General features: G+C 41.0%; 1 protein-coding gene and 1 pseudogene across 1 annotated transcript; one reads left to right on the top strand and one right to left on the bottom strand.

Moving 5' to 3' along the window:
* Positions 1-59,657: 59,657 nt before the first annotated feature.
* On the bottom strand, positions 59,658-138,506 carry Mboat1 (membrane bound glycerophospholipid O-acyltransferase 1). The gene is made up of 13 exons (XM_090355411.1): positions 138,408-138,506; positions 97,661-97,806; positions 96,313-96,390; positions 90,685-90,780; positions 84,817-84,872; positions 81,908-81,962; positions 80,036-80,219; positions 78,782-78,974; positions 74,038-74,141; positions 70,953-71,017; positions 68,807-68,939; positions 65,732-65,883; positions 59,658-61,289 (listed from the first exon to the last, which is right to left on the bottom strand). Exons 1-13 carry the CDS (start codon positions 138,504-138,506, stop codon positions 61,163-61,165), a joined length of 1,488 nt encoding a protein of 495 aa, XP_090211537.1. The 3' UTR covers positions 59,658-61,162.
* On the top strand, positions 125,051-125,193 carry LOC150048347 (U2 spliceosomal RNA; annotated as a pseudogene).
* Positions 138,507-144,179: the final 5,673 nt, after the last annotated feature.

The raw sequence follows: 144,179 nt of genomic DNA, 5'->3' as shown, positions 1-144,179 counted from the left end.
TCGCTCTCTGTCACCTACTCCTCTCTTCTCTGTCTCATCTCTTTCTCAGAATCTTTAGTGTTAAAGCCATATCATTATTCATGACCATAAAGACATCAATTCTGATATGCATGCATAGAGATTGTTCATTTCATTTCTATAAAAATGCATGTATACTATATATATCTATGTTTGACCCATGTTTTTCTCACATAATAATCTATCATGAACATTCCCCTTTGTTGATGGATATAGTTCTAATGCATTCCTTTTAATGGATGTGTCATATTCCTCAGCAAACTGTACCTCTGCTGATTCCCTAACAGCTTTGTCGATGATTTTGTTTCTTCTACTACAAATAATGCCGATAAGAATGATGTTACCACTAAGTCTCCATTCCAATGAATGTCTATGGATTCAGGTGCCAATGGCTCATACCTGCAATCTTAGCTACTCCACAGGCTAAGATCTGAGAATTGTGTTTCAAAGCCATCCTGGGAAGAAAAGTCCATGAGATTATTATCTTCCACTCACTACCAAAGTAAAAGTAAACCGAAAATAAAAAGCAGAACTGGGGCTGTGGCTCAAACCATAGAATGTTAGCTTTCAACCAAAAGGCTCAGGGACAGTGCCCATGCCCCGAGTTTCAAGCTCTAAGAGACACTCTTCCCTTGTCCATCACCCCAAAAGAGATTCAATATAGAGTTTGTGTTTCTCTAACAAAGCTTCCTAGTTGGACTAGTCCTAGGCCAATGTTATCTTTATCCTTAAAATAGTTATTGCCAGATTGTTTTCCAAAATACTGCAGTATTTCTCGTCCACACCAGCAATAGATGAGAAGGACTTTTTCTTCCTGGCAAAGAGTTGAGTGAAAAAAAAATTGAAATTATATTGAAACATAGATTTGCGTTTTCCTGATGACTATGAAAATTGGTCATGGTTCTCAAGCTTATTGACCCTATGAGTTTTCTCTTCTGTAAAATGCTTGTTCACAGTCTGTCCAGCTTTATGGTTAAAATACTCATCTTTGCTCATACAGTAATTGAGAGCACTTATGTGTTCTAGAAGTCTTCTGCCATATGACATAACCTTGATTATTTTCCTTTCACTTATCTTAGAAATAAATAACAATCTTGCATATGCTTGCCTTTTCTTTCATACCTTTGAAGATTATTACCTGATATGAAAGATATTTTCTATACCTGAAGCTGTCATTTTAAACTTGAACATGCATGCAATTTTTAAAGCTATTTTGTTTTATATACTATGAGAAGGAATGATACAACTTCCTTTCTTCTTCAAGATGGATAATAGTTTTTAACTGTGCTATCCTTTAGCTCTTAAATTGAAATGCCACCACTGTTGCATACTTTATCAGCCTCGGTCTGCCTCCTGTTCTATAATCTTTATCTTTTGGCATGTCAGTTTCACAGTATTTTGATAACTGTGATCATATTTTTTCTAATATATTCCAAGTTTAGCTTCTTCATTTCTTTCTCCATGGTTTTCTTTAGTATACATAAGTTATGCTCTTAAATAACATTTCTTTTAACGTTCTGATTAGCTGAAAATGGAGCTCCTACATAGCTATGTGTTGCTTTCCAGGGAAGAAGTATGTAATATTATGTTAATACAGCATGGTATAAAATCTAGCATATCATAGCTGAGTGCCAATGACAACTATAGGCTGAGGACCAAGGTTCAAAACCAGTCTGAGTAGGAAAGCCTATGAGAGTCTTATTTCCAGTTAACCACCAAAAGTAAGAAGTGGAGATATGACTCAAAATGGCAGAGAACTAGTCTTAAGTACAAAAGCTCAGGGACAACGACTAAGCCCTAAATTTAATCCTTAGGACTAGTGTGTGCACACACAGGCACACATATGGACACAAAAATATCTAGTATATCAGAAGTGGAATTATCATAAGCAGTTTAGACTAAGAAACATCTATTCTGCAAAATATTTGCATTTTAACCCCAAATATAACACTTAGAATTAACCCTTACTGGAAAAAACATGAAGTGGTTCAGGATTCAGTCAGATGGAGGCAGAGTGCAGTGGGAGTCTAGCCAGCTCTCTGCTCTAGGTAAGTTTGACCAGATACAAGTGATGTTCTTATTAATTATCATTTACTTATTAAAGTTTTAAAAGAAGAGAAAACTCTCATTCCCTTGCCATAATGTTCTTAAAAGCGATCCCACCATACAGTGTGTAAACTATACAGATAGTGCTATGTTATTATAGATGATTCGTTGAACTTTTGTACTTTTTTTTTTGCCAGTCCTGGTCTTCAGCTCAGGGCCTGAGCACTGTCCTTGGACTTTCTCAAGGCTAGAGCTCTACCACTTGAGCCTCAGCACCACTTCCAGCTTTTTTCTATGTATGTGGTACCAAGGAATCAAACCTGGGTCTTCGTGCATGCTAGGCAAGCACTGTACCACTAGGTCAAACTCCCGGCCCAATTTTGTACATTTTTGTAAGAAGTGCACAAGACTTACACCCTTCTCAATAACTTACAAGAGAAGCAATTTCCCCCAAACAAAAATCTATCTTCAGTGCCCAAGACTAAAATACTTCCCCAAATCAAGATCAGATTCATTAAAGTAAAGCAGAGATTTGAAAGAGAACGAAATGGAAACATTAAACGGAATTGAGGCAAATACCATTAAAACTGAGGTTTAGCAAACAGGGATAACTACAACAAAGAAATGATTTAGAAGCCAGAAAACACAGAGATGTTTGATATCAAGTTTCCATGCTAGATTTACAGGATGTAGATTCTGCACCACACATAAAACAAATGAGAATAAAATGCTCTCTTTGGGGACTTTTGGGAGCCCTAGGCAAAACAAGCCCAAAAAAACAAAACCAACAAAAAACAGCAGCCCCAACCAAGGCTTCTTCTGCAAAGCATAAAATAAAACATGGGTGAAATAAAATACCTGTTCTCCAGACTGGTTCCCAACACCAGTCACAGAAACAACTGTACAGACCCCCAAAAATGTCCAGCGTATGGCACAATAAGCACATTGCTAGCATCCTTCATCAGACCTGATCCTCCCTCATCCAGTTAAAGCACACAACACCAAGCATTTGGTTTGGTTGGTGCACACAACTTGGAAGAGGAGTTCAGACTCTGAAATAAAACCATGCCAGCTCTGAAGAAACTCTCTCATCAAAGACAGGCACACACACATTGTCATTTTCACAACTATTCTACTTTCTATTAGTAAAAAGTAGTGTGTGTGTGTGTGTGTGTACTAGAAACTAGAAACTTTTTTATACAAAATTCAGAGTGGGAATCACACTCACAATATACTAAAATTAACCACCAAAAATCATTTTATTGCTTCCCTATCTGTCTCAAAGGAGTATGCTAAATATGTATCCTATGTTCCCATTTGTAAGTTTTGACAATGTAAGTCCTTTGCAAGTCCTACTCATTCTCATTTCTTCAGCATTTCTTCTTGGTTCAACTTTAAGACAGAAAAGTCTATTTTTAAAGTCACATGGGAGACATTGACGTCCAGCGGGGGATTAGCCAACTATTATCCTGTCTTCCTCTGTGCAGGCTGGGGCCAAGCCAAGTCTGCAAGTCCCCACCGCAGCAGAGTGCCTACACCCCATGGTCATCCCAACATTTGCTCAATAGTCATCTCATTTCAGACCGATCAACCCTTGAGATCAGGGTATTTTTTACAAAGAAACAGGGTTGAAATAGTTTAGGGCGTCACCCAAGGGCATGTAGTTAATCTAGAAATAAAACAGATGATATGCGTCAATCTTTACCCAAAGCTCCATCCTCTCAGTGAGATGAGAATCTCCTATTCCTAGGCCTCCATGACGGTATTTGCCTTCATGGGAATTCATCTCAGTGGCAGATCTTCCCCTTGAATAACTATCATTATCATGGAGTGGGGTCCCATTCTGTGAGAATTCTCAGGAGAGATGCTCACACACCCTTCCTGCAGGCCCCCCCCACCATCCTTTCTTTTTACAGCCCTCCCCACTCCCAAATCAGTAGGGTTTCATTGTATTTACTTCCATTGTCCTCTGAGGCTCTGCTAGTGTGAGTTTCAGGTCCACAAAGAGCAAGGTCCCCACTGGAGATTTTTCCAAGACGGCTTGGGAAGAAATTACGGAGACAATGAGGAAAAAAAGATCCTTGGGCAAGAAAAGGAGGGGAAATGGAAAAGAGCCAGCTCATGCACGACAGCCAAATATCTGAAGACTTATCTATCGGCTGCCAAAGGACCTACAAGAATCAACAGAGCTTTCCTGTATTCTCGGGGGTGGTGAAATGGGACCTGGGAGAAAAAGACTAAGTGGATTTCTTAGGAAAGAAAGAAAGGCACCCAAGGAGAAATCATATTCTTCATTTCCACAGCACAAATGGAGGGAACAAAGGAAAATAAATCTATCTGTAAGCAGGAGACATTAGATTGCCAATAAGAACCCTAATTTCATCAGTACCCAGTGATTCTCAACCTGTTTGGGCTTGTCCTTCCTTGTTTTTGTTTGTTTTAATGACAGAGTTTTGAAAATCACCCAAGGAGTTGTGGGGGGATAAGAGAGGGAAGTGATTGGGTGACATATGCACCTACACATTAAAATTAATGTGAATTGAAATGAGTTTTGTTGATAGCAACCCAGCCAGGATTTTAATGCCAGGCTCAGACTGATAGGACAGGTGCGCTTTGCAGAAGAGAAGGGTTGAGATAAGGTATCTCACTGTGTTCTCTTGGCTAAGTTACTCACTATTCATTGTGGGGTCTTTTAGAAAACCAGCAGCTTCCCTTCACCCAGATCTGGCACGTGCCCTTCCTGTGTGGGAGAATTCCCTGTGGAAGCTCATTTCCTATTGCTCTCACAGGACCAAGAGGTAGCAAGATGCTCAGAAGAAAGCCAAGACTATAATCAAGCAGACCTGGTTTCACATCAGGGTGATGCCTCTTGGATGTGTGTGTCTGAAGATGGAACATGCTGAGCTTTTTTCTGAGCTTCAGTCTCCTCAACTATAACAAGAGACAAATCCACCATTGCTGGGGTGCCAGACTTGCATGAACGGCAGCACGGTAAAGGCCAGGATTGCAGAGAACATGTGGGTGTTAGCTGCAGGCGTTACCTCCCCTTGGTCTTCTACTTTGGGGCACCATGGCATGGGACTGCCACAAACAAGGAGTAGTGTTCTTGTGACCCTCACATCTGTCACTGGCAAAGAGGCATGAAAGACAGGAGCACTGCTTAAAGAGCAGAGGCTTTGACTTATATTACCGTCACCCCTCTCTGCATCTCCATTATAATAACAATTAAAGAATTTTAAAGATCAGAGGCTTACAAAACTGGACAGGTGATGCAAACTACACATGGCCAGAGGGTAGGTAACTAAAAATAAGTTCCATGTTGAGACTGACAGTCATTCCAAATGACTCAGCCTCTCCCTCCAGAAGAAGATGGCTTTACTCAAGATCCTAAACAGCCCACTGAGTTATTCCCCGTGTTTGGGCAGAAGAGGGATCTAGTTTATTGCATCTTATCTCAGGTGTAATTGGGAGGTTGCTTATTTGCCATACTCATGCACACACACACACATACACACACACACACACACACACACACACACACACACACACCCCTTGGGCAACTCTCCACAGCAAATGTAGAAGTTTGAGTCACAATCCTGTCTTCATCCTGTCTTTCAGAAGTAAATCACAGGAAAAATGAATCCTATGAACATTTTCTTTGCAGAATCCTTATGATTCTTTTTGTCTCTGCCCTTGCTCATCACAGCCGTGCCTGAAGCAGGGTTACTGGTCTTTCACGCCAGCATTCCAGAGTTCCTGGCAGGATGATAAATAACCTGGACACTCAAATGGGAACCTGCAGACTGCTTAATCAAGGAGAGGGCCTCATGCATTTTCTGAGTATGAAGCCCCTTCTAAATGTCAACAACTCACAAGGACCAACTCCAGCAGAGTAGTTATCCTTGAACTCTGTTGATTAAAACTAAATATGACAAAGAGACACGATGAATTTACATAATCACAAAGTATAAGCTGGAGGGTGGGATGACCTTATCTATATTCAGTCTATGCATGATACATAGGATAGCTAGAGGTCTCAGCGTCCCTTGAAGCAATGTCAAGTCTTCCCTGGGGTCTACCACCCACTAGCCGAGAATTGTTAATGTAAGGGTGTGGAGGATCGTGGTTTGGTGCTCCACTCTGTACAACTATGGCAGAAACACAGCTTGAAATCAGTGGTAATGAACTGGCCCAGCACAATAGGTTGTGAATATCATGACCTATATTCACATTGTGTGAATAATATGAGAAATGCAAGCTTTTTACATACAGATCCACGGATATAGCAAACTCAGAAGAAGGAGAGGAGGAGGAGGAAGAGGTGCAGGAAGAGGAGGAAGGGAGAGAGTGGGAGGGGAAGAAGGAAGAGGAGGAGGAGGAAGAAGAGGAGGAGGAAGAGGAAGAGGAGCGGAACCGGAGGAGGAAGAGGAGGAGGGGGGAGGAGGAGGAGGAGGAGGAGAAGAAAAGGAGGAGGAGAAGGAGGAGGAGGAGGAAGATGAAGAGGAAGAAGAAGAAGACGAAGAAGAAGAAGAATAAGAAGGAGAAGGAGAAGGAGAAGGAGAAGGAGAAGGAGAAGGAGAAGGAGAAATTAAATAGGGCAAATTCTTAGTAGGTTCACAAGGATTTAACCTGATATGAACTCACCATTTCAACATGGTTTCATTCTGGTTCCTATTATCAGTGTTTCTCAGTAGCTTAATTTGATCTAGATGTTTATTCTTAATTTGGTTCTGGAGAGCACTGTAGGATGAACATATTTTTCCAAAAGAAACAAATAATGTGACTTCCAAGGGACATTCACACTTTGCTATATTCTCTAGAATACAGGCGATAATAAAGGAAATTGTGGAACTGGTAGTCTTTTTATTTTGCCACTGTTGAGATGACTTCTGATTCTTTTCAAAGCTTCTGGAAAAGCCCTGGTTCACACCAGAACCTTTTTCTCTTGCATTTTCCAGTGCATTCTGTCTTGCTGTCTGCATTCTAGCAATACCTCTTTCATCTCTTCCCATTCACAAGGATCCTCTTGACTTTAAGCTGTTGCACAGGCACCATGCTTTATCAGGCATATGCTTCCTGCTACCATCTTGCCTTGCTAACTCCTTGAGAACTCAGCTGAGAATCCTGTGTTGGCCAGGAGGATCTCTCTGAAAGCCCTGGTACAGACAATCCCTTCCTTCCCTCCCATTACAGCTTCGGTTTTTATTTACTTATTTATGTTTATTATCACTGAGTAATTGTAGAAAGGGGTTTTCAGTTCAACATGGCAGGCCTGAATCAATGTCACATCCTTCACCATTCTCCCTCATCTCTCCAGCCTCATCCATCCCTTCAATTTGCCTGGTTCCACTTTCACATATATGCATGGATATTATGATTGCATTTGCCCAGCCTTCCTCTATCCTTTTGTCTACTCCCTGCTCTCCCCATCCTACACACAGCTTAACCAATACCAGGAACCTAGAATTTCTCTTTAACACTTTTGCTCCTGTCCCATGTACTTTTCACAGCCTCTGCTTTCCATTTGTTTGCACAGCTGTTTTATTAATGTGGGTCTGCCTCAGCAAACTGCAAGTTCCATGAGGGCAAAGTCCACTGTCCTTTCCCCCACAATGAGACCCTGGTCAGAGAGCCAAAAATCTCGAATAACAAAAGGAGCCCAGTTCATTTGCTCAAAGAATAATTTAAAACATACATTATTCTGTATATCTTAAAATAACAATTGCCAGGCAGCAGTGGCTCACACCTGTAAATCTAGTTACACAGGAGATTGAGAGCTGAGAAGTGAGGTTCAAATAATCTGGAGAGACAAACTCAAGAGACTCTTATTGCCAACTAACCAGAGTGGGGGTGTGGCTCAAGTGGTAGTGTACCAACCATGAGCAAAAAAGGAATAGCACTTAGGTTCTGAGTCCAAGCCCCGGCCAGCACAAAAAGTTGTAATTAATATAACAAGGAACATGTAATACTGAGGTGTTCTAACACAAGCATAAAATTGGCCGAGAATGTGGCTTAGTGGTAAGGTGCTTGCCTAGAATGCATGAATCCTGGGTTTGATTTCTCAGTACCACATAAACAGAAAAAACTAGAAGTAAGGCTGTCCTTACTCAAGGACAGTGCCCAGACCCTGAGTTCAAGCCCCAGGACTGGGAAAAAATTAAAAAAACAAAGAAGCATAAAATTAACTCAGGCTTTTCTAGCAATGTGATCTTGTACCAGTTACTTCTCTGTAAGCCTCTCCATATCTTCATCTGCAGAGTATAAAAATGTCTACTTCAAAATAGTTTTGTGAACTTTAACTAAGCTACATGCACAACAAAAATGGTTTTCTTTTCAACTAGTCATCTTATGCTTTTGTTTTGTCAAAAGACAAATTATGAAGTTTAGCCCAGTGTGAGATTGAAAAGACAAACATGCTCTAGGAACTAGGTGTTCCACCATGAGCTACTTGCTTTATTTCAAACATTTTTTATTTATGAACTATTATAAATTTCAACAGCCTATCTTCATGTATCCTCTTATTTCTCTCTTCAAGCTAGGGTATCATTTTGGAAAAAGTTTCAAAATAGCTTTGGAGTCAGCTTTAAAATAGCATTCAGCCATTCCATTTATTTTAAGTGCACACACACACACACACACACACACACACACACACACACACACACTCAGAAACCAGAGGCAAGAATAATCCAGGCTGTTAGGATGGAGGGCGGTGGTGAATCTGAGGAGAGACCTTGAAGGGGGCTGGGCCTCTCCTCTATTGAGCTGGGTTCTGGTGACCCAGGTGTGCACCCTTTGTGAAAACTCAGGAGCTGGACCAGATAATGAGGGCACTTTTCTGCACAAATAATACAGTCCCAGTCCACCCCTTGCAAATTTCCCTGTTTCTCTGCCAGGATGTCTATGATTTTAACACTAGAATACAAGGCTGCCTCATACCTCCCCTCCTTTCTCCTTTCACTTGCTTTTTCATGCTACTAGTACACACACACACACACACACACACACATACACACACATACACACACACACACACACACACACACACACACACACACACACACACACCGTCATCAGAGAGATGGTTCTGAAATGTTTTGCTATCATCTGTTACTAAATTTTTATCCGGCTACCCGGATAAAAGTTGTAACCAACTTACTATACTGAAGTCCTATCCCCTAATGGGTTGGTATTTCGGTGGAGGCTTTGGAAGGTGATAGGGAGGTAGGACTCCCATGATGCAACTGGGGTCTTTATAAGAGAAGAAAACAACAAGGGCTCTATGTGTGTCATGTGAGGGCATCCAGAACAGGTGGTGTCTGCAGACAGGAAGACCTCAGATATATCACCTCCAGAATCGAAACAAATTTAAAAAAAAAACTTTAGTTTTTATTTGTCCAGTAAGAGAAAGTAATTTTTTGTCTTTAACTAGTTGGACAAGGGAGTTTCAAATCAACATATCAATTTATGAGTGCAATGCATCTGGATCATTGAAACAAATTTCTTTTGCCCTAAAACTCATCTTGATATAAAACTCACCCACACATTCCTGACTTTTGATTAACTGTCATCATTTTTTGTCATTATTTTCCTAAGGCTAGTTCTTGCCCCTACTCTGCCAAGCCCATGAGGGAATGAAACCTTGCCCCACCCCAAGCAGCCTCAGCCATATGCTGCTGGTCCTCCTCAAAGATAATCTGGCCCAGATTGACACCTGTCACCTTGTCCCTGGCTTCCTGTGCTTTGCCACACCCATCACAGACATACACTATTCCAACATCCACCACCTGCCTGAGCTTCTACATGCCACCTGCTGTCATACTTCTCAAGAAAGGGTGAAGCCCCCCTGCCCACATGCCTGGATACTCCAACAATGTACCACACCCACCTGAGTGGACACTGTCATAGGTCTGTACTGGTGGATGAGGCCTGTTGGCCTGCGGAGTCCCCATTGGGCAGCTCTGAATCAGGCCAATCCCATCTAGCAAGGGTCATTGACCAGCAAGCTTCTCCCCATTTACTCTCTTAATTCAAGCTCCCATCATTTTTTTTTGCCAGTCGTGGGGCTTGAACTCAGAGCCAGAGCACTGTCCTTGAGCTTTCTCAAAGTTAGAGCTCTACCACTTTGAGCCATAGAACCACGTCTGACTTTTTCTGTGTATGTGGTTCTGAGGAATCAAACCCAGAGCTTTGTGAATGCTAGGCAGGCACTCTACCACTAGACCACACTACTCGATATTCATTTTTCCTGGACAGGAGCACAAGCCTGATTTTTATTGTTATTCATGGTTGGCTATCTCACTACTGTATCCCTTTCAAAATTAAAAAAATATATAGTAAGTCATGAAGAGTCTTCATGAATATGTAATTCATATACTATATCCCATTGACCTGGCTTCTCTCAGTGCTGTGATTCATAGCCTATTGAGGTGATGAAACAATGTGTCCACTGTGAGCTGCTGGGCAGACAAAAAAAGCAGCAAGTGCCACAAGAGAAGAAAGCAAATCCTCAAATGTGATGGAAAAGCAGACAAGGAAGCAGAGCACAGCAACAGCTCTCAAGAATAAAGAACACAGCAGGCCAGGCACTGGTGGTGGTTCACGCCTGTAATCCTAGCTACTCAGGAAGCTGAGATCTGGGGATCATGGTTCAAAGCCAGCTTGGGCACACAAAAGTCAGTGAAACTCATCACAAATTAACCACCAGAAAACCAGAAGTGGCTCTGTGGCTCAGCTTGGTGCAGTGCTAGCCTTGAGCTAAAGAGCTCAGGGAAAGTGCCCAGGCCCAGAGTTCAAGTCCCTCCGTTGATCAAAAAGGAAGGAAGGAAGGAAGGAAGGAAGGAAGGAAGGAAGGAAGGAAGGAAGGAAGGAAGGAAGGAAGGAAGGAAACAGCAGAATTGACCCTCAATATCCATGGGGGACTAGTTCCAGGGAACAACTCCCACCCCACACACACCAAAATCAGAGGGTGCTCCAGTGTACTCTGGCTGGTCGTCACCTGCTATTGGTACACAGCTGCTAATGGGTAGGAACCCATTAGCTCAGCTCCGGGACACTGTTCTCCCCAGTACAAGGCAAATGTCATGTCCATAGTTGTTCCCTGTATTTTTAGGATACAAGAACAAGAAATGTCTGTGCATATTCAATAGAGAGGTGGGATTTAGTTTTTTCAAAGTATTTGTCAGCCCATGTTTGGTTGAATCCTTTGGATGCAGAATCTGCAAAGAGATAGCCACCCCCATTAGACTCCCATCTCAAGTGCCCTGGCCTAGGACTTCATGTGAATTCCAAGGGACACAAAGACCCTGGCAGAGTGTGCTCACTATAGATGCTCAGAGAATATATCTGGATTAACAGAATGATCCTAATATAACTATTTTTATCTGTATCGAAGAAAACCAAGTCCTCTACAATTTAAAGGACTTGCTAAGATGTCCTAAGACTGCTTAGTGTCTGACCAATACCCAAAGCTGTCTTCTAAGCCTTGGGATATTTTGCTTGCCCTTTATAGCTGACTTCAGCTTTCCCTTCTCCAAGAGAATGAGTACATTTTTCTTCTTCTTTTTTCTTTTCTTTCTTTTTTTTGGAATAAAATATCACTTCGAACATAGAACACTAGGCTCTTGGCAGGAAAAATAAACTTTTGCCATTTTCTAAAAAGTTGAGTATGAAAACACAGAGCAGGATGCCTCCATTTAGAATGTGGCTTTTCTGTTTAATTATTAAATGTGACATAAATCCAGCTGCACGTGGTACCATGGAGCTGGAAAGACTTCCCAACTCGCTCTGGTGCTCTCCCAGCAACTTTTCTCATTTTGACAGAGTATCATGAGCTAAACATACTTTCAAAAAAAAAAGTCTGTATCTGTGTACAATACCATGTAGTCTGTTTATTATAATCATTCAAAGAACACACATGATCAGAGCTGTTTGATGCTTATTTTTGTTGGGTTTAAGACTATACATTTAGTGTGAATAATATAAAATTTACCCTTTTAGCCATTTTCACCTATGAAAATGTCATTGTAAACTGACTCAGTAGCATTATGCAAATATCACCACCATTTTCCTATAGCATTTTGTCTTATTAATGTCAATTATGTTGAGACTGGGTTTCACATGTAGTCCAGGCTGGCCTTGGATTTATGATCCTCCTATTTCAACCTACTAAGTTCTGTGCTTAAAGTCATGTGCCACTCTCCATAGCTCCAGAATGTTCATTTTCATCAGGCTAAAGGGAAACTGTGTTAGTTAGCTTTCCACTACTGAATTATAAAATGCATGAGATAGCCAACTTCTAAAGAGGAATAGTTTCTTTTTGCTCATCATTTTGAAGTTTGGCTCGTGGCCAGTTATATACACTGCTTCTGGACCTGTTAATGATGGGTAATGTCATGGCGGGGGTGACTGACAGGAGATTGTGGATGATCACTGTATGGCAGTTGGAAAGCAACGAGAGAGAGGAAAGGCTTTGGGTCCCAGTATTTCCTTCAAAGGCAGGTTCCAAAGGACCTAATTCCTTCCCATTAATCACCACCATTTAGAGGTTCTATTACCTTCCAGTAGCACCACCAGCAGCAAGCCTTTAATACTGAGCCTTTAGAAATCAGCTACCCAAAGCCCAGCAGAAACACTGTATCATTTCACCAAAGCTCCCTCTTCTCCTATCCCACACCCTGTAACAGTCGTTCTAGTTTCAGCTTCTATGAATCTGACCAATGTAGATATCTCATATAAATGGAACAATAACAATTTTATCCTTCTGTGTTTGTTTATTTCACTGAACATCATGGCATTGCGAATCCATCATGTCTAATGTGTCGAAATCTCTACCTCTTCCAGGATTGAATAACATTCCATTGTCTGCATACACACCATTTGTTTATCAGTTTACCTGCAGTGGCCATTGGGAATGTTTTCACTTTGGGGTTGTTGTGAGTAATGCTGCTGTGACTGTAAGTATGCAAATATCTCTTTGAGTTCCTACTTCTCATTCTTGGTGCATGTGTATATATGCACATGCATACACATGCCGGTCCTAGGATTTGAACTCAGGGCCTGGACTCTGTCCATGAACTTACTTTTTTAACACAGGAGTTACAGTTATATAAGTCAGGTAAAGTGTAGATTTCTTTTTGGATAATGTCACCCCCTCCCTCACTCTTGCCAAATTTTTTCCTTCCCATCCCTGGCCACAAGTCATATAGTTCATTTTCAACATGAAGTCTAGTGAATACCACTCTGCATTTGCTCATCCTTTATTTTTCCATTTCTGTGTTCCACCGTTACCCTCCCAAACAAACAAACAAGATAAACAAATAAACAAGACAAAAAGAAAACAAAACAAAGAAAAAGACATCTTGTCTCCATTTACTTCAATAAAAAATATTTTGTATGATTAGATGCATATGATCAGAGCTTCCTGCTCAAGGTTAACACTCTACCAACTTGAGCCATAGCTCCACTTCCAGGTTTTTGGAAGTAGCCATGAACCCTGCTGCCTCCTCAAGATTTTTCCTGCTTTGCCTTTTTTGCTAATTGGAGATATCAGTCTCACAGGCCTTTCTTGTCCAGGCTAGCTTCAAACCATGTTTCTCAGATCCCAGCCTCCTGAGTAGCTATGATGATAGGTATATGCCACCAGCACCCAGCTGCTTCTTCTTTCTGATGTGGTGGTATATATCTACAGGAGAGCTACTAGGATAGTGATCACACTACATTTGTGATTTTAGAGAGAGGCAATGCTGTATTCCACCCTTGTTTCCACCATGGATTCACTATTTTGAATTCCTACCAGTAATGCAGGAGGTTTCCAGTATCTCCATCCTCACACAGAATTTTCCATTGCAACTATTTCAGTTATAACCATCCCAATGGATATAAAACGGTGTGTGTGTGTGTGTGTGTGTGTGTGTGTGTGTGTGTGTGTGTGTGTGTGTGTGATCAGAACAGAATAGTTGGCTCTCTGTGGACTGGAAAATTAAAAAAAAAAAAACACTATCATTAGATCTCAAGTCCCACCCTCTCAGTAAGGTCAGGACACCAATCCCCAGAGAGAAGAAACAACTTGAACTCAGCACAGATTCTGTGAGCAAGTTCACAAGAGTTTACAGACGCACACTAGGCTGAGAACCTATCACCTCTCCATGGCCTTTGCAAACTCAATTTCTAACTCCTTCGCTTCCTTCAAAACCTGAGAGCAAGGAGTACAGGCTAGATGGGAAGAAGCAGAAGAATTAGGGAACACAAAAGCCCAGCATGGTCCAGAAGCAGGTTACACACATACACCCCAATATCTTTGTGAAGGGATAAGATGGACATTATCTCACTGAGTTTCCAAAGGAAATCATATGACAGTCAGGGGATAGAACCAGATATTAACAAGGGAGGAAGTCCAGATCTCGGTGTCAACTCACCAATAAGGCCAGGACCTTAGAGATTAGTATTGGGAGTGAAATGCAGGCAAATGAACAGGAAACAGGGTCAAAAACAGGAAGGCATGCATTGAACTTCTAAATTGGGATCACTTACACAGGAAATTGGGGGCAGGAAAACAAAACAAAACAAAAAAACTTGAGGAGGCAGAAGGGTTCAAGGTCACAGTTAACCTCTGTTCATGGCAGAGAAGCAGATAGCCAGAATTGCTATGAGGGTCTCCAATATATCTGGCTATAACCAATGGTAGATTTTCTCCCACCCAGCCAATGGGATATTCTTGGGGCTTCAGTCACACTTCCTGAGAGGACAGTACTTGCCAGGGTATCTCCAAGGAGCCATCAGGTAAAATAGGATATTTGTTTCCCATTTATCCTGTGGGACCCACAGAGAAAACAGGAAAGTTGGAGCTCCCCATTGCAAAGCAACAGAGAAAGTGATTGAAGGCTAATGGCAGTGGATAATGGACCCTAGAGAAATGTTCAGGGAAGAGACATTTTGTAAACAGTTGGTCTGAGGTTCTCAGATGACCCCAAAGTGGCAAGGTCCTGATGGGAATGTCCCAATCAAGATTCTGTCCCCTCTCCGAATACTGAGGACTGGGGATATGAGGGATGCTACCCACAGGCAGAGGGGATTCATCCTAAGTCAGCCTGACCTAATCACAGGGGCCATTGTAAAAGATGAAGTGTCAGGGACATTGTCTGTCTGTTCTAAAGGGGACACACACCTTGCTGCAACGAGCCTGTGGAGGCCACGAGATGAGCTCACTGCCTCTGCGACATCTTGATGTCAGCCTGGTGATGGCTTGCCCATATCTGGGCTTCAGGCCCATAGAGATAATGGCTAAGTTTGTTATGGTCTTGCTAGGAATCTAATACACTTTGCCTATTAGGAGGACACAAGAGGCAGATTTAACCCTGGGTCTTCTTTGACCAGCAGAGATGTGGAACAGAGGGTGAATACATCTGTGGTAGATTTGTAGAATCATGGGAGAGCTTCCAGAACACAGAAGATGTTTCAGTGAGCTTGCAGAACTTGAAGAAGTGTCAGTGGCTTGCTCAAAGCCTTGATGCCCATGGTACTGTTTAACCTTGCTCGGATCCATCCAGAGAAACTGAAAGCTTTTCACCCATTGTCCAGTTGAAGGCCTCTGAAACAAAGAGACACCGAGGCTCAGAAATACGAGGGGAATTTTAGTGTTCTCCTCAATTACTGGAGCCACATCCTATGTCGTCCTAAACACAGGCAACTGACATCCAATCATAAATCAGCATGTGCCTCAGTAGGCTATCCCCAATAGCACATACTAATTAAATCCCATAGGTGAGACTGGACATGGTGGTACACTCCTGTAATCCCGGCACTCAAGTAGCTGAGGCAGAATGATTGAGAGTTTGAAGCTATGGTGGGCTACATTGCAAGGCTTTGTTACCCCCTCCCATCCTGCCAAAAAAAAAAAACGATGCATAGAAGATGCAAGACCTCTTGGATAACCAAACAAGTTATTTCTGGCTTATATAGCTACTAAAATGGTCAGGGCCATCTCCTTTACTGGAAGCCTTGGCTACATTGAAGGAAACAGTGGGGAGGGTGGGGGTAAAGAGGGAAAGAGAGAGGGCCAAGCTATTCCATTTCTCTCTGTTTTTTTATTATTATTTAGAAGCATAGAACCAGAAGAAATTGCAGCTTTGCTAGTCAAGGACCTATTAAGAAGGTTTATGTGCCTTTGTCCAAGGTAAGGCTGAATGTGTGTGCATGTACTTGCATGTGCACATGCACATTTGTGTGTGTGTGTGTGTGTGTGTGTGTGTGTGTGTGTGTGTGTGTGTGTAGGAGCCTGTCACAGCCTCATTTTCCACGAGGCAAGTCTCCCCCTAACTGATAACAGTCCAAATAACAGGTGAGTGACTCCTGGCAGGAAGGAGATTGTCTGACCTCATTGTTTGCCTTTTCCCCCCTCTTTGTTCTTCACAAATAAAGGTTTTTTAATAAACTGAAAGGTCCTCCGCTCTTGCCTGATGATAAAATGAAAGGAACCAGTGAGGTATGGTACAACGTGGCAGCAAAAGAGGAGAAGCTCATCAGAAAATAACAAAGGTGCAAGTTAAAGATAAGGCGGCTGTCAGAGATTAATCCTACCCGCCTGATTGTTTTCTTTAATACCAAAGCCTGCAATAGCAAGCGATAAGTTTGCTGAGTAATTTGGTTTGGGGTAGAGGAAATAAAATTCAGGTAGGCCCCATAATTGATTTCCCTTTCTTTAGTTTTCTAAACATTAAACAACAACAACAACAACAACATAAAAGCCCTGCTTTGGCTATACTTACTTCTTCCCAGCTACATTGCCAGCCTGGTCCTCTTCATCTACCCTGCTTTGTCCCAGAAGCTTGGAATGTAAGGGTCAGAAGTGAAAAAGAGATGTTCTCCTGGTCCAACAATGTTAAGGGCCATTTGCATAAAATCTTTTGTTTGTGTGTATTCCAATACTGGAGCTTGAACTCAAGGCCTGCATGGGCCGGTCTCTGAGCTCATTCACTCTGAGCTGGTGCTCTACAATTTGAGCCACATCTACTTCCACCATATTTTGGTAGTTAATTGGAAAGAAAAGTCTCATGGACTTTGTAGTCCAGGCCAGCTTTAAACCATGATCCTCAGATCTCAGCCTCTGAGTAACTAGGATTATAGGTGTGAGCCGCAGGCACCTAGCTACATGAAAGTATTACATTCAATGTGCTAAAAAGAAATTGTGTCTTCCTTCTTTAAAATTTTTGGTGTTTTAATCCCCTGTATGTCAGAATATGGCCTTATGTGGAAAGACAGTCTTTGCAGATGTCCTGAAGTAAAGATAAGGTCATTAAATCCTGTCTGTTAACCTCATTGAAATAGGGAAATATAGACACATCCATGTGCAGAGAGAATTCCTGTGAAAATGAAGGCAGAGGTTTCAGTGATGCACCTGCAAGCCCAGAACTTTCAAACCACAAGAGCCAGGAAGGCCTGAAACTCATGCACCTTGCTCTGACTCCAAAGGACCTGGCCCTACTCTTTACAGGCTTGAGTAAGTGACAACGTGGGCTGCCATCTCACAAGTTCCACCTCCCACCAAGTGTTAATTCAACTACTGTATATCCCTCATCTTATGGACTTACAAAATCCATCACAACTCTTTTGTACCCTTCAAACTTAAGGTGTATAGATTGGATCGACCTGCCAACATTGCTAAAAGGCAGTTCTGACTGTGTAAACCCAGGCTGGGAGTGTAGAGACTACATGCCTAACAGGCACCACGGTGAAGCCCATGTTTCTAGGACAGGAACCATATCTGAAGTGCAGAGTTGGAGCTCAGATTGGGGTAGAGGGATGACGATGGGAAAGAAATCCCTGAGACTGTGCAGACTGTGCGGAGGCAAAGCTCCGCCTGTCCATGCAATTCCACAGATCTCAGATGTCTGCCTCTGGGGTAAGAACACCCCTCAGTATGGTCAGAGAGAGAAATAAGGCAGGAATCATTTGTGAAGCTCATCCAAAACTGGGGGGCTTTGGGATGAGAAAGTGCAGGACGGATCAGAGCACTTGGCACACATGCACATGCACACACACACACACACACACACACACACACACCAGCATCAGCAAAGTCTTATTTACTGTGACAAAATGAACAGCCCCCAGGTTGCTCATCCAGCAGCTAATTTCTCATCTTATCTATTATGTGAATGAGATGGGAAAACAGTTCCCTGTTTCTTACAGATATCACTGACATGAACGATACTGAATGAATTCCCAGGAAGCCATGCAGCCGCCTCCATCCGCCAGCTCCCTGGTTTCCAGAGGGGAGAAAAGGATCATGTGAGGGCTGCTCCCAGATGGAGAAATGAGGAGAGAGGCTGCTCTGCAGATGCCCCTGTGTTCCCATCACCTTGGAAAATAGCTGAGGGGCTGGCAGATAATTCACTGCTGTAACTATTCCATGCCAAATATTCCTGGAGGCCAAAGTAATTAGCCAGGGAGTGGTTTTTGGCTGTATATGGTCCATCTCCTGATTGGCTCCATTCCAATATGGGAGAGAGAGCCCCTGAGACAGAACAGCCCCTGCCTCCACCTCTGACTCCTCCCATCCACTCAAGTTCCCATATACCCATTTTCCCCAAAGCAGTAACCATCATGAATCATCCCAAGAAGAAAGATATCTTCCCTTCTAATATAATTAAAAGTGCCTGGGTAAGTCACAGATCTTCACGAGGATTTGACAAGGAGGAAACTGAGGCCCTGAAGGATAGACAGAGTTACCCAGGGTTTTCTACCACCAGATAAACAACTGAGCCTTTGGGAGCTGGGAAGTGATTAGGCTTGGCTTAAAAAAAATAAAGCAAGTTTAGACAAGAAGTCTTAGTTTGAAAGTGAGGGGGAAAATCTACAGAGAATGAATAGCCACTACACACACACACACACACACACACACACACACACACACACACCCCATACTCCTATCTCTGCAGGTCTAGATTTCACCTGGAAATATAACACATCTGGGAACAAGTTCTGATATAGAGAAGTAGAGCCGACATATGACCATTTCCAACTTGGGCTGTAGCTTGGGTACATGAACCCCAAACAGCATGTAGCTCTATTGGACTGGTTCCCATTAACAGCATTGGAGTGGGGTTTACCTGGGTTACACTCCAAGCAAACAAATGTGAATCTCTCAGTCCTCACTGAGAAATCTTGTTTTAATCTGCTCTCCATCACAGTGATAACATATCTGTGATGAACAGTTGGAGCCATGGTTTAGAGCCTAGAGTGAGACAGAACACTCCAGTGAGGAGCAAATGACAGGGCAAAGCTACTTGCTTCTCAAAAACTGGGGAGCAAGGAGAGAGACATGAAGGATTCAAATGTTCTATTCCAGGGCATACCCCTCCCTCAGTCACCTTTAACACATGAGTCTCCGGGAGACAGTTATCCAGTTGGCTGCACAACCCTATGAACTTGATAGGAGTGTACACTCTCAAGCTCCACCCAGCCCCATGGCATCCGAATTTGGGTAGTTCTATGCATCTCTGTCTTTAAAAAGTATTGCATGGATGGACACTAAAATGACCTGCCTGCCTGGGCTCAACCCAGGCCACAGAAATTGCAATATCCAAAGGTCAAGGCCTGTTGTGGATAGTTTTTAGAGAGATGAAGACTGAAGAAAAGGAGCAAGTCACAAAAAGGTGAGCTCAGAAGGCTCAAGGGCAAACCGATCTGTAGGTCACCGCTGGAAAGACCCAGACACAGTCAGGAAAAGAAACTATGGGTGAAGAAATAGAATCCAGAATGACTTGGCCCTGTTCCTCAGCTCTGTCCTCTCTCTTAGTGATGGAAACGGGCAAATTAGCTGCCCCTGTAGTATAGATCTGATGTTTGAGGCTTCCATACTCATTTGGAAACAGGGCAGGTGGAGAAAAATGGTGACCTTTTTTTCTGTACTGGACAAGTGAGGGAAGCACTATGTTTTCTGTGTTCTGTTACCTCCGAACTGCATGCTGACGTGGAATCCCCAATGCAATGGTACTAAGAGATAGGCTTTCAGGTGTCAGATGAGCCTCAGGGACCTTCACACAGCATTTGGTCCTTTTTATTTTTTTTAACTTTCTGTCTCCTGCAGTATGCTGACACAGCAACAGCACATCTTAGCAGGAGAGACAAGCAACCTTTAGCACACTCAGAAGTTAACAGCAGCTTGATCTCAGACTTTGCAATCCCTAGAACTGGAGGAATAAATACATATTACTTAGTACTTACCCTGCCTCTGGTAATTTGCTCTAGATGCATAAACATATGAAGACAAAAGGTTACCAAAGAGGCAAGCTATCAATTGCTGGCTCTAATAGTTCTATCACCTTTGCATGACCTTAGGAAAATTATTTAGCCTCTATACCTCAGTGTGTCCATCTGTTAAATGGAGAAAATAATACCAAATTCATGGAGTCCTTGTAACCTCTCAGGAACTGATTGTATAAAGCTCTGGACAAAGTTTCTGGTCCTGAACAACAGTCACTGTAATTAATGGCAATTCTATTCTAATCCCACGGTCATTCTGAGGAAGATTTTACGTTTGTATAAGACAGATGAGATGTGAGCAATAACCTTCGCTTTGAAGAATGAAAAACTAATGTCATGGTTTATAAATAACTCTCCTGGCTTTGCAAGAATGTTATCTCTGTCCCTTCTGGGCAAGCCTAATTTAATCTACCATAGTGATTTCCTATGAATGTAAAAAGAAGAGCAAGGAGAAAGAATATACAAGGAAACATGGGGAGGCGTGAAAAATCAAAATGGCATTAACTGACTGGGAAAAGGAAGCAAGGAACTAGGTTAAAGTGATACGAAAGACCCTCTAGATAAGTGCCAGAGTGAAACAGACAGCTAATTGAAGAATGAGAGCGTTTTTTCTTAACCAGTGCTAGCTGAGTAAAAATATAATTATCTTTGATTCATGAAGATTGCTACAATATGACTCATTTACCAAAACAGTTCCTAACAGAATCACATTTGTTACTGAGGGAAGATTCACATGAGAGCCAGGGCTGTAGTAAATACCAAGTAGGCCCTAAATTCTACAATGGCGCCTTGAAGGAGACTTCGATTTCCTCTGTGGTAGTTTTCTGTGATCTTTGCAGGGCCATCTGCTAATGATCAGGAATATAGCAATCTCGTGGGAGCTGGGAAATGACAACGTAGCTGCTACCAACCAGGTTCTGGACGAGTGTCAAGGTTTCCTGCTTTGGAAAGAACATCTCTATCCTAAACGCCTTTCTTTTCGCTGTGAGTCCTCCACTCTGTAGCAGATCTGTCTTTAGTTTACATGCAGATCCAGTTGATGTCTTGTTTGCTGTTTGTTTTTTTATTGTTTGGGTTTTTTTTTTCAAAGATTGCACACCAAACTAGCAACCAGAATATGTTCCTTATTGTTTGCTGGCTGTCTGATTGTTCAAAAGAAGAAACCAGAATTTTTCCAAACATTTTCTCCGAACCCAACTGTGGCCATCTAGAAGGAGCAGCAACATTGAATGTAGAAGTTTCAGGATGTAAACCTTCAACAGTCTGTTGAAGACAGCCTCTAGGTAGAAGAGAACTGAATCAGGTAGGAAACCATGCACAGAAGCAACCATGAAGGAGAGACCTGAAAATTGTTCTGGTCCAATCTTCCCCAAGCCAGACAGATGTACGGGATTGCCTATGTGTCAGTAGATAGATATATGTTCTATAACAAGTAAATATGAACAAGAGAGAGAGAGAGAGAGAGAGAGAGAGAGAGAGAGAGAGAGAGAGAGAGAGAGAGAGAGAGAGAGAGAGAGAGAGAGAAAGGAAGAAGAGATATATTTCTCATAGTTTTTTTAATCTCTCCAGGGGAAAAATGTCCAGAAAAAGACAGCAGCAAATGGTTCTGAAAGCACAGGAGTAATGAAAATAAATATAGCTTACAAGCTTAATGAAGAACATTTCAGAGCAGGTTGAGACCCTAACTGATACAAATGAGGATCATTATCTTCCCTGAGCTCTCCCGTTCAGTGCAGAGTAAGAACAGTGCAAATAGAAGGAGATGACCAGGGCTGTAATGGTAGAATTATAACCCTACACCAGACTGGAGTCTCTTAATAAGGAGAACTATTTTCATCTCCAGTCCCAAAGCCACTTTGAGGGTCTGAAGACCATCAATATGGATGACACTTAGCTGTCGTAAACTGTGGGTAAGTAATGTTTGAGAAGCCACCCACATTCCATCCCCCAATTCAATAGGTATAAGCACTTCTTCTAAAGCCTGGAAGTCAAAGATGATTCCGGATAAGATTCTCTCTGAGGCTGAGCCCAGTCATGCGATGTGTTGTTATAAAGGGCTCATCATGTACTAGGCATTACACTAATCATGTCATAGGTGTTATTTCATGCAATTCCTGCATTTTAAAGAGAAGGCTAAGACTGGCACCTGTAATCATAATGACTCAGGATGCTGAGATGTGAGGATCGAGGTTCCAAGCTAGCCCAGGCAGAAAAATCCCCATGAGTCTCTCATCCCCAGTGAATCACTCAAAAACCAGAAGTGGAGCTGTGGCACAATCTGGTAGAGCATTATCCTTGAACAAAAGCTCAAGGACAGCACTCAGGCCCTGAGTTCAAGATATCCAACTGACAAGAATAAAAAAGAAAAGAATAACTGAGGCCCAAAGACTTTGAATAACTTGCCCAAGGTCAAACGATAAGAGACAAGACTTTCTGTTAAAATAGAAAACTGATTCTGCTCAGACCTTGTGAAGAGATGGCCACATGAAGAAGAAAAGCCAATCATTTAGGAAAGGCAGAAAATTATTCCATGTAGCCAAAGGACCTACCTGTTTAAGAGTTCAGATAGAAAAGGCTGGGGAGGTGTGAAAACCTTCCCAGTATGTTTTTCTGACTAACCATCAATCTCCAAATTGGGGCTTAGAACAATAATACTCATTTGTTCATGATTTGCAGCTCTTGGCAAAGTTTACTGGGACGGTTCATTTCCGTATTACATACTATCAGTCAGGGCCCCTTACCAGACAGCAGAAGAGCTACTGCTATGTTAAATTATATGTCAGAAAGCAGGTACTAGCTAGAACTGAAAACCATAAAAGCTAGAAAAATAGGGGTGTAGTTTTTTTAATCACATAAAAGATAATATGTTTGACTGACATACTGTCTCCTTTTTATTTATTTATTTATTTATTTATATCAGTCATGGAACTTGAACTCAGGGCTTGGGCACTGTCCCTGAGCTCTTTTGTTCAAGGCTAACACTCTACCACTTTGATTCACAGTGCTACTTCCAGTTTTCTGGTAGTTAATTGGAGAGATAAGAGTCTCATACTTTCCTAAGCAGGCTGGGTAGGTAGGTTACAGGTGTTAGCCACCAGAGCCTGGTTCATATTGTGTTAATGAATTTTCTAGATTAAGTAAAATAGCAAAAAGAGAATGGACCCATGGAGCCATTTAAGTGAGGCTGGAAGGAGAAATAATCATAGAATAAGAGGAAGTATAAGGAAATATGGGAACACTAAAGCCAAGAACTTTGAGATCCAAGAAAGATGGTTGAAATACATGCATCCAAGAAACTTAGCTAGCTCAGTATTGTGAAAGTAGTTATTGGACTCAAGGCCCATTTTGGAAGCAGAACCCAGATCTTAAGGAATAAAGAGTAAACAGGAGATGACAACACTGAGATGAAAGAATACAGCATGGACTTGCCTGTGAAGATTTCTTGTGAAGCAGAGGAAAGCACAAATACTATAGAGGATTAACTGAACATTCATTTAGATTTGTTCTTAGCATTGGGGAGATTTATTAGTGAGATGAGTGTCACTAGCCAGTAGAAAGATGGAACAAGATCAGAAATTCTGATAAGGTCATCACTGGCTTCAGGTGCTGGAATCAAGGGAATAGGCCTTGAGCCTTAGAAGGGATACCTTATTCTCTGACACAGGGAGGAAATAATGCCCAAACTATTCAGGTAGCACTGAGCATAAACATTTCTGATGGTGTTTCACTCCCAGCATTTCTGAAGGTCAGGGGAAAAGCATAAATAGATGCTCATATCTTAACAGATTGGGAAGGTAAATTCTTCTTTAGAATCTGTAACTCCCTCAGAGTTCTATACTATAACATAGATACATGAGAAAACCACCTTAAGCTCATGATCCAGCTCCTCCCCTCTTCTCTCCTCTCCTTTCTTACCACTGACCCTATGTAGACCATAAAGGAACACAATTATGATCTGTGTAGACACACATACGTGCATACTCAGGTTCTATCTCTATACCTTGGCAAACAGCCACTGCTTAGATAACCCTTGGCCTAGAGATGCATATGCAGTGGGCTAATCCACTGTGAGACAAAGGATTCTAGGACAGTTCCCTGCAGAACCTATAAAGAGGCCCATGACAATGCATCCAAGGAGTTCTGGGGCCTGGGATATTCTTAGCCCAGCTTTGTCTGTATGGAGATGGCCAGGAAGCAGAGGCCAGGATGGTAACCTCCAAATCACAAATGACAGGGTAGTAGCAACCCTTCCAAAGCCTAGAAGTGGTGGAATCTTCTTTCCACCTTTCCAAATCTTGGTGAAACATAAAATACCTACCATTAGTAGCAGACTAGAATTGGGTGGGGATCCATTTGGAGGCATTAATGCCCCATTTCAGGTTTTCATCTTTTCATTACTAGAAAACATGATCACCAAATAGTTCGTTTCTTAGTTTGACCTAGAAGTACATCCTATCAAGCAAATGTTGATCAGAATACCTGAGAAATCACAACTTGTAAGAATTTGCTATGATTTTTTCTTCTCTCTGCCAATTTGAATGGGCCCATAAACTTATGTCAAAAGATTGATTTGGTTCAGGGAGTGTGGCCTAGTGGTAGAATGCTTGCCTAGCATGCACAAAGGTCCTGGGTTCAATTCCTCTGTACCACATACACAGAAAAAAGTTGGAAGTGTTGCTGTGGCTCATGTAGTAGAGCACTAGCCTTGAGAAAGCCCAAGGATAGTGTCTAGGTCCTGAGTTCAAGCCCCAGGACTTGTAAAAAAAAAATGGTTATTTTTCTGATGGTCAGGTATATTAACTCACATCTGTAAATGCCAGGACTTGGGAGGCAGAGGCAAGAGGATCAAAAGAGAAAACTCTCCTTAGATCCCAAAGATGACTGCAATTGATTTTGTCCTAGGAGTGTCCAGCAGTGCTGAAAGTAGGATGCCTTTGTAGGCAGACCTGTTGATCACTGTGGCTTGAAAGCCTTTGTGTAGAACCAGACTTCTTTCCTGACTACCAGCAAGTCTAAATTCAAATGACACTGATAGCCAGCAGAGACAGAGACCAATAGAAGGTACAATGTCCAGACAGGATTAGAAATAAACCTTAAGATGACACTAACTTTCCAAAAAAGAAAAATGTTGCAAAAAATACAGAGATAACATGAATTAGGGCAGCAGATACTAAACAGAAGTTATAATATATTTTAAAAACTTTGATATATTGCTAACATTTTATGATGCTACTTCAAGGGCATTCAGACCTATCTTCTTGCCTATTATAAATGCACCTGGATCAAACGATCCTTTTAAAAAAAATATTAGGATTCTAAAGATCTGCTGTACCATTAATTTTCTATAATGGCTTCTGAAATCTTATTATCTGCATTTTATTGCTCTCAAAACTAAAATATAGAGCACTTAAATACCTGCCCAATGTACAAGTGACATAATTGGAAATAGCATCCAATATTTTATCCTACCAAATAAATCATATTTCCTGACACCCTGGATGTGCCTCTACCCACACTAATCTTCTTTCAATGGGTAGTGAATTCCAGCATACTGACCTATTAAGAATCTATCATTCACCAGCTCCTAATACATTCCATCAAACAATTTTATTGTAAGAATAGGAGGGATGGAACTTGAAACTTTTAGAAGGAGAACTACTCCTAAATCTTTGTTTGAGGATAGAATAATGTATGACATATCATCCGATATGTTATTTATTGATACGAAGAAGTTCTAGCTTTTTGTGCAGAAAAAAAATGTGAGAAAAATCTCTGAATAGGACTTAGATGTGCATTCATAATAGCAGAGATTACCTCTACTGGAATTTCTTGTCCTTTCTTTTCTTTCTTTCTTTCTTTTTGTCGTTGTTGTTGTTGACTGGGGGACTTGAACACTGGGCCTAGATGCTGTCCCTGAGTTCTTCAGCTCAAGGCTACTGCCTTGAACCACAGCGCCACTTGCTGTTTTCTTGTGGTTAATTGGAGATGAGAGTCTCACAGAGCCTTGATCCTCAGATCTCAGCCTCCTGAGTAGTGAGGATTACAGGTGTGAGCCACCACGCCTGGCTTTTAGAATTTATTTTCATACGAAAGAAATTGCAGTCTCTCTTGTATCTCGATTTAGGTAGGCCCATTACTAGTCCTACTGAATTCTAAATGCAGTGAGTGTGCCCAATCTTCCTGTGCACTCCCACCCTCTATATAATAATACCATGCTCGAGGTAGCTGCTCAGAAAGTTGTCACCATATGGGAAGAATGGAATGTCTTGGATCCTATCAGAAGGCTTTCAAGACTGATATCCAAAAGAGAAACAGAACTAGTTGTTTAGCCTGCCCCGATACCTTGGTCATGAACAGGACCCAAGGCAAGACAAATTGCAGATTTTAAAAAAAACAGTAGCAATTTCCATACCCCCTTTGAATATATAAAAGCAATATATAAAAGCTACTGTTAGAACTGAAAAACAAAAAGATGGGTACAAATACCTTTTTTGATTTCTACTCTGACTACAAGGAAGAAGATACTGATAGGCTCAAAAGACTAGATAAGAAATGAACATCTCAAGTGAAAGACGTTTATTTCAACTACATAGGGAACTCTTTCATTGTGAACTTTACTTAGAGAAAATCTGTTTATTGTGCAGCAAAGGGCAAGTCCAAAATAATTAGGAGACATCATCTGCACCCTAAAAAAAATGAAGTCAGTAACATTATCCCAATGTGTGTTGTATCTAAACTAAACCACAAAAGTAGCTTTTTACCATTGCATGCAAATGATGTCTGGAAAGTAGCCTAGTTTGCATAATTACACAGCTGTGGACAGCCTGGCTTCCAAAATTCAGGCTGCATCTTGATAGCACGTGTCAGGCCCATAAAAGGGTTAATTCTGAAAACAACCACTTCCCTTTACAGATGGAGGCAGAGAACCATCGTCAATGCTCAGTCCATCAATAGGCATTTATTCCTATGATGTAAAGTTTACATTACTCTCCATCTGGAGCACGTAGAGGAATAAGGAAGGGAATCTGTCAAAAGCAAAATTACTTCTTGTTAGCTTTGCCCCTGTCATTTCCATTCAGCTTAGTACATTTTAATCTCTCTGATGACTTAAATAAAGCAATACGGAGCGATTATACACTAACCCTCGTGCCGATCTCTCAAACACTTTAATGTAAACCCAGTATTTTAGACTATGTTCAGAGATGAGCTGTCAGGGTTCTGTCTCCTAAGCTGATCAAATAATTGCTTTATAGATTCTGTTTTGTTATCAATTATATAAGCCCTGTACTTCTAGAGTTCTCTGTCCATTGTGTAAGTCTAGTAAGCAATGTAATGGAATGCAGAATTTCCATCTCCAGTTTCCATCTCCAATTCCATAAATTATGAGAACAAGATCCTAAAGAGTAGATTCCATGGCTATTTCTCCAACTGAAAAATGGCTGCAAAAGTACCAATACCACAAAGTTGTTGAAAAGAGTAAATGAGCTGGGCACTGATGGCTGTAATCAAGAAGCAGAGATGTACACAATGGTGGTTTAAAACTAGCCTGAGAAGAGAATTCCATGAGACTCCATCTCCAATTAACTAACAACAAAGCAGGGTTGGAGATGTGGTTCAAGTGGTAGAGTGCCAGTTGTGAACAATGCAAGCCCCAGTACAGAAAAAAAAATAGATAGATAGATAGATGTGCTAATTGAAATAGCACATACGAAGTACTCAGCACATAAAAGCCACTAATTCATGACCACTTCCACCCCCACTGGGGAAGAATTGCTCTCTTGACATTTACAATAGAGGCTTTTTCTTAATGTTTGTTACATTTCCTGCCCTCTGACTTAATTCATATACAAAGCAGAGCACAAGGCTGGAGATCCCCAGAACCAAAGAACAAAGACATAGTTTAGAAGAGGCAAGTGTGCGTGAGTGTGTGTGTGTGTGTGTGTGTGAGAGAGAGAGAGAGAGAGAGAGAGAGAGAGAGAGAGAGAGAGAGAGAGAGGAGAGAGAGAGAGTACTAGAGACTGAACTCAAAGCTTCCCACTCTCACCTGGCTTTATTTTTACCCTACCTTTCGAGGTTCACCTCCAGTTCAGGCTTTTGGGGAGTTACTTGGAGATTGCAGTCCAAGGATTTGTCCACCTAGACCTGCTTTAAATCACAATCCTCAGATCTTAGCCTCCTGAGTAGCCACTGGCACCTGACTAGACGAGAAAATTGTGTGATATCATTAGTAAAAAGAAGGAACAATGGCCATCGAACAATCATGTTTAGTGTACCAACAAGTAGCAAGAGTATGTTTTACTATAAAATTATTTTTAAATTGTTATACTTTCAGTTATTGCCACTCCTGGATGTGAGTATGGATAGGAGCTAAAAATCTATATCTTCCAAACAGGGTAGAGAAGGCGAAAGTCACAGTGTCAAAATACGTGTAACACGACGTGTGTGCCATCATATCTTCTCACCTCTAATTTTTCTTAGTAAGGAAAGAATTGAACAAAAAGCCTCCTCTTTACCAAGAGTCCACTGCACCGCTACAATTTGCACATTGAAACCCACAAGATTAAATCCTTCCAAAATAAGCATCTTGAAGCTTTCTGTGAACTCAACCACTAGCACCCGTAACATTCAGTAAACCTCCAAACCTCCAAGTAGAAAAGAAAAGCTGCTACAAATTGCATTTGGGTCCCTAGATCTGTCCACCCTAGGCAATAGAAAGCAATAAATAGCAATATTTCTCATTGTACCAAATGATGGTAATACTTTAAATAGCTAAGTCATAATTATATATATTTACAGGTTACCATGTAAAATTTTGACACATGCACATACAAGGAGTAATGATTACGTTGTGCTAATGAACATATCTACCATCTCAACCACTTAAACCTTTTTTTTTTCTTTTGCAGTGAGGTATTTGAAATTTACTTCTTCTGGAATTTAAGTTCCCCTTTTAGTTCAGATCTCTGTAGGCAGTCATTCGAATGTAATACAAAATGTGTGGGCACAAATGAATATTGAATGAATCCTTCCTTCTTAAACCATCCAATGGAAGGCTTAATTGGTTTCACAATCCAAACCATTGTTCATCCACTTGATCTGGTTCTTGCTCTTCACACTTCCCATCTTTCTGCAAGCACACGTCTCAACTACTGAACAAATCCCTCACACATAACAAGTTCAGCTTGCTGCTTTGACCTGAACTTCGTAGCACCACACAATAAATCACTTCTGTTTTAAGAAACAAGAGTAAGAATTCCAAATATTCAGTAATTCTTGGACTGTGATGATCCCACAAGGTTTCCAGTGTACATGCTTAACAGGAAATCACCCCTGGCAAGGTAGCCCAAGCATAGATTTTAAGTATGATGGGCCATCCTCCCGAGAGGTCACAAAGACTGGACAGAATGTAGCCCATGACCATTCATTAGAGCAGAAATGTGACCAGAGCACAGTGAACCATGGAAATGTGGCAGCTCAGTACTTCGAAATCTATTCATGGGGCTTTGGCTGTGCTATGTTCCTTCACCTGAAATCCCTTTACCTCCCATGATATCAGGAAAACATTCTTCTGAGCGTGCCTCTCTACTGAGCACATGCCACTGGGTTACTTCCTCCTCCGACCTCCTCACTCCTCAGCCTCCCTCCCTTCCACCCAGGAGGTTTCAATGATTTCTCTCCTTTCTCAATGGATCTTACTCCAGCCATCTCATTTGAGTTTAGACTTTTCCCAAAATCCAAGAAGTCCCGAAATCCAAGAAAACTATCCTAGCTCACTGATGTCAAAACTAGAGGACAGAGTTGCTCGTGACTTCTGGCCTGGGAACTAGGAAGGATGGAGATCCGTAGTCAAGGTGTATTAGCTCCAGGGACGCTGACTAAGTGTGAGAACTGGGAGACAATCATAGGTGGTTCAGGGCAGTGCCCCTGGATGCCTTCCCGCCCATCCCTCAAGTGAATCTGGGCAGAGGTTTCCATGTCTGGGAAGTAGGAGTGAATTCAATGGAATAGGAAGTTGAAATCCAAGAGATGTACTAACAAAAGCACAGCATGAATCTGCAGGCACAGAATCACCTTACCCTAAAAGTGGAGCCTAAAATCTGATTGGATATCATCCAAATTGTGGCTAAAGGAAGGACAAAATTGATGCAGGAGAGAGGCAGCACTGAGAGGAAAGAAAATCTCCACTACAGTGTCAGTATCCAGAGACAAGCTGAAGAGCCTCGGGACCTGGCAGGACCGAAGAGTATATGTTCACCAGACGCTGTTGAGAGCTAAACAAGAACAGCAAGCACACAGGTAACAGGAAGAAAGTGACAGAGCACTGGAGCTAGAAGACTGATCAGGCAAACCTTTCTCAGAGGCTCTGCCAGAGGCTTGGAGCTTTCATATTCCAGGATCCCACTGCTGGACATTCTAGAAACATCCATCACAGACATAGATTTCTGATTGTGCCCCCACTAGAATGAAACAGTTGAGGAAACTTTTGTCATGCTTGCAAACCCAAGTCAAAACTTCTTTATAATAAAAAGAAACAGTTGATCTTTGTATGAAATACAAGGTATTTCAGCCTGGTACTTACATGACTTGACTGAAATTGAATGTTAGCAAGTGTTTATGGGAACAGGAAAAAATGATTAACAAATTCATTAATTCAGTTACAGCACATGGTAGCTGCTCAATAAATGTTTGTTGTTGCTGTTGCTAACAATTAAAATCCTGTTTATAGATGGGCTGTGATGTATAATCATTTCATAACTAAGTCCTTATGCCTTGATGAGAGAACTATCATTATGCGTAAATATTGAGTAAGGCTGAGTCTCACACATACCATTGAAATTCTCACCAACAGTAAGTGAACTAAACTGGGACCTTAGTTCCCACAAAAAGCTGCTATTATGGAAAGGTGTCAGTAAAGACACAGTCCTATATTAATATATAACATGGTCATCTTTCCATATTTTACAGATAACATAGTTGCAGCTCACAGAAATTCTTCATGTGACTTCTGTTGTTTCTTCATTATCTGGTGAGTGTTAGGATTTTTAGTGGTTACTTGCATCTGTCTGATTCAGCCCCAATATGGACCAGGAGGAGGCTGGGATACCAAGAGCTTCTGGAAGATTCAACAGGCCTGATATACACAAATGCTGGAATTCCCTTCTATAACCCCCTTGTATACACCCACTATGGTTCCCTTAGAATCAATTGTGCTTTCTTCAGGAGACCATGCCATTCTGTTTATAATAGGTCATTACCTTTATTTCCTAAAGTAGAAAGAAAAGGATACATCAAGAAGGCAGACAGACTGTGAGAAGGTTGAGACATGGAGAAAAATGTGAAGGCTGCCCTCTCTAAAAGGAGATTACAGGAAGAGACAGAAAAAGCTGAGCAATCAAGTTCCAACATCAAGATTCTTCTGGGCATTCCTTTGTGCTGGGTTTGGGATTGAGCTCAGGAAATAGCCAGCAAGTTATGGGACAGTAGTAAAAATCATGATAGTGATATATTCCCAGATGCATCCAGGCATATTATCCAGAGGATAAAACAGGCCTCATAAGTGGAGACAGCCTGGTGGGTCATCTACCACCAGCCCCAGTAATATGCAACTATGTAGCTTGTGGGGAGAATGGATAAGAGGATGCACACAGGTTGGGTCAGGATGAAGAAACACTCAGGTGGAGACTTTAAAACCAACACACCACCCTCCTCAAAGCCAGATGAAACCATGATTTCTCCATGATCATTAGACTGGGGAGCAGGAAAGTCTAGACATTCTGCTCAGAGGATGCTGTAGATGCAAATAAGCTTCACCTCCCAGAGCTGACACATCATCTGGGAGAGGAAGAGAGCCAAAAAGGGGAAATCTGAGAGACTCACAGAGGCAGAGGTAAAGTATATGCCAGGCTGAGGCAAGGGGAGTTTTATTCAAAGGTGTTGGCTCCTGTCCTCCTTGCCTTCCTCCCCCAGCTGCTCAGCAGATGGAGGCCTGTTGCAAGCTATCACTCGTAAAGCGATCATAGTAACTAGACAGAGGAATGTTGCAGGAATGAATCTGCAACTTGGGTCCAACAGCTTCAGGGAAGCTCTACAGTGGTTAGGGAAAAGCTGATGGTATCAATCTCAAGGAAGAACATTTCACTCTTTGTTTTACTTTTCTTAATATCCCATGTGTGTTATGCAGTGTTATATGTTTTTGTAAGCTCTAGAATTCCTTTTTAGGTTTAAAATTTTCAATTTGCCATGCCCATGTTGCACAGCATTATCTCTCTCCTTCCTGCCATGTCTGGATCCTCCTACACCTGTACCATACTGAAGGAATATTATGAATCTATGACCCCATTCAAAAGTAGGTCAGGAGAGGAATAGTTGACAGGTGATGAGACAGGACCAAGAGAGAAGAAAAGAATTCCTGAGGGAACAGGGATCTGAAAATGGGGAGAAAAAGAGATAGTGTCTCCTCTAAATGGTATGTCTGCCAAGGTAGCCAAACCAGCAGCCATGTTATGGCTAGAGAAAGAAAAGAACTTGAGGTCCCTGGGCCTGGTGTGTGGAGCCTCTGGGCCCACCTGGACAGGTTGGAGAATCCATTTCTTCTTTTCTACCCAAGGGAAATTATAAATTCCACTGGAGTATGTGAGCCAGAGGTAAGGAGCTGGTCTGCTGGTGTGTGTGTGTGGGTGTGTGTGTGTGTGTGTGTGTAAAATGGGAGAATACAAGGCAGAGATAGACTACAAGTACTATTCCCCAACTTGCTCTGAGACACTGCTCAAACCAGAGCACCCTATTCCAATGCATCGTTTTCATCCCACTGAGCCCAAGCAAGGGTCTTCACTCTTCCCTGTGGCTTTCTGAATCTCTACAAAAAGAACAGACATGGAGAGAAATCAAATGTAGTAGAGAGCCATCATTACACAAGAGCATGCTGAGGTTTTCCTGGGTCATGTTGGAGATATCAGTGGGGCATCAGATTTCACTGTTCTCAGTGTCAGGGACTTCATCCTGACTCCCTTCTCTGAAGAACACCCTGAAGTGAAGAGACTAATGAGGCTTCACCTGTATAAATTCACTGGAGCATACACTCCTTTCAGTTTGAAATTTGTCAACAATTGAAACGATTTTTTTCTCCAGACCCATAGAGAGAAATAATAGTCTTCTTTTAAATCTATAGAGTAATATGGGGGAGAGGATGGGTTGGAGACATGCATTTTATGCTGTATCTTTGAAAAGAGAACAAAACCCAATATCCTGAGAAAAAGGATCATTTTCTGAAGCTAGCATTTTCTTGCAAATTCTTGAGGAAATGTTGCCATCTCCTGGCTACGAGTACAACAAGCAGCCACTACCACAACCTTGGCATTTAGCTTATTCACAGCCTCCTTTAAGTGAAAGACCACAATTGCTTTGGCTTCTTTTCTTTTCTATTATTATTCCTGCACAACACTGGCATGTTGACATCATTATAATATTATACACAATAGAATAGAAAGCCCATTTCAGGGCAAGAAATAATCGCACTGGCAAAGTTATCAGATATTTTAAATGGATACCATCATTGTAACAGGACTTGATTATTGGTAGATAAATTACACAGCTAGGTTTTTCTCCTTATCATTTTTGGCAAAAAAATTAATACTATATCTCTCTATATTAAGACTTGCCTACCCAAAGAATTTTGACTTTTAAGAAAATTTAGTTAAGTTAGTTTTGATTTGTTTCATACTAATACTTGAACTCAAGGCCTTGTGCTCTCACTTAAGTTTCATTACAGAAGCCTGCCTCTCAGCCACCTCAACCACACTGGTAAACTGTAGATACAAGCTCTGATTTGTCTTCCCAGGTTTTGAATCATGATCCTCCAGATCTCAGCCTCCTGAATAGCTAGAATTACAGGTGTGACTCACGGGCAAGCGGCTTATATTTTCTTATTTTTAAGTCATCAACAGCACTTAAATCGAGGCATCCTTATGATCATTTGTAAAATATTGATTTTTTATCTTAGCCAATTGTCACTACCAAACATATCAATATATCAAGCAGTTAAGATGGACACGTTAAGTCTGCTTGAACAGCACTGTAATAGATCCCTCTGAAGAAAAATAAATAGCCAAGAAGGAGTTGGAACACTTCACCCATCCACACATCACAACAAAAAGTGGGCAGGCGTCTTTATAGTATCTCCTGTGTGTCCGTCTGCTAGGCTAGAGAGAGTGTACTGTCCTAAGAGATGAGCACACCGCTGGGAACCTACATTACTGTGATGGTGATCAAGATGCCTTGTACTCAAAAACTGACTTATTGAATTGAAACCCTTTGGTAAAACTACTTAAAGATAAATCAATGAGTAAATAAATAAGTAGCCATCTGTCGAAAACCCAAGCCCTTCTTCATTAACTCAGGGTTGCACGGGGATTGCAGAGAAGGCCATCTCAGTTCTCAGAAACACGCTTTGATGGGGATCACTCCCTGTTCACCTGTCCATATTTACTCAGGGGAAAAATTCCCCTACATCCAACATACCCCCAAATTCCTGGTATATGCCCATTCTCCATTTCCTAACCCCTAGGAAAACTGACTGGAAGCCCGATGGCTCAACCAAAGGTGGCAACTCAATTCTCTATTAGAACACTGCCTCAGTTTCCTCTGCATTTATCCACTGGCTGGAGGCAGCAACAAGTTTGGGGTATCTTTTCAAATGAGGTTAAGCATAAGGGAAGAAGAAAGCTCAATTTCTCTGACCAGCTGGCATATTATCCACTAGGCACTTGCTCAGATAACGACATCAAATATCCCCTGTGAAGGTGATGATCAGATGTATGTTATCACTGTCCACCCCCCACCCTCTACAGTTGTAGAGGATGTGTGGGTCCAGAAGGCCTGGGACCCTGGAAGCCGGTGTCCAGACAAAGCTCCAATTACCAGCTGACTTTGAAATACCACCTGAAATGCTACCTGACTTGCAGTCTTTCAGTGGCCATGTGGTATTTCATGGGGTGAGGGTGAGGGCTGGAGGGGGTTGCAAGGAAAAACACAAAGAGAATGTGAAGGGAGGGGAGAAAAGGGTTAAAAAATGTTCCAATGTTCTTCTTAGAAATCTTTTTGTTCAAAATCAGGAAGTCCCTGGTGTAAAAGCATCTTTGGTGCTGGTGATAATCTGAGCCTGCAAGTGCTAAATTGATTCACTGTCCTGCGGACACCCAGGGGCTGAATATCAAGGAACAAATGCATTAATCATGGCAGAGCTGTGTGCCAAGCACATAAAGACCACTGCTCCCAGCAGCAGCGGCCATCTCATCAGAACCTTTCTGCAGACCACAGGCTCCCAAGTAGCTCTCTGAAAGTCTCATTACCCACTGTGAGTGGTGGGGGAGTAAGAAAGGTTGCATCTGACTTTCTCTGAAGCATGCATTTAGAAATAAATGTATTAACATGGAGCCTTATGTTGTTGTATTTTTTTAGGTGAGGCAGGGAGTGGTGAAGGGAATCTTGGGGGCCAGAATCATGAGAGAGGAAACAAACACGCGGACACAGTACACGCACACACATGCACAAAAGCTTTCAGGGAGAACCGGGAAAATAATGTTTTGCAATTACAGGCCACAGCTGCTGCGGTTCCAATGTGCACTTGCTACACAGGTGCGGCCATTATAACAATGAATAGTGCACATTAAAGGTGCCATCCATAGGGTAATAATACTAGGGTTGAAAAGGTATTTTCATTTGCAGCCTGATGTTAGGCAGAAAATAAAATAAGGCGTTTCACAGCCAGCCTGATGATGGCTCAGTGGCCACAGGGGAGGCCTACGCATGGAATGAATATAGAACCCTTATGTGGGGGCCTAATGTGGGGGGCAGGGGGAGGGAGCCCTGGCCATGGTTTATGGAGAGCCCTCCAAATCTCTTCCCATTTGGAAAGCCTCTTGGAGAAACTGAGTCTTCCAGTGTTGCATAGAATTAGCACTAGGGCTTGTGTGACATCTAGCTGACATCTAACAGTCTTTGGATCCTACAAATAATGTTGAAAACAACAACAACAAAATACGTCCAGACAGGCAGTCCCAATAGGTGGAAAAGGAGACTGGTTTCCCCAGAAGGGCAGCTTGGAGGAGGAAGTGCTATAGATCTTGTCTTTGGACCATGTCACCATTATTATTCTCCACCTTTCAGCCCTGTAATGTCCCTTCCCACTGCTGGCTGTAGAAAGCTTGGATCCAAGCCCAAAGCAGCCAACTTGTATTACTCAACTCTCTTTTTTTAAAGCCCAGGGGCAGAATAAGCACAGTGTCTCATTTTCCTTACTTGAGACTACATTTCAAATCACTCAACTCTTCACTTTCACTTGGAAAAAAAAATCATCTTTAGGCAAGCAAGACATCTGTGCAGTGTGACACTTGGATGGAAAACTGGGAGGACAGCCTTAGGTACAGGGCTAGTTTGCAAGTCAGAAGACAAAGCAGTGGATTGGTAATCTCCAATGAATTAGTCAATCTCTCTGACCCTCTGTCAAGTGAAGTGAATAGTATTTGTTGGGTGGGGCTGTTGTGAGGTTCTAAAAAGATTAAATATATGAAAAATATTTCATCTCAAGTCTGGAATACAGTAGGAACTAAATAAATGCTACTTTTCCATTTTTCCCTCTCAACGTTCCTGTATGGATTTTGTGAAAAATGTCTAAGTGATTCTAGATGAGGAAAAGGAAATTTGTTATCTGTCTGGAAAGAAGAAAACATGGTACAGCAAGCCCTCTGAATTCTTGGTTCCACATCTTTGGATTCAACCAACCACAAATTGAAAATCTTCAAAAAAATATTTGTATCTATTCTAAACAGATATAGGCTTATTTTGTCTTGTTATTAACTCCTAAGCAATGTAGTAGAACAAGTATTTACATAATATCTACCTTGCACTAGGCATTTATAATCATGTAGAATGGTTTAGCATACAAAAAGAAGTACATTGGTTATTCGCTGATAGTATGTCTTTGCACGTAAGAAACTGAAGTATCGATAAATTAGGGAATTTCTGGAGTTTTCTAGAACCAGCCTGCAAAGATGCCAAAGTATAACTGACTCTACCTATTTTTCAGGACCATATATTTTAGGAAGATGGCTTTAAAAAAATAAAAGTAAGAGCTTTGCAGAATAATTTTTGGGCTATTGTCTTCTATTGACAGAGATGAAAATAAACACCATAACAAATAATAATGCTGGGGCAGAATTTTAAAAGCTAAGTGCCCAACGAACCCAGGTGAGTGCTGGCATAGATCTGGTGGCCTGGGCATGGTTCCCCAGAGCCCAGGTGGAGAGCCGCCCACAGCCTAGAAATGTGAAAACCCGCTGCTCTGGCACAGGCATGAGGGGGCACAGCCCATGCCAGGATGAAAGCCATCCTAGGGAAATGGGAGAGGCCCCCGTTTACCAAAGAAGGCGGGGAAAACAGCCCTTTTTAGAGGCCTTAAAAGTGAAGAGAGGATTAAAATTAATTTGAAACTTCACAGGAAGCCTGCATAATGAAAACAAAATTCAATTGCAATGCTGGCTGGCTGGCACACTCTGGGCTTGGCAGAGCTCTAGCTGGGCTGGCATTTGCTGGGGAGAAGACAACAACCACGATAACAACAACAACAAAACCAAGGACAGGGTGATGAGGATGATAACAGGGTGTGTGAGATGGTGGGGGAGGACGTGGAGGTGACTAAGCGTCCTCCCAGTCCTAAGCTTAGGCATTTTTGCAGCATATCCATTTTTTTTTGGCCAGTCCTGGGCTTGAGCTCGGGGCCTGAGCACTGTCCTTGGACTTTCTCATGCCTAGAGCTCTACCACTTGAGCCACAGCACCACTTCCGGCTTTTTTCTGTGTATGTGGTACCGAGGAGTTGAACCCGGGTCCTTGTGCATGCTAGGCAAGCACTCTATCACTAGGCCAAACTCCTGGCCCCAGCATATCCCTTTTTTAAAAATTGTTCCTGGATTGGGATTTGAACTCAAGGCACTGTCCCTTAGCTTTTTCACTGAAGGATAGCATTTTACCACCGAACCACAGCTCTACTTTTGGCCTTTTCTGGTTTATTGGAGATAAGAGTTTCATGGGCTTCACTGCATAGGCTAGCTTCTAACCTCTATCCCAACATCTCAGCCTCCCGAGTACCTAGGATAACAAGCATCTGGCAGCATATCTGTTCTTAATTGATTCATTCAAGAAAAGCTGTTGCTTATAGAGCCTAAATGAACACACACCTCACTTCCTTAATAAAAGATCAGGTAACATGCTTATAGAGCAAAGACAGAAACATCAACTTGTGTTGATCTATCCATGTTGAAGTGTTTAACAGAGAGAGAGAGAGAGAGAGAGAGAGAGAGAGAGAGAGAGAGAGAGAGAGAGAGAGAGAGAGAGAGAGAGAGAGAGAGAAGCTGGTGCCTAGACTGATATTAGGCAACTCTGGAAGGTGGTATGTGAAGATGAGCATTCAAGCATTCTGCAAACCTCATGACTGAGGGTGAGAGGTGGAAGGGAAAGATGAGCTGGTAGGACAAGTGGACCCATCCCTGCAAACCCTCAGGAGGTGGAGGAGACTGAGAGAGAGCTTTGGTAACATTTTTTAGAAAAGACCTGCACACCACACAATGGTAGCCAGGCTTCACATTAGCTTCCAGGGACCCTCTCTGCTTGTTCGATCCTGTCTAACACAGTGCCAAGGTCAACCCATGTGCTTGATACAGTGTGCCAGGAGTAATGGATGCCACTGATTGGGCCAGGTTGTGAAACAGATTCCTCTTCACTCTCAGATAACTCACTCTGGGACACCACTGGTGGTTTCTGGTAGCTACCTTGTGAACACACCCACCTGAGGACAATCTGAGGTCTTTTGAGGGAGTTTAGAGGCAAATCCTTCACCTCATTATTTTTTGGTCACTGAACTTTTGGCCCAGATCTTGGCTGAACCTTCAGGAGCCCCCCTGAGCCAGAAGCACTGAGCAAAGGTGTGAGTCTGAACTCTGAATCTATGTTAGATAAATGTTTGTTGTTTCAAGTTGCTCAGATTTGAGCTGGCTTATTACACAGCAACAGATAACTAATACACATACAAACATGAACAAAGCACACATCTAGCTAGGCATGATAACCTGTATGGTTCCAGCTACTTGGGAGGAAGAGATAAAAGATTCATGGTTCTACCAAAAAAAAAGGAAAAGAAAGTTTGTGAGACCCTACTCTACCTAAAAACAAAATAAGCTGGGTGAGGTGTCACATACTTGCAATTCCAGGAAGCAAAGAATTGCAGTCTGAAGGCAGCGTTTGCAAAAGTCAAAAGTCCTAACCTAAACAAATAATAATAACAATATAAAGTAAGAAGGACATATCATTCAAATAGTAAAATACTTGCCTAGCAAGCACAAGACCCAGAGTTCAAACCACCAACTGAAAAACAAACCAACAATAGCAACAAAAGCTAAGCCAAACAAACTTTTTTTCATATTTTTATTGTAACTAATAGAAGGGTTCCATTATATTCACCAGATAGAAGGTGCATTACTTCACAAACATTGTTACCCTTTCTCATGTCTTGGTCCCCATTACCCCCACCCCCACCCCTCACAAACTTTTTTAAGAAAATGTGTATATTATTATTTCTCAGTATGTTCAGGGCATTGGTTTAAGGACCCTTACCAAATGCCCAAAGTCCTTGAATGCTCAAGTCCCTGATTAACATAGTATAGTGTTTTTCTTAACCTATGCACATTCTCCTGAAGACTTTAAGTCATATCTAGATGACTTGAAATACCTTACATACTATTAATGCTGAATAACTTTGTACATCAAAAACCCCACAGTCAGTACAGACAATCATTGTGGGCCCAACAATACTGCTGATAAATAAACACACATTTATGATGGAACCTGAAGGTTCCAGGACTAACTTTGTTATATAGAGTTGGACAAACATCATGAAGAAAAACTTTCACAATGAGTCTCCTTCCTTTTTGTCAGAGGGTATTCTGTATTTGCAACAATTGCATTTTTAAAAATTAATCTTTAGACAAGGGAACCATAAAAGTAATTTTTTAATCTAAACCTCCATAATAATGTCCATTAAGATCCATAAATAGCATGAATACCAGATCACCACAGGCATTTAAAAACTGCAGACAAATCTTTAGGATTGTTATTGAACTGTAGCAAAGCCCTGCATCCTCCTAGAGCAATGGTTTTTCTGTGGGAAGGAGCAGGGGAAAACAAAAAACAAAAACACTACCTTCCTGGCAAAGAGAAAGAGTAGCCAGATAGGAAAGGCAAAAGAATGAGACAGGTCTTATAAATTCCAGAGCATATTTTGTGAGTAAAAGAGCAGGTCAGATGCCCAGGAAAGTCTAATTTCTCCCAAAGATCAAACAAGAAAGGGCCATGTTGACAGAAGGGAAATGACCCTGCTAAAGGATTCTCAAGTTAAAAAGACAACTGTCTTTTTAAATTTCTTTTGCCAGTCCTAGGGCTTGAACTCAAGGTGGTATAGGAAATGATACCTGTCAAATGGAAAACCATCAATGGAAGAAACAACAACAACAAACAAATAATGAAGCCAGGTGCTGGTGGCTCAGGACTATAATCATAGCTACTCAAGAGACTGAGATCTTGGAGATCAGGTTTGACTCCAGAAAAGTTCTCTAGAGTCCCTCTTCTAAATAACCAGCAAAAACAGGGATGGAGGTATGGCTCAAGTGGTAGGGTACCAGATTAGAAAGTGTGAGGCCCTGAGTTCAAACCTCAGTACTGCCAAAAAAGAAAGGAAAAAAAAGTAAAAAGTAAAAACAAGGAAAAATAGAAATGGATGTGTGATTCAGTGGTAGACAGTCTGCCAAGCACAAAATCCTGAGTTTCATTCTCAGCATGTCCCCCCCCAAAGTTACATGTAAGTATCAAATTGTGTTTTATTGTGTTTCATCTACTGAAGACAGCTTCTGTCATACAAGTGGTGGTGGCTAAGGATATAACACCATTTTTTTTAAGTTGAAGGGAACAAGTGAAGGGCTAGCTGGCTTTAAACTTCAGGTGTTTATTTGTCTTAAGTAGCCAGTCTGAGAGATCGTTGAAGTGTTTCTATTCAGCACTGAGTTGTCATGTAGGACAACACCATCTGAGAGTTGAAAAGTTAATTACAAATTTCTCATGCAGGAATTGGGTAACTGCATTTTCTCCAACATCAAGTATTCACAAGAGGTTCTTGAAAAGTCTTAGCCACAGATCTTTGAGAAACTCTTCCCCAACAATAGCTCCGCTTTCTCTGTTTCTGAGCGTCCTGTTGACAGGTGAGTATCTAATCCCTAGTCCACTGAGAGAAAACAGGCAGTTCAGAAGGAGCAGAACATTGTCCCAGCAAGGTGGGGCCTTCCCCTCTCATGTGCTACAAAGGCAAAAGAGGGGTAAAGTGGTCTCATCACTGAAAATGCCCCACACCAATGGACTCCAGTATCCTGGAGGAAGTTTATGAGGGTGATTATGATGACAATGGCTGCAAAGAAGAAAATAGTAAAAAATAAATGTTAAAGTGATCATAGACATACACACCCTGAAAGACTTTCTTTTTTTGCCAGTCCTGGGCTTGGGCTCGGGGCCTGAGCACCATCCTTAGACTTTCTCAAGGCTAGAGCTCTACCACTTGAACCTCAGCACCACTTCCAGCTTTTTCTATGCATGTGGTAATGAGGAATCCAATCCCAGTTTTTATGCATGCTAGGCAAGCACTCTACATCTAGGCTACACTCCTGGCCCCCACCCTGGAAGATTTTTGTTAATTCTTTACTTGAAACAGAACAACCATTACCTAATTAGCTGAAGCAGTCCTTCGCTATGAAAGTATTTGCCCTAAAGAGCGTAGCCTAGTGGTAGCGTGCCAGCCTAGCATGCATGAAGCCCTGGGTTCTATTCCCTGGAACCACATTCACAGAAAAAGGTAGAAGTGGTGCTGTGGCTCAAGTGGCAGAGTGCTAGTCTTGAGCAAAAAGTATCCAAGGACAGTGCCTAAGCCCTGAGTTTAAGCTCCAGGACTGGAAAAAGATCAGATACTCAAACAACACACTGTGTGTTTATATTTACAGCTGTCTGCTTAGTCCTTTCCACCGTGCAGGATCCATTTTCTAGATGTGAAGTAACTGTGTGTGTGTGTGTGTGTGTGTGTGTGAGAGAGAGAGAGAGAGAGAGAGAGAGAGAGAGAGAGAGAGAGAGAGAGAGAGAGAGAGAGAGAGAGAGAGAGAGAGAGAGAGAGAGAGAGAGAGAGAGAGAGAGAGAGAGAGAGAGAGAGAGAGGAGATTATTCATCTCAGACCATACTGATTGTTCTGTCCAGCACACTGGCAATGGCCTCAGCCTATGCCATCATATAGACCCATCATTATTACTCTTTTCCTCCTCCAATGAAGAAACAGCACTTTTGATCTCATTATAGACAAGGTAAACAGAGCTAAGAGCAATGGATTTTTTTCATATATTTGATTGTAATTAATGGAAGGGTTACATTATATTCACCAGATAGAAGGTGCATTACTTCACATACATTGATACCCTTTCTCATGTCTTGGTCCCCATTTCCCTCCCCTCTCCACCACCCCTCATCTTGTTTTCCCCCCTTCCCTATCCGTTTCAAATAACCAAATAAACATATATACAATATACCAGATAACAAGATAAAATACTGTAACAATATGAGATAACCAAGGGACAGCAAAAGAGATGAGAGATAATCTAATACATGAAGGACAACAATCACTCATTATATGGCTTTTGTTTCTATATCCTGGAGGACCTTTCATTTAGTGTCATAGTATATGGCCTTATGTATCTAGGTTTTGCTCTATTGTAAATCTCTGCTAGGAGAGCCCAAGGTTTCTACTGATTATGCCAAATGAGGGAAACCATTGAGCCTATGTTCCTTTGAGTCTGGCTCACTTCACTTAATATGGGGCAATGTCATTCTTTCTGACAGCAGCATAAAATTTCACTGTGTACAAATACCACATCTTGTTGATCCAGTCATCAACTGAGGGGCATCTAGGTTGGTTCTGTATCTTGAGCAAAGGATTTTTAAATAAAAACTTATATAAAATATTTTATCTGCATGTCTATATGCAATGAGGTGTAATCTCTCTCTCTCTCTCTCTCTCTCTCTCTCTCTCTCTCTCTCTCTCTCTCTCTCTCTCTCTCTCTCTCTCTCTCTCTCTCTCTCTCTCTCTCTCTCTCTCTGAGATAGATACCATCACACACTCAGTTTCAATAATCACTCAACATTGTCCACTGAACACGGAAAATATTTCAACGTTCTCCTTTCTTTTTGTTGTTGTTTGATTTGTTCTGTTTTGTGACAAGATCCCAATATAGAACCCAAACTGGCCTTGAGCCCAATATGCAGTGGGCTCTGCTTTTGAATCCACAATACGCCTGCCGCATGAGTAGCCATAGTTATAGGGCTGAACCACCAGCATTGGTTATTTTTTTCATGCTGGCTTTCAGAGCTCCTATTTGAGACTTCCTATAGCTGCTGTGATGATAGGTAAACACCTTTGCAAACAGATCTCCTAAACTAAGATAAAATCTCATGGATTTTTGTGGGGGAGGGGACCTAGTGGCCTGAAACCTCCATCTTCCCCATCTCAGCTTCCCATGAATAGTCAGGATGACAGAAGAGCTTGGTCACTGCACCTATGATGATTGATATATTTGGGGATGACTCTATTTAGAATGCTCAGCAAACTCTTCCTCATCTCATAAGCTGGCTAGTGGTGGCAGCACGCTTCCTCATGGCTGGCCATGACGGCTGAGATGAGAAGAGGACCTTTCTCATCAGGTTCTTTGACTTCAAAATCTAGACCCAAGTGACCATTCAACATGGTTGTAAGAGATTCTGGATCTCTCTTCCTTGCCTCCCCTTCTATTTTCTTTGTATAATGCTAAAGTTCTCTTTCTGTTATTTGGAAGTGTATTCAAGATCAGCCATAAAACTTGTGCAGACTCTGTTGAGACCCAAGGTAGCACTAGAACTACGATATTTGTTTCTAAAACTTCCATCAGCATGCTTGGAAAATAAATTCAATGGCAATAGTAGTAGAAAATGTCAAAGAATGAAGGATATGGCTAGAATGAGGAAATCCTTTGCTTCTTGAATCCTGGTTCTGGGAGTTGCTGATGAAGAAAGCAAAGTCTTCGTCATTGTCCAGTCCCTGAGCTCTTTTTACTCAAGTCTAGAGCTCTACCTCTTGAATGATAGCTCCACTTCTGGCTTTTTCTGTGATTAATTGGAGATTAGAGTCTGGCCGACTTCATGCTGATGCTCACTTCAAACCACAATCCTCAGAAGTGGCACTGTGGCTCAAGTGATAGAGGACTAGCCTTGAGCTGAAGAACTCAAGGCCAGCACCCAGGCCCAGAATTCAAGCCCCATGACTGACAACAATCACAAGAAAAAGAAGTCAACAAACCATGATCCTCCTGAGCTTTCAGTCTCTGGCTGTTGGCTATCAGTCCAAAGTTTGATGCCTAAATTTATCCTGATTACAGCAAATAAACATTTGCATGGTTAAGTGCAAAGGTTCTTGATGGCCAAATATTGAATCAAATCACTGGTATTGGAAAACGCACGGGTTGTAGAGTCAGACCAACCTGAGTTTATATGCAACATCTCCCACTTCTTACTTGATCTCTCTGCACTTCTGGTTACTCTCCAACAAAACAAGGGCCTAGGCTCCCTGCCTATGGCCTAGTTATTATTGTGGCACTCCTGGTGATGAACTCCAAGAGATTTGGCTCCAGGAGAGCTCTTGAAACCAGAGACTGTTTTGGTATTCCTAACATCAGCTGGGCATATCATCAGAGTTCAAAACATTTGCTAATGTGAATTAAACTGTCCTTGGGCCATTGGAAGGTTGTGAGTTCATTCTCTCCCACTTAAGTAATGACAGATTTTTCTGTAGATTCACAACAATTAGGACACGGGGTTCCCATTAGATCTCCCAAACTAGCCAGGCCCAGGCAGCTCATGCCTGTAATCCTAGCTATGCAGGAGGCTGCGATGTGAAGAGCACAGTTCAAAGCAAGCGTGGGCAGAAAAGTCCCTGTGAGACTCTTCAATTAGCCACAAAGAAAGAAAGAAAGAAAGAAAGAAAGAAAGAAAGAAAGAAAGAAAGAAAGAAAGAAAGAAAGAAAGTGAGAGAAGAAAGAAAGAAAGAGGAAGAAAGAAAGAAAGAAAGAGGAAGAAAGAAAGAAAGAAAGAAAGAAAGAAAGAAAGAAAGAAAGAAAGAAAGAAAGAAAGAAAACAGAAGTGGCACTGTGGCTCAAGTGGTCGAGCACTAACCTTGAGCACAAAGTGGCTCGGGGACAATGCCCAGAACCTGAGTTCAAGCCCTCCACCCTCACTAACCACTTGTCTCTCTTCTGCTCTGCTCCTGCATAAAGCCCTCTCAAGTCACACAGTTCAAACACCTATAAAGGCTTCAAAATTGGAGGACCAAGCCTCTTTCATCATCACATCTTTTGGCAAACATCTCAGTTCATAAATACGCAGATGCCCCTTAGCTTAACAATGAGGTCAATCATGATAATTCAAAGTTGAAAATATTAGATATTGAAAATACACTTGTTAATCTTAATCAAACACCCTAGTGTATTGATGGTGTATTCTAGAGCTGTCTGTTGTTTTCCTCTTGGCTGTGTAACCAACAGGGAGCTTCAGCTTTCAGATGAGACCCAGAGTCCTCAAAGAGGATCAGATCGCACATCTCTAGCCCAGGAGAAAGAGCCAAATTCAAATTCTAAAGTAACACATTTGCAACATCACTAAGTCGAAAAAGATTGCTAATTCAAATGATTGTTAAATAGAGTCATCCTAGTTAAAGGTGGATACTATACAGATGCAACAGCTCTGGAATGCCAAAGGCTTGCTACAAGGCTCCGCAGGCAGTAAAATCTCAATCAACTTTCCATGCTGTGCCATATTTTTGCAAGGACAGAGCAATTTGAGAGCCCTGTCAGCTGTTTCCAGAATCAATATATTGCAGTCAAAATGATGGTGTACAGTTGCAAGCTCCCGATAATGGGCCAAAGTGTCACCCCATCTGTAAATGGACAAAGCTTTAGCACATTGGTTGTCATTTATTGCAATATCTTTTCTTCTTCCTCTTCCCCCAAAATGCAAAAATTTCAAGTGCTTCCACAAGCCATCTGAAAAACAAAAGGCCCAATAGTATGAAAGTTTATTCATAATATAGCAGTGGTTCCTGCTGTGGTAAATACAAAAACTCTCTGCCCTCTCATTATGCGTTATTCCTATAAAATCATAGACTTATTTCTAACTTTTTTTTTTTGATGGTCATGGGGCTAGAACTCTGGGCCTGGGCGCTGTCTCTGAGCCCTTCGGTTCAAGGCTACCACACTACCCCTTGAGCCACAGAACCACTTTCCGTTTTCTAATGGTTAATTGGTTATTGTCTTTAGTTTCCCAAGTTGGCTTTGAACCTCGAGCCTCAGATCTCAGCCTCCTGAGAAGCTGGGATGACAGGCATCAGCCACTGAGCCCAGCTTAATTCTAACTTTTTTTTTTTTTTTTGCCAGTCGTAGCCTTGAGCTCAGGGCCTGAGCACTGTCCTTGGACTTTCTCAAGGCTAGAGCTCTACCACTTGAGCCTCAGCACCACTTCCAGCTTTTTTCTATGTTTGTGGTACTGAGGAATCAAACCTGGGTCTTCATGCATGCTAGACAAGCACTCTACCACTAGGCCAAACTCCCGGCCCTTAATTCTAACTTTTTAAAATAGGGTAAGAATTCACAAACTAGCTGGGTGCCAGTGCCTGTAATCCTAACCTATTCAGGAGGCTAAGATCTGTGGATCACAGTTCAAACCCAGCCTGGTCAGGAAAGTTGGTGAGACTCTTATCTCCAAGTAACCACCAAAAAGTCAGAAATAAAACTGTGACTCAAGTGGCAGAGCAAAAAAGTTCAAGGACGGTACCCATTTCAAGTGTGAGGACACACGCATACACACACACATACACGCACGCGCGCGCACACACACGAACTTCACCAACTAAACATGCATTCTAGCACTTTATGGGGCCTGATGGAGTTTTTAATTCAAGATTTGTTCATAATGCTTCTTCTTTTTACCTTAAACAGATCGCATTAGAGCTGCTTGAGACAGTGCAATGCTTACTTTTTATTGCATTATGATCTTGAATTTTGCATAGTGCTTTGCTGATAAGGTTCTTCATTTGTAAATGCTGTTGCTGCTGCTGTGGTGGGGGGGGATTCACTTTGGCAGTTTGAGCACTAGGCAGCTGAGATCCCCAGATTCATAATCCTCTGCTTTATTTGCCAAGCGTACAAACAGCCCCCCAAACAAGAAACTAAGAATTCAAAGCAAGAAGGGCTAGTCTCCTCGCACTGTACTTTATGAAGGGGAAATGAGAACGCACAGGCCTGCTCTTTCCTCTGTTCTATCTCCTGAATGCAGTTTCCCCAATAATTTAATAACGTTCACGGGGATATTAGATTAATTGGATTTTAATTCCAAATGACTGTGAAAGCAGAAAAATGAGTCACCAGCTCATACTAATGAGAAGATCTATTAAGGGTTCTTTTCTGATAGACACATACAGCAGGGTTATAAATATTTCATATCTAATTAATTGAATTTTGCCCCCTATATATGATACTGCCCTGAGACATCAATCAAACAGGACCAGAGAAAGAACAGAAAGACAGAAGGAAATTTAGAAGCTCCTTTGGAATAGAAAGTATGTGACCATAGCTTCTCCCTTCCTCCTAGCCCCTGAAACACACCCCACCCCACCCCAAGAACTCCTGCCATTCACAGGGAGCCTGCCGTGAGGAGCTGGAAGCATTTATAGCAACTGCAGCTGGTTCCATACGGCGGGGAAATTAATGTTAATTAATCAGACAGCAGTTTTTATACAGGACTGTGTGAAGAAGGTTATTTGAGTCCTGCTGCAAATAGATTTATAGGTGTAATTGCTATGTTGAATGACCCTCTGTAAATAGGCTCATTAAACTGGCCATCAGTCAAAAAGTCTAATTGAAGCCATGCAGAAGCCTGCAATCGGTGGCATGTGGCTCTCGATAAATGGAGCTGGCCCACGGCAACCCACACTCTGGACCACTGAGATAGGGCTGGAGATGTCCTTCAGGGCCCCAGCTCCACCTTCATCCTCTAGTTCATTATCTTTGCAGGGAAGCAGAAGCGAGACATGTGCCTAGCTCCTCTCTGTTGGTCCCAAAGGCCCCAGGGAAGCCTGTGATGACAAAGACCAACGGAAACCCTACGTGTGGCAAGTGAGCAGAATTTTCTAAGAGGCATGAATAAATCACCACCTCACCCCATTATCTGGCTAGCTCTGACATGGTTGTGGGCAGGGAGAAGTGTCCCAGTAAGCATGGGCGTGCTGAGATTCTATGTCTCTATGCCCCCACAGCCAAGTGCAAGCCCCCTGTCCAATCTTTATTCTCCTTTACTTTTATTTCTCATATTCTTGTGAATAGAGAATGAATACAAATGATTCTTCTCCATATTATGGCAAAACAAAAAGAAAATCTTACTTACAACTAGGAGCAAGCTATATGCTGTGAAGTCTCCTCTCACGGCCTTCTCTATAGGAGTGAAAAATGGAAATTTCAATATCCACCCATGATTAGTCTGGATGTCTACATTTTGACATTTATGGACAATGCTTAGCAAATATTTTAAATGGTTTGTCTGAAGAATGGTACTTATTGACCCAGAAGGTTTCCTATGATATAAGCTTATCTAGTTAAAAAATAAAGCAGATTATAGAACAGATAGCAAGATGTATATATAGCTTTGTCTGTCTGTGCCACATGTGTAGGAAATATAAATTCTTTTTCTCTTGATGCTTTCAAAATCTCCCCATCAGTAGTGCAGGATGAAAAATATAACCAAATCACCAACCATGATTAAATATAATCTAACCGGTCATGTAAATAATCCCTTCGGTTAATAGTCTATCTCTTTTAGGAAAATGTCTTGTTTTCTGTATAGTTCCCATGATGGTTAAATGTAAGATTAACTGGAATAGATTTTGGAGTGCTCAGATATTTGGCTATTATTCTAGATGAGTTTCCTTGGAACTTAGCCAACCAAAATCTCAGGAAAGAATAAACCATGTGATTAAGCTGAACTTGATGGTACATATCTGTAGTCCGAGCTACACTTGAGGTAGAATAGTAGGATCATAGTTCTAGGCCATTCTAGGCAAAGAATGAGACTCTAACTGAAGAATAAACTAAAGATAAAAGGGCCAGGATTGTGAGCCAAAGAGTAGAGAACTTGAATGGATTACCCTTAAATATATGTTGCTTTTTGGTGCTTTTTCTATGAGAATAAGTCATAAACTATACTTGTAAATTTAATCTAGGTCCCTTGTTTTATTAAGGAACCAACGAGCTGGAAAGGGCAATGTGGGAAGAAATATTAATTGACCAGGCATTGCTAAGCCTGGTAAGCCCATGTCAGAGAAGACTGATGTTCACATGGTACTGCCAAATGTGAGCAAGGAATCTATTTACTGTACCTGCTGAACTCATAATGCAGACTTAAATGTTCAGGGGGAAAAAGTTAAATGTTAAATTTCTTTTCAAAATTCAGAAATGTAACCTAACTGCCTCCACCATGAAACTGAACTCTAACACATAAAATGTCAGATTTGAAATTGGCTACTCAAATCTTATTACTCAGGGAACAAAATAGTGACTGCAAAGCTCTATCCACCCTCCCAACTAAGTCAGCTCACAGTAACAATCAAAGGCGTCGATTCCACTACTGAAAATAAAGAGACTCCGTATGAAAGAATGCCATCAATTCTAGAGTGTTATAACAGAAACAACCTTGCTGGTCCAACTATTTAATATGCATCTTGTATTGATAAGGAAATTGATATCCAAAGAATGTTCATAGCTCTCTATCACAATGTTTTATTTCCACCATGCTATCATTGTAGAACTCTATCACTTAATAGCTCGGATCATATTTAACTTATTTATCCTTAGTGATATTACTCTACCAGAAAGAAATCTCTTTCTGAGAGATTTCTTGCTTTCCCCATAGTTCCACAGTAAGTGTAACATGCCTTACATAAAGCCATTTGTCTTCAACATCTCTGCTGCTTTGAATCTACCTACCTTACTGTTTTTGCTAGTGTCTAATGTAGGAAAAGGTCCGAGCAAGAACTCAAGTGAGTATTTGATCCTATAGAAACAGGGTCATTAAAATATGACCTTTACCACAGAAGACCAGTACTTTCTATTATAAAGGGAACAGCAGACATTTTTAAATAACCATTTCCAGGTATGCAGAATGCAAATGAATGAGTGAATGTTCTCTTGGCAATTCAAAATGGAAGGGCTCCTGAAATTACCAGGGATGGCCACAAGATGTCACTAGTTTACATCACTTCAGAGGGGGGAAAAAAATCACTTCGAAAAAATTTGGATCATTTGTCCTGAGGCATGGTTTAGCACTCCTAATCAAGAGAGGTACAGGTATTTTTCCATGGCTTTGAGGCTGTTGCCTTGTTTTCTCTCAAATCTGCCTCAAAAGACAGACCTAATTGAAAGAAGGCATAGATTGTAAATAAAGTCGAGACTGTAATATACATGGGGAAACACTGACCAAGAACTCATTCATTCACCTGTTGCTCGGCATTCAGCAAAAGCAAAAACAGGAACAAGTGAGGGGAGGAGTGTGTTGTCACAGCAGCCAGGGAGTGTGAGGCAGGAGGATGCTTGCACTTCAACCTTTTCTCAAATATATCTGCTTCCCAGTCCTTAACATTATTGTTGGGTTTACATGTTACGTGTGCATGTAGCTGATCCATTCAGGTTATCTTGTGCTCGTGGTAATTCAAGGGAGAAAAGCACCAGTAGAATCGAGTTTACAAATCACTAAATGCTTTCAAGTGTTAAAACACCAAAATGATGTTGATAGACTCTGTATTTAGCATGCATTTATCACTGAGCAAACAAGCCTTAAATTGATTGTACATGCTTTATCCTCTTTATACTCTACTAGTATAAAGTGTATTTATGGATTGTTGATTTGAGGTACAAGAAAGTTTGAAAGTTTTTTTTATTAATATACTCTGAAGTTCCTTTTCTAAATGTGCGTGTGTGAGTGTGTGCATGTGTGTGTGTGTGTGTGTGTAAGTGTGTGTGTGCGTGTGTGTGTGTGTGTGTGTGTGTGGTGTTGGTACCATGGTTTGAACTCAGGTGCCTTGGGCTCACATGGCTTGCTTGTTCACAGCTGGCATGTTACCTCTTGAGCTACACCTCCAGCCCAGGCTGGCTTTAAACCACTATACCCCAAATCTCAGCCTACTGTGCAGCCAAGGTTATAGGTCTAAGTCACCAGTGCCCAGCTTTTTCCTAATATTTGTACTAAGGTCATTGATAAATTACCTTCGCAAATGGCAACTTATATTTGAAAAACCCCAAGAAAGAAATAATCTCACTCTGTTAGTTGATTGGTAGGTGTGGGGGTAAGGGGAATGAGCTAGATGAGCCAAAAGAAAAGTGCTACTTTGTCAGGCACTAGTGGCTGACACTTATAATTCTAGCTACTTGGGAGGCTAAGATGTGAGGATCTCAGTTAGAAACTAGCCTGTGTAGAAAAGTCCATTAGACTCTTATCTCCAACTAACCACCCCCAAACCAGAAATGGACTTGTAGCTGAAAGTAGTAGAGCACAAAAACTCAAGGATGATGCCCAATTTCTGAGTTCAAACCCCATGACTGACCAAAAAAAAAAAAAAAAAAAAAAAGAAACAGAAATGTGCTGCCTTAAAGGCCCACATTTCCTGTGGGAGCAGATCTTACAAAGAGGATAAACTGTTCTTTGCCACACTGCGGGGGGACTGGAGGGAAATAGTTAAATGTTCAGAAAAGCAGGCCTTGAGATGAACTATAAGATACATCAAAGTAATTTCTTAGTAATAATTTTAAAAGCTAAGGTTTGCGATTGATTTACCTATTAAAAATTAAACAACTTGCTGGCCCCTGTTCAAGCTAGCTCTCACTCAGGCTTCACTCCTTTTCATTCCTTCCTATGCTCATTAGAGCAGAAAGAAAAAAAGACGATTACATGGCATGAGACTTGCTCCCTGGTACAGCTAAATGAAAAATTTAAATCCCCAATGCTACAAGTATTAGACTTGTAAAAATAAACCCAGACAAAAATAAACACTACAAATAAAAGGCATATCCATGACACAAAAACCAGAGATGCGATAATGTCAATAAATGTTCATTCCATTTGTGTACCACCTAAAATTTTCAAAATTTTACATATGTAATATTGTTTTTCAGAGACACCAGCAACCAAATGCCTAACGATTAGGCAAACATTTTAAAACTTGTTATAACTTCTTCACAGAGTATGACACACCCATTTAAAGCAGTTTTTCAAGTTGGGCATTTTCAAGTGGTACAAGCATAAAATCGCAGCACTCAGGAAATAAAAGGAATGTTTCATGCTAGCTTGGGCAGCAAAGAGAGGGCCTGGCTCAAAAAACTAAAAGAACACCACCATCACCAACTTTTAGGAAGCTTCTGTAATAATGTGGACAATATCTAGGATATATTTGAAGCAAGCTAAAATCCAGATACAGCAGAAGATTTCTTAGACTCTGTGTGTGTGTGTGTGTGTGTGTGTGTGTGTGTGTGTGTGTGTGTGTGTGTGTGTGTGTGTGTGTGTATGCGCTGGCACAGACATGTGTGTGCCCATGTAGGGTTTGAACTCAGGTCCTGGGTGCTGTTCCGCATTCTTTTTTCTCTCAAGGCTAGTGCTCTACCATTCGAGCCACAGTTCCATTTCTAGCTTTTTTTGATGCCAAATTGGAGTTAAGAGTCTCACAAACTTTCCTTACCTGGGCTGGCTTTGAATCGTGATTCAGATCGCTGCCTCCTTTGTAGCTGGGATTACAGGTGTGAACCACTAGTGCCTGGCTCAGACAGGCTTTATGAGAAGGAAACCACCACTATTTCCAGGGAATGGACTGAAAAACTTGAGGACAGCCCTGGGAAGAATAATGTTTCTCTGCACACAAGTTCTTTAAGGTGTTAAAATGGGATCATCAGAATGGGCCTTAACTCGATATGACAGGAGTTCTCATAGCCTGAGGTAGTCAGGCACAGATATGCAGAAGGACACAGGGCAAAATGGCCCCCCACAAGAGGCCTAAGGCAAACCAGTCCTGCTCACATTTTGACCTTGAAGGTTTAGCCTCCAGGAGTATGAGACAATGAACGTTTGTTGTTCAAAAGGCCTAGTCTATGGTAGTTGGTTTGAATAGTTCTGGCTAACTACTACAAAATCAGTCACAGGGAATGGCAAATCCGTGATTGGTTGTGAAATATTAAACTTTTTTTTTTTAACACAACCACCAACTACCAAGGTTATAGAAGATGAGAATTAAGCAATGGAGAAGTTACTTCACCCAAATCCTAGTGGGTCAAACAGCATGAGGCAGTACCATTTTTCAGGGGATGCCTGGACCGCAAGGCGAAAGGAAATGCAGAGCCATTGGCTTAGTACTTAAAGCCATTTATAGTGCTGGTCTCTAAATGTGAGGGCCAAAAACCCTAAATTCCAAACTCCAACATGTCCCTCTCTCTCAGTGCAAAGAAACAGTGTAAGAGACTTGCCACAGTGAGTGGAATTCATTCATTTCTTCAGGATCACTTTGATTTAGGGGTTTCATCAGCTATGAAGATCTAAAGAAACACAGCTTTTAGGAGTCAGGCAGCTATAGCCAGGCTAGGGATTGGCAAATGAAACTGAAGTGAGCAGGCTGAGTCTAAGTAATTTCTGACAGCTATCCTGGTGCCTTGTTGCTTGGAGGAGCCTTTCCACCCAGCACTGAGAAGCCTAGATGTGAGGTGAGAGAGGTTATTCATTGAATTGCAGATATCACACTGTTTAGACTCAGGAGAGTGAGCTTTTACTACAGAGAATACTCTTCCTTGATTAATCTCCCTAATTAAAAGGTTTGAGGCATATACCCCTAAACAGAGATTTTTTGCTTGTACCTAAGCTTTGTTAAAGCTTGGTCTCCACCCAAAGCATGTGGTTTTGTCTTTAAAACTTTGTGCCTCGATTCTGAACGGCAGGTCTTTGAGACCAGAGTCTACCAAGACACCACTTCTCCTGTGAAGACTCCCAATTCAACCTCTCATAATGTGACTTCTCCGTTTCTTGCAACTGAGATATCTTACAACAAAATCAAGTGAATCTCCACACAAGAAATTGAGGGGGGGGGGAATGAGTGGAGAATCTATGAGTAGAATTCAGAGATAATTGGAGGACTTCTCAGGGCCAAAAATTATGTGCAATGCATTTCTTCTCCCTGAAAAGTAGAAACCCACACTTGAAATAGCCCTAGTAGTGGGTCAATGGCTTTGTGTTTTCTCTCCCTTTGGAATTCCAGCTTTCCTTAGAATGGGATGCTGCTTTCAAAAGTGCCTATTCCAAGCTGCCCTGGCTGCTGGAGACAGAGATATTCCACACGGGCCTGGATGGAAGGAAAGAAGCCTGCTGGTTAAGGTGGGAAAGCACAGGTGTAGCTTCATGCCACAGTCAGCTGGAGTCATGGGGAGTTTATATGGAGATCTTGGCCTGATGGGCTGTCCAGGAAGTCCCTGGCAGCATCCTAGAGGGCTGGGAGGTTTTTAGTGACCAAGCAGAAAACTGGTGCCAGCATCTGGTAGCTTTTGCAGACTGGTGCACACAGAAAGAGATTGCAACCTGGGACAGAGACTGAAAATGCTGAAAGGTCATTTTTGCCTTCAAACAAAGACAATAGACAGAAAGCAGGCCCACAATGAATGGGCAATTGTAGCCCCTAAAATGCTTAGACTGTCTAAATGTTAATGTCAAATGTGCCTGCCCATCTGTATGAATTTTCTTTGCCCAAGAACAAAACGGACCATTGTTTCCCCAGATCATGGGACTCCAGAAAAGACTTCCTCTAGGAACTGCTCCATATCTGCCCCTAGTGGATGGATCTGAAGTTCTGATCAAACTCTCTGTGAAGCTGGCCAGGTACTGGATACCTACTTAGCCCCAATGTAAATGTATAGGCCCTGCACACTAAAAGGAGTGCAGGGGGGAAGGATAAGGAAATAAGGAAGGCTCTAGAACTGCTTTTTCTCCAGAAACCGAGGAAGGCCAGGCTTGGTGCTTTCCACAGAAGGCAAGCATATTTGTGCAAAGCAAACACTAATGAATTAAGAGAATATGCCACTGAGCAACATCTTTCTGTTACAGAGAATAGGGACACTTCAGGCTAGAACATGAGGATTCCCCAAGCCTCGGTTTCCTCTGGTTAAAAAAGCATTGCAAACCTGGCTGTACATTAGAATTAGGTAGCCAGCTAATTAATAATATTGATTTCTGAGCATAACTCCAGATCTTCCCAATCAAGATATCTGAGGAAGGAAATTCCAGAATCTGTTACCAGTTATCCATAAGGAAGAGTACCTGCTACCTTCAGATCCCAAGTTCTCTGGCTTAGCAGGAGATGACCCTGTGTTTCAGCAGTTCAATTACATGGTAAGCACACTGCTTCAAAAAGACAGTATATGTTAGGATAGACACAGATGGCTTAGAAAACTCAGCCCATATCTGTCCCAGTCCCCAGCTCCTGCATTCTGTCTCCATGGCCTTACCTCATCTCTCCTCTCAATGCCAAGCAGAACTAAAATCTAGGATAGCCTAGTATAATTAAATAAAAATTATGTTTAGAGGGCCATGGGTAAATTCAGTGATAGAATACTTATTGAACATGCATGTGGAACTTAGTTCAATCCCCATTCCTGCAAAAGTAAAAACAACACATGTCCCTTTAGCTAAGAGAAAAACATGTCACAGTGCAACAATCACACATCTCCCTCTTTTTATTTTCTCGTTGTTTGGGTTGAACTCAGGATCTTGCATTCTACCACTGGGGCCACCTACCCAATCCTTTTTGCTTTAGGCTATTGTTTAGATAAAGTTTTATGTTTTTGTCCAAGATGACCAGTTGCATAAGGATTATTATCTGTCCATCCCCACATCTGGAGTGACGAGCCATGTAAGCAGGTGCCACCACTCCCAGCCCCACAACTTACTATTATTTCCTCTCTCTCTCTTATATTGACGTGCATTGATAGTATAGGGTCTTCTGTATGAAAACTCCCTATGTACATGCAGTATATTTTGAGCAAGTTCACACCCTCTAGTATATGCCTGGAAAGCCGCTCTTGTCCCTTTGATCCTTTCCCCTATAACAAACTCTTTCTCCACCTATCCCATTTAGCCCTGTTATTTTTTTTGACGGTTGTGGGACTTGAACTCTGGGCCTGGGCATTGTCCCTGAACTCTTCAGCTCAAGGCTACCACCTTGAGCCACAGCATCACTTTTGGTTTTCTGGTGATTTACTGGAGATAGGAGTCTCACAGACTTTAGTGCCCAGAATGGCTTTGAACCATAATCCTCAGATTTCAGCTTCCTGAGTTGCTAGGATTATAGGCATGAGCCACCGTGCCCTATTATTTTAGCATTCAGATCCCACTATGTGTGTGTGTGTGTGTGTGTGTGTGTGTGTGTGTGTGTGTGTGTGTGTATGTTGGTTCTGGGGCTTACAGTCAGGGCCTGGGCACTGTCCCTCAGCTTTTATGCTCAAGGCTAGTGCTCTACCACTTGAGCCACAGCTCCACTTCCAACTTTTTGGTGGTTAACTGGAGATAAGAGACTTCCCTGGTTGCTTTTGAACAGTAGACTTAAGACCCTAGCCTCTTGGGTAGCTAAGATTATAGGTAGGCACCTCATATCATTATTATTATTAATTATTATTATCATTTTAGACCTAGAATCTGCATATGGATAAAAAAGATATTTAATTTTATGAGCTTGGCTGTTTCACAAATGATGATCTCTAGTTCCATTTTCCAGCAAATGGCATTTCATTATTCCTTTTGGCTGAAGAATACTCCACTCTGTGTGTGTGCATGTGTATGTGTAATTTAGGCCTCCTAAGTCCACATAGATTTATACAGGAGAATTTCTATGCATTTCTATGGATGTATGGATATATATATATATTATATCACATTGTCTTCACCTTGATTGGTAGGATATTTACCTTCTACCACTTGTCTATTGTGTATAGTGCACAATAAACATGACACATCTGGAAATCACCTCTGTGGGCAACTGTGTGAACACAAGCTGCACGTTTGGGCAGTTCCTACATTGACTGCTGCCTCTATGGTCAAGGCCATGGTTTCAGAACAAGAGCAAGCTTAACTTCATCCAGACACAGGGCTGGAGAGCTGTTATATTCTCATCCTAGATAACTTATAAACACAGTATACTATATAAACTGTCAGGAAAGTGAAGGTAAGGCCAATACTCACTTCCTAACTTCGTGGGCCAACATTCCTGTACGTACTCTGGGTCTCATTTTTCCATTCTCACTGTGAGGTTACCTAGGCTGGAGAATGGATCCAGCATCTTTTACTCACAATGCCTGAGAGACTGCCAGGCTCACATCAAACGTTACATTTGATAAACAAGTGAGTGCATTAATTAGTGGGTAGATAGACCAAAGGGTTTCAGGCTATGCAAACTGGCTGCTGGAGTGATTATTTTATATAACACACTCCCAGAATTCCATGCAAACACAAACCTTTCTCTCAAAAACGAATTCTGAATGGCAGAAACAACATTTCACAGTGTAAATGCAACTCCATCAAAACCGTTAAGAGCAACGATGCATTAAACTAATCCACTCAATCCCTCATTCATTCAACAAACACTTACTAAATCTTCATTACACAACAGGCACTGTGCCACGTGCCAGAGACAAAAAGAAGAAGAAAAAAGATACAGTCCCAGTCATTGATCAATTATTTTTAAAGCTTCCTATAGGATTCTAATATACAGCCCAGGGACTGACAGAATTGATGGCACATCAATCATGGCACCACTTGTAAACAACGAAGAAATGTGTTTCCTTCTAATTAAAACTCACACATACATTCTTTAATCCAGTGGACATTGTACTTAGGACAACTTAGAATCTCTGGTAATAAAAATAGCCCCAGCCTTCTGTTTAGACTCTGGTCCTAATCTTAAATTTTTTTCCTTTGGTACTGGTACTCACAAAGAAAAGGATTCAATCTCACTTCTACATGTACACCTTTTAGCACTTATGCAAGCCTCACAATGTAAACTTGTCACCCTAGGATTCACCTCCCTTCTACCAATGTTCTCCTCTCACAAATGGAGACTCTAAGCACAGTAAAAAAAAAATCTGGCCATAAATCAAGTTCAAAACCTGCATTCTAATATGGATTACTCCATATACTTTATTCCAGTGGTGATAGTAGATCATATACAAAACGTGCTCTTTTTTTTTTCTTGGTCTTGGACCTTAAATAGATTCCTGTTAGAGAGGCTCTGAAGAATTTTAGACAAGTTTATTTCCTCTTCCTTCCACGCACTCCTCCTGAAGTAGACCTGCCCAGAGATTTGGAGTGAGCTGCATGCACTGAATCCACACATACTTCCTAACTTCAGTTTCATGTGGAAGAACTCAGGTCTGCTACAGAATGGCCTCAGCTTCCCAGTTGAAGCCCACAGCTTGTTTCCCATCCACCACTGCTTCTTGGCCTGCTTCTCCCAGGCTTCCACAAATTGGAAATATAAATCATGGAAAGATGTTTGCATTGAACATATACTGACATTTTTACTTATTCCCCAAACAAGATACCATAACTACTACTTAGGTTATATTAGGTATCAACAGCCTAAATGAGGAGAATATTCATACATTATACACAAAGAATATGTCCATGTATAAGGAACTTGAGCATCCTTGGACTTTTGTAAGGAAAGGAGTCTAGAGCCCCAGATACGGAGGGGGATACGACCACGTGTGATCCCTCAGAACCAGGATTAAATAAAGGCTTCAAAAAGACAAAGTCACCACTTTCACATATCATTATTCTAACAGAAAGTACATTAAATTGAAAGAACAAATAAGGCTGTTGGATTCAAATCTCAGCTGTATCAATAACTCCATGTGGTGGGGATGTTAGCAAATCTCTAATGCTCAGTTCTCTCCTCTACAGAGAGGGAATAAGCCCTACCTGGAAATTTGGAAATAAATATCAGAAATCTTATCACAAATCAAACCATCCAAGTACTTGAGACACACATAGTAAAAAGTGAGCGTGCTGTAATGCTCAAATTTTAATCAAATAGAATTGTAACTTTGCACACATCTGTTAAAATACACACACATAAGCATGCACACAGACTTACGGATATCAGGTCTTTCTTGACACAAACAACAACAAAAAAGAATTCTTCCATTCAGTAATGAAGTATTTATTGGATGAGAAACTTTTTTACCGTCCAATTTGAACAGATTTTCTCTATCCAGATCATCTGATTGAAGGCACATGATTGCAGCATAGATTTTATTATTATTATCATTATTATTTTCTATAACATTTAATATTCTATTTCCTTCTGCCATACAGATTAGCCAATAAAATTCCACAAAAGAAGCTGTGGTACATTCATGACAAAGATAGAACAGAAAACTGCCTTCCAGTTCCTGCTTTCTAATATGATGATTCATCTAAAACAAAGCTGGGTTTAATCAGTAATGAAGCTAGAAAAATGAAAATCAGTCCCATGTGCACATCATGGTCATGATAATTAACACCTCCAGAAACCGAGGGGAAGAAGGAAAAACATCTGCTTCTCCTTACCAAAATGGTCCAGAACTTTACTTTTTGAATAAATTATTTCTTTCAAAGGTATTCTGAATGAAGGAGAGAGATTAAAGGCTGGCATCAGTGAAGATGCATTGGACTTACAAACTTATTCGATGGATGGTAACTCCTTTGTTCAACTACACATATATATATATATATATAATTTTTTAAAGTATGTTGTTGCCTTTGATGGTGTGAATATTTGTGTGTCATATCAGGGCCCCTCCTGGGCATTCAGATGAAAGCAGGTAAAATGGAAACCAGGTTCCTGGTAGACATATACAGGACACTTTGTGATTTCTCATTGTGGCTCAGTTCAGAACAAACATGGAAGGAATACATTCCTGGAGGTTGGGGGTCGGAAATGCAGTTTGAGGGCTCACTGTCAGTCCATTCAAGTGTTTGTGGTTGGTCCTCTCCATTCATATTGTTTTCAGGACTCAGAAAACCTTCTTCCATGATCCTGCTCAGCCCAGGTCCTCAGCTAGGGCACCTCTTATATTAAAAAAAAAAAAACCAGGAATGTCACAGTCAAAGGGTTTGGAGGGAGGAGGGGAGGGACAGAAAGGGAGGGATGAAGACAGGGAGAAAAAAAATCTCTGACAAATCACAGGAATCATCTCCTAACTTCCAGGGCCAATGCCTAGATTCCCAGCACCCAGATTTCAACTTAAAATGATATCAGGAAAGTAAAGACCCAAAATTCCAGGAAGGACTATCTCAGAAGCTCTGGCACTTTCTCTGTACCACTCCATCACTGATAAGTCCCGTAAAATATTAAGACACATAAATTGGACATGGCTAATTTAACTGTACGAAAAAAGGGCTATGTAAAAATACTCCCTGCAGTTCAAAGAAAAAAAAAAAAGGATGCACGTAAACATCGCCTCTAAAGTCACTGAAGAACCCTTAAGCTTTTGTATTTCATCTTTCCAATGTCTTGCAACGTTGTTTTGTGTGAGGTTTTTTTAAATTTTTTTTTTTAGCTTTTCTCAACGGTATCAGTCTGTCTTCTTCTTATGAACAGAGTTCAGACGCTGAGGTTGCTTTTGAATGTGAGCTGGTGGCTTGATTGGCAGAAGAAGTATTATCAGGAGACTTGCAATGTGTAAGTAAAAGTACATGGATCTAGAGATAAAACAAACCAACATTAATTACATTTGAAAGACGGGAATAAATGGAGAACAACACATAATCACAGCTCCAGGAGGGAAAGTCTGTATCTCAGGCTTGCCTAAATCCCCTCCAGGTTGTACTCCACTAGGTAGGTGAGCAGGCCAGGCTGAAACAGTAATTCTATGAGCTCATAGGCAAACTGATACAGAATGATCCGGTCAACATATAATCAGGCCAAAAGAATTAATCCCAGGGAAGCCAGAAATCCCTAACATAAGGACTTAGAAGGCTACATTCAAACCTAACACTGTCTTCTGTATCAAACCCAGCTTAATTTTTCCCATATGCTCTTTCATCAGGTGTAAGAGCTTCTTTGTAACTTATGAATGAGAAGGATCCTGGTTTTTGAAGCTTTCATCTACAAACTTGAAAATAACTGTCATCCAAACTAATAAGAAACAGGTTTGACTTTGGAGACTATTTGGTTTTTATTTTCAAAATGCAATGTTCAGTACAGTGTAGATGTCCCCAAAATGCTGGTCAGAGCAGATCAATAAGTATATATTCTTAGAATAGCTGGCACTTAGCATATTGTTCTAGATGCATCTGGAAAGGTTGAGCTTATACTTCCTCCAATGCGTTCTTAAGATGAAAGAAAAATGATGTTAAAAGAAGGAGGAATTACAATTGATTTGTTTCAGTCCTCAGTTTCTGTAATTGCAATGCCAGGCATATTATAACTAAACAATTCATGTTTGGGCTAAATCCCCCTTTTAGCAAGAAGAAAGACTATGGATGATTCAAGAGTATTAACATATCCTCATTAACTTACTCTTTCCTTCATTGTTTACTGTTAGAATATATGAAGCATGAAGCTAAAAAAATAGCTCAATTACAAGAGTCCTTGCATGGTATGTATGAAGCCCTGGGTCTAACTTTCAGCACTGCATTTCTATTAATTACAATTACAAAAAAATAAACGAAAAAAAAAATCAGTACGAAGCATTAAACCAAGATCTACAAAAGAACTAAGTTTCTGGGTAGGAGTTTGGCCTAGTGGTTGCACTATGTCCTTTCATCTGGAACTAGTTTCAGGCTTTCTGCTGAGAAATTCACAGATACTCAAATCCCTTGTCAAACATGGCACAGTATTTACATATACAATCCAGACACATCTGCCTTCAGACTTTACAAACATCTCGAGGTTACTTGTGCTACTTTAGGCATTGCAAATGCTGTATGAATAATCCTTCTACTTTTTTGCTTAGGGAATAATGAGAAGAAAAGTTTGTATAGGTTAAGCTAGAGACAAATATCTTTTCCTCTGTAGATAAAGAGTGCAGGGAATGCTGAGGACCCTGTATGTGATTAAGGTCTTTAGCAGCACAATACATAGAGTAATCAACCATCTCATTCACTATTAAGAGAAAAAATGCTCTTTAGGTAAACCTGCTGGGTCAACAGTGGACTCTACAAGGACACTTTAGCCATAGTTAACTGAAGCTTTCAGAATCAACACACTGAATATGTTTTACCCTGTCTTTCACTTGCCTAAATCTACACAAGAGCAATGTTAATAAATTAAACTGAACAATCTGACCATCCAGTGAAATGAATTTCAATTTCCTTAGCATCCTGTATTTAAAACAGTCTATTTTTCTTCTAAAATTCTGAGAAAGGTTTTATCCACAAAACCTATATTGAGCATGATTGGCAATGACAAAGTTTCTACATATAGCATTATCTACTTGAAGATACATCAGTGTATGAGGATTTTGCTTCCAAAATGTTTTAAGAAAAGGCTTCTTTCATGACACATTTAGGTGTTCGTTATAGTTGGGTTCACTGGAAAATTAAAGGAAGAAGTTGAAAATTTTAAAGCTGAAATTAGAAGACACTTTAGACTAAAAACAGACTAGTAATCACAGATACTTGGAAGGCAGTTTGTAGAAGGATCAGTGTTTAAACTTAGTATACACAAAAAATTAGCAAAAGTCTGCCTTGAATAAGCTGGACAGGGTGACAGCTACCTATAATTCCAGTTACATACAGGAGGCCATAGGAAGAAAGTTCATGGTCTGAGGCCAGCCCCAGGTAAACGCATGAGGCATTATGTGAAAAATAACAAGACAAGAAAGGACTATGGGAATGACCCAACTGGTAGACCTGTGGCCTAGCAAGTAAGAGTTCCTGAGTTCAAATCCAAGTACTGGCAAAATCAAAACTAAAACCAAAAACATAGACTCGTTAGTAAAATAAAGAGCATCAGGAAGTTAAATGTCAAGCAATATTAGAGAAGTGAGTTTGCATACAGCTGTGGTTCACTGTCAGGCCCAGGTAAGGAAGAATCTGGAAAGAAACTAGACTGCCCTTCACTAGATCGTGAAATTTTCATTGCTTTGACCAGTGTCAGTGGTTTTCTTAAGAGATTCTGAATTTTTTTAAAAAAATTACATATAATAGGTCTATAAAAGGCACAGGCAGGCAGCTGGGTGCTGGTGTCTCATACTGTCATACAAACTATTCAGGAGGCTGAGATCTGAGGATCACAGCTGGAAGCCAGACTGAGCAGGAAAGTGTGCCCTTTATCTCCAATTAACCACCAGAAAACTGGAGGTGGAGCTGTGGCTCAAAGTAGTAAAGCCTTAGCCTTAAGCAGTAAAGCTCAGAGGCCCAGGCCCTGAGATAAAGCCCCATGACTGGAAACAAACAAACAAAAACCACAGACATGTGGCTTTCAACATTAAAATAAATAAAATTAAAAATTCATTTATTTCACGACATATCACATATGTAGTGAAACACACATATCAAATATTTAATACCTTATGTACTTGGGAACCACGATTGAAATATGTAATGAAGAACTGATCTGGATAAGAATTTAATTATATATACTATATATCTGGCATGTAAAATATGGCATAGATAGGTACATACACAATATATGATATATATTATATAATACACATCCATCTACAGATATATAGATACTTGGAAGGCAGTTTGTATAAGAACTGGTGTTTAAACTTAGTACAGGCAAAAAGTTAGCAAAAGTCTGTCTTGAATAAGATGTGTTTCTATATATCTACGGATATATAGATGCATATGTATTATACAATTCATATATGTATATATATTATAGAACACACACATGTATAGGTTTGTCTATAATAAAAAGCCTGGGTTTAAGTGTGTATGTGTATATGTTTATATATGAATGTATTCATGTACATGCATGAGACAGATAATATTACATTAGATAATCTCTAACAGACCAAATAGACAAAAAATGTTCTATTCTAAATAAAGATGCTTCTTAAAAAATGTGTTAGATTCTTTCTTATAGAAATGAAAAACTGCTTGATAGCAACTTGATCCTACCCTTGAATCACTGCCTAGGTGTCTGACTTGTCACATGCTTTAGTTAGTTAAATGCCTGATATCACAAACATTTTCACTTAGTCTGATCTACAAGCAGTGATCTGATTCCAAAATAACTTATCTCAAAGATTTTTAGTAACTACATTACTAATCTTGCCATTAAAGGAACTTTATGACTGAAACTCAGGTCTAGCACCTATAGGCTGTGTGAATCGTGTTACAGTCTACCCTCCAGAGTCTCCACATTCTCACAAGATAAATGGGAGTGCTAATGTTTAACCCTCTCTCCTCATCTCACCATCACTCCCTCCTGACTCTGTGTTCTGCCCCAATTCATTTTATATCCAGTGTTCTCTGTATATATCTACCCTTCTCTTATAGAGAAACCTACTCTGTTCCCATGTCAAGGATACCTTACCCACTGGTCCAACACACACTGTGCCTACGTTAGTCCCAGTGCAAAACCACCATCAATTAGCATGACACAATCGATTAACATGAAACAACAACCAATTAACATATGACAATTTCAAGTCTGCAGTTTATTTGTTGCAAAAGAGAAGGATCACATATCTTTTCTGTAAAGGCTGCTGGTCTCAGGTGTGTGCCTCCCTTTCCATACTCTATTCAACATTCTTCCCTGTCCTTCCCCTGTTCATCTTGAAACACAAATCCCCATGTGTATTTAACAAGAACCTCATCTCAGAAAAAAAGAGCCCTACCCATGTCAGCCAATCCCAGAGGCTGGCAGCCTCCTGCTCTCATTTCCAGCCCCAACTCTTCCAACATAGTTTAATCTCCAGGATAAAGAGCCAAGGGCATGCCCCCACGCCCCATGAGTGCCCCTAAATATCATAGAATTCCTGTCAACTTTCTTGGAAGGTATTGATATTCATATGTTGGTATCTGTGGGATAGTCATTTTTCTTAAAGTTTCTATACGTTTTTCTCCACTTGAAGTCACATTTAGGAATTCTTTATATCATCTTAGTACACTGATTTAATTTACTAAGTCAAACACAGAAAACAGACCACCTTCCTGAGTAGCAGCTGACAACAATGGAAACTTACTTGTACAAACTGATGGTTGGTTCAACTGCCAACATAACAAAGGGTGCTGCTGTGTACGATACAGCCAGCTGAGTGACCGCCCAGGTAACTGCATCATAAACAACTTTGAGAGGTTTTGAAGACAGGAAGTAATGTCTGTAGTTACTCCTTACCTGGAAGTCAAGGAAGGCAAAAGTGGGAGGTTGGAGGTGGCAAAAACCAAACTGTACTCCATCTAAAGGCAGGAAACCTTGGCAACACCGGCTATAGAATATAACCAGACTTCTGAGTTCTATTCCCAACTAAAAATACCATTATGGCTTTTCACATATAAAAGAAAATATATATTCACTATAGAAAATGGTTTAACAAACAACTAAGAAATTTATTTTTCTTGTTCAATATCTCCCAAGGAAAAGGACTCTTGCAAAACTTGGCATGTGGCCTTCTGAAGCTGTGTTCTATTTCTATGTATGCATATTTATATTCTTAATGGAACCAATATATTTTTAGCCTGCCTTTTTTGTTTTGTAATCTATTGTGGATAGTAGTTCCTCATGTTCATAAATATTAATTTCCAGTATGATTTTTAATTGAATTATAGAAAAGTTAGCTTGTTTTCCCATCCCATTTTGCTACTATAGTAATTCTGTGATGCATAATAATATAAATGAAACTTTACTGTTTCTTCATAATTTCCCTCGGGTAACAGTAATACAAACAGTGATACTTGTAATAGTGTAATAGTTAAGTGATACTTGAGTAATAATATTTGGGTAATAGCTATTATTATTACTTCAAGCAAACACAGCTACCACAATGGTATTTTTAGCTTACTGTGTGCCAAATCTGTACACAATTGTGATTGCCTCTTAATTCTCCCAAGAAGCAAGTATCATTATTCCCATTTATATATGAGGGAAGTGAGGCACAGGTCTTTAAGTCTATATAACTCAGCTTGACTCCAGAAAGACATCCAGTTTCTAGGGTCAAGAATAAAAGGCAGGACTGGGAGTTTGGTCTACTGGTAGAGTGCTTGCCTAGCATGCATGAAGACCCGGGTTCGATTCCTCAGTACCACATACATAGAATAACGCCAGAAGTGATGCTGTGGCTCACGTGGTAGAGCCACAGCAAGGACACTGCTCAGGCCCTGAGCCCAAGCTCAGGACTGGAAAAAAAAAAGTCTCAAGAATAAAAGGCAGAGCTGAAAACAATGGCTGTCTTCAAAAGCAGTTGCACTTCACACAGGAAAATCTTCCAAGTCCATGGCTGCCTGATGAGCTAAACCTCTTCTCCTCAGCCCTTATCCCCTCAGGACAAACAGCAGAGATCAATCCATGAGCAACATTGGGCCTTGGGTATGAGATTTCTTTCTGCCAGTCCTGGGGCTTGAACTCAGGGCCTGAGCACTGTCCTTGGGCTTTCTCAAGGCTAGTCCTTTACCACTTAAGCCACACCACCACTTTCGGCTTTTTCTGTCTATGTGGTACTGAGGAATCGAACCTAGGTCTTCATGCATGATAGGCAAGCACTCTACCACTAAGCCAAATTCCCAGCCCCTGGTATGAGATTTTTATCAGATAACTTCTGGAGGCTTAAGACCATACTTTATTCTCCAAGGGAAAACAGAAGCATTGCTCTGAAGACTGTTTACTTTCTATCCTTTACTCAATATCCTTGTGAAAATGTTTCTGCACCCTCCAAAAGGAAGGATCTACATAAATCAAAGCCTTTATGTCAGCTGAGAACATGGAACTAAGAATATCCTAAGGAATTACACTCTGAATATATTAACAAGCTCAAAATGTGACCTTTATTGCTTAGCCTGCTCTGGCCATCTGTTCTTATGGTTTCCTTTCCTGGGGTAGTTATATGGACAGCAGGAAAGAAAATGTCTTCCTTGTTTTCCCTGTACAAGTATTTGTAGCATGCCTTTAATTCACCTTGTATACAAACAGACTGCAGCAGAATTCCAACTGAAACAGGAACTCCTCAGGGAAGAGGCCTTGTTTGGTTCATTGTCACAGTGTGGCCGTGGTAATTGTGATTGCCCCAAGACAGAGCTTCTGACATATTTAGAGAATGGATAAATTCAAGTGAATAGCTATGCTGGAGGCTAGGGTTCCTACATTCATTTCTCAAATAACAGTTCAAAAAATGGCCTGGCATCTGAAGTCAGGAAAACCCCAGTTGTGATCAAAGATTAAAATTAAACTGAACACAAAATTACATTTGACAATCAAAGCACTTGGAATTGTAATTACTTCTACACATGTTGGATTTTCTTGCAAGACAGTCACATTTTTAAAAATTCCTGCAGTATCCTGCTTTATAACAAGCAAAGGAACAGACTAGGACAAACCAAAGGCTCCTCAAAAGCTGTAAAATAGAAAACTGTGAAAATCACAAGTCATTTTACATAAGCTAAGTGAACTAGATTCAGTAGGAGAACACAGAGGTTAGATTCATCTCTCAAGGCACGGTTCCTATCCTACTATTGTGAGCTACTGTGAATTATTTCTAGACTTAGGATAACGAAATGAGAAACCAAGCAGGTTATAAGCAAACTAAAGTTCTTATTGTTTTCTGGCCAGTCCTGGGGCTTGAACTCAGGGCCTGAGCACTGTCCTTGGACACTTTTTTTTTTTTTGCTCAAGGCTAGAGCTCTGCCACTTGAGCTACAGCACCACTTCCTGCTTTTTCTATGTATGTGGTACTAAGGAATCGAACCTGGGTCAGGGTGCATGCTAGGCTACTTCCTAGGCCAACCTCCTAGTCCCCAAACTAAGGTCCTATAGAACCTATATTCATTAATAAAAGCACCATCATCTGTAATTAGTAGACTGCATATGTGGTATTCTTTAATAATTAAAAAAACATGTTCGTCCCTTAAGGTAATAAATATTGCTCCTAGAATACTGTAAAACTTGTGAAAACAATGTTAACTATTTTTGTAACAAGTTCCTATATATTATGAAGGCTTTTGCATAATGTCTGAGTTTTCACACTATTCCCTCTGTCTTTTCCATGCCCAATTCTTGCAAGGACCTAAAACAACAAAACATGCAGGTATCACTGCTCAAGAATGCTTACCACTCTAGCTGCTAATGTGACAGGGACTCCAGTTAAGAAGGTAAAATAGTATCCAGGATAGACACCATGCCACAAAGCAGACAATATGAAGGTTAGCACCGTGGGATACCATGGAACTCGCTCATAACATATACTGTGAAGACAGAAAGGAACAACAGCCCCAAGTGAAAACACTGGACATTTGTAGCTACACACCTGCTTCTTTCTGGAGCAGAAATCATGTGATTCATTATTACTGCAGCGCCTGGAATAAATTAACCGCCACCAGAGCCTTTCTGTCTTCCATGAATCATGGGATAGCTCAGTCATGTTAGGAGCTGTTAAAAAGGTTTTAGTTTAGTCAAGTAATGGTCTGGAGCCCAATGCACTCTAATAAAGGTCAGCAAGCGAGACCACCAGTGGTCTCATCTACTAGTGATATTTTAGGAGAGGAGTTGGTCAGGGTTCAAGGCCATCCATGACATAAAAAGCTCACAAGATTCCATCTCACCCAATAGCTGGGCACCATGGTATGTCCCTGTCACTCCAAGCTATAAAGAAAACTCAATGACTCCACACAGTGGCACATGCCTGGCAACTCAGTGACAAAGGGAAGCCCAAGTAGGAGAATCACAGTCTAGGCCAGCCCTGGCATGAAGCAAGACCCCATCGTAAAAATATCCAGAGCAACAGAGAGCTGGCAGAGTGGCACAATGGGTAGAGCATCTATCTGCCTAGCAAGTGTGAGGCCTTTTGCTCAAACTCCAGTACTGTAAAGAAAAAGAAAAGGCATACTGTAATCCCAGTTCTGAAGGAGGCAGAGGGCAAAGACTGTGACCCTCCTTTATGTGAAATGATTGTGACAAGAAGTGGTTTTGATTTCAGATTTAGTGTTTCTAGAAAAATTTTTAAATAGCTTTCACTTTTTCATATGCACACATGTATGTTCAGTCATCTGTAACTATAAACTCCTGACAGAAACTATGTGGCTCTTAATGTGTTAGAATTACTCGATATAAAAAAATGACTGTTCATGTTAAAAAAATTTGCATTTCTTCTTTAAAACAAAAAGCCAAATTTTTTTTAAAAAAATGGCATGATTGGATCACTTTTCAAAAAAAATCATGTGCTTGCTTGGAAAAATTACTACACATCATTTCTCCTTTGCCCCCAAGTTCTAACTCATGAAGGATCGTGATCAACCAGATGTAGATTTGCCTTGCAATCAGATGTGTTACACCCATGATCCTAGTACTCAGGAGGCTGAGCAGGAGGATACTGAGTTAGAGGCCAGCTTGGGCTGCACAGAAACCCCAAGACCAGCATGGGTTACATAGTGAGATTCTGTCTCAACAAACAAACAAAACACCCAGTGCAATCTGTTAAAATACGCACATTCACTAGATAAAGTTTGCTGCGCCAAACACAGCATATTATTAGTTCTATAATAAGCAATGTTTCTATAATAAAAGTGGAACGTGAAGGGAAACAAAGAGGCAGAAAAGGCTAAACAAAAATGTGCACATAAAGAACAGACATATCTGGGGAAGCACAGAGCTGGTAGTGCTAGGGAAGCACTCTGCAAGGAGCTGACAGCCACCCTAACATCTGAGGGACAGACTGGTGTCATGATGGCAGGCAGCATAGGACTCAGGTCACAAACCTAGTGGTGGAGAAAGACCATTAGGGCTCATGTTTATCACAAATTAGCTGTGTGTGTTGTTGGGCAAGTTGCATAACCACTCCATATGAAGCGATTAACTCAGAAAGTGGAGCTAATGATGATCCACATCCCTTGTGATTGACACTAGGAATAAAGGAGTGGCTGGAACCCAGGAATAGAGCCCTGCATGATAACTTGACAACTCTCTCAAATCCTTACCTGTCTATTTTCTCATATACAGGGCACATGTTAGAATGATATATGATATATGTGAATATATGTACGATGGCAACACCACTGTGAATGCCACCCAACTGGTGAAAATCATTGTCAATCAATCACTGAGTAAGATCCTCCAAATGAGCAATCAACTGGGTTACTTCTTTCAAACCATCAAAACAAAGTTTCATCAAAGGTTGATGATAGGCTACTATTTTTCGTCGTAAGCATTCCACCCTCCCCATATGCCAGGGCCAGTAATGAGGTGGGCTTTGTTTTGCTTACCACTTTAGCCAAATTGATGTCTGAATGTTCCAGTTTTCCAAGTACATTTTGAAACTTGTGGCAGTCTAGAAGGAGGAAAACACATATCATTCGCTTTAAAAAACCAAATCCTCCCAGCAAAGGCAAGTCTTCCCCCAAGAAGTCCCTTAGCAGCAGATGTGATGTGGTATTTCAAAAGTGATTTACCCACAGCTGAGAGTAAATCAGCGTGCCATCACTCGCCATAAAAGTGTCCTGGTGTTTCTGAGATTTGCATTGTAACGAACACAACATGGCTGGCAGACTCTCAGCTCCTCTGAATTTACTTTCAAATTATAACAATACTGAAAGAATAGTTTATGGCTTTTCCTTCCATTGGTTAAACTGTTTTTAAATCATCTGTATTTTAAAACTTAATAATCTTTAAGGGGACTTAAGTACAAAATAAGTTTCATTTTGCAAATAAAGAGCCTTCATAGAGACCATTGAGATATAACTGTCTTCTTTATGAGGTCACCTACAAACTAGGTCAGTCTTATGCGCTGATTTCTATAAATAGCTACCCCATTCCAAATGCTACCAATTGTGTATGAGATAGTAATGGAGTTTATGCATGAAGGGATCCCAAAACAGAAAAGAAAACAAAGAAATAGCACCCAACTGGCAATAATATAAGTCAATCAACCACTGAAGAAGATCCACCCCCAAATACATGATCAATTAGGTTTTCTCATTCAAAGCACCATAAAAAGTCTTACCAAAGGTTGGTAGTAAAATGTAGGAAGCAAGCATATGGGGACAATTTCTAAACAAAGTGAAAAGGGCAAGGACCTTTTTTTTCCTGTTAATGTTTCTTCAGCTATAAGAAAATCTTACACAGGCCACAGGCTAGCTTTCCTGTGATATGTTTAAATGGGAGAAAGAAAAGGAGAGAATAAGATAGATGAGATATAAATGGAACAACAGATAGAAAGATGAAAGAGACAGACAGATACGATAAACAGATATATGAGATAGATACAGATGACAGATAAGACAGATTTTTATTGCAAGATTTATTATTATTATTATTATTATTATTAGAAACCCTACGGAATTTTTGCTATACATTTCTGTGTAGGAATAAAAGGTTACAAACAGGCTCAGGATCCCTGAAAAATCAAACATCCCTGTTTTACTTTTGCTCTTTGCCCCTTATCAAACACAACTAATACACATGGAACATAATAACTTAGCCTTTGACTTGGAACACACGACTCAAAGGGAAAGGATTTTTCTTTTGATGTGCCACCAGGGTGCAGCTTGAGTAGCCAAGAGTCACAGGACCATGCCAAAGGTCATTTAACCACAGTGCTCCAGGACAGCTGGTCAGTCAGTAGTCCAGAAGATTGGAGGGAATGAAAAATCACAGTGGGAAAAGGGAAGAAAGTCATGATACACTTAGGCTTTGTCTGACATCACCTCTCTAGATAAAAAGATGCTTCTAGATGGCCTGTATGCTCTTCTACAAGTGAGAGGTGGCTGAGAAGCCTGGCTTGTCCCCTGAAGATGTGGTTTACTGTGATAGGAAGCACCAATACACAGCATTACGCTTCCTTAAGAAAGCACCCAGACACGACTTCGGCTTTTCCCTTGTCAGGCTTAGCAAGGCTTTCTACGCACAGGAGTGCTCAGGTTCTCTAGAATGATCTAAAAACGAGTGCTTTTTTTTCCTATAATGGAACTCAATATTTATTGACTCTGATTAACCTAAGTGATCAAATAACACTATGAATTTAAGTCGAATGTATGATGTATTTTATTTGGTTAGTTAATGGTCATAAAAGTGCTCCTATTTTTTTTCTGCTTACTTGCCTTTTGAAGCAACAATATCTATGAAGCCACAGGAGGTAAAGGAAAGAAAAAAGAAAAGGCCAGAGGAAGAACAGGAGAAGTAGAAGAAATCCATACACCTCCCATACTTAACAAATTAAGTATTTGTGAAAGGCTACTGGAGGCTGTCCAAATGCAAACTTGAGCAGAAGAAAGTAGCTTTCTCCATGGTTCTACTGGCTGCATTTCCAGCAAATGTGGGTGGAAAGTGGTCAGACTCACTGGCTTCATTCACTGAAAACAACTCTCTGGGGCAAATCCTCCATTGGCCCTGGATGGGTGGAAAATCAAATCCAACAACAAACAAGAGCTGCACTGCATCTGTACTGGTATTTATGGCCTTCCATTGCTAGAAGGAAAGGCTCTTAATATGACATGTCATTCCTGTAAATCCTAATGTTAACAAAGCAAAGAAAATAAAGAATGAAGCCCCAATAAGTCTGCATTTGCTGGTGAACAGTAGTCCAAGAATAAAAAACGCAAGTGAGGAAGCACACTCGATCCTAGTGGCCTGAAAGCTGAGTTCAATCACAATCCTTCTGAATAGCAAATGTGTTAAAACTGTTTCCAAGAGATTCACAGAAACCCTCGCAGTATTGAAATCTAAATGCAGGAACTTCCCGAGTCTATGTACTTGGTGGAAATAAGCAGAATGTGAACAAGAGAAACTGACATTTGCACTTTCTAGTTGAGAAAAAAAATAGAAATGTAAACAAGAGAAAGATTTTCCTGGCTCTTTTTAAGATTCTTGGTGTCCTTTTTCTTTCTCTTGGACTATTAAAACTGCGAAAGAAAATGTCTATTTAAAAAGGAAAACAGGCGGGTGCGGTGGCTCACATTTGTAATCGTAGCTACTCAGGAGGCTGAGATCTGAGGATCAAGGTTCAAAGCCAGTCTGGGAACAGAATGACCTGAGACTCTTATCTCCAATTAACCTCTAGAAAACAGGAAGTGGGGCTTGGTTCCAAGGGTAGGGCAGTAGCCTTAAGCTGAAGAGCTCAGGGATAGTGCCCAGGTTGAGTTCAAGCCCCATGATCTACCAAAGGGATAAAAAAAAAAAAAGGAAAACAATAAAACAAAAAAAAAAATCTGAGATGTAAAATGTCCAAAAGCCTACAGGGCTGGACCTTTCCCACAACAACTTTTTCTCAAACACACTCTGGTGAAGGATCTCAGGATAGTGTACCCAAAGAAAACTGCTTGCTTGACTCATGCTGGAAGTAAATGTACTCACCTCGATTTTCCAGATGTTTAGGTTAGACAACAGATCCCAATGGAAATTTCCATTCTTATCCACGCCACTGAATCCAAAGCCGGCTGCATTATTCACTGCATCCGCTGTGGTTTTTAAAACACTGTTATTAGGATACAGAACAAAAACAGAACTGTGGCCTTAAAAGAGTCCAAATATGGGGTTGTGGAGAAAAAGGAACCTTACTACACTGCTGGTGGGATTGTAAACTAGTTCAGCCACTCTGGAAAGCAGTGTGGAGGTTTCTTAAAGAACTGAAAATTGACCTTCCCTATGATCCCGCCATACCACTTCTGGGCATCTACCCTGAACATCATAACCCAAGATATGATAAGGACACCTGCTCAGCTATGTTTATCTCTGCACTATTCACAATAGCCAGGTGATGGAAACCATCCAGATGCCCTACTGCAGACGAATGGACACAGAAAATGTGGTATAGATATATAATGGAATTCTACAATGTAATGTCTAGCCAACAGACAAGATAAACTAACAGTATTTGCAGGAAAGTGGATGAATCTTGAGTGAGACAAGACCAAAGGAACAAAAGGCACATGGTATCCTTAACATGTGGCTATTAGATCCAAACAGTGCAAGAGCGAGGACTCAATATTTGCATACCCAATAATATGGACATGGTACAGGAAATATAAACACAACCACATAGATATAAAAACTTATGACTCTATAGATATAATGTTTTATTACATTGATTAATATGTATCTATGATATACAAACCCTTAGCCTAATTTTGATTATGTTCTCAAAATTAAGAGCCTGTGATTGTATATAGAGATTCCCTTCTTGAATACTTGTTCGTTAAACACGTCATTTGAAATACGATGTAAAAATCAATGTTAATAAATTCTTTAATAAAAAAAGAGTCCAAATATATGTCTACCTTCAATGTTGAGCATAGGTGGGTTTCTTGGAAAGAGAGCCAAAAAAAAAAAAAAAAAGAAACAACCCAGTGTCATTATGAGCCTAACAAATATAGTTGGCTGGTTGAGCCCCTCATTCATTCCTAGCATCTACTGGGCACATACTAAGACAAAAAGGTATGGAGGCTCATCAGAATGAGAATGAGAACAGTAGGGTTTGGTAACCAGTTCTAAGAAGGAGGGAAAGAAAAAGAAAGCTACGAAATACACATATGCTCATAGCAGAGATCAGAAGAAACAAGGGACCCAGTGGAGTATCAAGAACTGTCCCTCAAGAGAAAGAAAGTTCTCCAAAGGATGCACTAAGTCAGGAGGAGAACCGGGTCTGAGAGAAAAACTTGAGCTCATCCTGGATGTAAGAATGGTAGAGGCAGTAGGATAGCAGCTTGTGCTGCCCAAGTTCACTAAGAGAAAAGCTAAAAGTTGAGATAAAGAAGAGATCTACAGCTAGGAATGTGGGATCGACTGCAACAGAGGTTACTTGCGAGCCACTGGGCAAAGCCATCCTACTCATGAAGTCATTCTCAAACTTCCTGTTTCTGTCTTTATTTACTTCACTGCGCTATAAGGAAATGTGTGCCTGCAGCAAATATTTTGCTTCTAATCAATTCCTTAACGAAATGTTTGACTAATCAAATACAGACATGAGGAACTGCTATGATGGCCACGACACTAATTATCTCTTTTCATTCATATTACTTCAAATTCATCTTATTTTTATTTCAAGAAAATTAGGAAGTTTTCTTTAAGAAAATAATTACCATTCATTTAGTCCTATCACTGCGATGTCTTAAAGAAAGCCTTCCTATATAAGGTCAAGTCCAAAATAACAGCCTTTAGAAAAGCTACTCTACCAAAGAAAACAAACTGTTGTAAGATGGGGATATGGCTGTATAGCTGCACACTTTATCTAGCAAGTGTTAGATACAAGGTTCTATTGCCAGCATTTCCCAAAACAAAATGAGACAAAACAAAAAGTTCTGTCCCGTATTTGTCTTGTCTATTTTAGGCCTAGCTGATGACTTAAATGATGCTTATTTTAGGCTTAGCCTCAGAATAAAACAAGCTTGCTTCTTCCAGGATGAAGGATAAAAAGCACCAAACCCTACCACATCATCCTCCTAAACCAAACAGATAGAAATTCAGTCGAAAAGAGAAAGAAAAACCAAGTGAGAATATGCCAGAAGGAATCTAGTATATGTACGTAAGTAGGATGCATTTATGAGTAACAGAGATTAAAATACACCAAGAGAAAGGCCCTCGAAGTCTTTGTGGACAATGAAAAATAGAGCTAGATTTCCCAAGGCATAGGGCAGCACAGCAATTCATAAATTCTTTCTTCTACCTCTAAGTTCATGTTTTCTACACCTGGTCAGACCTAAAACAGCTCATTATTTTCTGTGTATGTTTATGTACATGTTCTGTGTTTATCTGTATTTGTCACACTTTCACAATGCTAAGAAAAAAAATACCTGATAGATACAAAGTCAAGGTGTGTGCAGCAGAGGAGAATTTATTTTACTTCGTGGCTTTAGAGTTTTCAGAAGAGCAGCGATCACCTCATGGCAGCCAGGAAGTGGAGAAAGCATACCTGCAGTAGCTGCTATTTTCTTTTCATTCTAGCATGGCCCCCAACCTTATGAGAAGGTGTTTGCTCTTATTCCCCTCATTCCCCAATTCTCTCTGGAAATGCCTCACAGACAGATTCAAAAGTGAGCTTTACTTCTTTCCTAAAGACTTTTCAATCCAATAAAGCTGAGAACTGAAATTTGTCATCATTTCACCTGTCCAGGACTCCATAATTGAGACCTTAATGACACTTCTTATTTAATCCTCATAACAGTGATGACAGGCTGGTTATGGTGGGCTTGACAGCCTCCTGAGAAAGGTACCTCACTGCTAGGAACCTATTCTCCAAGAATAAATTTATATGTATATACATATATTCATATATAAAATACATATAGTGATGCCTGTTTAAAAAGCTGCTGAAATGATTCAACAAAATTAAATTCTGTACTGTGCATAGCACAGTATCTGATTCAGAGTATCATGCAAGGAATGTTGGTTGTCATCATCATCATCATCATCATTATCATCATCACTATTATTATTATTGCCAGCTAACTGGGCTCTGAAGGCTAGAGATGCAACATAAACATCAAGAGCACTCAATGCCAGGAACTGAATGTTACAACTCTGATTCTACAACCTAAAATGTTAAGAGCCACTCTGCAAGAAAAATGACTGATCCAAAGTATCAACTCTCAGACCTACCCCTTATAGATGAAGTCAGAATTCCCCAATCTGTATGATAAATGTGCAGCATACTACCCAAGACTTGTTTTAGTCTCACAGAGGTTTAGAGGTTCTGGGTTCACCAGTTCAAAATTGGCTTTCCTTATCTTGTGCTTTGATCTAAATTGTTATTACACACAAATTAATTTGGATACCTGTATGTTGAAGTTTGTGATCCTTTGAACACAGCCTGGGTTAGAGTTGGGCATATTCTAATTAGTACTAAAAATTAGTAGTGGAAAAAAAACACAGAATTGTTTGCTAAGTCCAAAGAAAATAGTGTTATCATTTCAAAATAAACAATAGCTAGAATTAGGCTAACAGCACAGCTCAGTTGAGATGCATGCAGAGGCCACCTTTAAGAACTAACTTTATATCCATGTATAACTTGTACATTAATTATTTGTAAATGGTGTTTAAAAAAACTAGATAAAACAATTATTCAGTTAAGCAGTTTAAATATTCTCTGATATACTATTCATTGCTTCTTTAGTCATAAATAATACAAAGGTTAATTTCCAATCAGCCCTGCAACCTAAACCAGAACAAACTTCAATTTGAGGCTGTGCTAATTAATGAGGTATTTCCACTGAAGCAACCAAAAAAGATAAAGAAAAATAATACAGTAGAGGGATCAAAAATGGGAGGGGGACGGTTAGTCCACAGAGAAAGTTCTCCATTTAGAAAGGGATCATTTTCTACACTCCAAACATTCAAGGAACTTCCAAAAGGCAGATTCTAGCCAGATTCCATCTCCTGTCAGACTCTCTCTACAAGGCCATGAAATAGTCAGTTTTTCCTCCTGAAATCAAAGCCAATCAAGCCAAATCAAAGCCAAAAAACATGAGAAGGGGTATCAATGTGTGAGAAATAACACACCTACTACTTGGTGAATGTAACTGTAACCCCTCTATACATTACCCCGACAATAAAAAAATGAAAATAAAAGATAAAATCATGAAAAAAGTAAAGAAATTTAAAAGTCAGATCTTCTCTAAAACATAAAATGAACCCGACATTCTCTTAAAGAAGTAAGTGTGAGCCAAACTAGCATGTAGAAATTGTAGAATTAATTTGGGATGCATACTATTTACAAACGACCCAGGAAAATTACAAGTCTAACTGTTCTTGAATTTTCCCTTTGCTTTCTGCTATATTCGGGGGTTGAATATGATGGGTGGAAGGAGAAGCTTCTGGTGTTTAACATCTGTTAACAGTGGTTCTACCCAAGAGACAGCAATGATTTTTCCTCTTACCATGGAAAAATTGGTCTATGCAGGATGAAAGAGTGCTGTGAAAGAAGGAGGAGGAGGAGGAGGAGGAGAGGTTTTAAAAAGTAACACTGGCTTAAATGCTTTCCATTAAGGATTGGACATTTTTAATTTACATTTTATTAGTTGATTCAAAGGGTTGCTCTGGCTAAGTCATTCCAAGGAGTATGACTGTACTGCTCATTCATTTAGGGTCACTGCATCCAACTTACCTAATGTCCATGCAAAGTAATATTTGGGCTTTGCAGCTTGCATGACAATGTACAAGTAGCAAAGTCTGGCAGGAAAATTTGCTTGATGGACAAACCAGTCATCAGCCAGGCAAGTGATAGGGAAGGACTTGCTGAGTGTCAGAAAAAAAAGGAGAGACCCCAAGGCGATGTATAACTTGCGTATCACAGCTCCCTACAGATGGGGAAAAATTAGTGTCATCACTCAGGAGACTCAATCACAGAACAACAGCTTTAACACAGTTATGTTAAGGTCAGTGATACTCCAGCAACTGCTATGTATTGTTCCCCCAAAAGAAAAAGAAACATCATGAGTGCCTCTTCATGACACAAACCTGATGATGAGGATCGGGTGCTAGATATAGAAGCAGAATATTCATCTGACACTTGAGGAGTTAAGTGGATCCATGATGGAAGAAAACATCTTTCTGCATATTCTACCGAGTAAAGGGAGGTGCACTTATCACCCAGAGCATAGGAGAAATGGATGCCATTAGAGGATAGCAATTTTCCATCCATAATTTTCAAATCACTATTTGCCAACACTATAATCACTATAAGCCTACATAGTTCAGGAAATAGGCTCGAGTCTCTAGCCAGGAGACTGAAATTTCAGGTATAAAGATATTATGTGAGTGATGGGACATCCGTGCCAGCTCATGGGAAGTCAGGCATGGTTTTAGCATTTCTGGATGGCTCAGATATGGTCGTCTTAGGAGTCAAGCTGTGCAAACTTTTTAAAAATTCCTCTGAAAGGAGTGTTTTCACTCCATTACTCTGACAATACAGATATTCTTATATAGAGATCTATGGTTTGCACCTTCCTAAAAGTGCACTTAAATGGTTTGTAACATGGTGTATGGACAGTACACAGTACACATCTATTTGAGCCTCAAGTTCAAATCAGTAAATATTTACAGGTACTGAACACAATACCAGGCTCCTAAGTATGTGCTCCAACATAAAATGGCCATAATCTTAGATCAAATACATCCTAATATTCCTATGGAGAAAAGTTATCAGCTGACCTTCTGAGTCAATTGTTTTGCATTTCTGTTTTTTGTTTTTGTTCTGAAAGCTGAACCCAGGGCCTCCAGGTTACTAGACAAGTACTCTTAGCACCGAGCCAGATCCTCAACCCTGGCTTTTTCATTAGAGCTATTACTAGAGAAGGTCAACCTAGTGCAAATCCTAGCCTCTGAAAGTCTGAGTACATACTTGGCACTAGAGACTTACAATGGGAGAAGGCTCTGGCAGGCTGTGGGAACCCTTATGCGTCCAGTTCACTTCCAGCAACTTCATGTGTATGTGCCGGCCCTCAATAAAGGCTGCATAGTCCTTGAAGTTGTTGCAAGGGCCAGCGATGACGCTCATGAAATTGAGAAGGTAACTTAAGTATTCCAAAAATGAAGGCTTCACTCTGAAAAATAAGCAGAATCACATTTGTAATCCTAGCTACTCAAGAGGCTAAGACTGAGAATGATGATTCAAAGCCAGCAGAGGCAGGAAAGTCAGTAAAATTCTTTCTTTTTCTTCTTCAATGAGAGTCTTATCTCCAAGTAACCACCAAAACGCCTAAAGTGTATCTGTGGCTCAGTGGTAAAGCACTAGCCTTGAGTGAAAAAGCTAAGGAATAGTAGGTGCCCAGGCTCTGAATTCAAGCCCTAGGATTTGCACCCCCTTGCCCCCACCCCAAAAAAGTAAAAACAGAAACAAAAACTCCTGTTTTTCTATTTATCCAGAATATACAAATGGGAAAGCCATAAATATGGGAATCGCTGTAAATCATTAAGTGACAAGACCTTTTATTAGTTATGTTTTCTATAAATTCCACCTAAGAGAGAAAAATCTTGCAGAAAGGAAGCTCATGAGCCAGGTGGTCAGAGCAGGCACAGAATTCCACGGTGCCCTCTGCTGGCGACTCTGGCTGTAAATCACTCAAGCTAGAGTTACTATCGTTCCATAACAACTCTGAGGTCAGGAAAGGCTTTCTCAGACCTTCATCTATCTATAGCACAAAATGAAGGTAACAGACAGAAAGCAGGGTTGATCAAGATACTTTGAAGTAAGGAAACACCCTCCTCAAATGCCAAAATAAATAGAAAACAAAAGATGGGTGGAACCAAATTCCACTTTGAAGAAAACATACCAAACTAGCTTGATAACAGCCAGCATCTGCTTTGAGATCCAGGCACAAGGTCCTAAACAGACAAAACCAGTAACAGGGAAAGATAACCTGGAGAGAACTGTTCTGCTTGCTGTTTCAATGAATGGCCCTTGGGAAGGCCAGTTTATTCCACCAGGATGTAATTGGGGGAAAGACTTCTGAAAATGATATTGCTTGCCTATTACTGTGACGTGCCCTGTCCCAACTAGATCCCCAGAATGCTTAGCAAAGGACTAGGCCCATTAGAATCTTCCTCTGCGTCCTCTGCTCTCCTCTTCAAGTCTCCATTCCTCCATGAAAGAATGAGGAAGACATCCTCTACCATTTCAGACTCTCCACTTCCCTCCTGATTCTCTCCAGCCAGACAACCCTCCTCATAATAGCTTCTGGGCTCTTTGCAGTGAGCCACCGACATGCATACTCTCCTATTTCAGGAACCTCTTCCTCCTCTCCAATACCATATCATACATCCATAGGAGCCAAAATCCACTGTCAGACTTCCTCCATTCCCCAGCCCATATTCATCTCTCTGCCTTGCTTCCTATCTTTTCCATGCTTTAAGACATGCGTTAATGATCACCAGTTTGTTGAAGGTCCCAGACCTTTCCAGAATAAATTGGGCATAGGCATATCAACCCTGGTGAAAGAGAACCTGACAGAACTAAGAAAATCACAGACCCCTTTACTTGTTGACTTAGCAAGCCCAGGTTTGGGAATCTGTCCTGCATCTAGACCCAAACACGTGTTAAATGGCCTAGAGAAGAGATTACACATCACTACTCCAACATGTGAAAGCCATAAATCAGTGGACAGTGCAAGTGTCTGCCAACGATCAAGTCATTACAAAAACCATCCCTTATCCATATAATAGGATTCATATAAGAAGCAGAAAACTCTAGATTTTGATCTGTAAAGGAGCTGAGCATGCATTGCTAACTCACTTTATGGCAAGACGATGCTGCTCAGCAGAGAGATCTTCAGCTCTTCGACCTAATCCTATGAAAAAGAAAAAAAAACATGAGAAATAGGATATTTGAAGTCAAGTAAGATCACAGATGCTCAAAAATCTTACACCAAGCTTTTGTGGAAAGAGAGGTCAGTTATTTTTACTTCCTAAATCGTAAAGCATCTCTGGCTTTCATGGGATACATATATATATGCTAGGAAGGAAAGGCTGGTAGTACTGTGTGATGGAGAGTACTTTAGCTTACATATGGCCCTAGATTCAAGCCCAATCACAGAAAGGAAGATGTGCTGAATCAAAGAGCTATCCATGAGCACATGTGGAAAAGGAAGATCTCTAGAGGTTCCTTTAAAACGGAGCATTCAAAGGTTGCTGCTATCTAATTAGCATTGCATGGTGTGAACTTCAGAGAAGTCTCCTCCTCCCCTTCATCTGGTAGTTTCTTACTACTGATTTTTAGCACACACAAAACAATATTTCTGCCTTTCTCAGGCTGCACCAGTTTCAATAACCCCTGACGGTGTCCTGTGTACTACATGCTTCAAACTGAGAGGAATAGTACAGGAAATAATTGAAAAAGTAATGAAGACTTTCAGCCAGTTGCTGGTGGCTCACACCTGTAATTCTAGCTACTCAGAAGGCTGAGATCTGAGGATCACAATTTAAAACCAGCCTAGGCCCTAAAGCCCATGTGACTCTTATCTCCAATCTCCAGAATACTGGAAGTAGCACTGAGACTCAAAGTGGTAGAGGCCTTGAGAGAAAAAGCTCAAGGACGGCACCCAGGCCCAGACTCAAGTCCCACCACTGACAAAAAATAAAATAAAAAGATAAATAAATAAATAAAGCATTTTTTAAATGCACCTAAGAGAAACACAGCATTTCTAAGATTTACTCATTCCTCTCACACACAAGAAACACAGAAGGAAAATGTGTAAGACATACTTCAGAAAATAATGTCACACTGAGAAAATTTTTAAAAAATACATTTTGGCCCAAAGTCAGGTTTTTTGTTGTTTGTTTTTCAAATGGCCAGACAAAATGGTTCAAGCTTATAAGCCTAGCTACACAGTAGGATTGGATCAGGAAGAATGGGGCTTCAGACCAACCCTGGGGGAAACGTCAGTGAAACCCTATCACAATAAATAAGCCAGTTGTCTGGAGAACATCTGGGATCCCAGCTATGCAGAAGACATAAGGAAGATGATCTCAGGCCAAGGCTATATACCAGGGAAAAAAAAGCACCAGACCCTATCTATCTAAAAAATAACGAAAACAAAAAGGGACGAATGAGGATGTTCCTCATATACTAAAGCACTTGCTGAACAAGCATGAGGCCCTGAGTTCAAACCCCAGTGCCATCACCAAAAAAGGCAGAAAATAAAGAAAGATGAGAAGAGAGAGAGGTGGGGGGGAAGGAAGGGAGGGAACTCCACTCAAAGATCTCAATAAATAGTACAGAATTGGCCATCTCAATCTTGGGAATTAAATTCATTTCAGCTCTTGGTTCATGTTATTAATATTAGTTGATAACCACTAGCAAGTGAAGATTCAGCTGTAAACAAAGTGAATAGTTGAGCAGCTCAACCAATTTGCCCAGGATCCTGCTTCTGGCATGGACAAACCTCCTATCTTAGGGGTACCTCTCTGTACTGGGCCTGGTTACCCTAAAAACACACCATCCTTGCTAGGAAAGTACTCAAGTCCCTACAGAATGTTTGACGCTCCAAGTGTGAACCGGATATGCTGAGTCTGATGAAATGTAAAGGGTTCCCAAGTTTTAAGTAAAAACTAGAAAACTAACTGTTGGGGATAAATCTTTCCAGCCCTGTCAACATATAAAGAAATCTCTGCAGCCAAAAGCATTTGCTAGAGCAGCACAAATTCACACAACACACTTCCTCTGTCTGGCATCTCTTACACCCATAGTGAAACCCTGATATCCAGGTCAATAGGCATTCTTCCTCCTCTCCCGGGAACATAGTCTGTATGGTGTAAATCACACATCCTGGACATTATTGGGCAGAGCCTGAGAGAAGACAGTGTTGGTTTTTTTACCAAAGGAAGATTCATCCTTCTCACAGCTTTTTATAGGATCAGGCTAATGTCATGAAATTATTTTCTTAAAAACAAACCAAAAACCTAAAACCAGGCACTGGTCACTCGTGCCTGTAATCCTAGCGACTTAGGAAAATGAGATCTGAGGACTACAGTTCAAAGCTAGCCTGGATAAGAAAATCAGTGAGACTCTTATCTCCAATTAATCACACAGTCTTGCACATAAAGCCAGAAATGGAGCTGTGGCTCAAGTGGTAGAATGCCAGCTGATAAACAAAAACATCAGATAAATGAGTTTGAGTCTTAGTCTTGAACAAAAAGAATAATGATAATGATAATCTGAGGAACAGCACTCGGGCCCCGAATTCAAGCAACACACACACACACACACACACACACACACACACACACACACACACACACACGCACACACAACAGCCAGTATTGTTTTGACTTTTTTATAGCCTGGCAAGTTTTTTAAGGAGTACTTTAAAGCAAAAAGAATGCCATTTCCTTAACACATTTGGAAATAAAGGTCAGAGAACATTCCAAGTTAACTTTTAAACATTGTAATGATAAACAGAAAAAAAAATCACTGTTTTTACAATAAATATGTCAGCAAACTGAGACTGCAGATTTGCCAGGGAAATTGATAGGGAGCCACTGTGAGTACAAGCCTATGATGGCAGAGACTTGCACATTTTGAACAAGATAATGAAGTCAGATCCTCTAGAATTTGTCTAAGATGCTCGGTGCACGAAGTATAACAAGAACAGCTTTGAATCCCAGGCCCCATCTAGGAACAAAAAAGAAGCTCATTTTTCTTACCATCATGAACTTGAAAAGCCAAGGTTGTGATCTTCTGAGTGACAATCATCAGAGGCCTAGAAGAAGCAAAACAGAAAAATCAAAAGCAGAAATTTGAAATAAAAAATACTATGGGAAGAAACTTGGTACTATTTCTTTGCATGGTTGTACAGGATGCATCCACTTTTTTTTTTACTGTTATTGTCAAGAGCTAAATAACCTTGTAAATAAATTTTGTTTCCTTTGTTAATCTAACTTCTACTAAACCAGCCTATTAAGAGATATGAACTATAAAATAATGTTGCTTGAAATCTATGGCAAAACTGCTTTCCAGAAGGAGTAAACCAATTTATATTTCCATAGACACTGCATAAGAGTTCTCAGTTCATAATGTTTCCCAAAACACAATTGGGCAACAACAATTGCCAAAAGAGGGGAGGCAAATTATCTACCTGTATCTGGCAAAAGAAAGAATTCCTGCTGCTGCCCTCAAAAGCAAACGCAATTTATACCCTTCGGTGAACAAAAAAGAACAATCAGTTCACTATAACAAATGTAAAAGGAATCAAGTATCAACTTTATTAGAATTGTTTAGCCTCCTCTAGGTGAACAGCAACTGTTTCAGTGCCTTTCACACCCCGCATTCACAGAATAAAAGCATAAAAGGCACTCATAACTACATATTCAGCTTTAAAGAATGTAAAGAATATTAGCAGTATTAGTGAACATACAGTTGGGGTGTCCCCTTTACCATGAAGACCACTCCAGCCCAAGGAAAATGTGATTACTTTTAGAATGCTATATAAAATGTCAACTTTCAGGCCATAAAAGAAATGTAAAACAAAACAACTTGAGATTCCACTTTACCCCAGTTAAAGTGTCCATTATCAAGTAATCTAACAGCAACAGATGCTGGTAGGGATATGGCCAGAAGGGAACACTAATGCACTATTGGTAGGAATATAAACTTGTTCAACCACTCTGGAAAGCAGTCTGGAGGTTCCTCAAAAGACTAAACATAGAGCTCCCCTATGACCCAGCAATCCCACTCCTGGGCATTTATCCAAGTTTCCACAAACAAAGCCATATTAAACCTACCAGAACAACTATGTTCACTGCAGTGTTATTTACCATAGCTACAATATGGAACCAACCCAGATGCCTCTCAGTAAATGAGTGGATCAAGAAAATGTGGTATACATATACCAAGGAATTCTATGCTGCCATCAGAAGGGATGTCACTACCTCATTTAGAAGGAAATTGAAAGACTTGGAAAAAAATCATACTGACTTAAGCAAGCCAGACCCAAAGGAACATAAGCCCCATGGTTTCCCTCATTTGTAGTAATTAGTAAGCATCTAGAATCCTTCTAGCAGAGGGTTACAATAGATCAAAACTGTATGCATATGACTATATAAGATGAGCCTAAGCAAAATGAACTTCAGGATAAGAGAACAAAATATTTATTTTTGTGTTTTTTGTTCTCAATGTACTATGTGAAGGTTTTTCTTTACTCATTTGTTTGATTGTTTGTTTTCCTTATGGTTTATCCCCTGTTGTGGTTACATCTGACTTTGGTACCTGGTGTAATGTATACACATCTATATGCTTATGTGAATCAGGGAAGGAAAGGGGAAAAACAAGACGATGTGACAAACAACAAAGGGTAAACCAGTGTAACAGCAATGTTCACAGAACAATAGGTTGGAAATGAACTTTACAATTGTGGGGGGAGGGAGAGAAAGTGGGAGAAAATCATGGGAAGAGGAAACAATGTTCAAGAAGTAATGTACTTACTATCTCATGAATGTAACTGTAACCCCAGTTTAAAAGAAAAATAAAGACGGGCACCTGTGGCTCATGCTTGTAATCTTAGCTACTCAGGAAGGTGAGATCTGAGGATTGTGGTTCAAAGCCAGCCCTGGCATGAAAGTCCATAGATTATTATCTCCAGTTAACCACCAAAAAATCCACTGTGGCTCAGAGTGGTAGCATGCCAGCTTTGAGCTGAAGAGCTTGTACAAGGCCCACCTCCAGAGTTCAAGTCCTACAACCGATCAAAAAGAAAATAATAACAATTTCTAAAAGTTGAGTGTCTTCATTTGTCATAATCAGTAGAAACCTTGGGCTCTCCTAGAAGAGATTTATAATAGAACAAAACCTAGATACATAAGGCCCGATAGTATGATACTAAATGAAAGGACCTCCAGGATATAGAAACAAAAGCCATATAATGAGTGATTGTTGTCCTTAATGTACTAGGTTAGCTCTCATCTCTTTTGCTGTCCCTTGGTTATCTCATATTGTTACAGTATTTCACCTTGTTATCTGATATATTGTATATATGCTTGATGGGTTATTTGAAATTGGATAGGGAAGGGGGGAAAAAAACATGAGCGGCGTGGTGCGGGGGAGGGAAATGGGGACCATGACATGAGAAAGGGTATCAATGTATGTGAAGTAATACACCTTCTATCTGGTGAAAATAATGTAACCCTTCTATCAATTACAATAAAAATATATGAAAAAAAAGTTGAGTGTCTTTCTATTCAAAATAAAATTTCAAATTTTAAGAATAACCTCCTGCACAACTTTATGTGTTCTTGCAAATTAAAACATCTCTACAAGTCTTGGACACCAAATGCGAAAGACATCCAATCCCATTCAATTTCCATCTTTGCTCTTCTAAACACATCACAAGGCTGTATACTGGTGGTAATCCTAGCTGCTCAAGAAGCTGAGATCTGCGGTTACAACTGAAAAGGTGTGGCATGGCAAAGTGTGTGAACAATACTGAGATTTGCCCAAAGGCTCACAATAGAAAAGTTGCCACATCTGTGAAAAACATGGCTTCATCTCTTGATAAACCCCCAAGGCATGCTATTTTGACTGAAATCAGTGACATCAATTCCATTCTGAAAAATAACCTGTGGTGGTTTACAGGCTGATAATGAGAACAGACATGGGTCAGGATCCAATGTCTGTGATTGACAATTGGTGTTATAAAAACATCTGGTCAATTTGGGGTTGGGGAGGTGGTGGTAACATGTATCTCTCCATTTATGTTGACTGACATTATCAAAGAACACAGATGCATGCCAGGGAGCCCCTGTTCAGGGGCTGTGCTAGGGAAAAACAGTTGCTTCACAATGATCTGCAGAAAAAGTCACCATACCCCCTGAGAACAATCCGGAAATATAATCATGTACACCTCTCAGGTAGCAGACACATTTTCTTTTATGTGTTCCCCAACGACAATGTCCCTGCTATTTTCAAACACTCTGCAGTTTCCTGTGCACTGTCAGAGGTTTCTTCATTCAAGGTTTGCAAACAAATGTCACAGAATCAACATCACTCGAGGACAAGTCTCAAAACTGTGCTGTCGAAGGTGAAATTGACAGGAAGTGATTTCCATCCTCCTCCCCTGCGGCAGACCCCAAGTCACCACCCTGTGCAAGAACAAGCCTGTTTTTTCCTACATGCTCTTCATTGTGTTCTCCCTTTTGGTCATTTTCCACAATTCTGAATATAGCAAAAATGCACAAGAATTTACACTGGTTTTTTTGTTGTTGTTTTCACAATAGGTTCTTATTATGAAAGCAGACTGGCCTCAAACTGATACTCTGCCTGCCTCAGCCTCTTGAATGCTCGGATTACAGTTATAACCCATCATGCCCTGCTGAATTTATGGTTTTAATAAAACCAAGGGAAGAGGAGGAATAACAAGAGTAGCAAGAAATGTGAATAAAGGTGCTCTTATACCATCAGAATCAAGAAACAGTTATTAATCTTCATATGGGACAGATTCATAAAGTGATGTGTACGAGTTTCTTAGAGCTGCTATGACAAATTACAGCAAGCTGGGTAGCTTATAACAACTAAGAAAGAAGGAAAGAAGCAAGGAAGGAAGGAAGGAAGGAAGGAAGGAAGGAAGGAAGGAAGGAAGGAAGGAAGGGGGAAGAAATACGTTTTTTTCTGTTTTCTGGTGGTTAATTGGAGATAAGACTCTCACAGACTTTCCTGCCCAAGCTGGCTGTGACACTTGACCCTCAGATCTAAGTCCACTGAGTGGCCAGTATACGGCATAAGTCACCAGCGCCCAGCTCAAATATTTTATTTTATTAAAATATTTTATTATTATAAAGATGACATATATACAGAGGGATTACATTTACATATGCCAGGCAATAGGTACATTTCCTTTTGTGCAGTGTCATCTGTTCCCTCATTCTCTCCCATTCCTTCCTTCCCACAAGTTGTATATATAATTTACATTATAATACCATTATTAATATATTTTGGGGATGTGGTACTGGGGTTTGAAGCACAAGACTCCAAGGCAGGTGCTCTCCTGCTTGAGCCATGACCTTGACCCTATTTTCTATTTTTCTAATAAGGTTTATGTTTATATCCAGAGTGATCTGAACCATAACGTTCTTATTTATACTTCCACAGAGTTCAAGCAGCTTTAAATTTGTTGAGATGGTATCGTTCGTTTTTAACCCAGGTTGGCCTCAAACTCCAATCCTCCTGACCTCTACCTCCCAAGTAGCTATGAATATAGGCTTGAACCACTACACCTAGCCAACAAATGAATTTTCTCTCTCACTGTTCTAGAGACTAGAAGTCCTGACTAGAATGCACAGCATCCCTGGTGTGTGACATTGGGCCTTGAACACTGGTGACTCAGAAATTGTTGTAGACAATCCTGTTTTAGACAATCCTTTTTAGGCTAAAAAGACATATATATATATATATATATATATGAAACAGATGATAGTGTTCTTCATGGGGAAGATAAAAAATTTGTGTGCAGTATCACAAGCAGTATAGCTGGAGGGTTTGTCAAATAATGAATCTCCTAGAAACACTGGGAAAAGTGAGAGACATCAACTTATTTGTTTGTCTAAGATAGTTCTAAGCACTATTCTCAGTTCCAGAGATGGGGGGGTGTCTGAAACCAAGACAGAAAAGCCTATTGATTAAACATTATGGGGAGTCACAACCTTGAATGCTTAGCACAACACTTCAGAAATCTGTGACCCCTTCACACAGTGCCTTTTCTCCATCCAGTCACCAGATGAGTTGGGATTAAACATGGAGGTGGGGAGGAGACCTAGAGCTGCCTGCAGATATGGAAACTGATTTCTAGGAAGGTGTGTGGTAACAATGTCTTTGTCTCCAGGAACAGCTCTGTTTTAGCATATCCTCCCAGAGATCGATAAAATGCTGTTCTCGAGCTGACGTCAGCTGGACATAGAACGGGCACTGATCCAAACAGGAGCGGACTGGTCCCCCAAGGAAGAGACAGACACAACGTTCACAAGTTATATGGGGGCTTTACTATGCCAGACATTACTCTTGTTGCTGCCAGCGGGATCTGGGAATGAGATGGGATGTCAGAAGAAAGTAAAAGGGTCATAGCAGTAGCTATATAATAGGAGAATTTCTGTATCCTACATCATGCACCACTGAAGAGAGATGGCAAACTTTTAAGGTTAAAGCAGCTAAACAGTAAATATTGTAGGCTTTTCAGGCTATACAGAACTACTTGACTCTGCCGCTGTGGTACAAAAGCAGCCACACATCAATATGTGCCTGGTTATGTTCCAATAAAACTGTTAAACAGAGCCGGAAAGGGGGAAAGAATACGACTCATGGCCTGTGGCTTGTGACCCATGCTTACAATGTAGCAGAGCTAATAGTTGTACAGAACAGCCACAGCTTCAACCTCAACCTCATTAGCACAATGTTACCAAGTGATTTAACAGCCATTAATGATCCTTACATGTGTCCTTGATGTTAACAGAGTCCTAAGGACGAAGCCAAAGTCAGCAATCCAGTCACCACCCCCCCACACACACCCCTTCCAAATTAAAGCTACTCACCCAGAAAAATCAGTAGTGAGAATTCCATAGTGGAAGATGTATATTCGGCTGATATGGCATATGGTAAGGTAACCCATTGCTACACAAAACGAGTACCTGAAATCCAAAACACAGATAACTGATTCACTTTGCTCAATTAATATTACACTCTTCCTCTCTTTAACTCTATATCTGATGGGCACAAAGTCCTGTCTTCACCAGATGTCTTTCTTAGCCTGCAAAGCCTTTCTCCATCCTACAGTTCATCGGAGAACTGCCTACCAGGCACTGCACAGGCAACAATGTCATGTTCTCCTGGTTGTTTGGCTTATTCTTACTCCAGTCACCCCATCCCATGTCCTTCTCCCTGACCCCAGCATGGCTCATTGCTGCATGCCTGTATTTTTCTAGTACTGCACACTAACCTACGTCATTTCAATATTAAAATGTCAGTGTGGGTATATGTTTCCTCAATGCTGTGACCTTGAACATCCCAGCCCTTGGCTTGACCCACTAGAGGGAGTCAGCAACTTTTGGTGGAAACAAACTAAAGGGAATCACTAGAATCATTTCCGATGATTCAGGAGCCCACAGATCCAGACAGAAATTCAGAGGGCATAACTTTTAAGATGTAGCATAAAACAGGGAAGAGGAATACTAAGTTATATTGAAATCCACATAGACACATTAAAACAATTCACAAAGACTAGGTCAATATGAGGAATAGTAAGAAAGGGTAACAAACATTCATTTGGTAGAAAAAGATAGCCAGATGGTGAATTCTAAAGCATTCTATAAATTCTAAAGCATTACATAACCTTATGGTCTCTCTCCCTTTATTTATAAACAAAGATCACAGGATGAAAAACTAGGGATAGTTCAGTGGTAGAGACCTTTCTTATCATGTGCAAGGCCTTGGCTTCTATCCTGGACTGGGAGAGAGGGAAAGAGAAAGGAAGGAAGAGGAGGGGAGGGAGACATGAAAGCTGGGAGGGGAGGGAAGGAGGAGGGGAAGTAAAGGAAAGAGGAGGGGAAGGGAGGAAGGAGGGAAAAATGGGAGGGGGTGGAAGAGAGAAGGAGGGAAAAGGGGTCAGGGAAAGAGACTGAATAACTGTACTTTGAAAATCTAAAACTTGAAATGAATTGAGATCAAAAATACTCTGAAACTAACATTTCTGAGGGTCATGTCACGTTCCTGAGATGATAGTAGGATGGAGGGAGGCCTTATTGTCTGCAGTACCCTGTCTCTTCCTCCAACCACTTCACGAGCTCAAGACAAAACCACAAAATACATCCACAGGGCAGGTTCGCCAGGAGTCATTTAACAGAGCCAACCCAGCCTCTTCTCCTTTTGTCTAAGCCCAGACCTCCCCTGGGCTCAGAGACAGAGCAGATTCAACTCAGATTCAATTCAGCTGTCAAGGATGGGGCCAAGGACTAAACTACCAACACAGCTGGGTAATATAATCATGACTGGACTAGACCTGAAAAGTCAAAATATCCATGAGTGGTAGAGAAAAAGGATTTGTGGAGACAAAGAGGAGTTCATATCCCAGCATTGGCAAATTAATCTGTGGTGTAATACAGTGGCAGAGCAGTTGTTTTGGAAAAGAGATTGGTACTGACTGGAACAGAAAGGATGGTGATCTGGGTCATGGTTATGTGGGTGTATTCACTTAGTAAAAATGTATTTATGTATTTCTCTGAGCATTCATTTCCTAGTGTTGGGTGGAAAAAAATCCTATAAAGGTGTCTTAGAAAGAGTATATTTGAGATAATAGACCATCAAATGCCGCAATTAGAATAGTATATATAGGAGCCAGGAGTTTGGCCTAGTGGTAGAGTGCTTGCCTAGCATGCACAAAGATTCTTCAGTATCACATACATAGAAAAAGCTAGAAATGGTGCTTTGGCCCAAGTGGTAGAGCTCTAGCCTTGAGAAAGCCCAAGCACTCAGGCCCTGAGTTCAAGCCCCAGCACCATCCAAAATATAGTATATATAGAAATATATATAATGGGTAATATATATAAGTATATTTTGAATAAAACATATGTAATATATTATTATATTTCAGACAATAAAATATTGAATACTATATAAATAAGAGTTTATTGATCCATATGGCAGCAAAAAGTATTCCTCCCCCAAGTGAAACGGATCATAAATCACAAAGACTCTTATACTCCTGTCTTGAAGGGAATCTGAGATCAAACCTAACATTTACAGGTGATAGACGTGTACAGAGATGTTGCATTCTCTTTCCAGATCTCAGATTTTCTAGCTCTAGTCTAGTGGGTTCTTTCCTTGAAACAACTCAAGAAGAAATCACTTGGATTTCTTTTTCTTTTTTTTTTTCAATCTACCCCAGTCCATCCTTCGGGAACTATAAATCACTCCCTACCTCTGCAAAGCTCGCAAGCTCCCAAGCTCCCAGGCAAACAGGAAAATGGAAAAAGTCAGTTTAGTCACTGAACACAATCTACCACTACTAGATCACTTCTATGGGGAAGGTCTGTACATTGTAAACGTCTCAGCACTGCCCAAGCTCTAGCCACTGAACTGGAATGCTGGAAATCTGACTCTACCCTGGTACAAGTGTGCATATGAGTTCTTGGCCCTCTAAATGAGGGTCCTCACTCTATGTACATCCCATGCATTGGGGGAGAGCGGTTAACGTACAGTGAGGAAACAGTTAGCAATGGACTAGAGGGCACATTATTACCAATCATTTAATTGCCTTCAAATTGGTTTAGGTCTGGTGCTGATAGCTCTCATCAGTAATCCTAGCTACTCAGGAGGCCAAGATTTGAGTGTCAAAGCTGGTTCAAAGCCATGAGATTTATTTCTAATTGACCACCAAAAGGCTGTAATTAGAGATGAGGCTCAAGTGGTAGAATACTAAACTTGAACAAAAGAGCTAAGGATCAGTGCCCAAGCCCTGAGTTTAAGACCCAGTATTAGAACAAAGAAAGAAAGAAAGAAAGAAAGAAAGAAAGAAAGAAAGAAAGAAAGAAAGAAAGAAAGAAAGAAAGAAAGAAGAAGAAAGGGAGGGAGGGAGGGAGGGAGGGAGGGAGGGAGGGAGGGAGGGAAGGAAGGAAATGGTATTTAGGAAATGCCAAGAAATCTCACATGGTCTTACCACCACTTTTAGATAAAATAATAATAATAATAATAATAATAATAATAATAATAATAATAATAATGTCTGTAATCGTAGCTACTCAAGAAGCTGAGATCTGAGAATCATGGTTCAAAGCTAGCCCAGGCACTAAAGTCTGTAAGACTATTATCTCCAATTAACCACTAGAATTAACTGGAAGTGGTACTGTAGCTCAAGGCGCAGGGTGGCATCCTTGAGCTGAAGAGTTTATGGACAGAGTTCAAGTCCCATGACTGACCAAAAAAAAAAATTGTATAAGCACTTAGCCATATAAAGTACTTCTAAAACTCATTCTTTCCAGGTTAGGAAAAAAATAGACTTATTATTTTTCCCCTAGGGGGAAAAAAAACACTATTCTTTCAAGGAAGGTATAGAGAAGAGAGATAATTGGAATTGAGTTTTTCAGAGCTCATTTAAACACTACAAGACTATTAAGTTTAAACGTATGCAAAAAATATTTTCCTCTGAAACCCAGAAATTTACTGCCACTACAAAATTATATACTGAAAAGTAAATTTTAATGTTGTAAAGAAAGAAATATATTCTGCTGGTACTATTATTAGTTCAAGAGCTACTGAGGCTGTAAAAGGTATATGCTTTACAGAAAAGCTATCAGGAAAAGAAAAAAAAAGACATAAAAGTATCTTAAGCAGATTCTAGTGGCTCATGGCCTATAACCACAGCTATTCTGGAGGCTGTGACCTAAAGAACTGAGATATGAAGCCAACCTGGGAAGAAAAAGACTTCATCTCTAAATTAACAGGCAAAAAACAAGAGTGAATGCAATGGCTCAAGTGGTAGAACACCAGATAGGAACAGAAAAGACAGAGTAAAAGCTCAAGGACACAAGTTCCAGTCCCAGTACTAAGGAGAGGAAAAGAAAAGAATGACATCGCCCCATTTGTTAGGAAATGGAAAGACTTAGAAAAAATCATATTAAGTGAAGTAAGCCAGACTCAAAGGAACTTAGGCTCAATGGTTACCTTCATTTGTCATAATCAGTAGAAACCTTGGGCTCTACTAGCAGAGATTTGCAATAGAGCAAAATCTTGATACATAGGGACATATAATGTGAAGCTAATTGAAAGGACCTCCAGGATAGTGAAACAAAAGCCATATAATGAATGATTGTTGTCCTTAATGTACTATGTTGTCTCTCATCTCCTTTGCTGTCCCTTGGTTATCTCATATTGGTATAGTATCTCACTTTGTCATCTGATATATTGAATTTATTTGTATTTGGATATTTGAAGTTTGATAGGGAAGGGGGGAAAACCAAGATGGGTGGGGGGGTGTGGGGGGGGGAGGGAAATGGGTACCAAGACATGTGAAAGGGTATCAATGTATGTGAATTAATGCACCTTCTATCTGGCAAATATCATGTAACCCTTTTACTAATTACAATAAAAAAAATTTAAAAAAAAGAGGAAGACAGTCATTGTTTTTACAGAATTTCTATCCAGAGTTGCCAAAAGGCAATCAATGCTGTTTTTCAGGAAGCTCACAGGCAACAAGACAACACATACCTAACTGCCTGGCAGGCAACCTTCAAGATAGAGTTACATTACCTCCATATTTGAGATCACAACATCATAGTAATTCTCTTTTCTTCTGCTTAAATAGCTTTATTATAAATATGCAAAGTATATCATTTCATATGCTTGCATTATGTATATATACCCAGAAAACTATCCCCAAGTTCAAGATCATGAACGTGAGGGATCCCTTCCCAGAAGTGTCTGCAAGCTATTTTGAGACCCCCCTCATTTGAGTCCCTGCACCATATTACTCCCCAAAAGCCTCTAATCATCTGGCACCATAGATCAACCTATATTTTCTAGAACAAGTTCTAGGGTTTCTTCCACCTGGCACATTTATTTTGAAATGTGCCATGCCATTCTATATTTACAGCATTCATTCTTTTCTCCTGCTCAGTAGTATCCCTTTATGGTAGTTATCTAAGTTGTCTCTAGTTTGGGGCTACCACAAATATAGCTGGGCTGATAAACTGATAAATTCTCTTTCACCTGAGACTAGCTTCACAGCCCACATTTTCCATACAGCCTTCTAGAAGTCTCTTATCCCTCCTTCTGTATCCTAGAGAAGCTAATATGTACAACTGTAGAGAATGAGCAAAGTATACATTTCCCCTGGAAATACTTTTTCAAAGATCATACAACAAGGCCTGGCACAGTGGTCCATGCTGAAATCTCAGCTATACAGGAGAATATCATGGTTCAAGGCCAGTTATGATGACAGCTAGCAAGAACCATCTCAACAAATACAGCAAGAAAGGAGCAGTTGAAAGCTAATCCCGTGCAAAAGCAAAAGACATTGTCTAAAAAACAATTAAAATAGGAAACAATTGTGGGCATGACTTACGTGGGTTAGCTCCTGCCTATCACACAAAAGGCCTTGGTTTTCAAACCTCAGAACCATAAAAAAAACATTAAAAATAACCTCACATTATTGATTTCTAGAGTCTTACCTGTGAACATTAGATACACTTGCAGTGACCATGACTCCATAACACAGTAACACCAGCACAAAAAGATGTATAGAGTACCTTTAAGACATAAGGGAGGGAAAGATGGACCCAGAATGTATTTCATATTCACATTCCTGTTAGCTACTCCACCTCCCCTCCCCCTCCAAAGCAAGTGATTTGTGAACTCTTGTTCACATCAGAGAAAGTACAACAAGCAATTGGGCGTGTCAAGATTCTGTATCCTGAAGGATCACCTGGAAGCCAGGACCTACCAGCCAACAGCAGTTCTACTCACTAATGAATGTCTGTACTATTTTCACATCCATATAGACAACAGGGTTCTTGCTCTAAAACAGTACCAAAAATTAGCCTTCCACGGATACCAACCAAGGCTTTCTTTTACATGACCGATGATTCAAAATATAAATCCCTTCTTAAAGGCATGTCCAATCGTCCAGGTCTCAACCTCTCATAAGTAGCTAGGATTGCAAGCATGAGTAGCCAACATCAGGCTCAGAAGTCTTTTTAAGGAAAACATGCAATGCCATGACTTTCATTGATAGTTCATTGGTTTCAGATTCTTATGCATAATAAAGATTCCTGCAGTGGCCTTATGATTTTACAGTTAGGTATTTACAATGTTACTAAACTTTTCAGTAGATAGCTGGTATTTGACAATGACACTCACACACACACACACACACACACACACACACACACACACACACACACACATACACACACACGAATGATTGAGTTTTTGTAATGCTGGAGATGGAATCCGGGACCGTATACAGGTGAGGCCAATGTTCTACTACTACTGAGCTACATCCTCAGCCCTTGATTTTATTTGAATCTGTGACTTTCCAGGTAGCTTAGGCTACCCTCAAACTTCCAATCATCCTGTTTCTGCCTCCCAGTGATGGAATTAGAGACATGCTCTACACATCTGACCATCTACTTCTTACCTTAGTGCAACAAAGAAGATCACCACAAGGTGTGGAATCTGACCTGAAATCTCAGCTACTTGGGAGGCTAAGAATGGGAGGATTACACTTCCAATCCAGTCCTGAGCAAAAAGGTAACAAGACCTTATCTCAACAGCAAAATCAAGATGTAGTGACATGTACATGTCATTCTGGATATAACAGGATATTTGAATAGGAGGAACACAATCCAGTTCAACCTGGGCAAAAAGAAAGATCCCATCCTAATCAAATAAGCTGAGGGCTTGAGCACCTTGCCAAGTAAAGAATGAAACCCTGCGTTCAAGTCCCTATACCACATACAGAGAAAAAAAAACATATCACTACAGAACACATTTAGAATTTATGAATTACATACTCACCAGCCAAAGCAAAAAATGACAAAGTAAATTCCCAAAATGGTGGCAAATGCATGTCGGACCTGGGGACTGGTTTTACCAGGATGTAAGTAGATGCGAAACCAGAAGGCTGCAGACAAGGCAAAGAGCTGGCAGGCCACAAAGTTAACCTACCAGAGGGAAAAGAGAAAAGAAATAAGAAAAATATTTTACTCTTTTGTCCACATGTAAATTTTTTTTTAACTTGGAAACTTCTTTTTTCTGCTGATTTCTATATCACGATACATGGTCAAGCTTGGCTTTGATTTTGTCCTTGACTTGGAAGAGGTATAAAATGAAATAGCAAAAAATAAAATAAAATCTTGGTACATAAGGCCATATAGTATGAAGCTAATTGAAAGGACCTCTAGAATATTGAAACAAAAGCCATATAACAAATGATTGTTGTCCTTAATGTACTATGTTGTCTCTCATCTCCTTTGCTGTCCCTTGGGTATCTCATATTGTTACAGTATCTCACTTTGTTATCTGATATATTGAATTTATTTGTATTTGGTTATTTGAAATTTGATAGGGAAGGGGGGAAATCCAAGATGGGGGGTGGGGGGAGGGTAATGGGTACCAAGACATGAGAAAGGGTATCAACGTATGTGAATTAATGCACCTCTTATCTGGCAAATATCATGTAACCCTTTTATTAAATACAATAAAAAATTTTAAAAAATAAAATAAAATAAAACAACTACAAGTTGAAGTGGTCTGAGAAATGTGATAAACCCAACATTTTTCTGTAGTCCCTTCAGGCTAACCCAATTGCTTTCCTGATCCCACACGCTAGAAAGTTTGGGTGTACAGTGAACGTATAGACAAGACATAAGCTGTCCATAAGATTTCTTGTCTCTAGCACTACCCTAAGACAAAGAATGAATTGGGACTCAAAGCTAGGCAGGAAGGCCCTTCCTTTCTTACCTTAAAATCGAAGGTTTTTCCAGAGAGGCTATGAAGAGTTTCCTGATTCTAGTGTTCTCATTTTACATTACCAGCAAATAGGCAAAGGTATTCCTCAAATTCAAGGCATGACACTCAAGACTCCTAAGAGATCTAGTCCTCCATTAAAACTTCCAGGAACAGACACACTGAAAACTTTACAAGAAGGAATAGGAGATACACTAGGCCTCCTTGGCACAGGTCGAAACTTTCTTAATAAGGACCAAGAATCACAACAAATCAGAGAAAGGCTGGAGAAGTGGGACTGCATTAAACTGCAGAGCTTTTGTATGGCAAAGGACATAGCCAGTAAATTAATTAGGAAGCCTACAGAGTAGGAGAAGATCTTCACCAACCAAACAATGGACAAAGGCCTCATATCTAAAATATATCAACAACTCAAAAAATTGAATCACTCCAAAACTAAAAGTAACAACCATCCCATTAAAAAATGGGCCAAAGACTTAAAGAGAGTCTTCTCTGAAGAAGAAACAAAAATGGCCTATAGACACATGAAAAAATGCTCAACATCTCTGGTCATAAAAGAAATGCAAATCAAAACAACTCTAAGATTCCACCTCACTCCAATTAGAATGGCCAGGATCAGGAAAACGAATAATAACAGATGCTGGAGGGGATGTGGCCAGGAGGGATCACTACTACACTGTTAGTGGGAGTGCAAACTCGTTCAACCACTATGGAAAGCAGTGTGGCAGTGCCTCAAAAGGCTAAACATAGAGCTCCCCTATGACCCAGCAATTCCACTACTTGGTATTTACCCAACCATCCAGAATCTAAGGCATACTAAATCCACTAGCACAACAATGTTCATTGCAGTATTATTCTCCATAGCAAAGATATGGAACCAACCTAGATGTCCCCCAGTTGATGAGTGGATCAACAAGTTGTAGTATTTGTACACAATGGAATTCTATGCTACTGTCAGAAAAAATCACATCGACCCATTTGTTAGGAAATGGAAAGACTTAGAAAAAATCATATTAAGTGAAGTAGGCCAGACTCAAAGGAACTTAGGCTCAACAGTTTCCCTCATTTGTCATAACCAGTAGAAACCTTGGGCTCTACTAGCAGAGATCTGCAATAGAGCAAAACCTTGATATATAAGGCCATATAGTATGAAGCTAATTGAAAGGACCTCCAGGATATTGAAACAAAAGCCATATAATGAATGATTGTTTTCCTTAATGTACTATGTTGTCTCTCATCTCCTTTGCTGTCCCTTGGTTATCTCATATTGTTACAGTATCTCACTTCGTTATCTGATATATTGAATTTATTTGTATTTGGTTATTTGAAATTTGATAGGGAAGGGGGGAAAACCAAGACGGGTGGGGGGTGTGGGGGGGAGGGTAATGGGTACCAAGACATGTGAAATGGTATCAATGTATGTGAATTAATGCACCTTCTATCTGGCAAATATCTTGTAACCCTTTTACTAATTACAATAAAAAATAAATTAATTAATTAATTTAAAAAAATAAGGCCATATAGTTTGAATCTAATTGAAAGGACCTCCAGGATACTGAAACAAAAGCCATATAATGAATGATTGTTGTCCTTAATGTACTATGTTATCTTTCATCTCCTTTGCTGTCTCTTGGGTATCTCATATTGTTGCAGTATCTCACTTTGTTATCTGATATATTGAATTTATTTGTATTTGGTTTTTTGAGATTTGATAGGGAAGGGGGAAAACCAAGACAGGGGGTGGGGGGGTGGGGGGGAGGGCGATGGGTACCAAGACATATGAAAGTGTATCAATGTATGTGAATTAATGCACCTTCTATCTGGCAAATATCATGTAACCCTTTTATTAATTACAATAAAAAATTATTAAAAAAAAGAAAACAAAACTCACAAACACACAAAAAAAAAACCTTCCAGGAACAGCCAGACAATGGTGGCTCACGCCTAAAATCCTAGCTACTCAAGTGGCTGAGATCTAAGGATCCAGTTAGAAGCCAGCCCCTAGGAAAGTCCCGAAGAGACTTTTATTTCTAAGTAAACAATCAAAAACCAAGTGGTTATGGAGCTGTGACTCCAAGTGACAGAGTTAGTCTTGAGCAAAAATTGCTTAGGGACAGTGCCCAGGCTCTGACTTGCAGACCCAAACTGAAAACAAAGGAACAAAAACACTTCTAGTAGCAAGTCTGGACAAGTATGCAAGTGAAACATTCAATTTTTTTAGAAAAAAAAACAAGGCATATTTTACATATGGACTATGGCAAAGCTAATTGATAAATTATCCTCCTAGTGTTTGGGATCATCTCTGACATGAGAGAGAGAGACAAACACAGAGACAGAGGATTTAACTTTTTTTTTTAAAGAAAAGCAAACCATGTGCATGGTATCTTTAATATGTGGCTATTAGATCCAAACAGTACAAGAGAGAGGACTCAATATTTGCGTACCCAATGCTATGGACATGGTATTGGAAATATAAACACAACTACATAGACATAAAAATTTATGACTCTATAGACATAACGTTTTATTACATAGATTAATATATATCTAACCCTCAGCCTAATTTTAATTATGTTCTAAAATCTAAGTGTCAGTTATTGTATATAGAGATTCTCTTCTTGAATACTTGTTTGTTAAACACGTCATTTGAAATATGACGTAAAAATCAATGTTAATAAATTCTTTTTAAAAAAGAAAGAAAATCATGTGATTTTAGTCCTTGCTCCTGTTGATGTGTTGAATTATATTAATTGATTTGCGTATGTTGAACCAGCTTTGCCTCCCTGTGATGAATCCTGTTTGATCATAGTGTATAATTTTTTGAGGAGTGTTGCAGATGGTTGGCCAGTATTTTGTTGAGAAGTTTTGCATCAGTGTTGATCAAAAAAATAGGTCTATAGTTCTCTTTCTTTGATGAATCTTTGTCTGGTTTGGGGATGAGGGTTATACTGGTTTCATAGAATGAGTTTGGTAAATAACCTTGAGGAGTATTGGTGTGAGCTCTCTTTTGAAGACTTTATAGAATTCAGCTGTGAATCCATCTGGCCCTGGGCCTTTCTTAGGTGGAAGTTCTCTAATTGCCATTTCTATTTCAGAGCTTGAAATAGGCCTGTTTAGTCGGGTTAGTTCTTCTTGGTTCAGTGTGGGTATGTTAATATTGGCTAGGAATTCATCCATTTCTAGATTCTCAAATTTGTTGGCATAAAGGTTTGAGAGGTATTCCCTCATGATACTCTGGATCTTGGTAATTTCTGTCGTGATATTACCATTTTCGTCTGTGATTTTGTTTATTTCGGTATGCTCCCTTCTTTTTTTGGTAAGATTTGCTAAGGGTTTGTCAATTTTGTTAATTCTTTCAAAACCACATGATTGTCTCAATAGATGCAGAAAAGGCATTTGACAAGATCCAACACCCCTTTATGTTAAAAGCTCTGGAGAAACTAGGAATCCATGGAACATTCCTCAATATAATAAAAGCTGTGTATGACAAACCCACAGCTAGTATTATACTTAACAGTGAAAAGCTAAAGCCATTCCCTCTAAAATCAGGAACAAGACAAGGATGCCCACTCTCTCCACTCCTCTTTAACATAGTATTAGAATTCCTAGCCAGTGCAAGAAGCAAACATAAAGGGGATCCAAATAGGAAAAGAGGAAGTAAAACTTTCCCTCTTTGCAGATGACATGATTCTGTATTTAAAGAATCCTATAGACTCTACTCTCAAGCTCCTTGATCTGATTCAAAACTTTGGAAGGGTAGCAGGCTATAAAATTAACCCGCAAAAATCAACTGCCTTCCTCTACGCCAACAGTGAGAGGAATGAAGCAGCAATCAGGAAAGCAACTCCTTTTGCAATAGCTTCAAAGAAAATAAAGTACCTAGAAATTACCTTAACTAAGAATGTAAAGGACCTTTTTGATGAAAACTTTAAAATCCTGAAAAAGGAAATTAAAGCAGAACTGAGGAAATGGAAAAACTTCCCATGCTCCTGGATTGGAAGAATCAACATCGTGAAAATGAAAATCTTGCCAAGGGCTATCTACAAATTCAACATAATATCCATCAATATCCCAATGTCATTCTTTAAAGAAATAGAAGACGCAATCCAAAATTTCATATGGAATAATACAAGACCCCGTATAGCAAAACACTTCTTAGCAGAAAGAACAGTGCAGGAGGAATTTTAATTCCAAACTTTAGACTCTATTACAGAGCTATAATTATCAAAACAGCTTGGTACTGGCACAAGTACAGGCCTGAAGACCAATGGAATAGAACTGAGGACCCAGATAGTAAACCACAGACCTATGGCCACCTAATCTTTGACAAGGGAGCCAAAAAAATAGAATGGAAGAAAGATAGCCTCTTCAACAAGTGGTGCTGGCAGAACTGGTTAAGTACCTGCAGAAAACTAAAGTTGGATCCTTCTTTGTCACCCTGCACTAGAATTAACTCCAAATGGTTCAAAGACCTCGAGGTAAAAGCTGACACACTGAAAACTTTACAAGAAGGAATAGGAGATACACTAGGCCTCCTTGGCACAGGTCGAAACTTTCTTAATAAGGACCAAGAATCACAACAAATCAGAGAAAGGCTGGAGAAGTGGGACTGCATTAAACTGCAGAGCTTTTGTATGGCAAAGGACATAGCCAGTAAATTAATTAGGAAGCCTACAGAGTAGGAGAAGATCTTCACCAACCAATGGACAAAGGCCTCATATCTAAAATATATCAACAGCTCAAAAAATGGAATCACTCCAAAACTAATCAACAAAGTAACAACCATCCCATTAAAAAATGGGCCAAAGACTTAAAGAGAGTCTTCTCTGAAGAAGAAACAAAAATGGCCTATAGACACATGAAAAAATGCTCAACATCTCTGGTCATAAAAGAAATGCAAATCAAAACAACTCTAAGATTCCACCTCACTCCAATTAGAATGGCCAGGATCAGGAAAACTAATAGCAACAGATGCTGGAGGGGATGTGGCCAGGAGGGATCACTACTACACTGTTGGTGGGAGTGCAAACTCGTTCAACCACTATGGAAAGCAGTGTGGCAGTGCCTCAAAAGGCTAAACATAGAACTCCCCTATGACCCAGCAATTCCACTACTTGGCATTTACCCAATCATCCAGAAACAAGGACGTACTAAATCCACCAGCACAACAATGTTCATTGCAGCACTATTTACCATAGCAAAGATATGGAACCAACCTAGATGTCCCTCAGTTGAGAGTGGATCAACATGATGTGGTATTTCTACAAAATGGAATTCTATGCTGCTGTCAGAAAGAACAACATCGCCCCATTTGTAAGTCTTTCGACTTAGAAAAAATCATATTAAGTGAAGCCAGACTCAAAGGAACTTAGGCTCAATGGTTTCCCTCATTTGTCATAATTAGTAGAAACCTTGGGCTCTCCTAGCAGTGGTTTGCAATAGAGCAAATCCTTGATACATAAGGCTATATAGTATGAAGCTAATTGAAAGGACCTCTAGGATATAGAAACAAAAGCCATATAATGAATGATTGTTGTCCTTAAGGTACTATGTTGTCTCTCAGCTCTTTTGCTGTCCCTTTTGTTGGTGGTACTGATGTCTACGCAGGGTCTACATTTGCTATGTAAGTACCTTATGAGCTGTGCCTAACCCTTTTGACACTTGTTGTTTTTGAAATAAGGTCTCTCTGTCCAAGCATATGCCTGGACTGTGATCCACCTATTTTAAGCTTCCCATCATAGGCCAGGAAGATAGGTATATAAGATCACATCCAACTATTTGCTGTTGGGATAAAACCTTGTAGACTTTTCTGCCCAAGCTGACCTGGAACCTTTGATCCTCCTTTTTTTTTTGCCAATCCTGGGCTTAAGCTCAGGGCCTGAGCACTGTCCTTCGATTTTTCTCAAGGCTAGAGCTCTACCACTTGAGCCTCAGCACCACTTCTGGCTTTTTCTAAGTATGTGGTACCAAGGAATCGAACCCGGGTCTTGATGCATGCTAGGCAAGCACTCTACTACTAGGCCAAACTCCCGGCCCCCTTTGATCCTCTTTATCTTAGCCTTTCACACAGTTAGGATCCCTTCTAGCTCAAAGAAAATATTATTCATATGGCTGAGGTAATGGCTTAAGTGGCAAAGCATTTCCCTAGAATATATCACTTTCAATGTGTCTCTAAAAACAACAGTGGTACTCACTATACAACAAGAGGGAAAAGCTGGAAGAGACATATAACTGTAAATCCTCTGTATATCATCTTTACAATAACAATCACAATTTTAAAATTTTAATGAAATAAAATAAAAAGAAATGTACTCTTTATTTGACTTACATAACTGTAACCTCTCTGGCACTTCACATTTAATAGCAATAAACATAACTAAGGGGGGGAAAAGTAGCTGTTCTCACATCTGTCCATTCTCATTTTTACCTCAAAAGACGAAGAAAGTGATTTATAGGTATGTCCTGTAAAATTTGGCTGTATCTTTTCTCTAGGTTAAATGAGCAACCATACATACATATACACATGGGGTAGGGGGATTGGAGAGAGAGAGAGAGAGAGAGAGAGGGAGAGAGAGAGAGAGAGAGAGAGAGAGGGAGAGAGAGAGAGAGAGAGAGAGAGAGAGAGAGAGAGAGAGAGAGAGAGAGAGAGAGAGAACACCTGAGCCTCAGTAAGGTTCAAAATGTGAAGGAATCATCAGAGATGAGCAAAACCAGCCAGAAGAGAGCCCAAGGCCCTGAGTTCAAGCCCCTATACTACTCCCACATACAAAGTACAATATAAAATTGTATGTATGTTTACATATAGAAAAAGACCAGCATGACTTACAGAAACAAGCCAAGATACCATGTAAAATTAAATACAGCTATCCCATTAGGATTGACAAAATCTAGGCAAATTTTTTTTATAAAAATGTGTTTACAACTGAGAATGATGAGATCCATGTGGAATTTCCCCTATACTCACAACACACATTGACAACAGACACAGACGCACACATACATCCTTATTTAATTGCACTCATTTTATCCTCAGCCTTATAGTCATTAGCTACAAAAAGGGAGGAAGTTCGGCAAAAATCTTAGAAATCTTAGAAATCATCTGTACAAGTTTCATCTTGAAGAGAAACAATTTCTCATTAGGCAGCAAAATATCGAGTCACAATGTGAGGTAGGGAAAGAGACAAAGATCCATACCCTACTATGTGCTTCATAACCTTGTATTTGAATGGAACCTTCAGAGCCTTAGACCTTTCTACCTCTCCATAGCCTCCAAATCAGTGAAGCAAGCTGCCCTTTCGTTAGTAATATGCAATAACAGGCAGCCCTCAACCACTCAAATACTACGCAGACCCTTCAGCACAAAAAAACAAAGGCAGCCCTTTCGTTGAGCAGATCCCAAGCACACGTGGAACTGGCACAACAGACTCAGCAAGAGCTCAAGTTGCACAGCTCTTCCAAGATTTCAAAGTCACTGCAAGAAAACAAAACGCAGGCCCAAACATCTGATTCTGTATTTCACCAACCCCAATTATACAGTGCTGCACTTTCTAGTGCAGAGACTTAAATCTCTCTTCTCTCATAGGCTTCTCAGGAACTGTTAAGTTGGGGATTTCTGTTTGCCTAACTTTCATGTTTCCAAGGTGGGGGGGAGAGGGGGAATGAAACAAACTTTGTCAGGAGCTAAAAATAGTGCCTTCCTCCTAATGAAGAGATATAAATATGCTATTTTTTTTCAGGCACTGTTATTTTTAACTACTAGCAAATATTAACAAACCACAATTACTTCCCCTCCTATCACAATTTACTAGTGGCTCACCACTGGATACAGGCAGTTGTCCAGACCTGGAATGTTTTGCTCAGTACCACTGCCTTATATGTGCCAAGACAAAAACCACTCTAATTAAACAATCCCTTATTTAAAGCAAGCCATTCTTCACCACAAACAGTCCTCTTTTTGCATTTCCCCTACAAATAAGAGAACCAATCTAGCTATTCCCTTCTGTAAAACAGAACAAAAAGTGTTTGTACCGTTCTCTTCGGTCACTTTGCACTGTCAAAGAGATCCTTGTTGTCCATTCTTTCCCAACTCCCTGGAATGTCAGCGGGACATGCTTTCAAAATCCAAACTGAGCTCTTTTCCCCAAGCTTGTAGATAAGCAAATATTATTAAAGCTACAGAGTCAATATGGGTAATTAATACCCAATCAAACCTTACATTGGCATTTCATGCTACCCTAACCATAAAAACCTTTTAGTGAGTATGTACCATATGCGGAGGCTGTACCATATGTGGGAGGTGGAACCCTCCATCAAAGTCACTGAATAACCTCAGAAAGTAGCTTGCTCTAACATGGTACAGAACTCCTGGAGAAGTTAGTCTCGATCTTTATGAATTCTCTAGGGCTGCCATCACAAATTAGCTCTCAGTGCATGGCTTAACCAACAGAGATGGATTATCTCACCATTCTGGAATCTGGAAGTCTCAAACCCAAGGACTGGCCATGTGATAACTCCCAAGATCACTCTGCTTTTCCCTGTGTCATCCCTCCAGGAGTGTCTAGTCACTTCTTCTTCCAAGGGCACAAGACATATTGGATTCTGGCCCATCCTAATGAGTTCAGTTTAACTGAATCACCTCTTTAAAGCCCCTCTCTCCAAAGATAGCCACACTCTGACATATTGGGAGATAGGACTTCAACAAGTAAATTCAGCCCATAACATAGCCCAGTAAAAAGTCTCCCCACACAGGAGATGAAACAGACTCCATTGTCTTTGCTCCTACAGGTGAGAAATAAGCAGCACCTAAACCAAAGGTAGATAGGATGCTGCGGGCCTCAGAAGAACCTGGCATTACCTGCCTAGAAGTGTGGAGGTTAAAACACAGCTTCTAAGGGGGCCTTTCCAGTTACTCTTCCAACTTCTATGAAAATCTGTCAGCCTGTTAAAAGTTTATACATGTCCAGCAAGTCTTTAGCCTTTAGCTTTGTTCCATTCACATCAGTGTCAATAAGCATTTACTGAGCACCTATTATGTGATAGGGCCTTGACAATATCAGCTGTTTTTGCAAATGTTTCCTGTGTAATACCTCATTTAATCCTCTCAACAACCCTCAGTGTACTACTAAGGAAAGTATGACATGAGGTCAGCAAAACCTTCAGCCTTAAGGCAGTACCTTGAGCCAAACAGACACTGTTGGTCTACAGGTAGCCCATTGCCTCCGGGGATCTTCATCCTATGTAGTCAGGATTCAAAGCAATCTTATTGTGGCTCAGAGTCCTTTCCAGTGACGGTTCTTTAACATTAAACTCTCTGTCTCTCTGGAGTTCGTATACTCACATACCAAGCCTCCTTTATGAGCTCAGAGAAAAAAAAATCCAGTCCCTGCGGTGTGAGATCATCCCTCTTTAATTCTTGGAGAAACAATCCTCACATACTTGGTTAGAGTTTAAACTGCACAGGAAGATTTCTGGCTCCCACCATCCTGAAAACATTGTGCTCCCTGTATCCATTACACTTTGGAATGAAAGCCCTTTAAAATGGACTACACTAGATACAAGAGCTGGGGGAGGAGGGTGCTATTCTGTCTCTGTAGGCATGGTAAGGGGAAAAATCTGGAAATATGTAGGTGATATATTTTTTAGGATCTACCTTCCATTCACCATCTGCCCCAGAAATCACATCTGCACAGTCCTCAGCCCAGGAGGCAGAGAGAAGACTGAAGAGAATTCAGAACAATGTAATAGTGAAGACTTGGCCACAAACAAGCTGTCATGCTTGTTTCCCATCATCTGGAAATAAGAATTTCCCATAATGGTCAATTCCATTGTAAGCCAGTATAAAATGTAAATGGTGATAACCAAGCATTCAGGAACTGGCCAATATCCTTCTGCCTGTATATGTCTTCTCATCTTCCCAACTCAGAGGTGCTTTAATGGTAAGGAATTTAAGTCACAGAGAAGTTATGGGATTTGCAGGCCTAAGGTGGAAGCACGGGATTTAAACTCAGGGCTTCTCCTACCTCAGTCATCTGCTCTTCCACCATTGCAAGGTTCCTCTCACTCTAACCCCCACCCCCTACTAATTCCAACATCTCACTTTCCTGATAAAGAAAAAAAACCCTGAAGCTGTCAGATAAGAAGTGGCATGGCCTGGGCCACACAACCCCTGAGTGTCTGAGATGGGATTAGAACCTTGGTATCCTGTACAGGAGTCAACGTTCCTTTACTGCAACAAATACCTGGGACAAACAACTAAAAGGCACAGTCTCGGGGTTTCAGAGGTTTCAATCCATAGTTACATAGCAGCCCCTGTAGCATTACTGTACCTCATGACAAAAGAGGGTGATAAAGATCTGTGCATCTCATGATAGCCGGGAAGCAATGAGAAAGAAAGAAGAAGCAGCAGATAGACTCCCAACAGCCACTTCAAAGGTACACTGCCGATAACCCAACTTACTCCAACTAGGCTTCCACTCCTCTGGAAAGCAAGCCTTTAACTCATGGATCTTTGGGAGACATCTCAAGACTCGGGATCAGTGTGTCATCTCATGCTCTGCACAAGCTCTGGATGTGGAGTAGATGCAAAACAGGGTATAGAAAATGGAGGCACTCATCTAGGAGTAAGAACGAAGAGCCTTGAGCCTCCCAGAGAACAAGAGGTGTACAATGCCGAAGGAGACAGCACTGAAGATAACAAATGTTTGAAGATCATGCAATGTTTAACTAGAATTTGAGTATGTCAAGCTGTGATCCCAGAGATCACCAGAGTATTTGGTTATTTCTGATCACTAAGGAAGTACTAGATAGAAATACCATCTCAGTCTCCAGTGGAGGAAAGGAAAAGGTTAAGATTATTTAAAGAAAAAGTATTCCATTGGATGTATGTATGTATGTATGTATGTATGTATGTATGTCACATTTTCTTGATCCATTCGTCCACTTAGGACATCTAAGTTGATTCCATATCGTAGCTACAGTAAATAATTCTGTAATAAACATGGTTGTGCTGGTGGCTTTAGTGTGGCCTGATTTGTGGCCACTAGATAAATGCCCAGGAGTAGAATGGCTAGGTTATAAGAAGCTCTATGTTTAGTCTTTTAAGGAAACTCCATACTGCTTTTTCCAGAGTGATTGAACAAGTTTACATTCCCATCAACAGTGCAATAAGGTTCCCTTTTGGCCACATCCTCACCAGCATTTGTTATTGTTAGTTTTCCTAACAATGGCCATTCTAACTGGAGTGAGGCGGAAACTCAATGTTGTTTTGATCTGCATTCCTTTTATGGCCACAGATGTTGAACACTTCATGTGTCTATTAGCCATTCTTTTTTCTTCCTCTGAAAAGTCTGTCTCTAAGTTTTTAGCCCATTTATTGATTAGGCTGTTGCATTTTTTTAAGGATTTATTTGGGGGGGATATTTTTTGAGTTGTAAGAATGTTTAAGATATGAGCCCCTTGTCTGATATATAACTAATGAAGATCTCCCATTCTGTGGGATTTATATTTATCTTGCTAGCTATGTCCTTTGCTAAGCAAAAGATCTTCATTTTGATACAATCCCATTTATCCAGCCTTGATTTGTTTTGATTCTGGACCTTTGTTTAGGAAGTTGTGCCCCGTGCCTAGAAAGCTTAGGGTTTCTACTAATACTTCCTGTAATATTTTCATAGCATCTGGCCTTACATTAAGGTCTTTGCACTATTTAGAGTTGATTCTAGTGCAAGGTGATATATATGTATCTAGCTTCAGTTTTCTGCACATTTTGGCAGTACCATTTGTTGAAGAGGCTGTCTTTCTTCCATCCTGTGTTTTTGTGTCCCTTATCAACTATTAGGTGGCTATAATAAATTTGTATCTGGGTCTTCTATTCTATTCATTGGTCCTCAGGCCTATTCTTGTGCCAGTACCAACCTGTTGGAATTCTATGCATCCATCAGAAAAAATGATATTGCACCATTTGTAAGGAAATGGGAAAATTTAGAAAAAATATATTAAGCAAAGTAAGCCAGAGCCAAAGATACATAAGCTGCATTGTTTCCATCATTTGTAGTAACTAGAAGGTGCCTATAAATCTACAAGTAAGCATAATGAATGACTAAAATAAATAACACTGGGACATGATAAATTATATAGGACCCTCCCTACTCATTAACAGGCCAAAGGAGACTATGCATAAGAGTGGTGTACAAAGCTTAATAGCTCTGGACAGATGACCATATAAAATAATATTCTATGAAATGGACTCCAAGAAGAAGAAACAAGAGACATTCTTCAGATGCAATTATTGCTGTTTTTGTGCTCTTTTCCTTTTGTCTTGTTTATTAGTGTGTTTGTATTTGGGAGGGCAAGGAAGGACCAAATACAACAGTGATACTTACCACACATGTATAGTTGATATACAGAGAGATATATATGTGGATAGATATAGTATATATATATATATATATATATATATATACTGACTCTCAAATGGCTTCTTTTCCCATCAACCTGTGTTGCCTCCTAAACAAGAAATTCAATAGTCTGAATAGTCTCTTTCCTGGTGGATTTAAACAAAATCTTTAAAGCTCCAAAGACGAATTAAGAGGAGAAGAGGGGGAGAATGCAATCAAGAGTTCAATGTATAATCTATAAAACTAAGAAGAGTGAGGGAAAGGTGGGTAGGAGAGGTACGGGTAATGTTGAAAGAGGTGACACTGACCAAGATGCATTGCGTTCATAAACTGCTCTGTTAAATGGACACCCCTTTATACCACTACCTAAAGATAATAATTTTTTAAACTCTGGAAAAAAGTTCTCGCCACAGCCCCCAAAGCATTCCCCCACCAATCACATCGCTCTATTTACGATGTTACTAAGAATGAGATCTTTAGGGACAGTGGAAAATGTAGAAACATTTCTTATGCAACACCCTTGGGTGTGACCAATTATCTTAAGACTGTTGTGAAATGCTCAAAAGTCGGCAAACAAAATTAATTTTAATTTAGTCTAATTTGAAAATAAGACACATTGCCCTTAACTTTAAGGAAACAGAGATCTTTAGAGAAAGGCAGCTTGGATATAGCACAAATGTCATAATTCCTATAAAGGGTCCCAAAATCTGAGGGTCATTGTGCAGTGGAGAGACTGTCAAAATCAGAATAGCTGGAATTCTATTTTATTCCGTAGGAGCTAAGCTATTTTGAGTTCCTACAATGTAATCACCTTCTCCAAAAATACATGTCTCATAAAAAGAAAGTAAAAAACAAAAAAAGAAAGAAAGAAAGAAAAAAGAAAAGAAAGGAAGGAAGGAAGGAAGGAAGGAAGGAAGGAAGGAAGGAAACTTCAGTGGACCAATTTGAAAAGAAATGCACCTCTCTTCACATGGCTGGTGCTCTACCACTTAAGCCACACCCCCAGCTCCAGCTTTTTTGCTGGTTAATTAGAGATGAAAGAATCTTGTGAGTTTAACCACCCATGCTACCTCCAAAATGGGATTCTGAGATCTCCTTAGTACTAGGGTTATAGGTGTGAGTCACTTTGTCCAGCTTGCATTTTTAATATTTAACTCCACTGTTTCCTCTTACCTTTCTGGTCACTACTTATCTGCTTCCTTTGAGAGCTGTGCCTTTGCTGCCTTCCTGGGGTCTTCCAATACAGGCTATCCCACTAAAGGGCCCAGGTCCTTCTCCTACCATGTTACATGCCAGGGCAATCTCTCCCTCATTCAGTACAAGATCTTCTGTATTTAGTACAGGATCATTCCTGGAAATCCCAAGCCTTCTGAATTCACTACTAACCTAAATTTCACTAAGTTCACAACACTTATCATCTTCTCATCTATTCTTCCTATTGGGTCTTTTCTTTAAAAGAAGGGCCCTGAAATCTTTCAGTGTTGACACTTATATTTCAGCTGGGTAGGGTAGCTCGTGCCTATAATCCTAGCTGCTCAAGAAAGCTGTAACCTTAAGGATTACATTTCAAAGCCAGCTTGGGTAGAAAAATTCCAGAGTTTAGATATTAACCAGCAAAAAAAAAGCTGGGCTGGAGGTGTGACTCAAGTGGTAGAGTGCCAGCCAAGTGAGCCAGCTGAGCAAGAATGAAGTTAGTTCTAAGTTCAAGTCCCAGGACCAACAAAAAAGTAAAAAGAAAAGGTGAGTTCATACTTAGCTCACACAAAAATGGAAATTCTGTAGCCTGTAATAGAAACCAAAACTTTCTAAGACACTTCTGCTCCAACAAAAGAAAAAACAAAGGTCTATAATTAAGTCTAGGATTTCAATCCCCAAAATTCCATAGAACAATCATAGACATTAAAACCAGGGGTTTTTTTTAAGATACCAACCACAACTTTGTGGAAATATCCTAAATAATAATGACTCATTTTGGAAAACCATCTGAGGCAGGGTCAAAATACACATGGCTGTCTGCATAGAAGAACATAAAGGAGAATTAGAATGGTGCTGGGCTTAAGACTAAAAACTCTAGGCAATGCTCAAGTACTTTCAAAATAAAAGTGAAGTGTTTCATTTACAGAAACTTTGGTGAGTTGTGATTGTTTGGGTCCCTAGCACCTACTGCAATGCCTAGAATAGAATAACTATTTGATCTTTGTGGGAGGGAAGAAGGAAAGGAGAAAAAGTCTGGGGGCACACTTCAAATGGTAGAGCATTTGGCAGAACAAGTGTGAGGCCCAGGGTTCAGACCCCAATACAAATGAATGAGCAGGAATGAAAAAAGGAGGAGGCTAAAAAATCACTAACAGAAGAACTAAAATGACCCTAAAAGGTATCAGTCAGTGGAAGCCATAGCTGGTAGCTCCTGAGAAGGACTCTAGCGAATCCCTCTCCCTTCTTGGCTTTATCATCATGACAATAAGTAGCATCAAACCAGCACGGGTGGGTTACACCTATACATCTTAGCCTGATAGGAGCCTGAGATATGAGGATCATGGTATGAAGCCAGTTGGAGCATAAAAGTCCCCAAGATATTCTTATCACCAAGTACTCACTCAAAAACAGAAAGTGGGGGCCAGGAGTTTGGTCTAGTGGTAGAGTGCTTGCTTAACATGCCAAAGACCCAGGTTCAATTCCTCGGTACCACATACATAGAAAAAGCTGGAAGTGGTTCTGAGGTTCAAGTGGTAGAGCTCTAGCCTTGAGAAAGCCCAAGGACAGTGCTCAGGCCCTGAGCTCAAGCCCCAGGAGTGAAAAAAAATAAATCAAAAGCACAGAAAGTAGAGCTGTGGCTCCAAGTAGTAGAGCACTAGCCTTGAGCAAAAGAGCTCAGAGACAACCACAACCATAAATAAATAGCCACTCTATTTTACTGATTGGAAAAGCAAAGGAAAACCTAGCTCCATACTCACACCATCTCTCCTACCTTTCCTCCATGCCCAAAAGACCACAGGGCATTAATGGCCCATGGCTATAATCCTAGCTACTCAAGAGGCTGGATGTCAGGAAGAGGATCCTTTGCCCATCTTCCAAATAGTAGAATTACATGTATCCCTCCCTCAGAGTCAAATCTGAGCCTTTCCAATCTGGTTATTACTATGTAGTTATTTCCTCCAAGGTCTGTGTGCTGAAGTGTGGTCCCCTGTGTTACAATGTTAAGAAGCAGAGGGACCTCTGGGAGCAGGGCCTAGCAAAAGGCAGCCATCATCAATGGCACTGCTTTCATAGCTGGTTCCCTTTCCATTTCCTTGCTGTGCTGTGGCCCAGCCAAAGAAGCCCTCCCCAGACACCGAGCTGATGAGGTTGCATAGACTTTCCCCAATACATACACATATTCCCCAGTACAATCTAAGCCTTTCCTTCTATGTATCCACCTCTGAGTATTTTGTTATAGCAACAGAAAACAGGTCCTGATAGTTTGCTTCCTGTCTGGTATGTTCTAAAATTAAGACATCTGAGAGGAAGTGAGGGGGAAAAAAGTCATCAGGCATTGCCCACCAGTCTGCCGGGTGCAATAGCTTAGAAGGGGATAGAAGAGAGTGGAACCCAGCTCATAAATGAAGAACGGCTTTCTCTGAGTAACCTGAGGAAATCAAGAGTACTTAAAAACAATTATACTTGCTGACCATCAGTGGCTCATGCCCGTAATCCTAGCTACTCAGGAGGCTGAGAGATCTGAGGATCATAATTCAAAGACAGCCCAGGGAGAAAAGTCTCCTTGAGATTCTGATCACCAATTAACCACTCAAAAACTAGAAGTGGTGCTGTGATTCAAGTGGTAGAGCACTAGCCTTGAGCTCAGGGACAGCGCCCTGGCTCTGCATTCAAGCCCCATGACCGACAAAAGACAAACAGAAAAACAGTTCTATTCATTGAATGCAAACTGTATCAAATAACCCATTTTAGGGGGTTAGGGAGGAAAGTTTTCAAAGCTAAACGTTAATTATAATTGATTTTTTTAAATCCCTCTAATTTCCATTTTCACATGTGACTTTACAGGTGCCTGTCAGCAGTGAAGCAGTAACGCCCATGAAAGACACATTAACTCATCCTGACGTATCATGTAATAAGATAATCAAAGAAAGGAAATTCACAGAAAAGTCATGATCTGGTACGTTCTTAACACAGAATCAAGACTGTTATGGGACAATAAGGATAAGACCCTACAAAAATCATTTTAATTCACACACACACACACACACAAAAAGATCATACACTGAGCAATTCTCAAGAGAAACGGCCTTTAGCACAGACACTGATTCTTCCTAAGGGATGTGTTGACAATTCGGGTTATTAGGACAAATTTATGTTCTTTTCCCCATGAGAAATTTACGGAATAGTATTACCTGATGAAAAAGGAATAAGAAATATGGTGTTGCAATAAATATCACACACCAATAGCATCCAATAGCACAAAGTTGGGAGCCTGTTTAGATCCAAATCCAGTACCCAGCTACTACACAGTACCTTCTCTGTGTATAAAGCAGTTGTACACCCTGCTCTAATCAGGAGGAAGGGAGAATGTTTTATATAGTAACATTAAACTACAAATATTTCAAAGAAATCTTTCTCCATGTTTAAGGAGGAAGATTGTTACTTCAGAAAGAAGTAATATTTTTAAAGCTGACATTTTCATCAACCCCAAAATAAGACCAAAGAGAAGATGATCTTTATTACCTATTTTTTATTCCATTTCAGAAATTACAAAGAAGTTGATCCTCACAATTACAAATCATCATGATTTCGTGGACTTGACAGTGTACAAACCTACTTCATACATATAAGAAACCCAAACAATTCTTCAATAAATTCATCTACCATGAATATCTCATGACTTTGAAAAACACAAAAAAGTAATAAAAGGCTCCAAAGCTGGGTGTGGTGGCTCACATCTGTCATCCTAGCTATTCAGAGGGCTGAGATCTGAAGATCGAGGTTCAAAGTCAGCCTGGGCACTAAAGTCCATGAGATTCTTATCTCCAATTAACTACCAGAAAACTGTGGCTCAAGGGGCAGGTGGTAGCATTGAGCTGAAGAGCTTAGGGACAACACCCAGGCCCAGAGTTCAGGTCCTACAACCAACAACAACAAAAAAGATTCCGTGACGTCTTCTTTTAATTTCTTTAATTTCTTCTTTTAAGTTCAGAAATTTTAAACAGTCTGGTACTTAGTTACCTCCTGGCCTTTGATCTTCCAAAAGTTTCTTTTGCTCCTGCTTCATTATCTTAAGCAACAAGCAGCAGCAGAGTTCAGACCTGCCTTGAGATAGCAAATATATCCATGTGAAAACCCCAAGAAATGCAGATGGGCATGGGGCAGTGAAACTGAGGCCTGTGACTGCTTTTGAAACTAAGCAGATGTTTCTGTAGCATTTCTCTTCAAAGTCTGCTTTGTAGACTCTTGTTGTTGCTGTTGCTTTATTTTTTTCCTTCCCCCTCCCCTACCCATAGCTCAGCCTGTCTGCAACCACCTTTCCCTTCACTCTGATGCCAGTTTCTCGAAGTTCTTCAGAACAAGGAAGATGACACTGGGCAGATTTGCTGGCACAGACCTCGTAAGACCTATGTTCTGGGGTTGCCTACAAGATTCCCTGATGTGCCAGGTACCAATGGCTCACACCTTAATCTTACCTGCTCAGGAATCTGAGATCTGAAGATTGCAGTTCTAAGCCAGACTGGGCAGGAAAGTTCGTGAGACTCATATCTCCAATGAGTCACCAGAAAACCAGAAGTGGAGCTGCGGCTCAAAGTCGTAGGTAGAATGGTAGGTAGCCTTGAGTGAAAAAGCTCAGGGACAGTTCCCAGGTCCTGAGTTCATGCCCCACAACAAATAATTTAAAAAAGGTTCTCTGGTGTTCAAAACTAACTACATTTAAAAAGATACTCTATCATCATATGCAGAAGTACTTAACCTTCTATGTAAACTCTTAGTCTTTTGAGAGTATAATGTTTATTTTTCAGTGGTATAAACTTTTTAAAAAATTCCTCTGGCTGGGAGTTTGGCCTAGTGGTAGAGAGCTTGCTTAGCATGCACAAAGACCTGGGTTCAATTCCTTGGTACCACATACAAAGAAAAAAGCCGGAAGTGGTGCTGAGGCTCAAGTGGTAGACCTCTAGCCTTGAGAAAGTCCAAGGACAATGCACAGGCCCTGAGTTCAACCCCGAGACTGGCAAAAAAAAAAAAAAAAAAAAGAAAAGAAAAGAAAAGAAAAAAATACCTCTGGACACCACCTTTGTAATAGCAAAAAAAAAAAAAAAGTATTTAAAAATAAGCAAATAAGCCTGCTCACTTCAAGAAATGTGATACCAGACCTCAGGAGGCTGATCATAAAAACCAAGAACTTGAAGATAGTTTGTTTGGAAGGTAGAGTGCTTCCCTCGTGTGCAAAGGGCCCTGAGTTCTAACTTGATTGAAAATTTAAAAAAAAAAAAAAAAAAAAAAAAAAGCTATTCAGTTCAGGAACTAGGCTAAACCGAGACGCAACTTCCTGTCTCTTCCTGTGGTTTTAGTCTTTCTCTTCTACAACTAAACTGGGTGATTCCAGCCCAGGTACACAGAAGTGACTACAGGCTGCTGCTAGGTAGTTCCCAGGTTCTGTGAGGAAGAGGGCTGGGTTGGGCATGTAGGCAGGTAGACATAACTGCACCATGTAAAAGAGAACCAGAAACAGTATATTTCGTGGCAACACTGGATAATGGCTTTTTGAAACTGAAAAAAAAATTGGAGTAACTGTAAACAGAAATGCCAAATTATTGATGGTTATTGTTGCTGCTTCATAAAGGTATAAAATTAATGCATAAGGAAGCCCATTCTTATGTTAAATACTTGGGGTGGGGAGAGGAGAAAGACAACTTTTTCTTAAAATGAAGATAATTACTGCTATTTTAAAATTTCCTGATGATTGAATGTGAGACCCTTCTAACATGATTTGAGAAGCTGTACAAGTATATGCAAGTTTTTTTTTTCTGTTTCCATTTTTTTGTTTGGGAAAAACTGGTAGGTGTCTAATGACTGTTTACTTCATTGTTATATTGCAGTAAAAGATTGAAACAACAACAAAAAAAAAAGAACCAGAAAATCCTAGCAAATTTACTCAGCGAATGACTCTGAGCTGCCCCAGCGGTCACCCCATCTTCCCTTCTCAGCAAAAACTAAGCTTTGACATTGAAGTGTTACCCTCATCAAATATCTTAGTACCTCTGTGGGGGTTTGAAAAGCATCACAAAGGGCCAGGAATTTGGCCTAGTGGTTAAAGTGCTTGCCTAGCATGCATGAAGACCCGGGTTCGATTCCTTGGTACCACATACATAGAAAAAAGCCAGAAGTGGTGCTGAGGCTCAAGTGGTAGAGCTCTAGCCTTGAGAAAGTCCAAGGACAGTGCTCAGGCCCTGAGCTCAAGCCCAGGACTGGCAAAAAGAAAAAGAAAAGCATCACAAAATTCTGAGATATGGCTGTTTAAAATGAATAGCTCCTATTGTTTTAATCCTTCCCAGGATTAAGAGTAAGGACTCCCTTGGCTGGGAGTTTGGCCTAGTGGTTAAAGTGCTTGCCTAGCATGCATGAAGACCCGGGTTCGATTCCTTGGTACCACATACATAGAAAAAAGCCAGAAGTGGTGCTGAGGCTCAAGTGGTAGAGCTCTAGCCTTGAGAAAGTCCAAGGACAGTGCTCAGGCCCTGAGCTCAAGCCCAGGACTGGCAAAAAAAAAAAAAAAAAAAAAAAAAACCTGAACAACCCACTGCCAGTCACCTTCTGGGCCCCAGTTAATGTCAATTATAAACAGAATATGGGAACAACTTATCTCTCTCACTCCTCCCAGCAAAACTCTCTTCCATGGAAACCAAGGAAGGTGTCATATGATGATGCGTAAGGTCCTCTTGAATGCAAACATTTGTATCAATGTGTTTAATATTTTCTCTGGGATAAAGTCATTTGTCCTAAGCCAGCAGGCTGTTTGCCAGTTTGATTGCGAAGGATTAAGTGATTCCCTTCACCTAATATCACTAACTACAACAATATCATGTAAATAGATGTGTACTGGGGCTCAATAAGAGGGGGACAAAGCAGTCCCACCAGACATCCACAAATATATCTGGATGTCTAGCTGGCATCGAGGACTTTGCAATGATTGGATTTAAAAAAAAATAAACAAGGAGCGTAGTCTTAGGAACACAAAGGTACTGTGCCTACATGACTCTGATCAAATAAAAGAATATTTATTGACATGAACTCCAGGAACTGGAAACAAGGGATTTTGTTTTCTTTGTTGCTATTTTTGTTTCCATTTCTTTTTGTGTTGTTTGTTTGTCTATCTGCCTTTGGGAGTGTAAGAGGGAGGAGAGAAATGAAGGAACAAAGAATGAAGAAATGCAGCAGGGATGCTCACAGGACACTATGTTGGAAATGAGATCCCCAATTGGTGGGTGGGAACAGGAGGGAAAAACTGGGAGAAAGCCTTGGCCAAAATGAAATGTACTCTTTACCACACTTACATAAGGGTGAATCCTCTACACATCACCTTTATTATAACAATAAAATACATAATTAATTAAAATGTCCCCTCCCAGAGTTGAGAGCATCCTTTTGATGACCACAGTAAATTTTTTTTTTATGCCAGCCTATTACACCCAGGCAACATGATCTGGCAACTCCAACATCTCCATTCATAGGTTATTTATCCTGAGTAGCTAGAATTACAGGGGTGAGCTACCAGCACCCAGTTCTAGCCCCTTTCTTATTCCAACAGATACCAGTGTTCTGGGTAACTGACACCTCACCCTCTGGACCTTCCAAAAACAGATGCTTCAATCTCCTGCTCACTAAGCTTCTGATGCATCAATACTTCTCTACTTGCCAATAAAACTCTGCTTCAAGCTGCCCTTAACATCACCGGAATTACTGAACTTTGAAATAAAATTTCAGACTTCTAAATATGACACCAACTCCCCACTTCTGCCTCCTAATACCATTTGCTTATTATATTTTTTTAGAATAAATTTGAGAAACATATCATTCATTCATAGGCAAATGAATCTAATTAAGACTTCCACTTCATAGATGGCATTTCTTAGGGCAACTTTGCATAGTGTTTTTAATTGCAGGTAGAAGAGGCTTAATTAGAACTTAAAATTTAAGAATTAAAGAAAGTGAAATGACCAGAAACCAGTTTGATGTTGCCCACACTGAGTTTAATGGGACATATAATTAAAATAGAAATACTAGCAGGCGACTCCCATGGGCCAGTCAGGTTCAAGCAGTGCTAATGATAGGTTAAAATAGAAACAGGATGATTTCATCTTGTCTAGGGCTTGGCAGCCCTGGGACTGGCTGATGATATTTGCAGGCTCCTTTGGCTATAATCAGGAGGGATGAATTATAAAAGATAATCCAGCCTTATTAAGGGTAATGGTAACACCCTGTTAAGTACCATAACTGGACAAAGCACAGACTATGAGTGGGTGGTCGAGAATCTCTCCCCCATGAAAAGGACAGGATTATTTAAGGAGGGAACCCTTCATTCTGGTCCAGGTCATCTGCCTACTAATTTTTCTTTTTTTGTGAGTTGTGGAGCTTGAACTCAGGGCCTGGATAATGTCCCTAGGTTCTTTTGCTAAAGGCTAACACTCTACCACTTTCAGGCACAGCTCCACTTCCAGTTTTTTAGTGGTTAATTGGAAATAAGAGTCTCACAGACATTCCTGGCCAGGCACGCTTTGAGCCACAGTCCTCAGATCTCAGCTTCCTAAGTAGCTAGGATTACAGGAGTAGCCACCAACACCCAGCTCTTCTTTCTTTCTGTTTTTTCCTTGTCTTTCCCCTCCTTAGTAGCTTCCTTCTACCCTCCCTCCACTTCCACTTTATTCTGTTTTCTTCTGCTGAACTTTTCTTATTTTTTTCTTGCTTGAACTCTAAGGTAGACGTGAGCTCCTTACAGATTTACTGAATGAAAATTAAATCGGTATTTCCAGAGAGCCTATCTCCAAGTTCAGACATGTGCTACACTGTACTATGCTTACATAAATGGCAGAAACTTAGATATCTCCTCCAGGAGAAAGGGATACAATGAGCATAAGACACAAAAATACAAGCCATTCCAGAAAAAATTCAAATCTGTACAGTGTCCTGATGGATCACTTAGAGACTTGTGTTTCCCCATATCAGACACTATGAAAGGGCATAGATATTTCTATTTATGGTTTTGTGCTTCTGATTACTGCCAGGCTATTTATAGCCGTGGTGAATTTAAAAAGCATACTAGCACACATAATTTCTCACTTGGAAGTATGGTATGACCAGATGGCCTGGGCTTAGGAGTCAAAAGAGTTTGGGTTTAAGTCCTTGTTCACCTATATAAATGGCCAGCTGACCCTGGAAAAGTTACTCAAGTTCCATAGCTACAAAACAGGAATGGAAATATTTTCCAAGTTGTAATGAGCAATGTCTAGAAAGTGCCTAACACCTATCATAGTCTATTCATGCTACCATAACAAAACACCTTAGACTACATAATTTATACATCAGAAAAATTCATTGCCCACAGTTCTGAAGGTCAGGCAGGGTACTGCAGATTTTATCTCTGGTAAAGGCTCTTTCCTCATAGATGGCACCTTCAGTGTGCCTTCAACACCACGGAAGGAACTCCCTTGGCTTCCCATTTTATAAGGACATTGAATTTATTTCTTGAGAACAGAGCTCTCATGATCCAATCACTTCCTAAAGGGTCATCCATGTCTTCATACTAGGGCACAGGGAAATAAGGTTTGTATATGTAAATTTTAGGAGGATGTGAGTATTCAGATCACAGCAATATTCACTTGGCCATTCGGCTTTCATCCCAAGCTCAACCTTAAGATGGACCTCTGGTTTCTAGAACACTGGGAAGTAACGTTGTTACCCTTTCTAAGGGAGGGCAATGGTTGTGGGAGAGACTCAACCTATGCAAGAAAAGCAATGTGGTATGGGTATACATAATACTACCCCGTTGCCCAGTCACAGGCTGCCATCTGTCTATGCTTTTTCCTCCAACACTCTCCAGGCTCCCCACGGACAACTGGGATACAGAAGATTACTCCGGTTCCAATGTCCACAGTGACACCACCACGCCCTTACGTGGAACCTTTCTGGAACCTGGGCGTGCTTCTCCACTGCCTTGCACAACCCATGGGTGGGAAAGCAATGGAACCTTCCACCCGCAGCAGTTATTGTAACCAAGAAAAACAAAGAGAGAATTTTCTCAGTGATGCAGAGAGAAATTCCATAAAACACAATGGAAAAGATTAGCAAAAGTTTTTATAAAAGGAACAAGAGGAGACAGAGTGCTCTTTAGACAAGGAACTTCTCTGGTCATGTTTTCCTCTCCTCACAGGAGTAGGCCAAGAGAAGTCCCTGTCCTGTCCTCTGTTCCTCTGCTGTTACTCTCTCACTGAAGGTCCTTGGCAGGCAGTCCTGTCCTCCAGGCTGGAATGTAACTAAAATAAGCCATAACTTTTCCATGGTAGGATCTACCTGGAAAAGACAATGGGTCCACAGAAGGGAGAGATCAATCAGCAAGGAATCTTCTTCAGAAAAAAAAGCGGTCTAGACTTTAGGGAGTTGCTCCCAGCATGCTCCTGTTGATCAAGTGTGACAACCTGCCCCATGCATGTGGCTCCATCTCACCAGCATGGCTCAGTGACTTGGAGACCCACCTACCCATTGCACATGCTCCTGAGACTTGGAACTTTTCTGGGAACATCTCCTAGATGGGATGTAAGTGCAACAGTTCTCCAACACGCCATATTTTCATCTTGCTCATCAGATGTATTTGTCATAGAAAATGATAACATGGCATTATGTTTGCTTACTATCCATCCCAGATTCCTGGCAAGTAACAATCAACTATAAACAGTCAGATTAACCAGACTATTTAGGAATGCGAAGAAAAGCACCATGTATAGTGGTGACTCCACCAAAAGTGCTGGCCCACCACCTACCTAGTTTTCAATAGTGTTGGTGTCTATCTCATTTAAATCTAATAATAGCTCAAGATTCCACTGCACTTGTAGCCAATAACCTCCCAGCAAGATGAACAGGAAGGAGCATCAGGCCTGCCCATGATGGAGACCTGCCTAGAAGAAAACTATCCAGGTGCTGGTGCTAATGTAGGAGTGTAGCCTTGTATCACAGCCCCCTTAGGTCCCTGTGAAGATGGGTGGGGTTGGCAGGGACAAGGGGAGGATATGCCATGGTTATATCACAATTAGTGTAAAAAGAACTTCTGGAAATCAAAGCATAGAACATACCAGACAGCCAGTAGTTCTTACAAAGGCACGATGGCGATGTAAGAACTTTCACCTGAGCTGAAGAAAGTTCATTAAAAATTAACAAACCAGGTGGGGGCGGGGGAGGGGGCAAATTCAGCGCCCTCTAGAGGAAATGAGATGAATCACAACCCTACTGCACTAAAGGCTGCTTAATGGCCTCTGAGGTCTTCCAAGATCCTGTGGTTTTGCTATTCTTAGTTGATACACTTTTCTCCTTTAAGACTATTTCCTTTGGTATAGTCAACTTCAGCCTACTTGTTTTCCTTACGCCTATTTTTTTTCTTGCTCTTTTCTTTCATCTCCAATTTGTGTAGAAATTGCCAAATAGTGAGCCAACCCTAGACACTACTTTAATAAATGTTTGGCGCTTACCAAGTACCAAAATGGAGGTGGAGGAGGGCTTTTTCATTCCCGTAAAAAGTCAAAAGCACTCTGTTTCTATATCAATTTATAGTGCTGTACCTCCCTTCATGTTTCCTCTGCCCCTTCCACTAGCTACAACACCAAACCATTTATTGCTCATTATGATGAAACAACAGCCCAGTCCCTTATCTTGATCCAATGGTTGTTTTTAGTTTACAGCCTCAGTATCTTTGAAAGGAAGATAAGGAAACTGGCAATCAGATAAAGATGTGACTAATGACACTTCAAACACATCAGTAGGTTAAGACTTGAGGGATTGAGACAGAGGGGTGGGAGGAGAACGGTAAAAGGGGTGACACTGATAAAATGCATTGTACTTGTACATGAGCATATTGGATAGAAACCCCTTGTGCAATTTCTTAACGATAATTTTAAAGAGAAAGATTATTTTTTAAACACCTTGTTACATTTTGAAATATGGTAGCCCAACTAGAAATCTATAAAACTAGGGGAATGTTAAACTCCTCAAGGTGAAAAGCTACATACATAAAATCACAGAGCCAGGAGTTTGGCCTAGTGGTAGAGTGCTTGTTTAGCATGCACGAAGACCTAGGTTTGATTCCTTTGTACCACATACACAGAAAAAGTCAGAAGTGGCTCTGTGGCCAAAGTGGTACAGCACTAGTCTTGTGGAAAGCCCAACAACAGTGCTCTGGCCTGAGTTCATGCCCTAGGACTGGCAAAAAAAAAAAAAGGAAGGAAGGAAGGAAGGGAGAAAAACTTTGACTATCCTTACACAATTTATGTAAAATGGCTCTCAAGTCTGCACCTATGCTCATTTGCTTTCTTTCTGTTAAATAACTGATGGGTAACTTGGCATTTATTGTTTAGAGATAAGTGTCTTTTAGGAACAAGACTTTTTAAGACAAGTTTCTTTTAGAATAGAGAAGGAGGGCTATATATCTCACCTCAATGTCCCTTTATTGGCTAGGACAGAGAAATCTTTCTCCCAGAGCAACACTGACCACTTCCTACGGATTCTTAGCTTTAAATAAGGAAGTAAACGAAGAGACAGAAGATTCCAGAGCCATGGGTCAACTCACATCAGCCAATAGGCACTGCAATGCACACATTCCATTGGGGGGAGGGCAGGAAACAGTCAAATATATAGGTACAACTCTATTAACCAAGGCCACTAAAAAGTGAAAAGAAAAATAAAGCCCTGGTTTATGATCTTTCCACTCAAAAGCTGTTTCTTTGCCATCTAAAACCAACTCTTCCTTGCTACCATTAAAAACATTAAAAACGCAGAGCTGAATGGTATCAAGAGCATCATGTTCGCAGCTTCTGGACCTTTTGGCTAAGACCAAGTGTTCTCTGTTCTTATCAGTTTAATAACTGAGGCATCTTCTACCTAAGGATGACACATTAAACTCCATCCATCAACTTGGTACAGCAGATCCTCCTGGAATGGGGACCCAGTCAATGACAAGACTCTAAAGCATTGCTTCCAGCAGAGCAGATGAGGAACCAAAGGTGCCAGAGAAGTGACACAGTACCAGACTAGTTAGGAGCAGTGCCATTTTGTACCCCAGATGCATGGGAGTACAGTCATCATCCATGACTTCCCCCCATACCCCCCTAGTCACTTCTCTCCATCCAAGGGGAAAATGGAGAGAACAGCCGAATTTTCAACCTCTCCTGCACCCACTGCTCTTTCTGGCAGGTCTTGTTGGAGGTAGTTTTCAAAGCTCATCAAAATTCACATCCCAATCCTCTCATAAACAAACACACTTGACATGAAAGGACACCGCTGTTAATGGCAGAGCAGAAATGGAGCTTTCAGCTGAAGCAGAAAGGACATCAGATATTTCTAGAGCTATGGATGCAGATAAGAATGAATCTAAGAGATAAGTTGAGAAAGGTGGGGGGGAATCATGATCAGATGTGGTGGTACATATCTGTAACCCCAGCTACTTGGGAAGTAGAAATGTGGAGTATCTCCTAATCAGAAAGGCCAGCCTGAACAAAAGTTAGTAAAACAACCCATCTCAAGCCAGTCAGTGTCCACAATCCCAGTTGCTCAGAAGGCATGAATTTCTGTTGTTTGTTGTTGTTGCTGTTTTAGCCAGTCCTGGACCTTGAACTCAGAGACTGAGCACTGTCCTTGGGCATTCCTCAAGACTAGAGCTCTACCACGTGAGCCACAACACCACTTCTGGCTTTTTCTATTTATATGGTACTGAGGAATCAAACCCAGGTCTCCGTGCCTACTAGGCAAGAATTCTACTACTAGCCCCGAGGCATGGATTTTAGGAGGACACACTCTGAAGCCAACCTGGGTAAAAAGAAGAGACAAGTAAATAGTGAAAGACCCCATCTGAACAAAAGCTAAAGCCAAACAGAAGGTCTGAACATGTGCCTCAAGTAAGAACAAAGACCTAAATTTGATCTCAGTGCTACCAAAATAAAGAATAAGGAGAAAACTGTGAATTGTCACTTGTACAAAAACAAAGAGATTCTTGGTGCATACAGGTGTAAACTACCTGCAAAAGGATATAAATAGACTTAAATGAGTGGCAACCGAATAGCCAGGAAGCCAGAACAATGCATTTTACTTTTTTTGTAGTATTGGTGCTTTGAACTCAGAGCTTGACCTTGCTAGACAGGAACTCTGTAACTTTAGCCTCACTTCCAACCCTATTTTTGTGCAGGTTTATTTTTGAGATGAGGAGTCTTGCTTCCTCTCTAAGTTTGCACATGGACCACAGTCCTCCTATTTGTTTTATTTTTCACTGTAATTGGAAATATAAGTGTGTGCCACCACACCCAGCTTCCACTGAGATGGAGTCTCAGATTTTCCTGGGCTGTCCTGGAATCTGGATTCTCTCACAGCCTCCCACATAGTCCTTGTATCCAACTATGTGTTGAGGAGTCTTATGAACATTTTTGCCCAGGGTGGCCTTGAACCACAAGCCTCACCCAGCAGAAAATTAAGGGTTATTTTTTTGTGGGGGGGGGGGGGTAGGGGCGACAAAAGTTTATTTTAAAGAAACAAAAGAAACATGGCGGGTAGCTAAGTAAAAGAGCCTGCTATAGCTGTTGCTGCTACTGCCAGAAAATTAACTTCTGAAACTGAACCTAAATGAAACAGAACCCCAAAACAACAAAACACCTTAATGCACTAAATAAAAGTAAAGACAGCGTAATAAATAATACCAGGAAAAACAAAGTCATAGGAACTTAAATATCACAATCTGGTGACATGGTTAAACCACTAGATGAAATTTTGGAAAATGACTTTTGATTATAGCAACTTTAGCTAAAAATGTTGCTAGTTCATCTGCTTTTATGAGTTACAGGATGATGAGACAAAATTGAAAAGGGGTGGGAGGAACCCACAGTATTTTTTTAAACGGGAGCTATTATTTCACTTTAAAAATGTTTTTGCCAGTCCTGGGGCTTGAACTCAGGGCCTGAGCACTATCTCTGACTTTCCTTTTGCTCAAGGCTAGCACTCTACCACTTAAGCCACAACACCACTTCTGACCTTTACTGTGTATGTGGTACTGAGGGATCGAACCCAGGGTTTCATGCATGCTAGGCAAATACTCTACCACTAAACCGCATACCCAGCCCCTTGAATATTTTTTTAATTAGCATCAATTAACTCTCTGTTTGGGAGAGGAATCTGAAACACCTGAAGATAAACTTTTCCAGTGTCTCCTGGTTTTTTCCACATTAGTCTAGAACCTGGGCTGTCATGTATCCTTGTTTCGGTAACTAAAACCTGAGAGTAGAATATTTCTGGTAATGTGATGGTTCATTCAGCTTCGTAAATACTTTAAAGGCCACTGTGAATGCTCAAAGCCATACCTGAATCAAATCAGTATCATTAATGCATAAAACAAGATTAAGTGTGACTAGCTTTTAAACAGTACCTTCACTATGACATAAAGTTGGTAAAAGGTTTACTTAGGTGTACGTTTATGAGATAACTCAGAAACCCATAGGAAATGAGTTCATGAGTCCAGCTCCCTGCCCATTTTTAGGGCCAAAAGGTTAGCAATCTTTTAATAAAGCCCATTTATAACCAGTACAAACATTCAGCGTACTTGTCCTACTGATTACACTCCATCCTTGTGCTACTGGCAAAATGTCTAGAAAGTGCCATTAGTAAAGGTCCCAGCAATTCTTCATTTTATCTTATTTACTGGAAGGTCTAACTTACTTAAACTGCAAGCTCTCCCAGAATTGGACAACAGCGTTCCTGAATTCTTCTTACAAGTGTCTGCCACAAATGTATTTAAAGATTGGACTGTCTCTCTTCAGATATAATCTTATGCTAACTTTTTAATTATTTTTAAATAGCTGTACAAATGCACTAGCTGTTCCCATTGAACATATCAGTTTATGTGTACAATGTACCTTGCCCAATGTCACCTCTTCCAGCATTCTCCTACCTACCCTCCCGGAAATATGTTTTTAATAAATAACTCAGGGAACATAATATACAATAAATAAGAACATTTGACATGTGTGACCCCACTTTGGACAACTCTCAGCATTGGAGCCAAATTAACTTCCTTTTACTTTTTTCTTCTTTTGATACTGACATCGAACCCAAGGCCTCAGCCATAGTAAATTAGTGCTCTAGCATTGAGTTGTATCCCCATCCATAAGAATTTTAATTGATTCAATCTGAAGCTTGAGTTCTAAATAATAATGAGACCTAAGTCAAATGGGAAAATAGAAACTGCCTCTGGGCTTACTATTTCCTTTCAAACCAAGAATGTAAATAAAATTCCATTTCAACTCAACAAGCATGTATGTAGTCCCTACTTTAACAGAAAAGGAGAAACTAGGGAAGATGGGAAAGAGGAGGGAAGGGTAGAATACTTATACTCTTGTCCTTTGATGAAGGAGAAAAAAAAGAGAGGAAGAATAGAGAAAGGAGAAGAAGGGAAGGAGGAGAGGGGAGAAGAGGGGAAGGGAAAAGAACAGAGGGGAGGGGTGGGGAAGGGCAAAGGTAACTTACTTTCATTCTCACTGGCTTTGATAACAACATTTATCAAAGATAATCTTTCGAACAGAGCTCCTGCACAATGCCCTAATAGATCAGACCCAACAGATAGGCTCACCTGAATGCTAGAAGCCTTATAAACTAAATATACTTCCCAACTATGCAAAGAAGAGAAGAAGAAGAAGGAGAAGAAGATGAAGAGGAAGAAGAGGAGGAGGAGGAGGAGGAGGAGGAAGAGGAGGAGGAGGAGGAGGAGGAGGAGGAGGAGGAGGAGGAGGAGGAGGAGGAAGAAGAAGAAGAAGAAGAAGAAGAAGAAGAAGAAGAAGAAGAAGAAGAAGAAGAAGAAGATTTACAAATAGCCTAAAGGGCCCTGGGAAACCTGAACCTCCAGAGGAGGAAGTCCTACTTTCTCAACCCTATGAAGAAAGTAACTCAGAAGTGAGCAGTGTGGTTTTGTGTCTTGTTTCAGCTTTTCTCAGCCCTTCTGCCTTGCAAAGCTCACCACCTCCCTGGGCTCTGCACAGATCCACCCAGCATGTTGTGTTTTGCAGGCAGGATGTGGCCTGACACCTGAAACAAGAATCAAGGATCATTTGGTCTTTGAACTTGCTTTGCTGACATTTTCTTCGTTGTGATCACTGCCTACAATGCTACTCTTTTTTCTGGAGTCTCAGTGCCACTGCTCCAAATTCCTTCCTGGAATATTCTAGTTGTACCAGCCCACAGAAGTTTGCCTCCTCTCCCTGCCACCAGCTGACGACCCTTTCCAGCAGCCAGAGAGGTTCAAAGGCACTGAGACCATGTCCTTCACAACAATACTCATACATGTCCTATATAATGGCTTCCACTGAGCTCATTGGATAGCTTTCCCAGGAGACAGCCATGGAACCAGGGCTTAGGGATTTGTCTCCTGGGAGGCCCTCATGAATCTTCAATCCTCATTCCAGGTGAATGCTTCACTTACAGTGTTCAATAAGTCTTTCAGAGTCAGGGCCAGGCAGAAAGACAAATTGACAAATATCTAAGACATAAGGTAAGAGGCCTACCAATAAAGTCAAGAGATGCAACGAAGGATCAGAAGACAAGACTTCATGAGTTAAAACTTCCAAGGGCAAATGATCACCATTTGTGATCACGCTGTGTAACTATAAGAGATGAGAGTCAGCGATACAGGCCATCATTTGTGATGAAGGCTAAAACAAAATGGCCAGTAGAAACAAAAATATACATTTTCATCGGAGAAAAGTAAATGTAAAGCCAGGTGCCACAGAGCTCTCAGGAGTGGAGAGGAAAGATACGAAGTTCAAGAACAACCCAAAAACTAGTTTGGAACAGTCTACCTAAACAAAAAACAAGCTTCATGTGGTGGTACATGCCCCTAATCCCAGCAAAGAGAAGCAGAGGGAGGAGGATCATAGAGGGCCCCAGGCTTTTAAAAGTGAGAGACCTGTCTAAAAGACTAATTAATAATAATAATAATAATAACAGTAACTAAAGCAAAATGATACTAAAATTTTTTGACACCTCTATCAGATCCTTTTTCTCTGTAGTCTTGAAGAATAAGCCCCTAGACACAGAAGAGAAACAAAATGGCAGATTTACTGAAGAAAAGGTAAGCAAAGATTCTGCTCAATGGGGGAGTGGGAGATGGAGTCCTTAAGCTAGGCTGGTAAACTGAGGCCAAGATGTAGAGACCTCTTGTTCCCAGCAGGAAAGATACAGCTCCAGGTAAACAAGATCTTTGCTTTAGGCTAGGCATCGTGGCTCACTCTTGTACTGCTCAGGAGGCTGAGATCTGAGGATCACCATTTAAAGACAGATCAGGCAGAAATGTCCCCAGAAGACCCCATGAGTAACTGTCAGGTCAAGTCACTGAATGGGGGCAGTGCACAGTACTTTGCAGGAAGGCCATCCCATCTCCTGGTATTGCCCTAGTATGCAGGCAGTTTATGCTTTTACTCTATGTGTATGGACTCCTCATCTGCAAAGTAGAGGAGAGAGACTGAGGTGCCCCCCGCCACTGTCCTCACCCCACTCTCCCAGCCTTGCCCTCTCCAGGTTGGAATGTGAGACTGATGAATCCTTCCTCTTGCTCTTGGGCTCCTTCCAATTGTCACCATCTATCTACCTCCTGATGCCAATCCCTTCAGAAATCTCCCCCACAATAATATGCAGCCCCAGGAAGGAGCACAAATTCAGAGGCCAGCTACTGGACACCACCTACATTCTCCACTTGCAGCCACGCTGCTGCTCCAGACTTCCTCCTGGGTGACTCATCCTCCCACTACTGACCTACCACTGACCACTGGGACAGTGAAGTCAAAATCAAGAGGAAAGGGTCAGTGCTATCCGCATACTCCACCACTGCCTTCAAGCAACCTTCCCCCCCCCCTTTTTTTTTGCCAGTCCTGGGCTTGAGCTCAGGGCCTGAGCACTGTCCTTGGACTTTCTCAAGGCTAGAGCTCTACCACTTGAGCCTCAGCACCACTTCCAGCTTTTTTCTATGTATTTTTCACTCCTCCAGATTCCCAGCATTACAAGATACAGGAGAGGCACAGAGTCCGGGTGAGCATTAGCCCCTCTTTTGGTCCATTTTTTCCTGTTGCACAGAAACCCACATACCTGGAGATGTGAGAGACCTGTCTTCTCCCTCCCAAACTCCCAGATGCAGGTAAAACTCCATCAGATACCAAAACACCAGTGTGGTGAACCGAACAGAATCTCACCTGATCTTCATGTCCATACCCTTGACTTTCATCAAAGTCCAGAAAATCATCACTAGAAATCTCACACTGAGGGGAAAAACCCCACTCCCAGCCCTCCCACTTCCCATGCACCTTTCCTTCCAAGTCCTGCATTGCTAGAAGTTTCTCTTCTCCCTTTATGCCTTCCAAGTACTTGTCAACATCTTTCAACACTCATGCTTTAACTTGTTCAGCAGCCTTCTCTGAAAACATCCAACTGTCTGTTTTACTTTTGCTCCCGAAAGGAGCTGCTGAAAGAGAAAAGGCACATATGGGAACACCTACTAGATGTGTGCCTGTGGAGCACTCTCTTCCGTGAGCTGCTTCAACTTAGCAACCCATTACACTGGCCCTGGTCAGTTTTTTTTTCCCCACTCCTCTTTATAGACAGTCTAAACTTTAGTCCTCCAAGCCCCTGCCTCCTCTACATCTTCAGTGAGGACATCCCAAACTACTGCACAAAAGCAAAGTCTTCCACCACTTCTAACATCCAATGCCTTCCCTTGACTTGCATCAGTGGCTGTCAAACTTTTGTTGGCATTACAATCACCCAAGAAGCCTCCGGACCTGATACCCCCAGATGCAATAGATCTTCACAAATTCCAGAAGGATTCCTAATTGTAGATTCTGATCATACCCATGCTCTGGGTCTTGAGAAATAAAACAGATCCGAAACAGAGGTCTGAACATCCCAACCTTCAGACTCAATCCAGCCCACTACCTGTTTTTGAGTGGGCTGCTTGCATGTTCCCTTTGCTTTTACTTTCTTCAAAGGTTAGAAAGAAAAGAGGAAAATGTGGTGACACATGCAAATTCCATGAGATTCAAATTCCAGTGCCCCTAATTAAAGTTCTCTGGGGACACAGCCAACCCCAGCTGTGTCTGCATCATCCTCAGCTGCTCTCTTGCCACCCAGGGCAGATTTTGAGTAGAACAACTTTACCAGAGCCCTGCTGCCCTCTCCAACCTAAAGACCAGCAGGCCACACAATCATACCAGCCACCTGGGCTGGCTGAAAGTCACACTTCCATGTTCCACTGCGTGTGCTGCTTGGCATGATCTCACTCACCTGGATGTGAGAAATACTCAACATCCTTCAAGATCCATCTCATGGTCCACATCGGGCAAACACACCTGATCCCCCTGCTCAGAGTGGACCCTCACTGGTCGGTGCCTCAAACAAGGCGATGCATTTGTGTCCTAACCACTTGGAACAGCAGTGGTCTTTTACAGTGCCTCAGAGGCACCCACAGGGCTCATGCAACCACCACCCATGCTAGGTCTCACTCCAGAGCACAGCTCACAGTGTCTGCAGACAAAGTGCATTCGCGGATGATGCAGATGGTGCAGGAAATACATGAACAAGCATCACTGGCCAGCGTACATACCCCTGCCTTAACACAGCCATGAGCTTTATAGAACTTGGCACTTGTTTCTTCATGTGTATTATTACCATCCAGCCCAGGTCCAGACACCCCACCCCCTGCCACCCAGAATAGAGTAGAAACTCAATTCTTGTAGTCTGTGTTCTAGATGAATTAATTTCCTCCAATATGCCAGCTTTTTTATTATAGACAATAATGGGGATATCCCATGGGAAGAGGAGATCTAACTTGGCAGAAAGTAGTCAAGCCCATGTCCGTGGCCTACTGTGTGCATACAGCCATGTGCAGATGTGGTGAACAGAATGTTATCCCCAATAATAAAGATTACATGGCTTCCATAAGAAATCCAAGCAAGGTGTGGTGGCTCATGCCTGAAATCCCAGCTACTTGGGGAGCAAATAAGAAGGATCAAGGTTCAAGGAAATCCACAGTCCCAGTTTTGAGAGAGAAGTGGGTAAGAAAGTAGATAAAGAAAAGGATTATAATTGAAAGCCATGCAAACTGCCAGAAGTGAAGGAGGTGTGGCTCAAGTGGTAGACTGCTAGCCTTGAATATGAAACAGCTAAGCAAGAATTAAACAAGAGGGGCCGGGAGTTTGGCCTAGTGGTTAAAGTGCTTGCCTAGCATGCACGAAGACCTGGGTTCGATTCCTTGGTACCACATACATAGACAAAAGCCGGAAATGGTGCTGAGGTTCAAGTGGTAGAGTGCTAGCCTTGAGAAAGTCCAAGGACAGGGCTCAGGCCCTGAGCTCAAGCCCAGGACTGGCAAAAAAAAAAAAAAAGAATTAAACAAGAGGTCCTGATTTCAAGCTCCAGTACTGAGTCCCAAGACTCATTAGTTTGAAGTTAGCATATGAAACCATATGCATATACATAGACATGTATATATATACATATATACATACATATACATATATACATATACATACATATATGTATATATGTGTATATGTATATTATGTATATATAATAGAAAACATCTACAAAACATTTACCAAGTGCTGTAGGTCATTGTGTCCAGTGTAGACACTGAATTCCACAGGAGACTTGTGTGTCCTATGGGTTTACCTTCTCTCTTCCCCTGTGTCATACTTACACAGGTCAGCAAGTACACACCTGTATGCTCACATGGACCTCTTGTCTCCCTATCAGTATGCATGTTCTTCTAAGGTGGGAAGCTTGGGCTTTTCAAGCCTTCTAGTTCTATGACAAGGTCAGGTACCTGGTACTAATAGGACTAAATAAATATTTACCTGGTCCCATAATGCCTATGGAATGTGAGCTGAGCTTTTAAGGAAGGGCAAGATTTAGATAAGCAAAGAATTGGAGACTGAGATTTCCAAACAAGGGCAAGGGCATAACCAGACAACCTGAGTCATCAACCCCAACGGAAACACCAAAACTCCATGTCTGATATCATCCTCATCAGTTCAGGGTCTCAGTCCAGCCAGGTCTTCAAAACTGATCTTCATTCATCTAGAATGTGTACAAAGTGCAACCCAACTATACACTAATATTCCTGAAGCTTTTCTATTTCTATTGTTTTCTAGATGTTTATTTCCTTTCTCTCCAATTAAATTAATTCTATTGTCCCTGTCTTCTGCAGATGCTAAACTGAGGTGAGGGAGAATAAATTCCAAGAATCATTGTGTCAAGATTGAAAACTGAGAGTGAGGCACAGTAATTTATGTCTATAATTTCCACTATGAAGGAGGCAGAGATGGGAGAATCATGTTTCCAGGTCAGCCTGGGTTGAAAAAAAAAGTTATCTAGACCCACCCTTCCCCCCCCATAAAAGCTAGGGACAGTAGAACATACTTCCTAAACACATGGGAGACACGAAGAGGTTCCAGGTCTCAAGTCAGCCCTAGACAGGAGACCAAGAACTTACCTGAAACGCAGACTAAGGCAAAAAGGGCTGGAGGTACGGCTCAAGTGGAAAAACACCTGCCAAGGCTTTGAGTTCAAACAAAAGTACACAGAGAGAGTGGGGAATAAAAATGATGCTTTTCATATATACACCATATTTGGGGCCATTTTTTGTAAAGAGATCCTTGACGCTAGAGCTTATCACCACAAAATTGGAAATTCCTTGTAGCCTGGAAAGTTTCTTTTTCAGCTTTCCTAGTTTCCAATACCCAATCAGGAGCCACATAAATTAGTAACATTACAGTATCCATTCTGGCAACTATCTTGGTGAGTTTAAGGACAGATCATTCTCCACAATCAAACAAATGGCAGGGCCTTAGCAAAGGAGCTAAAATAAAAGGCGGGGGGAGCTGGAAGTATGGTTCAAGTGGGAGGGAGTCTGACTAACAACATGAGTCCCTAAATTCAAATCCCACTACAGACAAAGGAGAGGGAGGACAGAAAGACAGACAGACAGACAGACAGACAGAGAGAATTGATCCATTCATCTACCGCTCCTTAATTCCTCATAAATAGGACACAATTATCTTGGAGGTTGTTGTTGTTGATTGATTGCTTCATTTATCCTGAGTAAGTGAAGCTTTGCTCTACATCCTCCTACCAACTACTGGAGTTCCATCTGTTCTGAGAACAGGAATTCTCTCCAAGCACTTATCAACAAACTTCTTTCACCTAGAGAAGTCCCATTTGCCCTACTCTGTATCAGACTCTCCATGCTCTATGTATACGAAATTAAATAAGATGCTTTTACAAATAACAGCATTATGAACATGTCATTCTCTGCAAGCTGAAATTATACACGCTTCCTCCCTCCTTTAGAATTATCTGCACACTGTCTTTCCTAAGTAAAGATGCTCAGAAGTCAACAGATCAGATACATAACTATGTCTCTGACACAGAAAGATTAGAGGCTAAGAACCTGATATGATGAACAGAAGAGAGATGTGAAGACAGTACAAAAATGATTCAGTCTCTAAGTGGATATCTGAATAACCTAGCATGTGTTTTGTCATTTGTAGCACATTGCAGGCCAATAAAAAACACAATTTATTCTGAACTGTGCTCTTATTTTCAGGGTACCCTGCCAGCTCTGGCTTCACCTTTACCCTCTCGTCTCCATCAGAAGCTGTGGAAGACAAATCACCCAAAGGCCTAAGATTAGCCCATCTTGGATGGGTCAGACAACCACAAGATCCTGTTAAGAGCTTACAGGGCTGTGGGGTGCAAAGGCTGGAATTCTCTCTGCCTCCCCACCACATTGGGGAGAAGGAAATGGGTCAGTTCTCTGCCTGGGTGTTGTTCCTACCCCTGTCCCAGCCTTCAAGAATGGGCCACTTAATATCCTTCTATGGTTCCTTTAACCCTACCCACATCCTCTAGTAGTTAGTTCCTTATTCATCTCAATTTTGTTCTTTATCAACACCATAGAATACATGGACCTTCCTGATGTGGGCCATTATATATATAATTCCCGTACTCACCCCATGAGATCTTATGTCATACATGAGGACACAAAGGCTCCCACACCAGCCAGAGGCTACAGAGGACACAGACTAGCAAGACAGAAATGTGTCCCGTTTAGACTAACACCTAAGTACTTAGAAAGCCATGCAAGTTACGAGACAACCCACCCAAGCTTCCAGTCTCTTCACCCACCATGGTGTGTATCTTATTTGCAATGTGGGATTCTCTCTCCATAAAATAAGCCACCCAGGGGGCTGGGAGTTTGGCCTAGTGGTAGAGTGCCTGCCTAGCATGCACAAAGACCCGGGTTCGATTCCTCAGTACCACATACATAGAAAAAGTCAGAAATGGTGCGGTGGCTCAGGGTAGAACACTAGCCTTGAGAAAAGCCCAAGGACAGTGCTCAGGCCCTGAGCTCAAGCCCAGGACTGGCAAAAAAAAAAAAAAAAAAAAAAAAAGCCACCCAGGGCATTGTTCCTCTGAGTCGTTCTTCCACTTAGTCATTCTGACTTGACCCTGCAGAAGGATGGCCAGGCTAATCTAAGTCTTTCTTCCAAACACCAACATTTTTTCCTTAAGTTCATCCCAGAAATCAACTGAAATCATTAACATTTTCAAGGCCTTTTGTCAGTCCTTGGGCCTAGGCACTGTCCTTGAGCTTTCTCAAAGCTAGCACTCTACCACTTAAGCCACAGCACACCACTTCTGGTTTTTTCTGTGTAAGTGGTACCAAGGAATCGAACCCAGGACTTCATGCATGCTAGGCAACCACTCAACCATTAGGCCACATTTCGGGCCCTGGAAGGCTTCTTTACTCCAATTTATAAATTTAAAAAGCCATTACTTTTACAAAAATCCAGGAGATTGGGCATGGAGGGCAAGGAGATCCTGTTTCCAAAACAAGCCAAGCCTGGTGTTTGGCATATAACCAAAACATGAAATTCTAATGGGAGATGGGCAGTTAGTACAGAAATATACACCTGTCAAGGAATTCAGCCATGAGTTTAAAGTATTTCATTTCCAAGCTAAAGAACTTGCTGGGGTGTCTTTCTGCCTGGGTCTTTGTGTCCCTGGGTCCCTTCTATCTTCACTATAAACTGAAGAGTAACAGGCACCAGCAGAAGTGGCCTCACACCAGACACTGTCCCCAGTTCCTAATTTTCTTGGATTTTGCAACCCAGGAGAAGGCAGCAGTAAGATCCTCAGTGAGCAGGAGGCATGGGTGGATCAGTAAACAATAGTGAACAAGGCAATCAGCCAGGTACCACTTCCTCATTGCAGGAGAAATGGAAGTGGAAAGGGCAGCAGGTAAGCTCTGGTTTGAAGACAAGAAAACTGAGCTGTGGTGACAGGACAGAAACTAAGCCGGAATTAAAAAAAAAAAAAAAGTCAGGAGAACCTTAGGCCCTTCACCAGCCAAGCCCTGCCCAATTCCACTTACCTCCACTCCTAGGGAGTCACTATTAAAAACACAGCTTGAGCTGGCCTGAGGCACCAAAAGAAACAAAATATGTAAGACAGCCTCCACCACCAGGAAACTTTCTTGCTAGACTGCAGTTGCCACTTTTAGTTTTAATTGTAGCGGATAATTGTCAGACATTCCAATTTTACCGGGGGGGGGGGGAGGCTTTCTTCCCTCCCTCCCCCGGCCTGCCCCTACTCCCAAGCCTGCAAAGCAAACATGAACCCCGAATGGATAAATTCTCCTCCCTCTTCCCAAGGACGACCACAAAGGATCAAAAACGTCGGGATAAGACTCACAGCTGAAGTTTAAAACTCGGGCCATTTGAAAAAAAAGAAAGGAAAAAAAAAAAGCCACAGCCGACCTGGGAATCTGACTACAAACCCACAACTTCAAAAGTGTTCCGTCGAGTACAGGCAACCACATTTGGAGGCTTTCTTTTTTTTTTTAAAGGAAAACACTAAAACATTTCAAAAGAAAAAAAAAAGAGTGCAAACTGCCCAGTTCGTGGAGGAAAATCAGGTTGCCATTGGACATGGGACCGAGACGTCGAGTACATATAACCCTCCCTCGTCCCCACCACACCCCCCTCCCCCGCCACCCCGCGATCGCTGGCGGAGTTCGGGGTCCCAGCACTGGAAAGGAGCTGGGGGCAGACTGTGGGGTCCCACCCCCCGCCCGCAGTTACCTGGTCCAGGGGGATGGCCAGGAGCTCGCTGAGCGGGTGCAGACAGGTGGAGCCCGTGGTGCGGAAGGAGAGGCTGGACGGCGGCGGCTCTGCTGCCATCCTGCATCCCTGCTTGGCGACCTCTCGCCCAGGCTCTGGAGAGGGGAGGCACCGCTGGGCGCGCGCTCGCCGGGCTGTCCGGGAACGAACCGGACTCCCCGGGCGCCAACCTCGACGGTGGCGCGCAAACCGAGGGGGGCGCAAACTCGGCGTTGGCGCCGCGGCCACGGGGGGCGCGGGAGGGCCGGGCCCCGCGCGCTCCGCTTCCCGCTCCACTCCTCTCGCCGCCCATTGGCCCTAGAAGGCCCCGGGAGGAGGGAAAGTGGGGAGCCCGGCCCCCATCCCGAGGGCCCCGCCTTAACCGGGGCTGGCAGACGGAAAGCGCCTCCTGCAGGCGCCCAACCTCTGGTGGCGCGGGGTCAGGACGCTGGGCACGGCCCTCCCTCCTTCCTCCTTTTTCCCCTCCCACTCCTCCCCCCCACGTTCCCTGAGCCACTTCCCACTGGAAGGAAGGGACCCCCTGCCGCGGCCACCCACGCGCTTTCCTGGACAGAGCGACACCCGCGGGGTTCACCGCAGTGCCACCCCCTCTCACCCCCACACACACCAGTGTGTGCCCCCCAAAGTTCCTGGGGCACTCCTTCAAGCAAAGGGGGTGCAGTGGCATGGTGCTGACTAGTAAGTTGCGTGGGTATGGGGGTTTGGGGGCATCCCTCTCTGGCCCTGTCTTTACTCCCTGTGGTCTAGCCACAGTTTGCATTACCACTGTCAGTCACGCCCTGTGTCACACAAGCTGGGGAACTGCTATTTTCTCAGGGACCTCCTTCTCTTCGGATCAAGAACTATTGGTCTTGATATTGCCTTTTGTGCAGAGTGATCGCTGGTTATTTGCATGTCACCACTTGACGTAAACAAAGTGCCTTTGTTTCCTTTATATTTCGGCCCTCAGACATCCAGGAGTCACTCAATGTTGCTCGGAAAACATTTTCAATTTCCTATTGGATTTTGAGAAACACACACACGCACACACATTTAAATGAAATCTTCACCTAGGCGTGGTAAGGCATCCTGCAGTTCCAGCTGACAATGAGGCTGAGACCAGATGATCACCTGAGTTCTGAAGCTGAACATCTGCCCAGGACAACATAGAGAGATAGTGTCTCCAGAAAACGGAGGGGAAGGACAGGAGAGGAGGAAAGAGAGAGAAAGGGAAAGGAGGTACAGGGGGGAAGGAAAGGAAACAGAAATGAGAATCTTGGAAATCTTTTGAAATGCTGGATATTAGCTGAGAGGAATGCAGGCCCCTGGGCTGGTGGGTAGAAAGACAAAGAAAAATGTGCTTCTGTGGCCTGAGCTCCACAGGAAACATCTGGAAGCTGTCACTTCTTCCAGGATTTGCTAGTAGGGCATCCAACCACACATGCAGAGAGTGACTTTGGACAGATTTTGTGAATGAGGCCACTGGCAAAGGCTTCCTGCCCAAGCAAGCGAAGCCTCACTGTTGCCTCCTCCTGGCCTTGCTTCACAAGCAAGCTGCCCTGAACAGTACAGTGCCAGGGCATGGTTTCCAGACCAAGTCTCCTGACAAGAAGCAAGAAAATTAGTCTTTGCTTTTGCTACTTACAAGCAAACACATCACATACAGACACAAGCCTCACACACAAGCCTCTTGCATAATTCAGGGTAGCTTAACAAACACAGGAAAAGTCCTGGAAAGACAAGCACTGGAGAAATGTCCTTACTTGGACAGGATGACAGCTTAAGTGAGGAATCTGAGACCAGAAGGGGCTTTGAAAGCATTGTTTCAAGAAGAATAAAAATAAATAAAACAAAAAGAAGACTAGGTACAGAACCGCACACCTGTAGTCCTAGCTACTGGGAAAACCAAGACAGGGAGAGCTTTGAGCCCATCCCAGGTAACATAATGAGACTTGATGATGATGATGATAATAATAATAATGATGATGATGATGATGATGATGATAATGAAGGATTTAGATGTGAAATGCCTAAAGACAAACCTGAGCAATCCTTCTTTCTTTCTTTCTCTTTCTTTCTTCCTTCCTTCCTTTCTTTCTTTTTGCTAGTCCTGGGCCTTGAACTCACAGCCTGAGCACTATCCTTGGGCTTTCTCAAGGCTAGATAGCTCTATCACTTGAGCCATAGCACCACTTCCAGCTTTTCTGTGTATGTGGTACTGAGGAATTGAACCCGGATCTTTGTGCATACTAGGCAAGTATTCTACCACTAGGCCAAACTCCTGGCCCAATTTGAGCAGTATTTCTGAAGCAAATAAATATTGTCCACAAATGAGCCTCCACTCTTCAGACATTAATCATCTCCATAGGGGCAGAGATTTAAAGGAAAATAAAAATATTCTTCTTATTCGGGGGGTTTTCCCCTCAAAAAACACTATATTGTAGTCTAAAAATATAGTAATTATGTTTAGTTCTTAGATCACATAAGTCAACCCTTAGTAATTCTACTGATAACACTAGCACAGTTAATGTCATATGAACAATTAGATGGCACAGAATTATGATGGGTAGTAAGTACAACCAAGTGAGTGGGCAGTGTTATAGATGCTGGGCTTCTGAGGCCTGCATAGGATTCTTGGGCATAAGGGAGCCTCCTTCACCTGGGCTCTTGTTTGGATCTTGTCACCCATGGATTCCAAATAATAATTCTAACATGTTAGATGGAATGTGGCAAAAGTTATTTCATGTACCAGGGGTGTTCATCCATATGGTAATTATAATAAATCTCTCTTTGCAGATGAGAAAATCAGTTTGGAGACTTTAAAGAATTTGCTTGACTTAGGGAGCTAGGTGAAGCACCTCTGTCCAGTTCCAGAGCTTGGGATCAAGAAGGGAGAACGGAAAGGAAAGGAGAAGGAAGGTGAGGGTGAAGAGAGAGGGAGGGAAGGGGAGAGAGGAATGAAGGGAAGGGGAGAGAGGAATGAAGGGAAGGGGAGAGGAAGGGTAAAGACGAGAGGAAGGATAAAGAAAAGATGAGGCAGAAGAAGGCAAGGGAAGGGAGAGGAAAGAAGAGAAGAGGGGAGAGGCCAGGACAGAAGAGGAAGTGAGGGGAGGGGAGTGGGAAGGGGAGAGGAGAGGAAAGGTGAGTAGAGGAGAGGAGAGGAGGGGAGGGGAGGGAAGGGGAAGGAAGGGAGAGGAGTAGGGAAGAGGAGAGGAGAGGTAGAAGGAAAAAGGAAAACCAGTCACATGCCAGTCCATTTTATCCTAAGATAAACAAGTGAATTAAGACCACCCTGAAAGTTATAAGCTTTCAAGAAAGGAAAATTCTAAATGTTCATTCTGTTGAAATTCAACCAAAGATAATTAACAACAAAACCAAAATAACCCAACTTGGTAGCCATGTAAAATTTTCCTTCAGTAACATATTCCTGTAATGACAATATATATTCTCAGAGAATATTCATTGTATCATTTTCTTTGATCTTCCCAACAGAATTGAAAGGGCAGATGCTGTTACATTTATTGTTATGTCATTATTATATCATCAGCCCCATTGTTAGTTATAAGAATACTAGGTTCCTAGTCCCTTCATGATTCAGTATCAAAAATTGTTCCATAATAACAGGTATCATTAAGCTGGGTATGGTGGTAGATGACTGTAACCCCACCACTCAGAAGGCAAAAGCAGGAGGCTTAAGGCCAGCTCTGGCTACACAGTGAGACCCTATCCCAAACACAACATCAACAACAAAAGGAACTGTGTCTATCCTTTATCCATTTAAGATAATCTGTGTTGACAACTCATCGCAGTCAGCTAGCCTATCATGTTCAGGACAAAAGAATCCAGAATAATACACAAACCTCAAGGAAACCAATCATGAGAAACACAAAGCAGAAATTAATTACTGAAGATTTTATTCATTTCAAACATTCAGAACGATAAGGTGAAATTTCAAGGGACGGTGTTGATCAAGATTTGTTGCATTCATAAACTGACACGTGGACTTGAAGCTCCTTTGTCCAACTACTTAAATATAATAGAAAATATAATTTAAAATATAAAGTGTTATTATGTGCAGTGTCTGAGTGGTTGGCACTTGAGCTTAAAAAGAAGAGAGTTAGGTTATGAGATTTCCCAAACAAACCATTCTTAAGAGAACACAAAATTAATTGCAAGCCAACCAATTCTTTCTACTGATTTAATTGTTTTAAGCCAATTCATTAACTCCCCAAGTCTCGAACTCTTCCTCTATAAAGTAGAAATAAGAATAATGAACTCACTGGGCACTGCAAATCACACTTGTAATCCCAGCATTGCCAGAGATACTACAGGAGGATCATGAGTTCGAGATCAGACTGGGATAGTGGACCTCTATCTCCATCCAATAAATAAAAAAATAAATCACACACACACACACACACACACAGAGAGAGAGAGAGAGACAGAGAGAGAGAGAGAGAGAGAGAGAGAGAGAGAGAGAGAGAGAGAGAGAGAGAGAGAGAGAGAGAGAGAGAGGAAGAATTTCTAAAGCATTCATTAGCACTGTTTGGCTTAAGTTTACCCTTTGTGCTCTGAGTTTACATTGTACAGGATATTTCCTTGGAAAGGAACCTTAGCTGCTTCAGTCTTAGGCATGTAGGAAGATGGTGCTTCTCAAAGAAATGGAACATACCCTTGCACATTTGAGTAGGGAACAGAATTACTATTGGGGAGCTGGGCACTCTTAGGGGAAAGAATCCAGCAACAGGATCAACACTTGGTGTGTACAGATAAGAGTTCAACCTTACAATAAACTTGCCTGTAGGGATAAACATCACCATCATGGTGTATCCTCCCTCGTTTTTTTGTTTTGTTTTGTTTTCCCATCTCATTGGTTCTCCTGGGACCTGAGGAAGCAGTAAATTCCCTCAGCGTCATGGGACTTGGGCTTGGGGTTCATGAAGAAATGAAATATACTACTTCAATTTTAAGTATTTAAACAGCACCTCTTCTATTTTAGATACTCTGAAGAGTTCACCCCCTCCATCCTTATTTCCTGATTTCCTGGGCTGGATTCCAAGTAATTTGTCTTTCCAAGGAAATGTTCTATGAATAACAAAAATATGATTAAAGATGATGCTTTAGAATTTAGGTGGAAAAATAAATAATGCTACCAGAATTCCATGATCAGACAAAATTAAAACGAATATTAAGATCATGCATCAGTGGCTCATGCCTGTAATTCTAGCTACTCAAGAAGCTGAGATCTGAGGTCTGACACCAAAATGGGCATTCTTTTTTTTGGGTGGGGGGAGTCATAGGGCTTGAACTCTGGGCCTGAGTGTTGTCCCTGAGCTCTTCAGATTGAAGCTACCACCCTACCCTTGGGCCCCAGACCCATTTTCTATTTTCTAGAGATTAATTAGAGATAAGTGTCTCCTTGCTTCTTAGTGCCCAGGCTGGCTTTGAACTGCAATCCTCAGATCTCAGCCTCCTGAGTAGCTAGGATTACAGGTGTGAGCCACTCTGCCAGGCCCAAAATGGGCATTCTTATCTTCAATTAATTACCAAAACCAAGCTGGAAGTTGAGCTGTGGATTGATGGTAGGGTGCTAGTCTTGAGCAAAGAAATCAAAAACAATAACCAGACCCTAAGTTCAAGCTCCAGGTACTGGTGCACAACGAGAGTGGGGGGGGGCAGATTAAGGCCTGGAATTCTAGCTACTCAGAAGGCTGAGATCAGAGGATCACAGCTCGAAGCTGACCCAGGCAAGAA

The sequence above is a fragment of the Megascapheus bottae genome, chromosome 22, assembly GCF_031878675.1.
Source record: "Megascapheus bottae isolate mThoBot1 chromosome 22, mThoBot2.hap1, whole genome shotgun sequence".
Lineage (NCBI taxonomy): Eukaryota > Metazoa > Chordata > Mammalia > Rodentia > Geomyidae > Megascapheus > Megascapheus bottae.
Note: the sequence above shows the minus strand (reverse complement) of the source record. Positions and strands in the feature narration are given on the sequence as shown.

Coding starts and splice junctions, on each gene's coding strand:
- Mboat1 (XM_090355411.1), bottom strand. CDS start 138,506: ATGGCAGCAGAGCCGCCGCCGTCCAGCCTCTCCTTCCGCACCACGGGC. Junction 68,940..70,952: donor ACATCAATTTGGCTAAAGTG/GTAAGCAAAACA, acceptor CTGTCTTCACAG/TATATGTTATGAGCGAGTTC. Junction 65,884..68,806: donor TCACATTAGCAGCTAGAGTG/GTAAGCATTCTT, acceptor CTTGACTTCCAG/GTAAGGAGTAACTACAGACA.